General features: G+C 39.9%; 1 protein-coding gene across 1 annotated transcript; it reads right to left on the bottom strand.

The window, feature by feature from the left end:
- Positions 1 to 56,292: 56,292 nt before the first annotated feature.
- On the bottom strand, positions 56,293 to 110,994 carry IGF1 (insulin like growth factor 1; the record flags this gene model as incomplete). Its single annotated transcript, XM_084256258.1, is given in 5 exon segments — positions 56,293 to 56,477; positions 56,479 to 56,570; positions 58,046 to 58,227; positions 106,252 to 106,408; positions 110,932 to 110,994. Coding segments are annotated over 5 exon segments (594 nt in total). The 3' UTR covers positions 56,293 to 56,377.
- Between the last annotated feature and the right edge of the window lie 33,185 nt (positions 110,995 to 144,179).

Genomic DNA, 144,179 nt, shown 5'->3' with positions numbered 1-144,179 from the left:
ACCTCTAGGCTCAGGTGTGCACACTTGCACATGCACACACACCCATGCTTAGGTGTCCATAGTCAGGCCCGTGTGCCCCACACCCATATACCATCTACATGAACAAGGTCAAGGCCACAGGTGATAGCCACAGGGGCCAACTTGGTTGGATTTTTGTTATTTAAGATTTGGTGGCAGTGGTATTATCCAAAGTGAACTTCTGACTGTTTAGGTGTGGCTCCTGCAAACCCCTTTGAATTCCATGGAAGACTTTGCCTCTTGCCAATTGAGCTGATAGGTGATTTTGCCTGGAGCCAATAGTGCTGGTGGCGCTTCTTCCTACAGCCAATTGAATGAGTAGATGGTTCCACCCAGAGCCAAGCCCCTAGTTTAAGACCACAATTTCCAGATTATTGAGTGAAAATCCTCAGCTCTTAATTCTGTCCAAAGACCCATGTGGGGCTGTTGGTGGTAGTGTGCAGTTCTCCATTGCCTGTGGAGTTCTGAGTCTGCAGCCCCCAGGGCTGAGGTCTGTTGGTTCAACACTTTCCCCAGTTTGGAGTTTCACACTGGGGATTGTTGGAGATGCATACAGAGTCTTCTCTTGGCTAGTCTGCAATAACATCTTTTGGTTGCTGCTGGAGAAGGTGCATTTTGGTCTGTTTTTTTGTGCTTTTTTTGGGGTCTGTTTTGTGTACACAAGGCATAACTAAAAAGGAATGAGTTCTTTACATTCCAAAGAGTCAAGCACACCACCTTCCAGCATACCTTCTTATTTCGTGTCTAAAAACTGTAGTCCTGGAAGCTTTCATTATCTAACCAAATGACAACATTTTACTAAAAGCAACTTAGAATGACAATGGCCATTATGGGGACCATTCCAGTTAAACACGATCATTAAAAACAAGTGTACTTGAAAGTAAGGGCTCCCAAATTCAAAGAACAGATGGGATGCCTATTCTAACTGGTATGAGCTTCCAAAAGATTTCAAGATTCCCAGATAGCCTCATTTGAAAGATTCATTGCAAGAAAACTAATGAAAAAAATTGAAGATATAAAGGGTACCTACACAAGAGACTTTAAAACATGAGACTTCTACTGCTCCACCTATTTTCCTTTAAGTCCTCAATCTAGTAATCCTGTCTGAATTGTCACTCCACTCTGAAGAGATTACACAGATGCAGACCAAAGTTTGCCCAGTTAGTGGCAGCTAAAAGACACTCCCATGTCTGTCATCAAAAGACAACCCCCCCCTCAATTGGGCCCCTCCCAGAGATGATGGGATTCTGAGAGATTCCCTAGTAAAATGCTATAAGTAATTCCCTTAAACAGCCATAGGGGAAATTAAACTTGATTAAAAAAAAAAAAAAACCTGGCCGAATCCTGGCAAATGCTGGAACTACAATATCTACATTAAACTTACTGAGAGCCTGCAGATGGAATCCTGGAAAAACAGGAAAGGTGACCTTCCTGAACCTCAATCTGTAGTACCTCCACAATGAAACTTCACATTGTATCTTCCTTTTCAAATCCAGACTATTAAATATTAATCTTTATGAGTGGCACTAGATTTGGGTTCCCAGAGTTGTGTAATGCCATAAATAGTTTCTGTTTGTCCCAGCTGAAACCTCACAAGATATTTAAAAGGATTATATTAAATATAATAACTCCATGGTCAGAAATTTGGTCCAGGTAGAAGGTGATATTTAGAGCCTGATAGGATATTTTTTATCCTCTCAATTAGGCTAATGTACCCAGAGGAAAAAGAAAAAAAATCCACTTTGCAAAACCAAAAATGCAAGTCCTATTCATCTTTTAGGTATTATAAAATTCTGGCTTTAGGAAATAATTCAAAGACTTTCTGGGGGAAAATTCCTATTTGATCCATCCCATTAAAATGCAAACTTCAGGGAGATAAGAAACAACAAAATAGGGGGCCTGTTTGTAATCTCAAGTACCAATCAGAGGTTCCCTTGTTTTGACTGAGTAAGGATAAATACAAAATGGCAGGACAGTCTCTTCTCAGATATTGAACTTATCTATCTGTGCACAGAAACTATAACTTTCCAGCTGCCATAAATGAAATTTGAATCCAGCTGTTCTTTTATAAACTAGTGAGTCTTATATTTTACCTGATTCATGAAAAATATTTCAAATAAAAAGTATAAAATCTCTGTGTCTAAATGTTCTGTGTCTTATGTTATAATCATGTTATCTTTTTGTATCTCTGGATGGTATTACCAAAATTAGTTTGTAAATTAGTTTTATTTCACTTATAAGTGCATATAAATCTATTTCTAAAACTCAGAAAAATAATCAAAAGTAACCCAAGTGTTTTTTCAAGGTAACGTGATCTGAGATAATTTTTGGTAAATGAAAGCTGCCTTCCATTTGTTGGGTTAATTTAAAACAGGTATGTGTTGAGAGGGCGGAGCAACATGGCGGCGAGGAGATGCTGCGAGGAAGATCTCCCATTAAAAAAAGTTAATAGGGAGGAAAAGCGGCAGGTCCCAGTGAGAACTGGGACACGGAAGATAAACGGACGACTCCAGCAAACTGCCCAAAGAAGAAAGTTGCCATAAAAGAGGACGAGAAGGGAGGGAAGCGCAGAACCCTGCTCCCCTCCCCCGCCCACAGAGCCGGCACTCTCGACCGGCAGAGAGGAGGAAAACAACAAACCAAAACGACCAACAAGAACAAACGACGCAGCAAGTGGGACTGGGAGTGGAAAGGAACTATGAGAACCCTGCAGGATTCGCCGCGGCAGGAGCGAACGGCTCCGGGCGCCATTACAGAAGAACAAAGAGACTCTGGAGGAGACCTACACACAGCCCCGGGCCGGCCAGTAACCTTGCGCGGAAAAGCGGTGCGCTGGAAAAGCAAACGCGGATCGGGATCAGGATAGCGCGGAAAAGCAGCGCGGTTGAAAAGCAAACGCGGATTGGGATCGCGGCTGCCCAGGTCCCCGCGCCTGCGACCTAGGCTTGCAGGGAGACGCGCGCGAAGACCCTCACCGAGGTGAAAGTCCCTCACTGAGTATCCAGGAACCAGGCACCCAGGCACGGGAGCGGGGTGCAAAAGACGCCATTCTGTGGACACTGAACTGGGCTACAGCCCGCGTCCTGGACCTGAGGGCTTTGGAACTGAGATCCGGGGCACAAAATTCGGGGCATGAGTTCTCCACGACGGTGGGGCACAAGGCAGACACAGCACCCCAAAGCCGTTGAGGTTTACCCTACCATTCCCGCTCTGTTTCCTGTCCCACGGGGTGAAAAAAAAAAAAAAAAAAACAACTCCCCAAGGGCTCTAGGAGAGATCTTTGGCGCCACCTAGCGACTTGAAACCAGCAGAGGCTCCTGGAGGAGCCAGTGGCCAGCTGGGAAGTTAGCCCACACCGGGCCCCTGCCGACCAGTAGTCTGAGCCCACAGGGGGAGCGAGTACCCAAAGCCTGGGCAGACCAGGCGTGTAGAAGAGTGTGCCTGAGACTGCACACGCAGGGAGTGTGTCCCGCATCGCCATTTTAGAACAGGGACATTTCTTCAGTAAAGACTGCCTGCAGAAGGCTCCCTCAGGAGCCAGAGGTGAGCCGGGGAAGTTCGCCCACACCAGAACACCTCTGGCCTGCAGTCCAAGCCCAGAGGGGGAGAGGGAACCCACCACCGGGGCAGACCAGGAGCACAGGGAAGTGTGTCCCCACATCGGCATTTTAGAACAGGGACCTTTCTTCAGTAAAGACTGCTTGAAACTGACAGATGGCTCCCGGAGGAGCCAGAGGGGAGCAGAGAAGCTCACCCAAGATGCCGGCCAGTCCCAGCAACACAGTGTCCCAACGCATACGGCAAATTAGAAAACAGACAGTAGGGAGTAGAAGAACCACACGCAACATATCAACTCCTCAGGGAAGAAGCACACCACAAAAAGAAAACCAACCCCCAGATTGCAACGACAGTAACTTGGATGAACTTCTGAGCCTTCCAGAAAGAGAATTTAAAATTGCCATGATTAAAAAAATGACAGAACTCATAAAGGAAAACAATGATAAGGGAAAAATAATCAACGATCAGAAGAATGAAATTGAGTCCCTAAAGAGGGAAGTAAAAGAAATGCAGGAGATCAAAGAATTAATGGAAGAACTAAAGAATTCTGGGAAAAGCAATGAAAGCAGAATAGATGAAATTGAAAAACGAATAAGTTCTCTTGAAGACACAGAAATAAAAAGAACCAAAACAGAAAAGGAAAGTGAAGTACAAAGGAAAAAGAACGAAGAAAGACTTCGGGAACTATCGGACACCATAAGGAAAGTAAATATAAGAGTTATAGGAATACCAGAAGGAGAGGAGAGAGATGTAGGAACAGAGAAAATATTCCAGGAGATAATTGAAGAGAACTTCCTAAATGTGAAGAAGGAGCTGAAAATTGATATACAAGAAGCAAGAAGAACACCAAACTTCCATGACGAAAGGAAAAATACAGCAAGACACATAATAGTGAAGCTCCCAAGAATCCAGGACAAGGAAAAAATAATGAAGCTGACAAGAGGGAAGAAACAAATAACATTCAAAGGAAAACCAATCAGGCTGACATCAGACTTCTCTGAAGAAACACTACGGGCAAGGAGAGAGTGGAAGGACATAGTCAACAGACTCCAAGAAAACAGATTTCAACCAAGAATACTCCCGCAAAGCTTTCCTTCCTCTATGAAGAAAGAATAAGGACCTTCCCAGACAAACAGAATCTATGGAACTTCATTACCAATAAACCCCCACTCCAAAAAATACTACAAGGAATCCTAAAGCCAGAACCTCAGAGGGACGAATAACAACAAAAGAAGGCAAGGAAAAAAAAAAGATATTAAAAGAATAAATAAAATCAAAGGAAAGACAAACACAATGGCAAATACAGATGCTAACATATCAATATTAACCCTAAATGTAAATGGACTAAACTCTTCAATAAAAAGACACAGAGTTGCAGCCTGGATTAAGAAACAAAACCCAACCTTTTGCTGTCTCCAGGAAACACATTTAGCTACAAAAGATAAAAATAGACTCAAAGTTAAAGGATGGAAAACAATCCTACAAGCAAATGGACCAAAAAAGAAAGCAGGAACAGCTATACTTATATCAGATAAAACAGATTTCAAACTCAAAAAAATAAAAAGGGACCCCAACGGTCACTACATTATGATCAAAGGGACAATACTTCAAGAAGAAATAACACTAATTAACATGTACTCACCAAACGAAGGAGCACCAAAATATATCAGACAACTGTTGTCATCTCTGAAAACAGACATCAGAGAAAACACATACGTAGTGGGAGACTTCAACACACCACTATCAACAATGGATAGATCAACAAGACAAAAAATAAGTAAAGAAACTAAAGCTCTAAATAAGGACCTAGAGCATTTGGGCTTAACAGACATCTATAGAACACTAAACCCCCAAAAAACAGAGTACACATTTTTCTCAAGCGCACACGGATCATTCTCCAGGATCGGTCACGTACTGGGGAACAAGACAAACATCAACAGATACACCAAGATTGAAATCATACCAACCATCTTTTCTGACCATGAAGGCATCAAGCTAGAAATAAACCATAAAAAGAAGGCAAGGAACCTTCCTACCTCATGGAGACTAAAAACCACACTACTGGAAGACCACTGGACTAATGAGGAGATCAAAGAGGAAATTAAAAAATTCTTTGAATTGAATGACAAGGAGGACACCAATATCCTAAATGTATGGGATGCAGCAAAAGCAGTAATAAGAGGAAAATATATAGCAATAGAAGCTCACATCAAGAAACAAGAAAGAACTCAAAGAAATAACCTAATCTCGTAGCTCAAAGATCTAGAAAAAGAACAACAAAAAAAACCCAAAACCAGTAGAAGAAAAGAAATAATAAAAACCAAAGCAGAAATAAATGAAATTGAAACTAAAAAAACAATCCAAAAGATTAATGAAACCAAGAGCTGGTTCTTCGAAAAAATCAATAAAATAGACAAACCCCTAGCCAGACTCACAAAGGGAAAAAGGGAGAAAGCACAAATAAACAGGATCAGAAATGAAAGAGGAGAAATCACAACGGACACAGCAGAAATAAAAAGAATAATCAGTAACTACTATGAAGAGTTGTATGGAAACAAGTTCAACAATCTAGAGGAGATGGACAAATTCCTACAACTCTACAATCACCCAAAGCTAGATAAAGAAGAAATAGAACACCTAAACAGACCAATTACAAGCAGCGAAATTGAAATGGTAATCAAAAACCTCCCCAAAAACAAAAGCCCAGGACCTGATGGATTTACAAACGAATTCTACCAAACATTCAGAGATGAATTGGTGCCTATCCTTCACAAACTCTTCCAAAAAATTGAGAAGGAAGAGACAATACCAAACACGTTCTATGAAGCCAATATTACACTAATACCAAAACCGAATAAGGACAACACAAAAAAGGAAAACTACAGGCCAATCTCCCTAATGAACACTGATGCAAAAATCCTCAACAAAATTTTAGCTATCAAAATCCAACAATGTATCCATAAGATAATTCACCATGACCAAGTAGGATTCATTCCAGGGACACAAGGATGGTTTAACATCCGAAAATCAATCAACGTTATCCAACACATCAACAAAAAGAAATATAAAAACCATATGATAATATCAATAGATGCTGAGAAAGCTTTCGACAAAGTGCAACACCCATTCATGATAAAAGCCCTTGAAATTCTTGGGATACAAGGAACATACCTCAACATCATAAAGGCCATCTATGAGAAGCCAACAGCCAGTATCATTCTCGATGGTGAAAAGCTGAAAGCAATTCCATTAAGATCTGGAACAAGACAAGGATGTCCACTCTCACCACTGCTTTTCAATATAATACTGGAAGTCCTAGCCAGAGCAATAAGACAAGAGAAAGACATACAAGGAATCCAAATAGGAAAAGAAGAAGTCAAACTATCACTATTTGCAGATGATATGATAATATACATAGAGAACCCCAAAAACTCCACAGAAAAACTAATTCAACTCATCAATCAGTTCAGTAAAGTGGCAGGATACAAAATCAACACGCAAAAGTCAGTAGCCTTCCTATACACAAACAATAAATCTGAAGAAGAAGAAATCAAAAAAACCATCCCTTTTATTATTGAAACAAAAAAAAAATCAAATCTTTGGGAATAAATCTAACAAAAGAGGTAAAGGACCTATACAAAGAAAACTATAAAACACTGTTAAAAGAAATAGAAGAAGACACAAAGAAATGGAAAGACATCCCCTGCTCGTGGATTGGAAGAATAAACATTATTAAAATGGCCATCCTTCCAAAAGCAATATAACAGATTCAATGCTATTCCAATCAAAATTTCAATGTCATTCTTCAAAGAAATAGAACAATTACTGATGAAATTCATATGGAATCACAAAAAACCCCGAATTGCCAAAGCTCTCCTGAAAAAAAAAGAAGGGAATGGAGGCATCACACTCCCAGACTTCAAACTATACTACAAAGCCATAATCATCAAAACTGCATGGTATTGGAACAAGAACAGACATACAGACCAATGGAATCGAATAGAAAATCCAGAAATAAACCCACAGATTTATGGTCAACTAATCTTTGACAAAGGAGCAAAGACTATGCATTGGAGCAAAGAAAGTTTGTTCAATAAATGGTGCTGGGAAAACTGGGTCGCTACATGCAAAAGAATGAAGCTTGACCACTACCTCATACCATACACAAAAATCAACTCAAAATGGATTAAAGAACTAGACATAAGACCTGAAACCATAAAATATATAGAAGGAAATATAGGCGAAACACTACGTGATTTGCACATCAAAGACATCTTTACAGATACATCACCCAAAGCAGTGATAGTGAAGGCAAAGATAAACAGCTGGGACTACATCAAATTAAAGAGCTTTTGCACAGCAAAAGAGACAATAACAAAAACAAAGAGAAACCCCACCGACTGGGAGAACATTTTTGCACCCAACACTAATGGTAAAGGACTGATCACAAAAATCTGCAAAGAGCTGATGAGACTCAACAAAAACAAAGAAAATAACCCAGTCAAAAAATGGGCAGAAGAGCTAAAAAGAAACTTCTCTGAAGAGGAAATGCAAATGGCCAACAGGCATATGAAAAAATGTTCAACATCACTTGTAATCAGGGAAATGCAAATCAAAACTACCATGAGATACCATCTTACACCAGTGAGAATGGCACATATTAAAAAAACTAGCAACAACAAATGTTGGCGAGGTTGTGGAGAAAAAGGAACTCTTCTGCACTGTTGGTGGGAGTGCAAACTGGTCCAATCACTGTGGAGAGCTGTGTGGAGATTTCTGGACCTACTGAACATAGAGCTTCCATAGGATCCAGCAATTCCACTCCTAGGTATTTACCCAAAGGACACAGAAACATCCATTCCAAAGAGCACCTGCACACCTATGTTTATAGCAGCACTGTTTACAATAGCTAAGCTTTGGAAACAGCCCAAATGCCCAAAAATAGATGACTGGATCAAGAAGATGTGGTACATATACACCATGGAATATTACTCAGCATTCAAAAAAGATAAACACATGCAATTTGCAGCAACATGAATGGCAGTGGAAGGGATCATGCTCAGTGAAATAAGCCAAAAAGAAAAAGAAAAATACCGGAGGGTCTCACTCATAGCAGGAATCTAGAAAACTTAAATAAGGGACCAGGAAAATGAATAACTATAAGAAAGTGAAAATCAAAATCAACAAAAAACTATGAACCAGAGACACTTTCTGGGGGGTGGGGGGCGAGAGGGGAGGGATTGGGGTCAGAATGGGGGGGTTGCAATTGTATGGGGAATATAAAAATAAAATTTATTATAAAAAAAAAACAGGTGTGTGTTTGCAGATAAAAGATTAGGTAGGATACTTTTATTCAAACTTAACCCAAATAAGCTCTTGTTATCTAACAAGAAAAATACCTTAAAATAATGACTTACTTTATCTGATATTCATGTTTTTATGGGTAATATAGACATAATTAGTTGAAGTAAATGATTTAAATAGATACAAAGGGTATTAAAATTTCTAGGTGAAAATTCCAGCAATATTTTTGTTAGATTCTTAGATAGTTTTGGTAGCAAAACTTTTGAGTTTGCTAAAATTAAATGATGGACAGTAATAAAATATCTAGATTATTTCCAAATGGGATAAAATATTTAAAGATTAATTACTGAATGTAAGTTTACCTACTTTTGACTTACTTTTACTGAAAAACTTAAGATATTAGACTTTACTAGTAAACATATGTAATGCCACAGGGAAGACGATACTTTTAACAAATGTCACTGTATTTCTAGTCTGCCAATATGCATTTAAAGTATTTTGTCATTCATGGGTAGTTATTGTTTTACTCTGACTACTTTTGTAAATGTGTTTCATCTTCAGAGGGTTTCATTGGAAGGACTTTGACGAGTACTCTAAAACTGAATTGAATTTAAGAAGACCTTTTCTCCTACTTTATCTACAGTTACAGCAACTGGGTAAATTGTAACTTAATGATGATCAAACATTTACTTTTCCTCCCTATCAGTTTCCTCTGGAATTTGGAAATTCTTTTTTATGTTTTTTAAATTTTATTTATTTATGCATACAAAAACTGGGGTGTAGGCCAGAGGTGGGGAGGTGGTGGTGGTGAGAGGATTCACCAGAGACAGAGTGGGGAGCAGAACAGGTGGATATGCTGAAATGCACTGCTGAGGGGAGCAGCATGCCAGACAGGAGAGGTCTGCTGTGCCATGTGGGTCACCTCCCTGGCCAGGGATAGAACTTGTACTGCAGTAGCTGGAAATAGCTTGATAGCGCTGAGACTTTAACCCCTGAGTCACCAGAGAGGCCCCTGGAATTTGGAAATTCTTTTTTTTTTTTTAAAGATTTATTTATTTATTTATACAAGTACTGGGTACAGTCAGAAGCGCGGGAGGGTTAAAGAATTCACCAGAGCCAGAGTGGGGAACAGAACAGGCAGACTGATGAAATACACTGCTGAGGGGAGCAGCGGGTGGCAGGAGAGGTCTGCGCGTCATGTGGGATGCTCTCCAGTGTCCGGGGATCGAACCGGCGCTGCAGAGGCTAATGGGCAGCTTCACAGCTCAGCGTTCAACTGCTGCGCCACCAGGGGAGGCCCGGAATTTGGAAATTCTTAACAATTATTCTTGTTTTCATGGCAATATACTTCTTTGCATAAATTCAGTAAAAAATCTTTTCTCCCTGTAATGCGTTATTAGAAACATAGTTATATTATCACAGCTGTGATTAAAATGTCATATTTGATTATAGTCCCCATACTATAACCAAGATAAAAATGCATACATTGTGCAAAAATGAAAAATGATGGAAAAATATATTTTAAAAATGTCATATTTGAGAAAGAAAACCACTCAGACAATAGGTACTACAGATAAAATCTGATGTTGACTCTTTGGCTTGGCTTTTTGGTCTTAACAGACTTCAAAAAGTTCTAGCAAAATAATCTTTAAAAGATCTTCATTTATGTAAATTATCAGGCCAAGTTTTATGCAAACAGACTAGTCTTAGTGTGAAAAAAAAAGGAGATAATTGTAAAAAGAAAAATTATGCTTGCACCATTGTAGATATTAAGTCCTAACCCTGTTGTCTTTGAGGTTTTGTTAGATACTTGTAAACTGGACATGATCCTGAATTCTTCTAGTTTCCTTTAATATCTGGTTACAACTCTCCAAAATAATGTTTTCAATTTCTCCCACTCTTTTTTCATGGGTTCACTAAGAACAAGTCTGCCTTAATTCTCCTTGGAAAGGATTATACCAGGCCCTCTTTATTGCCTTGATGTTAACCAAGCTTTAGGACTTGAATCTTGAGTCATACAGACAAGGAACTGTCGTACACCAGTTGGGAATTTAAAATTAAGTTGACTCAAGGAGATTCCTCCTTAGAAGTGGATGGCATAGAGAGACGAACAGCTCTCCTAAGCTCTCCTAAGACTTTATACTATAACTCCTTCTCTTTCCTTCCTGAAAAGATAATACCTTCACAAGTATCACCCAAATCATTGCTAAGGCGGTAACCTTTCAGATCAATTGATTTGTCATTAAAAATTCTGATCTGTCCGTTATGTTAGAAACTTACATGGATGTATTAGAAAGACCCCACTTCAGGATTCAGAAGGTATCTTCTTCAAGTCACTACTTCCCTCGTCAGAATTAAATAAAAATGAGTATGTGATTAGAAACTTCTCTTTAACTCTCAAAGATGTTGCTGATTCTGTTGTGAAGATAATAGCTGCTTAGCAAAGGCCTTCAGACTCTCTAGCAAAGTTTTTCTTGAAAAGGACAGTCTTTGTTATCTCTTAGTGTAACTGGTGGCTGAAGCCATAGACTGTTACAGGTGGTGTCCCTTGGAGGTAGTTGCTGGTGAGGATAGATAGCCCCACAGAAAATGCTAAACAGTATTGCATTTTGGAGGTGGAGCAACTGATAATTAATGTAAGGGATTGCAGAAGGGGGTACGGATTGATTCAGTCTTGAGAATTCAGCAAATTTGGATCTTCCAGCAGTGGATTTCAGCCCCCACCACACTGACCTTCCAAAAGGCTGTTGTGGGCCTCTGAAGGTGGAGGCCTCCAGCAGCCAACCACAGAGATGAAAAGTTCAGAGGCTTTGCAAGTATCTGAGGACTGAAACTGTTCTGGTTTTGCTGTGATTACAGCCTGGCAGAGAAGGCAAAGACCTGGATCTGGAGCCTGAGCAGGGCGCCTCACTAAACTGAATGAGTGTGGCCATTTGTTGGGTTGTTCAGCTGCTGTAGCTGCTGTTTTGAATGTCGTTTGTCTGTTGCTGCACTGGGGCATCCCGGCATCTCCGGGAGCATCTCCTGTTGTGTCTTCTGCTGTCTTTGTGAGTTGGAATCTGGCCTAGAGTCAGGCTGCTGCGTGCTCCAGGTCAGCAGAGGTGGGAAGATGCCATCTTGGATATGTGGTCTATTGTTCAGGAGAGGAGCTCTGTGTCCTCAGGGGTGGGAAGACACTAACTTAGCTGCTTTGTTTAAGACTGAAAAACATCGGACTCTGCTTCAGGTGAGGTAAAGGCCATTTTTGGCCTCAGTAACTTTGTTTTTCTCTGGTTTGTTAAATAAATCCCACTGCTGTTGGTCCCTGAGCCCGAGTAGTCTTGCAATTGTGTGAGTGGGTGAAGAACTCAGACAGTGACCGGTAAACTATTTGGGCAGTGTCCTCGGCCAGTTTTAGTGCTCCTTGCTGCCCTGTATCATTAGGAGAGCAAGGAAGAGTTGGCTGTGGCCAACACTGGCTGTTGTACCTGGGTTAGGAAATTGAAACTTAAGTTACGCAAGATCACTGAAGAGTCACTTGGTGAAAGGGTAACTCCTTCAATGGGTCTTTCTTTGGTTTATTTGATTTTGGTTGGTTTAAATCTTTAAGATCATGGCTTTGAAGTGCAATCCAAACATTAGGAATTATCCTGCTTATTATAATCATAACAACACCCTGGTGCATTGTATTCTCTCAAGACTGTTAAATGGGTGTTTGCAGCCATTAACCACTAAGAAAATCATCTCCCTAAGACTGGAATATCAGAAAACAAGGGAAGATAATGACCGGCTTACAGATTGTGAACCTGAAACTGTGACCTATGACTGAGCAAAACCATTAGGATCTACGGAAACCTTACAAAGCAACAATAAAAACTGTGAGTAGTTCAAAGCAGTAGCTGAGAATGGTACCAACGCCTTAAATTCTGATCACATATTTCAGTCTAGCTGAGACTTTGATCAGAGAGAGGGATTGTTAAAAACAAAATGAGAGTACCAAAATGGAGGTGTTTGTGCTTAAGCCCACCAAGACTTAATACCTAACCTGACTTAATACCTAATCTTGCTGTGGTTTCAACCTTCCCCAGGAATGTCTTAACTGGTTGGTCAGTGTGGAATTTTCTGGTCAGCACCAATGAAGTAACTTTTTCCATTCCTCAAAGGATGAGATAATCTACCACCAGACATTTTTCCATTTCCCACAGGTAGCTTATCTAAGCTTGATATAATTCCCTCTTCCCTTGTCTAGTCCTTTCATTTTGCATAGGTTTCCCCCCCCCCTCTTCTTTTTACTAGATTGGATACTGCCTGATTCATGAATTGTTTAATAAAGCCAAGATCTTCAAAATTAACTCATTAGGACTTTTGTTATTTAACAGAACCGTCCCAAACTCTGTCCTATGTGTCTTTTTCTTTTGCTCTTTCTAATCTTTCCTGTAATAAATCATGGCTGTCTGTATAATCACTTTCAATGAGTTCTGTGAATCTTTCTGGAATCCCCCAGACTTGCAGTCGGTGTCAGAAGTGAAGGCAGTCTGGGAGACTGCACCTTAAAACTGTAGTGTGGCTAAATCTGGGTAATGACATCCCTATAGTCCTTGCATTTCATTGAGTTCAAAACAAGATCAGAATCACAACTTTACATTGTTATAGTTTGGGAGAGACAGGGCTGACCTTTGCTTGTGTTCTGATTTATTTTGCTACCCTCTCTGTGTGCCTTAATTTCTAAAGTATTTCTCAGTTCTGGTTACTCTCTGCAATGTCCCTCATGTTCTACTCAGCCTGACCTGACTTCGGGCTTCATAGAGGTAGGATAGTAGGAAGAACAGCAACTTGGCTGGGGCAGCTTACCTTATGGGTTCTTTAAAAGTCAGAATTGGCATCTTGGGACTATTTCTCAAGCATTGTTCCTCAAACTTCAAACTTCCCTCATCTCTCATGAAATATGGACTTAGTGCATCAAGCATTGATCTGTAGGTGCCTGGGAATGATAGCTTTTGTTTGCATTAAAATCTTTTTCTACCCCCTCCCAGCCTCTCTTGAAGTTGGTTAGCCAGGTGATGACCATATCATAAACATGACGGGCATAAGGATCACCTGTGGGTCTTGTTAAACTTTCAGATTCTCAGCATGTCTTATGGAGATTCAGATTGTAGGTTTGTGTTTTTGCCCTAGTGTCTGTTTCATCATAATTAAATTAATAGGTGTCCTCACTTATTCTTAGGATCATTTGCTACATCTATGTACCTGAACTTCTGCTTCTGTCAAAGACCACCCTATGTATTTCCCTTGTTCTTATCGGCAGGAAACAAAACTGAATCTGTTTTGATTGCCTCCTGTGTTGGAGAAGTCATGCCCTACCCCTGGTCATCAGGCTGGCAGTTTCTTACCTTGCACTGGTGAGGCCAACCCTCCTCTCTGTCCTTGTCACCCACCCCATACAGGCTGCTGTAGTCTTGTCACACATGAGGGGGATGGATATTGAATATGATGACCAACGCCAGAGACAACTTCATTTAATTTATAGACATTTACTGATTCGTTATATGCACTTTGCTAGGTATGGCAAGATGAAAAAAAGGAAAATACAGTTTAAAGGGTGTAACACACATAAAATAACAGCCATAATACTGTGTGACAAATGCTTTAACAGAACCATGCACACAGCGCTATGAAAACTCATATGGGGAGTGACTGATTAATTCCTCCTGGGAAGGGTCAGGGAAGTCACAGAGAAGAGTTTATACTTGGAAGGTGATTGAAAGTTCTCTTACGGGTCAGGGGGAGAGGAGGGATTCCAGGAAGAGAGCAAAACCAAACCGACATGAAGGAAAGAGAGAGTGTTCTCTGGGCTCAGACAACATAGACTGAGTAGCCTGGTGGGCCAAGAGAAGCATTTCCCCCCGTGGGTCCCCAGGCCTTCTAGGTCATCAGCCTCCAGCTTGTATTGAAAATACACATTTAAGGTCCCCATCGCATGGTTCTCGGTTTAGAATCTCAGGAACTGGACTTAAGCAATCTTTATTTTTAACAAGCCTCCGGTGACACCTAAGCCAGCCAAAGCACTGGTACCCTGCTTGGTTCACTATAATCACCTGGGTGGGGGTGGCTTCATGAAACACTGATGCCTGAGTCTCACCTCAGAGATTTTCATTTAATGGATCCGGAGTGTGGCCTGAGCATCTGGATTTTTCAAGCTCCCCTGGTGATTTCAATGCAGAGAACTACTGCACCCAATTTGAGAACCACAGAAGCAGAGCATCACATTCAAGAAGGGGAATCAGGCACATGGAGAACTACTCCAAATCATGATGGAGATGCGAGAGATTCATGAAGGGGTTTAGGTCCCAGACTGGGGAGTTTGGTTTTGACTTTATGTGCTAAAGAATGAGAGAGGCGGTTCCAACCAGCTCACATTTCTACCTAGGTCTAATGGAACGGTCTTGTGGGGAAATAGCCCAATCTAGTTTCCACACCTTTTGTGCTGGGGGAAGGTAGTTTCTCCTGGGCACTTTTCTGCATAAAGCAGCTCAGTAGTGCCCTTAGGATAAGTGTTTTTCCCAGCACCCAGGCACTCAGTATTCCCTTTGTTTTCTTCAGAGTTACAAAGGGCACCTATACTGTGACAAAGTTGTAGCCCAGGTAATTTCTGAGCCATATAATACTTCAAGGTGGCGAGGAGGTAGGGAGATTGGTTGTGGGGGTGACACATTCACATAGTCTAAATTAGACTCGGAGAAGTTCTAGGAAGGACCACAATGACATAATAGAGAGAAAGATGGAAATGGAGAAAATACTGGAAAACAACCAGTCACTGCCCTAGGTTTAGGCTCTGGGAGTTAGTGGATCAACTTTATCAAGTTAGAAGCAGCTATTTCCTGAGTACAGGTGTGAAGGGGAAGGAGGCTAGTGTGGAGACACCTTAGGGCCCTACCTAGAAGCTAGTCATTTACACCTTAATAAAGTCTCTCTTCTTTTTTTTTTTTTTAAAGATTTATTTATTTATACAATAACCGGGGTACAGGCCAGATATGCGGGAGGGTGAGAGGATTCACCAGAGACAGAGCAGGGAGCAGAACAGGCAGATGAACCAAAGACACTGCTGAGGGGAGCAGCGGGCGAGACAGGAGAGATCTGTTGTGCCATGTGGGATTCTCGCCAGCCGGCCGGGATCGAACCCATGCTGTAGAGGCTGCGGACAGCTTCACAGTGCGGCACTCAACCGCCTGCACCACCAGGGAGGCCCTAAAGTCTCTCTTCTTAAAGCCCCTTTCTTTTATCTTCTCCTACCAGAATGAAAAGCCCCACCAGAGTGAAGTTTATGAATGAGCTCGTGACTCACAGCCATTGCCAAATCTTAGAACTGAGAAAAATGTGGGTGATTTTTTTGGTTCAACACCTTCAATTTGAAAATGAAGAATCAGAGATTCAGAAAAGGGAAGAAGCTTTCTAGAGGGGAAAAGTTCACATGGCTAGTGGCAGAATTAAGGCAGATTCATGTTTTCTGAGTCTTTCTCTCTGAGCCTGTGTCCATGGTATTAAGTCATTACAATGGTCAACAGTCATGTTTTGCTTTCGAGTGATCCATTTTATATTTGTTGTACTTGGTTTCTACACCACTTCGCAAGAAGACTACAGCCATTAGTTCTTCATGTTCGCTAAGTCAACTGATGAAGAAAAGAACTTTGCTGAAAAATATGTTTCACCAGAAAGGAAGAAGAAATTTATAAGGCAGGGAATTTTAACTTCATATGGTATTAGGTTATTGATCAGAAATTTCATATAGTAGCTTCTGTTGCTTGCTATGATCATGATTTTGAGTCTTGGAACCAGTATCCTGGAGTGAGAAAAGATCTGGGTGTCTTTGTGGCACAGGAAAGGACGTATGTACTTGGTACTTTGACCTTTTTCTTGCTTCCTCTTGAAGTCTTCTGACCTTGTCTGCTGGTATTTTCTGACTAAGATGTGGGAAATGAGCTCAGGGCTTCTTTTGCAAAGCAATGCAATGGTGCCTTTGGCTGTGGTTTTCTGGAACCTGGGAACCCAAAGTAGTTTCTCACTTGGTGCCTGGCACATAGCAGGCACTCAAAGGTTGTTTGTTGAACTGGGTTGAGATGAAGTCTGGAGTTGTACAAAATTACTATTGGGACAACCTTGCATAAGTTGTTTCCATTCCCAAGTTCACTCTTCTTTCCTACAAAATAACAGACAAGAACCAGACAACTTCTGATGTTGCTTCCCACTCAGAGATTATATATATTTTGGCCTCTGTTTTTCAAAAAATCCCAGAAATTTGGACCTAAGAGTGACTTTGAAGGTCAATTAGCCCAAACCACAGCTTGTTCAAGGCAGAGCCAGACTATTCAAAGAAGTAGATATTTGGCAACTTTGTGGTTTGTGTAATAGTGAAAGTCAGCCAAAAAGAATAATTCAGATTAAAAATCATTTGAGGGCCAGAATTATAGTCTTTGCTCAATATCCATCAAATTAATGAGAAATAGTTAAATCTACTTTGCTTTGTTTTTCCTCTTTGTTTTCTCCTGATGTACCACTTACATACAGTAAAATACACAAATCTTAAGTGTACAAGTGTCTTTTTATTGTGGTAACATTAGTTTATAATACTCCATAGGTTTCATGTGTACAAATTCTCATCTCAGCATCTGTATATTTCATACTATACCCACCACTAGTCCATTCACAACCAAGCTACTCCCTCCTCTCACCTTCCCCTCCAGTAACCGCCATTCTGTTGTCAGAGTCTAAAGTTTTGTTTGTTTTTGTTGTGTTTGTTTGATAATTTTTGCTTTTATTTGTAGTCCACAAATCAGTGAAATCATATGGTGTTTGTCTTCTCTTTTTTTGTCTTTCTCTTTTTGACATTTTACTGAGTATAATTCCCTCAAGGTCCATCCATGTGTCAAAAACAACAAGATTTTATCTTTTTTTAATTGATGAATAGTGTGTGTGTGTGTGTGTGTGTATGTGTGGGGGGGAGAGAGAGAGAGAGAGAGAGAGAGAGAGAAATTTTCTTAATTTATCCTTGATTCCACAATCAAGGACACTTGAGTTTTTTTCCTTATCTTTGTTATTTTAAGCAGAGCTGCAATGGACCATAGAACATCTTTTCAAATTAGTGTCCTCATCATCTTTTCATAAAAATCCAGAAATGGTATTATTGGATCATATGATATTTTTAATTTTGTGAGGAATGTCCATACGCTTTTCAGAGTGGTTGCACCAATTCATATCCTCACTAACAGTATACAAGTGTTCCTTTTTCTCTAGATACAGCCAACACATTATTTCTAGACTTTTTGATAGTAGCCATTTGAACTAATGTGAGGTAAAGTCTTATTGTGGTTTTGTTTTACATTTCCCTAATGCAAGAGACATATACATCTTTTCTTGTATCTGTTGGTCAACTTGATGAATTTTTTATGTATGTATCCATTCATGCAACTACCTCCATGTCAAGATATAGAACATTTCAATGTTCAGAGAAAGCTCCTTCTGCCTTCTAGTCACTATGCTCTCCCAAGTGATAAATGTTTAATTTCTATCACCATAGGTTTGTTTTGCCTAGTTTTGAGCTTTTTATGAGTGGAACCACAAAGTATTGTGATTCATTATCAATATTATGTGATAGTGTTGTGATTAATAACCAATATTATGTTCGAGAATCATCTGTCATCCACATTGTTACGTGTCAGTAGATTTTAAGGAATTGCTATATGTGAATTGTGTCACTCTATCACATTCACGGCTACCACAAACTTAAGAACTCACCAGTATAGGGCCTCCCCTGGTGGCACAGGTGGTTAAGTGCTGCGCTGTCCGCAGCCTCTGTAGCGCGGGTTCGATCCCCGCCGGCCGGCGAGGGTCCCACATGGTGAACAGACCTCTCCTGCCTCGCCCGCTGCTCCCCTCAGCAATGTATTTCATCAATCTGCCTGTTCTGTTCCCAGCTCTGTCTCTGGTGAATCCTCTCACCCTCCCGCACATCTGGCCTGTACTCCGGTTCTTGTATAAATAAATACATAAATCTTAAAAAAAGAAAAAGAACTCACCAGTATAGAATATTAACTATAGCTCAGGAGAAAAAAGGCAGAAGATTTGGGTTCTAATATGAATCTGTACTATGTAAACTTCTCCTTGGGCCTTTTCCCCTCATTTGTGAATAAAGAATTTGGGTTAAAGAATAACTAGCAATTTTATGTAACTCTCAAGTTGTACAAACAGTGTAGGAGTCACAGACTCAAACAGTAGGAAAATAGTTCCAATCACATATCTGACAAATAATTTACATCAGGAATACAGAAGGGACTCCTATAAATCAATAAGCAAAAAAAAAAAAAATCCCAATTAAAAACAGAAAAAAGGATTTTTTGTGAGTGTACATGTGTATGTTATTGTTGTTAGGATGGAGAAGAAACTTGGTGAATGGGAAAGCTTGGGGTGCTATTACTATGAAATGAACACATTTAGACCCCCCCCACACACACAAATGTTTGGTCCTCTATGTGCTGCAGAAGCTCATTTTAAAAAAAAGGAATTTTTTGTATTGTTTTCTGTATGGGAGGCACCATCTTTAATTTTAACAAATGCATGAAATGCACATAAAAGGACTTTATATACTGGAAAGCTCCTGCAGATGAAAGGCATTATTATTATTCCAGATACAATATGAATGCAGCTGGCATCAGTCACCATTCATCCTAGTTGCAGGTGTAACAACCAATAAAGGTATTTTCCTTTGTTCCTTTGCCACGACCATGGAGAGTGTCTGAACCCAATACACAAATAACAGCTGTGATTTTAATTGAGACTTTTGGGTGGATAAGCAAGGTGTACACTGAATGCATAGCAACAGATAGATTTTCATCTGGGCAGTCACATTATTATTTCCTCAGACTTTGAAAAGGGAAAGTTTTAACAGACCTCTTGGAAGTGACCCTTGTTTTTCCCCCCACCTGTTCGCAGTTACTGTCACCGAATGCGTCATCTCTCTCCCACGCGCACAGTGGGAAAACAACTTCACCATCCAGAGCAAAGAGTGTGTTTTGCTGTGTCAGGGATACAGGAGACTGCATATGGTTCATTGTCCATTTCCCTTTTAGCCTCTGTCCCAGCACTTGGCCTGGCGTTTCCTGTCAAGAGAGCCTGCCTGGGATCCTTATCATTTCAGCAAAATAAGTCAGCTTGAGAGGCCACTGCAAACCAGAATTTTGCCAGAATGCTTGTGGTCTCTGTCTTGCCCTTTTAAAAGATGTTGCAACTCTGGTCTTGTCTTAGCAGGGTGAGAAATTGTCCCATCAACGTAATCAACCCAGATTGGTCAACCAAAGGGAATTTGCTTGTTCACTCACATTTGCTGCCCAGATCTTCTTGGACGAGGATATCTCCATGGCTCTGTCCCTTGACTGGGGTGACAATAAGGTATTCCCTTTCTGGTGTTGTGTATAGATGTGTTTATACTTCAGACTTTGAATATGCCCACTAACATAACATATTCATAACTTGATCGACTCAACAGCTCTGTAGTCACACACACACACACACACACACACACACACACACACCCCTAATCTTAGTACTCCAGTTGTAGAGTAGAAAGGGTTTCAAAGTTCAGAGACCTGGGTTAGAATTCTGGATTAAACACCACCCATGGATGATAAGCATCAACTGTCTTATCTGTAAAATGGGGATAAAAATACTTTCATTGCCTTTGGGATTTGTGTGAGGTCAAGAGAGGCAATGCTTGGACACCTTCCAGAGAGGTCTGGCCCACAGTAATTCCCTCATAAACAGTGAGTGAAATGGTTGTTCCGGTGATTGTACAACCAGGACAGGTCACCAGGGCAAGGAAGTGGCCAGCTCAAGCTTCGCAACTTCGCAACAAGTTAATGGCAGACTTAGGACAAAAGCTAAGACCCAAATCTCTTTTCCATTCTGGAGCAAAATGGGCCATGTCTAAGAACTGCTTACATGGGTTTGGAGAGGAGGCAAAACAAAGCAAAAGTAAATAAAACAAAACATTTCAATGAGGTAAATTATTAAGCTTTGGTGATTTCTTCAACTGAGTGGCCTGTAGTTGACTGCCATAGAGGGGAGGTTTTTATTTTTGTTTTTAAAATACCTCTCTCCTTGTTTCAGCATTTCTTCCCTGTCTGGCTAAAGGCATCTGTATTGCTTTGAGGAGGAGAGTTAAATCTATAAATCAAAAAGGAAGAAGCTAATAAAATAGATTCTTGTAGACCACAACAGAAGTATAGACCTTTTGATTTATAAGGACCAGGTTTTGTTAAGACAAGAAAGAGCCCTTGAGAATCCAAAGGGAAAGTCCTTAAAGGAAGAAGGCCATAGAGTCTATGACATAAAATTAGGTGCCAGAGAGAATAGGGCAAGAGCCAGGTTATACACCCCTCTCTGGGATAGCAGGTGGTGGTCAGCTTGTTAGGGGAGAGCTTGTGGGCTGAGGATTGGGAGGAGCAGCCTGAACAGAAGGGACTACACAAGGGATGCTGGGGGGCTGAAAGGTGGGCACACTCTACAGACTTGCAATGCCATGTAGAGGAGGGGACATGTTAGCTTTTCCTCTCAGCCATTTCTGTTGAGGACCTTCTACAAACAGCTATCTTCATGGCACCCATGAACTCTCAGTAGAAGTGATACCCCATCATCACGCCCAAGATTTTGTTAAGCTCTATATGACCTATTCAAATATTCTTCTTCTTTTTAAAAAGATTTATTTATTTATGCACACAAGAACTGAGGTGTAAGCCAGTGGTGCGGGGGCCTGGGGGTGAGAGATTCACCAGAGAAGAGTGAGGAACAGAACAGGGAAATGACTGAAATACACTGCTGAGGGGAGCAGCGGGCAAGTCAGGAGAGGTCTGCTGCGCCATGTGGGTAGATCCCTGGCTGGGGATCGAACTCATGCGGCAGTGGCTGCGGACAGCTACATAGGTTGTGTCTTAACCCCTTGTGCCACCAGGGAGGCCCCATATTCTTCTTCTTGAGGGCTAAGAACACTGATAAATTCCATGAAACACAGGCATCGTTTCTGGAAGGCAGCTGCAGTGTGGAGGGGAAGCCCTTGCACTCACTCTGGGAACATCAACCATCTTCTTTATTTAGGTTTACTTTTAATTTTAGGAGTTGGCAGAGTGTAGTGATTAAGAGTATGGTCTTGATATCCATACCAATGGCTCCCTGATTCTCTCTCCATATCAGCTGGGAAACTTTGAGGAAATTTATGAATCTCTCAATACCTTGATTCCTCATCTGCCAGGTGACATAATCACATTATCTGCCACATGGGTTTGTAGTGATTATGTGAGTTAATGGTGGTGAAGGACATAGTTAGACCAATATCTGGTGTATGATAGAGTAATGTGTAGTACAGGTTGTTGACCTCTGGCAGCTTTTTACGATAACCAAGAGTGAAGTTACATTTTTACAATCTCACATTTTTGGAATTATTCCTTTGACTTTATATTCATTCATTTGTATATTATTTCAAGCATGTGGATTGAATCCTCTCCAAAGGCATGTGCAATGTTCTGGGAATAAAATGTTTCATCAGAGAGAATAGGACTATATGGAATTTGTAACCCCTACAAGTTTCTTCCAGTAACTTCTGTCCCGTTCTCTGATGTGGAAGCACAGGCTAGTCTCCTGAGTGGATTTCTAGCACTGGCAATCTGGGGTCCTGCAGCAGGCTATAAAATGCATGCTATATGGGTTTAATAATGTCAGGGGAAATTTTCAGTTAATCTGTTGGACTGTGGGTCCACTCAGGATTCAAAGGCCAGACCAAAAAGGCACGAAGAGAAACAGAGAACTGGTAATTATCTGGTGAATTTGGGTCATGTGGAAAGCCAAACCAAATTACTTTAGCCAAGGAAAAAATGATTTTTTTTTTCTCTTGAAAAATGAATTAGTTTTGGTAAGATTTTGCTGGGGTCTTCCTTCTCATCTTTGCTTTATTCCATCAGCTATTTCCTAGAAACCAGCATATTATGGGAAAGACACAAAGACAATGACTTTGAGGAAAATTCCAACTCTCTATTTATGGGTAATAATTAGGGGAGCCCTGCTCTTATGTCTAGTCCATAATATGTATGGAAAATGAAGCAAGTTTCTTACTTGTACCAAATGGTAGTACTACCACAAATCCAATCAATTCTTAGGTGCTAATTTTGAACTAAGTCTGACAGTTTCCTTATTTGTGAAATAAATGTCTTGAGTTAGATGCTTTCTTATGTCTTTTTTAGTTCTAAATTATATTTTATCATAAATTTGTATTTCTACAAATGACAGGAACATACTTTAATTTTTTATGTTTTGAGTCATTTATTATCATACTTCGAATAGAGGATTTCAGTGTATTCCCCATCAAGGAAATGATCACGGAAATTGCCTATTTCAGCACGTAATCGATAAAATCTCGTTAAACAGTATAATGAGAATTTGTCACTTTGTCACCTAACTGGCCTTTTACAACCTTGGGACCCAAAGTGAAGTGACACCTTCCCCAACTCAGACAAAATACCCACATATTTTATTGTATTCTCACCAAGAAAACCCTTCCGCCAAAATTTCAGCTAGTCCAAGTCAATTTTTAAGCAAAGTGCATAACCAGAAATTGGCACAAATATTTGCGTATCATCCTTTCCATATTCAAAAGCTGTCTGAGACTCATTTGATTAAGCATAAAAATAACTCTGTGAATGTCATTAGAAAGACTGATGAACATTCCATGTCTGGTCCCTCGAATTTGTATTCTGGGGGTGCATTGTTAAGTCACCGCTAAATAGTTTCTCTCGTAAGATCCTGATCATGCTCTCTGGAGTCCGAAGGAATTATTTTCATATTGAGTTTAGAAGGTTTAATTCTTCTATTTCCATTCAACAGAAAGGAAGCAGCTGGTAAATTAAGAAAGGCTAGTACAGTTTATTTGACTACGTAATCTTCACTGGCTTCTTTGGTTACTAGAGTATCTTTATTCCAACCAGAGCCCCCTCCCTGCCAAATCTCCTCATTAAACTGAGTTGTGATTAGAAAAGAATAAATGACATTTTATATCATATGTGCCTCATTCCAAACTTCATACTCCTCTTTAAGTTTTCCTCTTACACAACTTTTCCTTGGCCTTGGGTGTTTGTTCACCCTGGCAGTTCTTGGACATGGGGTATGCAAAGTTCTTGTCAAATCTTCTAGTCTACAACCGAAAGCAACATCTCCTCCTACCCTCCTTAGGCACAACCCTTATCCATTCATTTTGCATTTCACAAACATTCATTTTTACACATAAAATGGCCTTGTATACTTTAGACTCAAGAAGTCATCTTTAAGGATAATTTATTAGTTCGGAAACGGAAATCCTCTTTCACAACCTTGGATTTGTTTCTCTGTTAGAGGGTGGTGCATCTTCCCAAAGTCAGGGAAGAGCACGATACATGCTGCACATGTTGGAGTAGATTCCAAATGTGAGCAGATGTTGATTGAAAAAGTCTGATTTGGGGAACTTACCAAAAATGGGTATTTCGGGGTCCCAATTTCTAGTAGTTTTGAGCCAGGTTGGGCAGCTTATATGCAGCTAGATTTTGTCCCACTGATGTGCAGGGCTAGAGTGATAGTGGTGGATATGGAGGCAGATGACATATTGGAGAAGGACCCAGGAGGCAGGATTGGAAGACTGGATGGCTACAGGTGGCTATAGGAATAAGGGAAAGAAAAGCATCAAAGACAATCTTTTTATACATATTGCTTCTCAGTTCATTTTGTTTTTATAAAAAGAACACTGCTCACTTAAGTGATGAGAAAGCATCCAGGATAATTTTCACAAAGCAGCTCTAAGCAATAATCCTACAAGTAATTCTCTGATCTCAAAAGATAAATGCCGGATAGAAAGCACACTTTTAGATTGACCATAAGTGGTTTATTGAAAGTTGAAAGAACTAAAACATAAATCTAGTGCTGTTTTTAATCAAGACTTTCACCAGCTTCTAGTATATTCAAGCCATAGCCTCAGAGGCAAATGTTCATTTTGGTATCATTACATAGTTATTATCCTCAACCTCAAAGAGACATTTCCACCAAAACATTTCTTCTACTAAGATTGTCTTCCTAGTGACCACAATGAGCATTTTATGTCTTTTATATCCACCTGAAACTTCCACCTCCCTGCCTCTCATTGCCCTCACTTGTAATGGTTGCCTTGAATCCTTGAAGGCATTCCCTCATTTTTTGCTTCAGGTTTATAAACCTACCTGTTGTCACACCTTTTTTTTTTTTTTAAATCATTATTATCACTGACAGCATGGTTATCACAGAGGAATAACCATTTCTCCTATCAAAAACTTTTTATTTGCAAGGTTCTAGATCTTATCCCATCCCATCTTCTCAAGAAATTTGTTCTTCAAGTTTATGCTTTTACTTTTCTTTGATATTTAATCTTTACCTTTTTAGTGGGTCATTTCTGTTAGCATATACACTCCAGTATCTTCCAATAAAAATAACTCTTGGACTCCACATCCCCCTGTTTCTCTGATCCATTTTTGTCAAAAGTTTTCTGCATCTGTTTCCTCATTTCCTCACCTCTCATTCATTCTTCACTTCACCCTGAACATAGTGTTTGCTCTCTAGTCTCTAAGCCACTCAGGGAAAGTCATCAGTATTTGTGATGTTGCCAAAGTAACTCAGTACGCATTTTATCACCTTTCATCGTAACAGGATACTAACAGTCTCCTTGTAATACTTTGTCATCTTGACTCAGTAACCTACCTTTAAGAATACAACTTCTCAGGGCCTCTCCAGTGGCACTGGGTTGTGAAGCTGTGCGCAGCCTCTGCAGTGCTGGTTCAATCCCCTGTTGCAGGGCGAGGGTCCCACATGGCTCTCAGACCTCTCCTGCCACGCCCGCTGCTCCCCTCAGCAGTGTACTTCGTCAGTCTGCCTGTTCTGTTCCCCGCTCTGGCTCTGGTGAATTCTCTCACCTTTCTGCGCTTCTGACTGTACCCAGTGCGTGTATAAATAAATAAATAAATCTTAAAAAATATATTTAAAAAAAAAAGAATACAACTTCTCAAAACCCCCATCCTTACTCAAACTTTGTGTAATGGAATTCCTCTGGGTTTAGTCCAGGGACTTCCATTCTTCTTTCCACAATCTGTCTCCAGTGTTCTTATGTGTTGCTTTGCTCTAAATTACCTCCCTACCTACTTCTTCTACTTCCTTCCTCTGTGTGTATGTATGTATGTATGTATGTATGTATGCACCACCGATCACTTTCATTAAACATACTTCTTTTGGTATTGCTTACACATTATGCATATGTGAATATATTCACAGTTATTTAACTGTTCTCCTGACCATGGACACTGATGGTATCTGCAGCGTTTGTTACAGGGCAACCCCACAGGAAATGGGGGTGACCAGGATTGTGAGTTCTTACCTCCTGACCTAAGAGACCTAAAAGCAGACATGCAGAGAGAAATACAAAAAAGGTTTATTTATAAGGGGAGTGACATGAGATAGAACACACAGAGAGAGAACGATACTTCCTACCTTCAACACTGTGCTGAGGTACCAGGGAGCCTGGGAGAAGTTGGGGTAGTCAATTAAGGCATTTACTGGTGAAAATAAAGTTAATTCTGTCTTCCATACAGAAAAAAGATAATGGGACTAGGTCTTCCTGGAAAAGACACTAACAGAGAATTTTAAATATAAACATCAAAAGCAGTTTCCACCCAGTCCTCAGAGCTACTCTCTGAAATAAACCTCTTGCCAAAGCAATGTCTTAGGGTGACATATTCCCCCCCTACAGTCTTATCTCTGTAACTCCTCAAGAAATCCCCCAATTCAGATGTTCAGTTGTTCAGTTATTTCATAGAATAGGAAATATTCTCTCATTTCTGAGAATGTATCGGTCTAATTACACAGTTCTGTCCAATTCCTGAGGTGTTCTTATAGGTGGGTCCAAAGTTAAACCTCTATTGTGCAAGCAATGAGTCATTTTCTGGCAAAGCCAAAGAACAGCAAGTTAAAGATTGAAGCAAACCACAAGTTCAGTCTGGAGTCCCGAGGAAGACAGTCAAGAAGATGTCTATGTGTTGGGGGTTGAAGCATCTTCAGATGGGGTAAAGATAGGCAGTACTTTCCTCATTTGAAGTTCCATGTCTTCAGGTAGAAATAAATGACGTGGCTTTAAACAATGCAAATTTATTCTTTCACAGTTCTGGAGGTCAGAACTCCAAAATCAAGGTGCTAGCAGGGTTGCGGTCTTTCCTTGCTTCTTCCAGCTCGGGGGTTGCTGGTGTTCCTTGACTTGAAGCAGCATAGCTCTTGTTTCTGCCTCCACCTTCACATGGCCTTATGTATGTCTGTGTTCAAATCTCTTTCTTTCTCTAAGAAAGACACCAGTCATTGGATTTAGTACCCATCTTAGATCTAGGATGATTCAAAAGTGGAGTCTTAAATCATCACATCTGCAAGAGTATTTCTAAGTAAGGTCACATTCGTAGATACCAGGAGGTTAGGAGTTGAACGTATCTTATTGAATGTATATATTATTTTTTGTATGTGCATGTGTAAAAGAACTGGGGTATAGGTCAGAGGTGTGAGGGGCTGAGAGGATTCACCAGAGACTGAGTGGGGAGTAGAACAGGCAGATTTACTGAAATACCCTCCTAAGGGGAGCAGTGGGCGAGGCAGGAGAGGTTTGCTGTGCCAGATGTGGGTTAGCAACGTGGCCAGGGATTGAACTCAGACTGCAGTGATGTTAGTGCTGAGACTTAACCCCTAGGCCATCAGGGAGGCATGTGACTGTATTTTTAAGGGACATAATTCAACTCATTCCAGAAGTAAGGAAAGAAATCAGAATTTAAAGTGAATGATGAAAAGGCCTATGATAGAGATGCATGCATGAAGGTACTGGGAAAGCTGGATTTGGGGAATATTTGTAAGAGAGAGCTGGTGGATTCAACTTGCAGGATGAGCAAAAGAAATGACTCACATTTTTGTTCCTGAGCCACTGGGTAAAAGTGGCATAATTTCCTGACCTGCAGAGAATAGAAAGTTTTGGGGAACAGCATTATAGAGATTTTTCTAATTCACCTTGATAATAATACATAGGGATTAAGAGGAGGGACTCTGAGGTCAAATAGACCTGTGCTCACAACCAGTGTTTTGTCTTGGGGCATGTTACTCAATGTCCCTGAGCCTTGGGGCTTTCAGCTGCAAAACGGGAAAACTAATAATACCTCTTTCATGCATTGTTGGGATGATTAAATGTAAGCATGCACACGAGATACTTAATAGTTAGTGGAAGACAGGCAGTACTCCCTCCATAGACCTCATCTAGTCATCTCATTATTTAGAAGGAATTCTGCAAAGATTCCCAATGTCTCTTTGATTGTACAGGTCTCTGGTTCTGGAGTTAGTGTGATGGAGTAAGAAGACCGAAATGGCAGCAGCATACAGGCTAGACTGGAGTGAGGAGAGTGGATGCCGAGACCCCATAAATTGTCATTTGAGAGATGTCAGGGACAGTGGTGTGAGAGTAGAAAGGAGGGAGGAAATGGAGACAATGCTACAGAGGAAATGACAGGAAATTTGCCAAATGATGACTTGTGAGAAAAGGTAAAGATGTCTGACTTCCTAACTCTAGAAAGTTGCAACAGAGTCGTGACAGACTGGTAAAGCCTTGGTAGGACAAAGGGCACATTCAGTTTAGCTTCACCAAGTTGAAACACTGGCAGTACTAGAAGTTAGTTTACAAGTATAATTCTGCGTGCTGTGCAGTAAGTGCTTGATACACATTGAATGGTCGATAGCTCTTTTAGGTCTGTACTGTCACATAGAAATACAATGAGAGCCAAAATGTAAGCTTTTTCTAGTAGTCACATTAGAAAAAGTAAAAAGGAACCAATGAATTAATTTTAATAATGTGATTTACTAAGTTGTAAAATATCCTTCCCATATATAGTTAATATAAACATATTATATATTCTTTATTTGTGCTAAGTCATTGAGGGTTTAATTGCTGCTATATTGGACAGCATAATTCTGGGTGGAGGTGATTGTTTGGCAGTAGATAATGAAATAATGCATTTCAGAGGCGAGCCATCAGTCTGACATCTATATGTAAGAGGACAATAGGTGATAGGATGGAATTTGTAGGAATTTGTAAAGAAGTGGATGCTAGAAGAGGAGGCAACTGAAGATAGACTAGGCTAGCAATTCATTTGGTAAAGGTTTGAATTCCTCATTAAATGACCTTATTTCAGAAAAGAGGTAACTTCATGAGCAGTGACTCAATTTGTGGTTTTGCATATGGTCTTTTTCTCTACTATTTTCAAGTGTATTAGTCATGTACTTACTTATTGTCTATCTCTCTCTTACTATAAATCTTTTTTATTTATGACTGTATTCCTCAAATAGTATCTCTCACACATTAGAATTTAATAAATACTGTAGAATAAAACCAAATCTCTACTTGCAGAGAATTTACAATATGACTGATAAACACATGTTCCATAGAGGAAAAATTAAATAATGATATATTATTACAGAATTAGAGTTTTAATGAACAGTGTTGATAATAAGGGCACCAGGAGTTCAAGGGAAAGATTCATAGGGTTTAAAGTGACCTAGAAAGACAATTAGAATATGGGCTCTGTCTTAAATGATGACTAGCTTTTGAATGTTAGAAAGGAAAGGGATGATGCATGTGGATAGTTTAATTGTAATATATATTGGGAAAATGTAAGATAAATTTGGAATAGTAGCCACTGAAGTTTTTGAGGTGTGCTAAGCAGAAATTTTAAAAAGGAATATAAAAGTTGTATAAAATGAAGAGAGGACAGCTGGTGGGCAATGGTTGCAGCAATCCAGAAGGTGATGAGGACTGGACTATGGGGATAGCTTTAGGGATAGGCAGGAAGAGATAGGAGAGCTATCTGATTAAGGACCTCAATGGATTAAGTTTTGGACTAAATGTGCATTGAATGGTCAAACATGTTGCTAAGGACAACTCCATGGTTTTGAACTTGGTTGACTGAAGGATGGTGCCATAGATCGGACATTCCAAATGGTGAATTCCTTTCAGGGGTGGGGACTGAGAGAGCAAAATGGTTTGAAGTCAAAATGATGGAAGATATCCAAGTGGAAATTTCCAGTAAACCTTCAGATGACTAAGGGATTCAGAGAACATAGCCTCGTTCCAAATCTTCTGTTCTTTTTGCCTATATAGAAAGTGTTTACTTTATGTGTTTCCTGTGGCTCTGTTGATTACATTCTTCTGTGTGGTTTGAAGCTCCCCTCCCTGGCTTCAAACCTATATTTGTTTTGGGCATGGTTGGAACAGAGTGCTAACAAGCTCAAGGTCATGGATTTGATCCCTAGAAGAGCCAGTTGGTTTCATGGAGAGGAAAATTGTGTTCCGGGGTTCACAGAATTCACCCCTAATCCTGTCTACTTGTCTTTAAACTGTACAGAATTGGTCTCAAGGGGACCCAGTGAGAAAGTGTGAGAGGTTGTGAGAGGTTGTGTGTAGTCCATTAAAACTTCTGAAAAGTGTGGCTCTTAGTGGGTTCATCTGGGTTGCTTCTTTTTTGGTCTACATTCCTCCCTCAGTTTGTGGGACAGAGATCAGACAACATCATGGCCGTTGCACATGGCTGCCCACATCTGTTTTCCCACATTCATTTATATTTTAGGTTAAATGGCCTCCTGGCCTCCTGATGATCCAGGAATGTATGGTTCTTCAGTGCAAGTGTCTGCTTATAGGTAGACACCTTGATATAGATATCTAAATATCACTGAATCATATGGCAGATTTATTTGAGGAAACATCTTTAATGATATGATGTTGATGACTTTTTAAATGTCCTTTTAGGCAAATGAAGATTTTGTCATCCGTTGTTGCTGTTGTTATTGTTGTTATTATTGTTATTATTACACAGTTGGAGTGTTATCAGTTTGACATTGAGAATTGGCTTGATAATATTATACAAATAAACCCTGAAGAGCATGAACATGTCTAGAGATTCTCTAAGCAAAGCTTTCATTGACAGATTTTTCTTATCAAACTACTTTAACTTGCAGCATACCCTGGCTGGGAAATACAAGTTACACTCAGAGTTCTTGTGAAATGGTCATACAAGGATACAGCATAGAATGTACTGTGTTTAAGAGTATTGGTGTCCACAGAACAGTCCTTGGGCAAATGCACAGAAGGCAGCTTCAACAAAGGGACAGAATTGCCAGCATTTGCTGGGATTGCATCTGTTTCTGTGGATACTGCATTTTCAAAAATCAATCCTAGAGATTCTCAAATTGCTTTTCCAGTTGACTGATACACCCCTGGGTCCTGCAGGAGCAACCCCAAAGAGGATTTGGAATAATGTTACACACATATTGAACGATTCAAAATAAATCCTCACAGCTTAGAAGGACTTGAAAATAGGTTCACTTTTCTTTTAGGGAATCTGTAGTTCCCACATCAGGGCTATTTCTATTCTTTGACATTATGGAAAATTTAAAAACCGGAGGAGTAAGAGACCAGACCATCAAATATCATTTAATAAGTTGCTAAGAATGACTTAGAAGAATAAGGTCTGGAAAAAATGTGACTAAAAATAAAAGGCAGAATAACTAAAGTTGTATGCTGGTGACTCTACTAAGACTTGCTGAAATATTCTTGGTGTTTAGTTTGTGCATAATGACAAACAATTGATTAATTTGCAGTTACTTCATTACATTGATTATTAGAGTAATTATTTTGTTCTTATATAGAGGCAATCTGAAAATATCATGTAAATAATTAAAAATCATTGTATGGCATGTTTGTAGCTCTGTTGGGTAGGCCTGGCTGGGGTGAAGAAAGAAAGGCTCATAGTTACAGGGTAAGAAGATGCTAGACTTGAATTTTTTTAAATTTTAATTGACATTTTTAGCGATTTAGCAAACTCTCTAAATTTCAGGGATACATCTTCAACTCCGTGTATGAGTCCCAATTCCCCCCCTCACCTAAGTTCTAATCATGATTTGTTAGTTCATTTGTTTTGGTTCTTTATATTCCATGTATGAGAGAGGCTGTGCAGTAATTGTCTTTTACTTTCTGACTTCTTTTGCTGAGACTAATCCATGGTTTTGCCAAAGAGAAGATTTTACCTTTTGTCATACCTAAGTAGTTTTCCATGGAGTGTATATACCATAACCTCTTCATCCTAGATTTGAAATTTTTCTTTTGCCTGGTGGTACAAGGGTTTTCAGTTTCAAACACTGGATTTTGCAACATCAGAATCAAACTGAAGGAAAAAAGGTGGTTATTTGATAAATGTCAGAAAAGTTGAAGCCACGGGCTAGTGTATACATAGAAAAGAGTGTGACAGAACCAATGGAGAGAATTCTATCGTGGTTATCTCAGATCTTTAATAATGCTCTCATTCCTCATAATACCAATAAAGTAGGGATAATTAAAATAATCATATAAATGCCAGGAGCCGCACCAAACGAGAGCTGATTACCAGATGGGAACTGGACTGTGCCAGTACTTTCATCTAGTCACAGAGAGAGTGAAAATATGATAATAAATTAAAACAATGTGATGAGTTTCCCATGAAATGAATACATTCAATTTAAGAAGCTGCCATTTATTCTGAGATTATAGCCATGCCATGTTGCTAACATGAATTCCGCTTTAAATAGTGCTGCATTAAACATCAGAGTGCAGTTTCCTTTTGAATTAGTGTTTTTGTTTTCTTTGGGTAGATTCCTAGGAGTTAATTCACTGAGTCATATGGCAGATTCATTTGAGGAACCACTTTAATGATATGATGTTGATGACTTTTTCATGCCCTTTCAGTCAAATGAAGATTTTGGCATCTTATGTTGTTGTTGTTATTAATATTATTATTATTACAATTTTATGAAAGAGGAAATTCAGCCTCCCAGAATTTATTTCAGTTGGTCCAAAGCACCTAGTTAGAAGTGTAGAGCCAGAAACAAACCCTCAGCCTCCTCATTTCAGTGCTCATGCTTCTCATCACTGAGCTATTCCTGTGTACATGTTAGGGGAGCAGAAGCCATTCTAGTATTTTAATCAGAGTGTATCTAATGAAGGGGTTGGGAGAGATGGGTCATCAAATAAAAGAGGAGAATCAACCCAGAGATTTATAACATCAGGAAAGCAGGGACTAGAGAGATACAGAGAGAAGGTGGTGCTCCCATTTGAGAAAAGCCATCTGGATGGATTCGGGCTGACTGGGGGCAAGCTGATGCTTAGGTTAGGGAGCAAAGAGCATGGAGGGAAGAATTAAAATTACTGCTAAAGATGCTACTTGAAGCAGAAAGAGAAGAGAGAAAACAACCTGGCTTCCTCCATCGTCCTAACTTCCATTCTTTGTCAGTGTCTCCTATTAGCCAAACTGTCCCAGAAACTAGAGAAGACAGATACTGAGAACTGTATTAACTTGTGAAAAAAGGGAAGATGAAAGGGAATGGTGGGAAATAGATATGAGCGCAAGCTGTGAGCAACCAGTACATTCTGGCATAAATATGTATGAAATTATTTCACTGTACCTTTGACGATGACAGTGATGTCTACAGATGTCAGAAGAGTCTCTCTTTCTGAATGAACTTTTTAGCAGAGGGTGGCAGAAAAAATAAGGAGAAAATTTTAGTCTTGTCTTAAACTGATCTTTGAGTATTTTAGGCTCTATAGGGATGACTAAAATAGAACTTCTGGGTCAAATGAAGTGGAGGTGCACAATTCTGGGTATCATTGTATTGTTTTTTCTCTCTGGCTGCTGTCTCCTCTCTCTAAAGGAACACTCATTTTCTATCTAACCCCCCCCCCCATGCTCAGATTTGAAGTTGGGATGGACAGTTCCATCTTTATGGGCTGGGATGAATAGTGAATATGACCCCACACCCCTTTTCCATTTGGAGAGAGAGATTCTCCTCACTGTGTCTTTGGGAGGAGGTTGAGGGCGAAGCAAGGACCGCTGAGTAAATAGGCCAGGTAAAGCTAAGAAATTATAGGACAGTTTCTCAATTTTTAACTTTTCCGCTTGTAACTATTAAAAAGAGAACACTCCCTTTCAGGCCACATTTCCTACCTTATGTGAAGTTCAAGGTCAAATTTGACTTCTGCTGTACTGCTGTAATTGTCTCAAATGCAATTTACATCTGTTTTTGTTTTTAGTAATTGCTTTATTCTTTTCAAAATCATCTCATTCCTTCACAGGGTGAAGGAAAGAACAATTAGAAACCAGATGTTGTAGTCACTATAACCATTATCCTTTATTGGCTCCCAAAGAGGTTTAATCTCTAGCTATAAACAGGTGAGGAAGGCACTAGCTTCCCTCTCAGCTTTACCTTCTAGGATATCTGAGAGGAGGGTGGGGAAGGCCATCCACCTGCCATAATGACCCAGGGAATTTCATAATTGTGTCGAGCCCAATTTCATAATTGATTCAACCTCATCAGCAAATATTTTGTGATAAACCATTTAGTGTCCCTCCCAAAGTGAAATTTGTAGTTAATACTGATATACATAATTTCAACAAAAATCAAAATAATGCCTGAACTGTAATATAAAATGAGAACTATTCTATTAAAATAAAATAACATGCAAGATAAGATAGATGTATTTAGCACAACTCTATTAAAAACATAATGAAGTGGTCAGATACTGAGTCCTCTGCAGAGAGCCATGAACGTGACAGCTGAAGTTGACTGACACAGGTGATGAGTGGAGAGATTCAGGTGATGGTCAGCTTCCCCACTGGTGTTTTCCTAAACAGTGGCTCAGACCTGCTAAAGTTCCTGACAATATAAACTACAAACTTCCCCTTGAATAATGTAGTAATTGCTTCCTCAGAAACTTCAGCCTATATTAAAATCATGCAATTTTTTTGTTTATAAATAAATTGGAGTTGTAAATTATAAGTAGGTTCATCACCTGAAAAAAATGTTTGGAGCCCTTACCTGTGCCTAATAAATGCCAGTAATACCCTCTTCAATTGTAGTGACAATCCCACAGCTCCCAACAATTTTCCAAAATGCCCTCTGGAGCCAGCACTGTAGCTACTGGAATCCACTAGCATGTGCTAACTGAGGCACTTTTGAAGAGTAGGGACTATCAGAACATGGGACTCATGAAATTTTGGGTTGTGAGTCCACATTTTGTCTCTGGGAGCCTTGAGACCATACTGACTTTTGATAAGCTGCCAAGAGAAAAATCAGTGAATTTTTTCCAGGGCTTCTGGAAAGAGTCTTTATGATCAGCCTCTAGTTTTACTGGCTTGGAAATGGTTTATTCCTGGATGGTATCAGGACCCAAGATAACCCCTGTGTCCCTGCAGTGTCCTGAGTTGGCTGATGTTATGTGCACTATGAGAATGGCTCTCAAGAACTGACATTGCAGTGTAAGCAAGTGGGTGCATGGCCGTGGGGAATGTGGAACGGCCAGTTGGATATGTGCTGGTTGGACAAATGTGCTTATCTGCATGAATAATGTCAAACTCAAAGGTAGAGTTAGCTGTGTTTCTGCCTGTAGCATGTAAAACTAAATTGGAACAAAATTGCATCAGTCAAAATAAGGAGTTATTCTTATGTCTTGATTGGACTATGATTGGTAAAGTAGAAAAAAATGCAGGTTTTGTATCCTCAGGCCCAGGTTGGAACTTGCCCTGCCTGCCTATAAACATCGGTGAGTTAAATAGTGTTTTTGAGCATTTATTCCTTCATTTGTAAAATGGGTCTTAAATTAGTGGCCAACTCCTGGATTTTTATGAGGACTAATGAAATAATTTAGGTAAACTACTTGGCAGTTACTGACCTGTAGTAAATACTCAGCAAATATTCACCATTGTTGTTGGGGTGATGGTGATCGTTAATGATACATATCTTATAGGAAGGGGAAAAATAGTACTTTTTAAAAAAGGCTGTAATTTGACCTAGATGACCTTGAAGAAAGGCAGAATTCCTTTTAGCACCAGAATTTCTCTTTTGTTTTGGGGAAAAAAACCATATTTTAGATATATTCAATAATAAAAGGTGAGCAGACCTTGTCCCCATCCCCATTCTGGGCAAAGCTGTGTTGGAGGAAGTCTGCCCTGCAAAAGAATAGAATTGGTTTCTAGCAAGTTTGTTTTAAGGGAGAAGCTGAAGGGTTAGTTTAGAAGTGGTTCCTGGGGGAGGTTGTAGACAAGAGGGAAGGGTTTTATTAAGATGACAGAAGTAGCAGCTAGAAATTCCCTGGTGGATTTTAGTACCAGTGATGTTTGGCATGAATTGGCAGCTGTTTTTTGTATGCTTAATTGACTCCCACTTTATCATCCACTAAACCTTCTGTGAGAGATGGTACTTAGATTAATTAACCAAACGTGAATGAAAATGAGTGTCCGGAGTGGCGAGGAGAGAGAAGCCACACAGACAGAAGAGCCAGGCCACAGGATGTATGAGGTGTTAAACGCAAACAAGAGGAGGAGGCCTGAGAAATGTTAGCCCAAAGGAGACCACAGAAGTCTTTGAGGGAGCCCAGTTGGAAATGATGGTGAGTTGCATGTGGGAAAATGATGAAGAGAAGGTAATTATTATTTCCTTAAAGCAAAGCATAAAATTTGTGACCGTTTTCACTTTTGGGTGACTTTCCAAAAAGCTCATGGAGGGTTTAAAAAAAAAAAACAACCAGGAAAATTAAACATAAAAGGAAAATAGAATGAGATGCTTTTAAACATCAAAAGGGAACAACAAGGTTACTAATATTGTCACGTTGTGCATCTGCAAATGCTCTGAGCTCAATTTTCATGGTATCTATTCAATTCGTGCCATAATCAGAAAGGTTTATTGGAGCAGAAACTTAATGCTGAGAGATCACATTCTTATAAAATCGTTGGCTATGGGATGGAGGTGATTGCTACTTGTACATTATGTACCCTGTATGATAGATGGAAGTGATTACTACTTGTACATTATGTACCCTGTATGATAGAACATTTTTCCCCAAATGCTTTGTGTCTTGGATTGTAACTTGCTGTTGGGCTTGAGAGAATGGGGTCAGTTACTTAAACCTGCTTTATTGTTAATGCATATGTTATACAATTCATACATCTCTTAGTTTGTAGAAGTTCTCTGAAACAAATTTATTTTTAAATATAATCTATAAATGCCATAAGATATCTCCATTCTGGTATATGTTAGTTTCATTTTTGAGAGGTAAGATTTCATGTTTATTTGTTGCAGTGAGCTTAATTAATGAAAGTGCTGTTTAACAATAGAATTCTTCAGGAATGACACATTACAACGACGTCCAAAAGAATCAATCAAAAGAACCAATTAATCAAACATGATCGATTTTAATGTAATTACTAAAGAAAGATATATCATTTTATTATGATGCTTTAACCATACATTTTCAAAATATGCTTATTAAACAGTAAATGTAAGATAATGATTCAGTTAGTTACATTTTTAGAAGTCATTAGGATTGATATTTCTCTGCCATAAATGGATTGAATAATAATTTCAAATACAATCAGAGTTAATTTAATAAAAATTATGCTTCTGAACTAAGACATAATGAATGGCCAATCATTATTTTCTGATTTCAATGTAGTAGGGAAAATTAATTCAGTGTCTGTAAATTCCTTTGTCACACTTGGCCTGTAAGTGCGACGAAAACATATAGAGCAAAACACATGATGTAATCCCACTTCTTGTAGTTCATTAACTCTTAGCAAAGAGACATCAGACAGAGTCTTTGGGACCTTTATGTAAACTGAATACAAGCTGCATGATGTTGGGAAGTTTTTTGATATTATGAATAGACATTGTAATAATATACAGACATGATAAGAGATGTGAGTAGATGACTGGCTTGAGGTCTGAGAATCCCTCTTGCAGTGTGTTTAGCAGCAGGTACAAGATAAATATCCAAACAGAATCAGATTAAGGGATTAACAGAAGTGACTTTGCTATGGGTGGGTGAGAAGGGTAAGTGGGTGTCTTGGGAGGGATTTTAGAATTTCCTACTTTAACATCAGAGCATTTTGGGTAAAAGAGAATGAATAATATTTAATTTTAGGATAGAGTAGCCTGGGCAATTAATAAAAAAGCAGATTCTAAGGATTGTGAAAGGTTGTTTTGAAGGTGATAGGTCTCAGCAGGGGTTAAGTAAAAGAAACTATCTTCATCTTAACTCAAATTTCAGTTGGGCAGTAACATTTGGACTTTTGTGTTCTTTTTCAAATTAAAATTCTTTTCCTTGAAAGGCCATATCAATGACAGCTGAAGAATGGGGAGAAAGTGGGACCATGTTAACATCATGTGGACTCATAAATTAAGAGAAAACATGTGAATGGCCCTTACAGTGGTCTCATATCTAGAGCTTCAGCTTGGTCAGTCCTATGTAAAATTTTGAGCCAGATACTAAATGAATAGAGACTGGGAAGAAGAAAGACAATTTCAAAAATCCCCTGGACCTCTGTATTATCTATGAGAGGTTTCCTAAAAAAAAAAAAAAAAAAAAATCTTTCACTCCAGACACCACTGGGGTATTTAAATTGATATCTTTATCCTGTACCATACGCACTTAAAGCTTCAGACAGTCTTTTCATCTCCTTTATTTTTTTTAAATATAAATCACACACAAAAAAGTATTCTATGTATCAGTTTCTAATACCTAACAGGAAAGTCTTTTAGGATATTAAAATAGCGATAAGCAAATATGTACTATATGATTAAACACTAGCATTGAAAACAAATAAATCCAAAACAAAGAATCAACAAAATTTTCCTCTTTTTTTTTTTTTTTTGCCCCCTCAGATTCTGGATTTTTGATTATTGCAGGAGTGAGGCATAAAGAATCACAATTCTTCTATTTTAAAATTTTGAGATAAATGATGACATAATGATGTAAAAATCAAATTTGTCTTTTGAAAACATCCTGATGGGGAAGTCCAGGTGATTTGAGTGGGAATTCTCTTTCTTATCACAAGAGTCAAACAGGATCTGTTTCTAATAAATTAGTACAATCTTTTAAGATTAAAAATAGCAAAAAACATTTTAAATAGTCTGATTATAGCTTCAACAAGTCAAACATACATTTCTATCTAGCCTATAGTTTTAAAGAGTCTATGTGGATTTAACTTATCATCCCTCATTCCAATATAAAAAGAAGAAAGAACCAAGTCATTTTTGAACATTAAGATATTCATAAAGACTGTATAAAGTAAAAAACGAAAAAAAAAAAACAAAGAACAAAACAAAAATATCTTCACAGATTGTTAGCCATCTCTTTCAACAATTTCTCATAAATTCTTCTCTTTCCTTATCAGTAGATAACCCCCATCTCATAAGGAAATACTTTTCAGCATTTACCAGTGAGATCAGTGATTGCTTTTTATGAGAGCTTCTGCTCTTTGAGATGTTTAGTTGAAGGGAGACTATCTGTATAAACCAGTAAATGCCAAAAGAATTACTCAAGGGGGGTGTGGCAGAAGCTGTTTTTAGCAGGTGAATCTGTGTATTTTTTTCCTTTTTGTTTTTTTTTTCTCCATTTGCTGAATATCTGTCTTAGGGCAGAGAGCACAAAAAAATCAGTAATGTAATGATCTTTTTCTTCTGCCATTTGCTGATGAGTTGTTTTTTTTTTTTCCATTGCTGTTCCGTGCTCTTGATCAAGGTGTACAGATCAGATAATATATTGCTAATTTTGCTGAGTTTGAGAGCCAACAAATTAATGCAACCTTCAAACGTTAAAAAAATTTCCATCTTCTGCCCCTGCACCCCCCAACTCATAATTTGGTGGACAGGATGCTACTGGTGAGTGATAAAATGTTGAAAGGTAGTGGTGGCTAGACCTAATGCTATTTTATTAAGCCATCTATCTATAGATTTGTTGTTTTCATACTTTAAAAAAATATGTCTATGCTTTCTTTTTTTCTTTTTTTCTTTTTTTTTTTTAGTCAAGTACTTTCTTAAAGAAACAATAGCACCACATTGGCATAGCTGGCCAAACAATAAATGGGAAAGCAAAATGTGCTACATCTTCCATTTTAAGCGTTCTCCCAAGTGCAAAACCTAGTTATAGAAGCTCTGAAGCCACAGTGCATGAGTTAGTTTTATCTACACAAATATTGACATTCTACGGAGGGGAAGAATTCTCAAGGGAGGCCAGGCTTTTTATTTCTTTAATAAGATTTTTCAAAGAAGTGATTTTTTTCTCAGTTTCTGGTGGACTCTCAGAAGAGTGTGAATTTGACTCTGTGTGTGTGTGTGTGTGTGTGTGTGTGTGTGTGTGTGTGTAGGGTGGGCTTGGGGAGAGTTTTCTTTATATCCAGAGGAGCTGTTTCTGGTAGAAAGATGCATTAGGACTCCACTCCTTCAGTGAAGTCCCCTCATTTTAAATTGTTCAAATAATATTAGGATATTAGTTGGGGAATTATTCCATATTGTCAGTTCACGTGGAAATAAGCTGATGAGCTGAAATCTCTTTCTTACCAATATTTACACTTCTTTTACAAGCATTTTGAAATACCCTCATTTTAAAACTCTAAAGCAAAACTTATAAGGTTTCAAGTTGTGAGCTTACAGATGCTCCTGGCTGTCAATCCTGGGTCATTTTGCTGTAGTCATCATTTTGTCAATCCTGCTCATTTTGCTATAGGAGTCAGCTGAATTTTGGAGTGCATATCAATTTGCTTTCTTGTTTCAATGTACTTGAAAAGAAGATAGTTGGTTCATATAATTTGTTAATTTTTAATTAGTTGATTTATGATTGATCCAGTTGGGGATCATGTGTTGGAAAAAGTTAAGAAAGACAATGTGATTTTGCATATGGACGTTTTCCTTACTGGGGCATTTTGGCTATGAGTAGAATTTTTAAGTAAATGAAATAAGCCATAGACACTATTAGAGTTACCATATCCAACAACATCTGGAACTCCTGCATCTGTAGAAGATTGCATGTAAAGTGTGGCAAGGAGTCAGTGACTTTAAAAGATACTCACCAGGAGAAAGAAATAAAAATCAGAGGGGTCCAATATCTCCTTTCAACAGAACCCCTTTGGGAGACAGGGATTAGAACAGCATTGAGCATGCTGAAGGGGCCCAATTCAATGTTGTACATAGAATGCCTAATGACTGAGCAGGGGTACCCCACTAAATGAGATCTTCCTTTTGTCTGTGTTTGTAGATCCAGGAAGTTGCTCTTCCCCCACCCCCTGGTCTCTGAATCTTAAAGAGAGGCGGTGGGATGAAAGCTAAAGGTGTCATTTTTGCTTTTCTTCTGTTTCCTATACACTTTCCAAGAATGAAAGAGATAAAATTTGTATAAAATAATCAAGCCTGGGGTGTGAAGGCAGATAAAATCATCTGAATGGTGGGTGACTCATTGTTCTAATAAAATCTTGATTTGGAGACAGGAAGCATTTTTAGGGCCACCATGAGCCCATCTCACCACTGGCTGCTCTTGATATCAATTGTCATTTGAACGGGTAAGACGACCCTTCATCTGCAGAGGGCAAGACACCACTCTCCCAAGTGGACATGAGGGAAAATTTTGCCGCTCAACTAGCAACTCTAGTCAAGTGTATTTTAACAAAAAATTAAAAAATAATATGTATATGTATATACAGCCCAGATAAGAGTAAAATTCATTTAAGAAGGTAATTTTGTGACTTTTTATTAGATATTATTTCAGCATTTTAAAAGTTAGAACTTTTTTTTTAAGATAACCTTACAGAAGGAATAGGTGTTTTCAAAGGAATAGATTATCATTTATAATATTAAAAGAAGTATTACAAGATTCCTAGTAACTGCCAGGAAGAGTTGGTCAGTGCTAACAAATGGTGTAATTTAATCACTCTTGTGTGTAGAAATCTTTTTTCCCCCTCCTTTATTCCTGCCTTTTCTCTCTTTTTACTTTGTATTCATGAATCTGAAGGCAGAATTCAAAATCAAATTGTACATCAAATGTTTCTGACTTACTTTCAAAAGTGTTTTAAAAGAGAGTTGACCTGTTAACTCTTACCAGCGGGTTAGTTGGGTAGTTGGTTGGGCATCTGCTCTGACAAGAATTAGCATGCCAGGGCCATTTGACTGATCAGTTCTGTAGCTGTGCTGTGGAGGGTGTATTTATAGAACTCCTTTGCATCTCAGCAACTCAAGGGCTCTGACCTTGAACTCTCATAGCAACCCAGGATAAAAAGCTAGACTTCATCTTTTTAATCCTCATACCACCCCTTTGAGGTAGGTAGATGGCATATTGCCTCCATTTTGCAGATGAGGAAACTGAGGCACAGAGAGGTGAAGTGACTTGCCCAAGATCACACAGTAGTGAGTCCACGGCCAGGCTGGCAGATGTTTGTTTCCTCAGCAAGAGAAAGAAACCAGGACTGTGAAGATTCCTAGCCTTCCCCTTTTCTACTCTTCTGGACTCACCAAATTTGCACCTGTAGACATCGTCATGTCTTAAGTTTCTCTTGAAAGGCATCATGGGGGAACGTAGCCTTCTTTCCCAAGTGGATGGATTCTCAGTACCTTCCCCTCTGTGTCATCTTTGGCTCCAGGCTTCCTCTTTTGTTTTGCTTTCACCTTTTACCGTTTTGACCAGACTCTTTCATATAACAAACTACAAAATAGCACCATTGTACTAAAAAACAGAATTTTACATACTGTTTGATATATCCTGTAGTATGCTAAATTTACATAGTGCTCTATATGGAAAAAATAAACAGAGAAGTCACTAATCAGGTTGCACAAAAACTCATCATTTGAAAGAACCCTTGAGAATTTGAGACTTTCTGTGCTTAAAACATAAGCCCGAAAATGATTGGCCTCAAAGTTGCAACTATTTGCATTTTTTTTTTTTGGCAAGATGTGGAAAAATAAAGCTTTGTGTCTAAAATAAATGGGCCTACTTATATTTGGTACAAATGCCATGGATGGAGTCTTGTGGGTTAAAAACTGGTGTGCTACTTTGCTTGCCGCTGCTATGGAGGAGGCCAAATTTGGCAAATATAAAAGTGATGGAGGTGAGAGAGGATGGCAGTGGTGGGAGAGATAAACAAGGTTATCAGACACTGTAAAACAATAGCCTGTATTGTGTAGAAGGAAGTGCAAATAAAAAAATTAACAAACCACTCATACAAGGCTGCTGAATGAATGGCTCCAGCAGGCAAGATTCAGAGACAAATTTAGTGCAACTGGATCTCTACAATACCCATGCATTTGTGGCTTTTGAGAGGCAGGGACTAATACATATATATGTATATAGATGCCTATATCTATATACATATGTATATTTTTTTCTCTATAGAACATTATTGATAAAGGATCAACAGCAATCTACCAACTCCAGGACCATTTTTGCAAGGTGCAAAACTTTTAACAATCACTCCTAAAGACAAGGTTGGAATGTTTACTTGCGTATTTCATTGGGGGGAATGCCCATCTTTCTTTTGAAATGTTATCAATCTTATTTTTTGGTAGGTCTTCTGGTGTTTAACAGGTAACTCGTGCAGAGCAAAGGGTCCTGCCGGTGGCATGTCATTCTTCACTCTTCAGAAAGGTCTTCCTACATTCTGTAGGTCTTGTTTCCTGCACTCCCTCTACTTGCGTTCTTCAAATGCACTTCCTAAAAAGAAGGAAGAAAACATTAACTTGATGGGGTTTTATGGACCTTAGAGATCACTAAGACCCTAGACCTAAAGAGGTTGAGACGTTGGGGCAGACTCAACGACAATTCCTGGAAATGTTGGGGGGAAAGGATGTCCTGAACAAACTCCACAAATAGGTTTTATGGACCCTACCCCCCACTCCAGACCAAAGCAATCCAAGACACCAAGGACTAAAAATCCAAATGTCATCACCACTGAAGGAAGGATTGCTGGGAACTGAGGATGGAGTTAAGGATCCAGGCTTGGTATGTAACAAAACATGTAGGCCTTGGGGTCCCCTGAAAGTTTTTCAATTTCAGCGGGCTATTGGGGTTCCAGATTAGTGAAAATGGTAGGACGCATTCACCAATTTATCTCTCTCTTTCTCCCTGAGTTATTCATTTCTTCATTTCTCCTTTTTGTAAATAAACCCTTTATTACCCTTTTGTGTGTACCTGCAGTTAAGTCTCATTATAAGTCCCTTTTAAGTGTGTGAGTGAGGACCCACAGTTAGGCCAACCCAGTTCACTTTGGGGTTGCCCTGTAACAGAAATAGTACATGTATTTTCTTATTTGTGTTTTGCAGTTCTACCTGGAATAGTATCACTAAGTCCTTTATAAAAGCTCGTTAGCACTTTTAGGAATGGACAGTCAATATCCTGTATGGACTTAATAGAAGGAAAAGGGCATTATTGTTAAAAAAAAAAAAGTTTTATTAAAACATCTTGCTTAGTGCCCCTGGAAAAAGCTGGTGGAAAGAAATCAGATATTTGTAGCATAGCTTGAAATACCATCTGTTTAAGATCTTGGTACTTCGCCCCAAAGATCATGGGGTGACATGTAGAATAAGGTCACTAATTTCCTTGAAACATTTCATTTCTCAACTGACCCTGTTGATGAGAGTGTCCATCAAGGTTCCCTAATGGGTGTTATGAAGGATACCGCCTCTCTGCAAAATTTCTAGCCACGTTAACTAAGAAGTATAAAAACACACTGAGAAAGTTTTGAGGTTTTTTTTTTTCTGTTTAAGTAGCATACCAGCTAGAAAAAGAAGGTTTTTTTAGAATCAGGGTAATTTTTAAACTAGGAAAATACTCAAGAATGAAATGGTGTCACATTTTTAAGAAGTCACATAAGTGTTTAATTTCTAGTTCTCTTCTCAAACCCAATTAATCTCAAATTTCCAGAAGAAAAAATTTCAGGTATCCTATGCTTCTCTCTTCAAATTCATAAGGGCTATAGCAAAAAGGATTGAGTTAGATTGGCCGACCACATAGAACTTATCCTTTGTCCCCAACAGAAATCTTCTATTTTCTTTACTCTCAGAGCAGAGGTATAAAGTGTAGGGTCTGCGCAGAGGCATCCTCTGTCCTCTTTCTGCTGGGTCTGTCTCAGAACTGCTGCAGAGTCAGGGGCAGAAACGAAATGAGTAAAAGCCCAGGCTGCTCTGCATAACACGGCTCCCGTGCACACACGCTAAGGTGGAGGCCATTCAAAACCAGCTGGGGTGTCGTCTGGTTTGCATTTGGCTCTCTTCCCAGGCTCTCACATGTGACTTCTTTGTTGCACACAATGACAGTGACAAAACAAAAGCACTCAGGGGTTTGGTCTCTGTTGCATCTGTTACTTTGCTCATTGTCTTAATTTAATTACGCTGGCCGCCCTTGACAATGGGTGGCAAGTGGAGGCATGCAGGAGCAGCCGCTGGGCTGGCACCCACCTGCAATGCACTTCTCGAAGGGTTATGAAACTGTCCCACATTCAGCCAAGCAAAAACTTTTCACTTCAACAGCTTGTCCAAGACAAACAAACCAGCTAAAACTGTTCCTAGTATGCAACTAGACAGATTTCTGAAAGGAAAACAGTAGTGAGTAAATACTGTTTTCTATTGACACCAGGGAAGGTAAGAGTATTATAAAAAATGTCTATCCTCTCGCTTCCCCGGGTCGGCTGAGGAAATGGATCCTCTGGAGGGTTTGCCAACTGATCATTGAGAAAGATTTAACTTTGATTTATATTATCACACAATTCATACCACACATACATAAAGGATTCATTCACATTCTCTTGTTATCTCCTGACTCTCATTTTAACTCCTGGTTTTCCAAAGCTATCCACAAACTTCTTGATTAATAGCATCACTGAGAGCTAATAACAATGGCAATGATAATAGCCTTGATGAACACGTGCACACACTTCACACAGTCATCTTCCCAAATCCACACAACTACCTTATGAAGCGATGTCTTACGCATTTGTCTCAGACAATCTGAGTCTTGCTAAGATTTAGTGACTTGCTTGAGGTCACAAAGGAACAAACAACAAACTGATAGACCTGGGACCACAATAAAACAATTATTTTTATAAAATAACTATCTCATCACTTGGAAGTTTCACATGATGTACTGGGCACAGTGTTACTTAGGTTAACTGCATATGTTTTCTTGTTTCATCCTCATGGTTCACTTGGATATGTATCTTGATGTCTTGCTCATTTTACTTTTAACAAGTCAGAAGGCTAGAAAATCCAAGCAACTTGCCTAATTTCTTGCAGTGGAGTCATGATTTTGCTGGGGAGCTATACCAGTTGGTTCTGATTCTGGAACTCCCCAGTTAGTCATTCTGCCCTTACTGCCTCCCAAATGGTAAACAGTATTGGGTGACTCAATGTCCAAATCTTGTTCGAATAACTATAATTGATAATGTCACAAGCCTCCCCTGATCCCAGATGGTGGTAGATCTAATTTAGAGCATTAGGCAAGCCTCTAGACTAGGGACTGGGTGCTCTCCCTTAGCCCCAGCATGAGCTGCACCCCACTCTATGGTCATTGCTAGAAATCTAGCAGCCCAATACTCAGCTAATCCTGTGGATATTATAAGCCTTTCTTTTCTCCCCTTTATCTTTATGAGATTTGGCCTGAGAGAATCTAAAGGAAGGATGAAAATAGACTCTTTAAATTTCAGGCAGGAAGCAGCGATGTTTTCAACAGACTAAGTTTCCACTCCCACCCACTCCAAACAAGTTAAGTATTGTGTGATATAAGGGCTCAGAGAAGTCTGGCACCCTATAAAAATGTGGGGAAAATATTGTCCACCACAGTACAGTAGCAGCCTTAGAGTGCAAAATGGGGTGGGGGAGTGAAGAACAGTGGCTGATAGGAGAGATGAGGCAGGTGTCAGTTCTTTACCTGTTGAAAAGGATGTGCTCTCGCTAATTTTCTGGATTGGCTGTGGAGGAGATTTAGACATCTCAATTATCAATGTTGATATCTCTCCTTCAGAGAATTATCAGTTCACATTTTAGGAGAGTTAGATTGGCCTTTTACCTCTGGGAGACAAGCATTGTGTTGTGATCTACTTGGGCTTTGGGATGTGACTTTTAAAACCAAAAGACAAGGTGTGTCTCTGGAGAGACTTGTGCACCTGCTCCAGTCGGAGGAGCTGGTTCTTTGCCTAAGAGAGAGGTAGGTAGATTGGACACAGTGTTGGTCTGTCTAGCTTCTTGTCTTTGTTTTTCCTGCAAGCTATCTTTCCCTACCTTCTAGTTCTGGTTATGGTGGGAATGGTCATTTTCCCCATGATGATGCTCCCCTCCGGCCATAGTGAAGGGGTTCAGGACACAGCTGTCTGCCAGGTGCAAGACTGGTTGCGGCAGGGAAACTGAGGCAGACCCATTTCTGGGAAAGACTAGACTCCTTCACTGCCCTCTGAGGACTCACCTCAATGGCTTTGCTGAATCCTCCTCAGCCTGTCAGCAGTCTAGCAGGCTTCTCCCCACCATCTCCTCTCCCTTTCACTTTCTTAAATTTCTTGCCAGAATTTCCTTTTCCTTTTCTTTCTCTTTTTAAATTAATAAAGTCAATTATTTTATATACTTGCTTGTTTTTCCAGTCTAGGTTTTCCTCCCTCAGGTGTGGTCACCATAGTTTTCCTACCACAGAGCACCCAGAGTCCTCCACCATCGTTGGCCTGACGTTGTATTCTCACAGCTTGCCCAGACTTCCCCACCCTTTCTTTCCTACATTCTTTCACGCAAGCATTTCCCCTAATAGAATCCTTGCTCACGTAACCCACTCTCCTCTCTGCCTCTTGGAGGACCTCGGCTGGTACACTTGGCTTGGATCCCAGTCCCCACAAGGAACTGTGGCACCTTCCACAAGTGCCGCTTTGCTCTTTCCTTCTCAGCTTCCTCTTCTGGAAGATGACAGGGTGGGAGAACATCATTCGTGCTGCAGGTGCTCACCCTCACACACTCACAGGGCACGGAGAGGTTTCCACAGTGTGTACAAGAATTGACTGTTTTGAGAGCCCTTGTGAACTTGATTTTGTGAACTTGATTGTTAGCAAGGTCAGTCTGTTCTGAATTCTGTGCTGTTGAGTCCACGTTGGGTCTACTTTTGTTAGAGCACTGATATGCTATAGGGTAAATTTTGTGCATATTTGTTCCACCACTATAAAGTCAGCTTCTGGAGAGCAGGTAGCCTGGTTTCTGCACCTCTGCACCCTCCCACATGCATGGTGCTTTGCGGAAAGCAGCACATTAGAAACTGCTTGTAAAATTGATTTAAATGTCCTGCAGGAATGGTGGCAGAAAGCTTAGGTCGGCCGCAAGTCTTGCACTGCTTCCTATTTCCTGTTGTCCTTTGCATAATGACCAATAAATAGCTTAGAGCTCCTTCTTCGCAGGGTTTACAGTTGTCAGCTAGTGGGGCAGTAAAGAGGGGATCATGCTCAACAAAATAGGTCAGAAAGAAAAAGAAAAATACCGGATGGTCTCACTCACAGCAGAAATTTAGAAAACTTAAATAAAAGACCAGGAAAAAGACTAATCAATACAAAGTAAAAATCAAAATCAACAAGCAACTATAAACCAGAGACACACTATGGGATGGGGATGGGAGGGAGGGGCAGGGAGAGGAAGGACTAGAGTCAAAATAAGGGGGTGGGGTGCAATTGTATGGGGAATATAACCAAAATGAAAATGCATACATTGTGCAAAGATGAAAATGATGCAAGAATTATATAAAATAAAATTTAAAAATAATAATAATAAAGAAAAAAATGCGGGACAGAGCAGTACATGGCAACACACTGAGTCCATCTTAAGTTTGGATTCGTTCTGGCTTCTTGTTAGAGCAAGATGTTGGCTGGGCATTTAGTCATAATGAGTGTAAATTTTCTAGCCTGTTTCATGGAGATAATTGTAGTATTTACCTGATAGACTTATGGTGAAGATTAAAAGAGGTGATTTGCTGACACCCCCATCCCCTGCCCCTCTATCTGTACTTACTGTTCTTAAAACACCTCATACTAAGGTGTTGCCCTTTCTGGCTACAGAAAAAGTGGCTATGTACAGGTTTCTAGAGCTCCATTGCATGCTGGGATAGTTGATGTATACCCCCCCTTTTTTTTTTTGCTGGAGAGTGGTATATCCCTATGAATCTCCAGGAATTAGGGAACTTGTATTTGTTCCATCATTAGTTGAAGATTGTCCTGATTTAGCAATTTTCTTACTCTTCAAAGGCTACTACTGACTCTATTTTAATATCTCTGCCCATGACATAAGAAGTCACTACCAAAATGGTTTAAAACCATGGGGGAGTAAAGAAAACCAAATGCTGAAGGATATTCTCCCTCACAGGGAAGAGGGATTTATGTCGCCTTTGCAGGTTTTGAGGGGTGTTGTGAAATACTTCAGGGTTCAGGGCTGCTAAGATTCTTGGTTTTCTGGGCAGCTTGCTTAGTTTGCTGTTTGTGTTTATGTTACATTTTTAAATTTAAAAAAAAAATCATGCACACTATTTTTCCCAGAGGGAGCTGGTTGTGGAATTGCTGAAAGGTTCAGCTGTTGTGGTATTTAGAAAAGTGAACTTCCAGATTCTATTAATTTCACTGATACGTGCTAAAGATTCAGCACACTCTTACTAAAAACTGGATTGATTGTTTTGTGTGTTTTTTTTTATTATTATTCTCATAAGCCTCTAAAATGCTATTGTTTCATCTGACATACAACTTAGGTGAGAGTACTTAAACTAGTGTGTGCAGTAATTCACACTACAGTGTTCTGGGGTGATGAGAGGCCTGGGTTTTTACCTTCCAGTGTCATTTCAATGCGTGAGTGATGAGTTCACGGGATTAGTAGGAAAGGGTGTTTCCCTTTCGACTTGTTCTTTGTGTGTGTGACAAATCTGGGCAGAACATTTGAATGCTGTGTTCTAAATTTTCCTCCTCACTGAATTGAGAGAAATTTTGGAAGTTTGCAATACTCTTCTGAACTTTTAAGATGAACAAAATAACGTTATGACAAGTTAAAGTGATTTGCATCTGTTTGAGGTTGATGGCAGGGTTCAGCATACAAGAATAAACACACAGGTTGCCAGCCAGTGCTTTTCCAAGACAGAAAGTGGCACAAGAACAATTCATGTGTGTATACAGTTCTAAAAAATCAGAATTATTGCCTTGTGCCAAGAGCACATCTACCTCCATTCTAGCATTTTTTTGAAGAAGGAAACAAATACTGTTATTTGCAGAGACACACTAGCTTCCAATATCCAATAAGGAAAAAAAATCACAATGATAGTATTCTGTATTTATCAATTCATTTATACTTTTTGGTTCTTCTAGTCCTGTCTTGCCTCATAAACTATGTAAGCACACCACACAAACACTATGACATAAATATTCTGTGTTCCCAAGTCTTCAGCTGTCAACTGATGAGGGGTCTTTACCCAGCCCCCAACCTGCCATGGTCTTTCTCCTAATCACTTGGAATTTTTGTCTTTCCATAATCGTTATCTACAGCTGTGAAAATAGCACATCATATTTTCACAGATGGCAGGGCAGGTTGGTCTTTGATTACTTGACCTCTTGGAGTTGGCCAGCTAGAAAGCCCCATGCAAGTGTTTATATATTTTACACAGAATTTTTACAAAAACTTTTGGTATATGTATCCCAGCTTGGAAGCCTAGGTTATTTGACTAGTTTGGGTTCAATGTAAAATTTTGTAGTCTCTCATAGGGAACTTTGGGATAATTTTACCAAAGAGAAGAGTTATCATCATGCTCAGTCTATCATAGGTCTTGCTTTTAATATCCCACCTTCCAATGGAATCTCTGACAATGTCAGTTAGAGGAGCAAGAATTAAACTTATAATAATAAGCCACTTTCATATTTTTTTTCTAGAAAGAGAATGACATAGACCTTATCAAATAAATATATATTTTTTTATCTGATGCAATGGGAATAAAATTGTCTGGCAGGGTGAATAGAGGATGTTACAGGAGTAAGCTTGAGGAAGGGGAAAGTGGAGAAAAGGCATTGGATAGTCTTTGCCAATAATCTACATGGGATGCTGGAAGACAGCACTGACTTTTGATTGTGCTGAGTTGAAAATTAGACTTGAAAGTCTCTAATGTTTCAAATTGGTTGTACTTGAAAGCTACTGGTTTTTGATTTACAAAGCTGGTCTCTACAGCTCAGAATGGAAGTGGTTGAAGTCTCTGGACCATTGGGTGGTACAATAGAGAAAAAAATCAACTTCTTTATGCCCCTTCAATGGACTTCTCTTCTTTTCTTGAAAAATATTTAGAACTAGAACCTGAGCCTTTGGGAGACAAAGGAATCATGCAGTTGAGTCCTTTGAATGATGATTAGCTTTTACAAAAGAATTTTCATTTACTCAAAGAATAGTTGGGTAACCCTATGTCCCTGTAATTTTGGAAAATCACTCACCACCCTTTCTCCCAAATTCTTAGTGGGTGAAGCAATGATAGCATACAAACACATGTGTACATATGCACACACACAAAAGAAAAAACTTAAAAACTACTTGCTATAGTGAATTACAGATAGTAATGAAAGACACTTAGAATTAAACTTAGTTGGATGCAATGTTAGTATCCTTATTTCTATCAAGACTCTACTTTTTCAAAAGAATTAATACCTGGCCAATGCATCATAAAACCATAACCAAATTAGTTAATACAGTAAAGATGGGGATTTTCTAAAAATATTTTCTAACTCTTGTTACTTTTCTAGCAACTTTTCTGAGCTATCATTGAGTTCCTAGAATGGTAAGAAATCTTTGCTGTTCTCTAGAAGTACCAGACATGAATTCATAAAGCCCTAGTCCTAGTGTTATCAAGTCAATGTTTTTCTTCTCAAGTTTAAGCATATATTTATATTTCTAAATCATCTTTTTTTTTGGCTGTTAGATAAAAATGAAGTAGCATCATCTAAAGTCGTTAAAGAAGAACTCCAAATATGCAGGCATCAATGATAGGGTTCAGATATCAGTAAGTCCATTAAAGAAGGAGAAGCTGATTTTGACTTTGCAATTTCAGAAGATTAATGACCACTAAAGCATCTTTGCTAATCTCAACTGGTCCTTCTTTAAAAGTGGATTTGTCCTGCTTTGGTCAATAAATATTATCTCTGATTTTCAAAGGAATCAGCAGCTCAACTTTAAATGGGCATGTATAAAACTCAAGCTATTCTATGGTGCATATTCCAAATGTCAGGAAAGGCCATTCTGCATCATCTAAAATGATTTATCTTTTCATTACTACCAAAGACTTCCATTTTAATTTCAGACTCATTTTTTTCTTTTGGATTAAAAATTAACTCCATGTTATCAAGTAACTATTACAAAACATTCTATTCCCTTCACATGAGCAAGTACACAGAATAAGCCTCATCCTTCCCACAGATCCTAATGGGCTTGAGAAACTGCAAAAATTATTACTTATTAAGACATTGTTTCCTGATGGTGATTGGTGGGAAGGAAGTGTTCAGGAGACAGAGAGTAGGGGCTTTGGGGACCTCACTTCTTTCCCTTTTTTTCTATCTTTACAACCTAACAGTACACACATTAGAAGCTGTATGAGGTTTTGTTTGTTTTGAGATGTTTGAAAGAAGATCAAATGCTTGTGAAAGTCACTAGATTGGCAGCCCTAGAAGCTGAAGTATCCCGGATGCTGTGTGAGCCCGGAAATATCCCACATATCTATTTATTTTGGCAATTTTACTTAAAACTAGCGAGAGCTGGAGTTCAGGCTGCAATTAAAGTTTCCCTAGGCACCATGAAATGAAAACACATATTACATTTGATTTTAACTGGTTGAGAAAAATGGTGGTTTTCTGAAAGTTCATTCTATGACCTCAAAATAAAAATTAATAGTTCTTCACGTGAGAGAGGAAGGCTACCATGTAGGTTGGAATTATTCATAGAAATGGGACTTTCTGAGTTGGAAAAGGTCTCATGTCACTGAGTTTTCCTGTCAAATTCTTGAAATCCTATTATCATGTCACTGAAAAGCGCTGGCAGAACTGGGCTTGAAGTTTCTGGTGACATGAAATCCACTTCCACTTGAGAGATCCATTTCTTTTTTAGATGGCTTTAATTTTCAGAACTAGCTAAAATAATATCAACTAAAATTTTAGTAGTGCTTACTATCTACCAGGTATCATTTTAAGCATAATAAAGCACTATTATATATATACATGGGGAGTATAACATGTATAAATACATGTTATATATGTATATATATATACACATTGATATACACAAATACATATTATCTCAATAAATTCCCATAGTAACTATATGAGGTAGATTCAATTATTACCCTAATTCGACAGATGATGAAATGGAAACACAGGGAGGTTATATGATTTGCATGAGGCCACACAGCTTGTAAGTGGGAAGGCCAGGATTTGAACCCAGGCTTTCTGGCCCTAGATTCTATATTCTTAACCCTTCTGTCTTATTGCCTCTTCAATCTTTATAATTTTTGTACATGCTTAGTTCAGAGATTTGCACATTGTAGGCATTCAATAAAAAATATTTTTCAACAATTTTATTTTAGGATAATGATTCTTTATGTATTTCCATTCACTTTACATATCATCATCAATTTGTCCTAAAAGAAACAGTTAAAACAGTAGAATTTTAAGTTATGATTAATTATCTCACTATTTTAAGGAAGTTCAGTGGGTAACTATAGGTAAATAACATTTACTATAAAGTGCTAAATCAGTTGCCACTTTTAGTAGTAGGCCCTTGAACTCTTTCAATTTAGTCTAGAGACATAAACTGTAACATGTAAGACTTGTGTAGGTGTGATTCTTTTGCCTTCCCTATATTACTGGATAAGAGAAATAAATTCATTTCAGTAGTGCTACTTATTTTTATGGTTTAATTACTACTACTATTCACTTATCTATTTCACTCATTTGTCCATCCATCCATTTTTCCATCCATCCATCCATCCATCCATCCATCCATCCATCCATCCCTCCATCCATTCCTCCTTGTAGCATCATATGCCAGGTATCACTCAGTGCTTAGTATTGATACTAGGAAAGAGGCCATACAAAGACAATTATTCCTATTTCCTTAGTCATATTGTTCAGAAATCACATGTAGGCACTCAAGATAATTGCTTTTGAGTTGATAACACCATTCTGAAAAGAAGTTTGTTTTAATTCAGACTCTGGGAGTTAAGCATCCTTTAACTACAAATTTCTATTGCCTTTTTCTTCTTTTTGAATCTTTGCCTTACTTCTTAAATTAACTTTATCATTGGATATAATTAAAGATTATCCAAAGGCTTGATGTGTAATTGACATTTACTCAGTCATCAATGAAAGACAGAAGAGAAATCTTGAAGGAATCTTTCCATAGAACCTGAACCATCCATTTCTCTGCTGAACTGTGGTCCTTTGAAGAGCCATCTGTGTTTGTAGGCTACTTTCATGTGGTGCTTGCAGTAGGTATTGACCTGACTACAGGCTGGTCCTAGCATGGATGTCTTAGCAAAAGTCAGCATTTCCCAAATAAGTTAGCTGACCAGGTGGGCCAAGATGCCAGCCTAGACTTTTGTTCGCTTTGATAAGCCAGGATCTATTGCAACCACAGCAGCAGTGCTTGGCTCCCATCTGGGACTGAGACATGATTCTGATGGGAACTTTTTCTCTTGGGTTGAGTATTTCATCCTTTATGTTATATTATTTTATATCCTGGATTTTCAGTGAACCACGGAGGAAGGGTAACCCTGAAACAGAAAACCAGGCAAGGGCATGAAGGACCCAGGAGAAAGAAGTCTCCCTTTTACCATAAATGTTTTCAAAGTTGGATACTTGGTTGAAATACTTCAGTTCTTGGTTTAGTAATCTTCTTAGCCCATGTCATCATTAGCTTGGCCGTGTACTTTTCTTTGAACCTACTCTCAGCTCTCATAATTTACAATTTGGATGATCTTCAGATATTTTGCTTCATCATCTATGAAGATGCTTGCCCAAGCAATTAAATCAAGGAAGCTGATGCATAAGATCTCTAAGACCTAAATTTTGTGATCTTACATAGCTTTATTTACCCTGAGGGTCATCCAGGACTTTTGTTCTCATTCATGCCTTTCTTCCCGGTGGGAAAATGTTAAATATATGAGACTTCATAGGACCATTTTTGCTCCATCTTTTCCTTTTGGAACTTTCTTTGTCCCTGTTGATGATGTTTTGTTCTCTGCTGGCCAGAAGGAGGGCTGCGTAAAATTTAAACACATCTTTACCCATTTCTGGATCTTAGGATCCTTACCTTTAAAATGAAAGGATTGAGCCAAATGATTTCTGAGGCCTTTTGCAGCTCTGATATAACATGGTTATAGTATTTCTATGCAGCAAAACTCACAGGATTTCAGATCTAAAAATGTACATGTGTGTGTATGTACGTGAAAGAGAGAGAGAGAAAGAGAGAGAGAGAGAGAATGGAATAAGAAATGGACACCAGAAGTCTTCTGTAAGTGGCTCCATTGTGTCCCCCTGACCCCCATCCCCTTCATGTGTTGAAAGAAGCCCTAACCATCAGTACCTCAAATTGTGACTGTATTTGGGACAGGATTTTTAAGATAAAATGAGGTCACAAAGGTGGGTTTTTATGGAGGGATGTCTTATAAGGACCTCCAGTATGACAGGTGTCCTTGTAAGAGGAAGAGATTTGGGCATCCAGGTATGCAGAGAGGGAAGGCGATGTGAAGACATAGGGAGGAGAGGGCAACTTACAAACCAAGATGTGAGGCCTGGAAAAGACACCCCCTCACAGCCCTCTGGAGGAGCCAGCCCTGCCGACATCTTGATCTTGGACCTCCAGCCACCAGGAGTGCGTGCAAATAAATTTCTGTGTAAGCCCTCCAGTCTGTGGTACTTTGTTATGGCAGCCTTAGCAAACTAATACCTCCTTTAAATCTGATTCCAAAGTGCAAAAATAAATAAATAAAAAGGAGTCAGTGACCTCTTCTCATAGGTTTCCTCACAGGCTCACACACACAGGCATTTAGGCAAATACTAAATGCCCTTTGGCCTGAACCTGGACTTGACTAAGAAAAGGAAGAAAAATCTGGGAATTGTTATGACACAATTCAATCTTCCTGAGAATTTTGGGCTAATATTTAACTCTGGACATGTATTGACATGGGCAATTCTCCTATAATAGAGTCACAAAACATTTAAAAATGCATGTAAAAAGAAGGCCTGATTTCAATCTTAATTTTTTAGCTATGATTCTTATTTAATGAGTTTTGGAGGGAAGAGAATACTCTGTCTTATTTGCCCCTTTAATCATTTTTATTCATTTTTCATTCTTGCCACTTTCTTTCTTTGGACTTTCTTGGCCATTACAGTTTTGTTTTCCATGTTTCTTAGCCACATCCTACAACCGGCACCGCCTTCTCCTTGCATCACACGCATTATCTAGCCCCCCAGGCCTATTTTTCTTCATTTCCTCTAGCCACTTCCCAATTTTCTTTATCGCTGTCTCCTTTTCTCTCATGGTCCTTGCCTCTGTCTGCTTAGTCCTTCTCTCCTCCATTGTCCTTTTTTGCCTCTGGGTTCAGAATTTCTAGCTCCTCTGCTCTTTCTTCTTTCCTTTGATCTGCTGACTTGCTTCCGTCCCTCCATCTCTTCCCCTCCTGGGTGTTCCTGTGGCCCACCTTTCCTTCTCCTCTGAGACTTCGTTTTCTTGTTGGTGGATGGGGGCTGATACTGCAAACATCACAAAAATAATTGCATTGAGAACAAGCGGTTCCCTCGGTGTCCCGGAAGACAGAGTCTCTGCGTCAGCCCAGAAGCCCGGGCTCCGTAGGATGCGGGAGACAAGATAGGTGTTGGAGAGGAACCTGGACCTCAGTCACTAGACCCAACATTCCAGAACTGCGGGACTCATGTCTGACCCCCACCTCCCCTCCCCAACTAATAATGGAGAGGTCACCTGGGAAGAGAAAGAATTAACCTGCCTTCACCCCTTTAAGCACACTTTTCAGCCACATTCACCGACAAGTCCCCTCTGTGGTCCTTGCTCCCTGACTCACTCATCAGCTACTGTTCTCTGTGCACCACGTTGTGCCAGTTCCTGCCCATCACTCCAGGTGGTTCTCTGGGGTCACCTCTTTGCTAAGCTCCTCCCCCACCCCCTGCTCACCCCCATCCACCTCCAGCTTCAGCTGTGGTCAGGGACCAGGCAGACAGCAAAGGTCACATTATGAAGGGCTTTGTCTCTTATTTGTACTCTCTGCACAGTGCTGGTTTTGCCTCCAAAGATTAAAACCACAGTTGTTTTTTTTCTGCCAAAAATCCCCAAGGAAACCTAAATGAGAATTTTTTCTTCTCTACTCATTCTTGATTGTTTCCTTTCTTCTCCTTTACCTTCTCTTTAGTTCTCATTCTTTCTAATTAATGACTAAAATTTGGCCAGACATTTATTTTTTTTTCCACTCATGCACTTACTCATTCATTCAACACAAATTTATCAAGTAACTAATGTGTATCAGATGATGTAAGCCCTACAGATGGTGGAGACAGTATCTTTAAGGCTTGTTTAAAGTCTAGCTCTTAGAAAAGACACCTGCAGATTTTGATCATTAGAAATTTCTAGGTGTTTTTAGAGCCAAATAGAAATGTGTATTTTTAATTTTTTCTTTAAATTATGTTGGACACTGGATGTGAATTTCAAATAGTTCCCATTTTAGAGTAGGTTTTTCTTTGCACCTTTGGAGAATACCAGGACTTGAAAGATTACATGCTTTGTTATTAATTACAGTGGTGACAAACATTAACATTTGTCCAACAGTTACACGGTGCAGGCACTGAAAAGCAATGTAATATGCGTGACCTTAATTTTTACAATGGGCGGATGTAGTAGATATTATCATTTTCCATGTTACATGAAGCAAAGGCTGAGATAGTTTACGTTATTTGACTGAGGGCTCTCAGCTGGTGAGGGAGGAACTCATATTTAGAAGACTCATACTTAGTCCTCTGTCTTCTGGTTATCAGGTCCTCCAGAGCAGTGGAAGAGATTTTGCAATGAGAAATGACCAAAGGGAAGGTCATCTAAGATGAGACTGGAGCTTTTTGACCTATAAACTGGGGAGACTAAAGGGCATAATGTGTGTTTGGTTCACCCACAATATAAGATACATGTCTCTCGAGGGTGTCTGGTTCCCAGTGGGGTGACTTACCTTCTGAGCCTTGGGCATGTCGGTGTGACGCTGGGCACGGACGGAGCGGGCCGCCTTGGCAGGTTTGAGGGGTGCGCAGTACATCTCCAGCCTTCTCAGGTCACAGCTCCGGAAGCAGCACTCATCCACGATGCCTGTCTGGGGTGTCCTCCGACTGCTGGACCCGTACCCCGTGGGCTTGTCTGCACAGAGCAAACGCAGAGCGACCTGGCTTTAGAGCAGCTTCTGCTACCTTCACATCTCCACTCAGCTCCTGAAGACTCTCCTCTCCCCACACCCAGTCCACTTCCCCATACTCCCTTGTCTCCACCTCTTCTTGAAGCTTCTCCAATAATTCCTATCCCCATAGATCCTTCTAGATTCTAGCATATCTCCTGGCGTCTATACAACACTTGTTAGCACTAACTGACTCACCAAGCACTTTAACTGTATTCATTTTCCTCAAGTTCTCAGTCCTATGCTCAATCCTAGTTCTTTATGTACTGACATAGTTGGGAGTCTGCTAGGAATATTAGTTAAAAGAAGGTCAAATTCTCAGTTTTCCTAATGTTTTTAACAACTCTGTAGTTTTGACGCGCAAGGTGACTCAAAGGTTGGCTAGTTGGCTTATTGCTTTCCCTGTGACTCTAGATTGAGTATTACATAGATTTAAATCTGGAAAGGGTTCCTTGTTTTCTAGTGTAGAAACTGAGATTCATCTGTTGATCCAAATAAGAATTGGTTCCCTTCCTCTGAATACCCTCTTCCAGGATCATGTATGTTCATTGTATATGGTCAGACAGCATCACCGCTGATTACATCTGGAAGCCTTGGAACCGGGAAGGTATGAAAGTACCAATGTGGGAGGCGCCCTCTCCTATAGCCCTAGAGCAACCAGAGCCATCAATTCCATTCTGCTTGTCCAGAAGGAACACCAGAAATCAAAAAAGTTTTTTGATATTTGCAAACAATTAGACCTCTTTACTTGGCAAGTACATTTTGGTTTAGTTTTATTTTGTTTTGTTTTGATTTGGACACACTTTTCTTGGCTCTAGAATTAAAAAAAGCAGGCAAAACAAGCTTACAGGAAACTTGAATCCAAAATATTTGTAAACTTTTTGTTAAATCAAATCTTGCTTATACGCATCAATGTATAAAACAAACACAGTGAAACTCTTGATTTTGGGAAGAGTCACGGGACTGGATCTTGGCCTTCTTTTACCACCCTGACCTCCCTTTGGAGGTGGGTGATCTAGGTCTTCTCTACTGATGTACAGGCTTCATGGAAGAAAATTCATGAACCGTGACTCAGAAGAATTGTTATCAATCTGACATGTATTCAACCTTAAATCCTGACACAAGAAGACAGCATTATGCATTAAATAAAATGTTTTATGTTCACATAGCAGCAACACCAACACCATACTTAAGGCTAAAGTTTTGAAAGTCAAACTCCCCATGTAGTTCAGAATATAAGGTCCATGTTAATGGCCTGCTACCAAACTAGTTTGGCAGCCTCTCTGTTCCAAGGGCCAGACTGTTCATGGCATTCTGGAAGATTCCAAATGTTTTCCTGATGCTTGGCACAGGAACGTGGAGTATGTTTCCTCCCCACAAGGTAGGTTTCTTGTCATTCGTAAGACAGCTGGGAGCAGTAACCCAGTGAGGATTCCTTTGTGGTCTCTCTGGGTGGGTCTCCTGCTTTTGCCTTGGGCAAACCCTGAGGGCTCTTCAAGGCTAAGGCATTTGGGAGGGATGGGCAGCTGGCCCCATCTGAGCCTCAACAGTGTTTTCACTTGCCATTGGAGGATTGACTAGTGCACAAGACATGCTTCTACTTGCCAGCCGGACCCTGGCCAGCTGAGACTCTGTTGGTCTCTTGGGCAATGTAAAGAATGTTTTTGTTTTTTTGTTCTTATAATCTTTTCTGGGACTATAAATTAGAGGAAAGGCACACATGGGCTTACATGGTTCTTCTCAATCCTGAAGGGACTTCTATATGTTTTTTGTTAAGTGGCTCTTTCAAGAGGCCAAAGGAATCAGCCAGTCAAGAGTAGTCAATACATTTTGGTTTTCTTTTGGTGTAGGGAGGAAGAAGATGACTAGGCCTGCTTTGAGATTAGTTTTCCCTGTCATCTACCACAGGTAACGATTGTTCTTTGTTGAAGCTACAAATTTCTTAATGAGACATAGTTAGGGTTTGTTTGTTGACTTGGGAGTAATAATTTGGTATTTGGGGGGAAGGGGTCCAGAAACCTTCAAACTTGGCTAACTCAGAAACAAATTCATACTTATGGATTGATGGTAGAGAAGAATAGGCTTGGCTATTCTAGGACCTATTTGGCATTTCCATTTCTAACATCTTGAAAGTAATCTTCCTTCTGAGGCCCTATAAATGCAGAGGCTCCAGCTACTGGATGTAGAAATCGATCTTCATCTTGGAATGGCAGAAAATGAAGAAAATGTTGTATATAGTGCATGTCCCCTGCTTGATGACAACAGTCATGAAATTCATGAAAGGTCTATTTCCTCTGTGAAGTTGAAAATAATCATCAATTCAGCAACAAATAATAACCTGTACTAGGCAACCGATTTGTCACTTCTCTTCGATGAGTTCAGAATTTAACTGAGTGCATATAGCAGCACTGTTTACAATAGCTAAGCTTTGGAAACAACCCAAATGCCCAAAAATAGATGACTGGATCAAGAAGATGTGGTCCATATATACCATGGAATATTACTCAGCATTCAAAAAAGATAAACACATGCAATTTGCAGCAACATGGATGGCGCTGGAAGGGATCATGCTCAGCGAAATAAGCCAAAAAGAAAAAGAAAAATACCGGATGGTCTCACTCATAGCAGGAATCTAGAAAACTTAAATAAGGGACCAGGAAAATGAATATAAGAAAGTGAAAATCAAAATCAACAAAAAACTATGAACCAGAGACACTTTTTGGGGGGCGGGAGGGGAAGGATTGGGGTCAGAATGGGGCGTTTGCAATTGTATGGGGGAATATAAAAATAAAATTTATTATTTAAAAAAAAATAAAAAAATAAAAAAAAAAGAATTTAACTGAGTGCAGTCTACAAAACAGCTGTGCTTTATTAGTCTATAGATTAATGAATTTAGGGACAGAGAAATTTAGGTCATTTCTGTAAAGTTCCATAAAGTACCTTTACCTTATCTTCAATCTGTTTTTTTTTTTTTAATGTGGTTAAAATTGTGTTCCATACACTTAAACATTTTGCCATAAGTGCAAATAGTAGCTATCTCTGGCTGGCTAATCCTGGAGAGATGATTTTCTTTGTCTATTCATTATGTTTAAAATGGACTAATTATTTATATTCCCTATGTGTGTGTGTTTACCTATTGCCTTTCAAAATTTAACTCATTAGTTGAAGTTTTCTATAGCTACTTCCTTGTTCTACACCAAGATATTTAACAAAAAACTCATTTACACCATGTGCTACAGTTGAGGGTCAAAGTTTAGCTCCTTTTAAGTGCCTCCTACTACCTTTTTGTCTAAAACCAGAATAAAGACCCTTGTTTTCTGTGGGTTAAAATAAGAAGGCTGATACAATGTGACTTACTAGAAAGGCAGTAAAATAACTTAGTCCAGTATCAATTTTGAGAAAAATAGCAATTTTTAATGACCTTTCAATTGTAACTATTGTCTCTATAACTAATTTTAATCAATTTTTCCATCTTTGCCTTTAAAACATCAGTAGGCACCATGTAATCCTGTTCTAGTGGGCAGAATCAGAATTGATAGGTGAAAGGGAAAAAATACTGCATTAATATCAGAAAAATGTTTCTAACAATTTAACCTCAAAGGTGTTAAAAAAAATGGGGCAGACTTCTTTTAAAGATAATGAAATTTACATTAACAGAAGGGGTTAAATAAAGGTTGTTTGAACAACTCTCAGAGTCTCTAGGAGCATAGTCTTGTGCTGAACACAGTGTGGACTGCTAGGGTCCTTTCTATTCCAAAGATTCTGCAAAAAGTGATGAAATAGAGGAGGAAACTCTTCTAGGCCAAATATTCAGTATGGTTAGAAGTCACTTAGATTGCTTTGAAGAACGAAGTTCAAGTATTTTCTAACTTAGAAAGTAAAACATTGTTTTCTAATATTTAAGTCCCCCAAGATGCTCAAAACATTTTCTTCAGTCAATACTACCAAAAACAAACAAACAAACAAACAAACAAACAAAAAATAACCACAGGTGACTGTGATAGTCCTTTCTACAACTAGCTATAGACCCATAGTTAGTGGTACTGGCATTATGAAATATCAATATATTTGCTCAACTATTAGAATCAATAGCTATGTATGAAATTCCACAGATTTTTTCTTGCTGACAAAATTTGGACATTGGAAATTTATATATTTATTTTGTTAGTAATATTTCCTTAGAACCTGCTGACCAAGTCTTGCTTGACAGACAAGTTGGTTGTCAGCTACCCTAGGACTTGATTCCTCTATGGTCAGATATCATGTATTGTCACATCACACTATTGTATTTTGAAAGTGGGCCAACAGATGGAATTCCAATGGTTAAACAGTTGACTTCTGTAATAATAGCACTTCCCTTTAAATAATGCATGGTCAGTGGAGTAATTCAATAATCTTCAGGGCAAACTTGCTAGGTTTGGGGCAGAACTGTGGCATCATCAAAACCACAACAATTGCTGAGCCTTACATTTTGTCATAGAGGCAAGCAGCTCATTCTCCATTTCTGAAGGGGAAGGTGTAATGCTGTGATTTGACTGGGCTTATCACTTCGAGAGCAAAGACCTCAGGTCGGTCATCACCAGTAAAAATGTCATTATCTCTCTTGGTGCTGCAGAAACTTGTTTCTTATAGGTTTCTAGAAAAGTGATTGGGACATTGTATTCAACATTAATTTCCTTTGGAACTTCCCCTCTTGATGAATGAGAAAGTTTTAATTATATTAACTATCACTGGGAAAATGACACATTGATGTGAAGAAACAGTATGCAAATAAAGAAAAATGCAAACATTTTCCAAATAGGGAAATACCCAGTTCTGCAAACAACCACTTGTTACTCTTTAGGTTCCATGTAATAAAACTATTCTCTAGAAATTGCTAACAGGAGGAGTGTCTAAAGTTGATCCTGTTTTGAAAACAGGAAATAAGAAGTAAGACATTTCAAGTTGGATTTTGAGAACTATTTCTAGAAAATTCACAATTATGTGATTGATAGAAAACACAAATGGGACTATTAACTGTTAAGGATCTAATCTGTATTGAACTTTTATTAAGGATTGATGACACAGTCAATGATTACAGTTAAATATAAAAGTTAGAAAATGAGGTTTCTTTTACCAAGTATTTATCCCAAATCTCCAGACATGCTGATAATTTAGAATACTTGGGAATGTGTTAGTTTCTTAGGGCAACATTGCTTCATGGGTTACCCTATCTAGTAAAAATTCACTCAGTTGACATAATTTTGCATGAGACACTAGCAGGAAAGTTGGGAAAAATGTGAGTAATCTTAAAGTTGTCATTATTTTACTATTTTAAGTACTCTTTTCATTTGTGAAAAGAGTTCAAAAGTGAGAGTCACTTTTCAGTCTTCCCAACACATTTTATGCCTTCAAATGAAACACTGGATTTTCCCCATGAATTCCTAATATAAGGAGAATTGTGATAAGACTATTATTCAGACCCCAAATTAAATACATCAAATGGTTAATATTTCCTGAATTCATAGGATTTACATCTAATATAAAACCTTTGTATGGGTCAATATTTTACCTTTACAAAATTCTATGGAAATCACACTTGAATTAAAGTTACATACTTAGTAAAACTATGGAAAGATATATTCACAACTATAAACAAGTCATATCGGTATGCACTTAGAATAACCTGCACATATACACACACATACTCAAACACATGGCAGGGAATTAAGTGGTTTTCCATCAGGATATCAAAGTTATTGCTAAACACTTTGAAATTAGGATTTTCTAAAATATATACTTATGACCTGCCTTATGTTTCTAGCGGAAGTTGAACATTTCTGCCTTTCTGCAGAAAGATTTTTCCATGTAGGATTGACCTTTGGCATCTGTAAAAATGAACACTGAGAAAAATGTCCTCTTTTCTATGAACTGCTTGTCATAAGCTTTTCTTGAAAATCTATCAAATTGAGGCATCGATTTCACTTTGGCCTGTGTTAATTTTTAATTGCCAGTGTTTGCTGGTCCCACTACTTCTCAATTGGACGAGGTCATCTTTTCTAGGAATCATGGCCCTGTTTGACCTACCACCACCACCCCTGACAATTCAGCAACTCTTTCTCAGCTACTAAATCCCCGCAATCCAAAAGGCCAAAGTCTTCCCGTTACCCAATCAAGTCAATGTTTGTGTATCTCTGGTTCTAAAAGCATAATTCTGTGGGCTGCCCCTTTCTTTAAACCCTCCTTTCTTTTGGAAACCCCAGCTCAAGGGCAGGTATGAATAGAGTGCTATTCAGTCTGCTGTAGCCTCCAAGGCCAGGGAGCTTAACTGTAAGACTGAGGGGCAGGAAAACTAGAGATTCAGAGCAGAAACATTACCGTTTTAGGATTCTTTGGAGAAATGGGCCGACAGAGTGGGAAGTAACGTGATGGATTACTTTAGCCTGATACAATGCCCTGGAGGACAAGCATCTTGCCAGGACAGCACAATTTACTAGCTTAGGTCTGATTCCAGGGCTTAGTGGAGATAGATGTAGCCAACAAAATTATATTTTGGCAAGAGAAATGCTTTGCTGGACAGAAATGTTGTCCGAAGGGAATGGTTTGGTTTATCGATGTCTAAGGTAAAAGATAATCAAATGCCAAGAGGTCATTTTTATGTTTGAATTGGGTCTGCTTTGTTAAGTTCGTTACCATTTTCTCGTATATAATACTGATTATTTTGAACATATTACAGGTTTTACTATGATCTGTCTGTGATGGATGTCATATCAATGAAGGATGTGGATGGAATAAAAGATGTGAAATGAATGGTTAAAAGCACAGGTTTTGGAGTCAGACAGACTTGGGTTCCACTTGCTCACTGTTCACCTTGGATCAGGCATGCAATCTGCTAAGACTCAGAACATTACATGCAAAGTGGATATAATAAGAGCATTTCCCAGGACTGTTGTGAAGATAAAGTGAGGATGTTCCTAAAGTATTTTGCACAATGTCTAATTCACAGTAGACTCTCAATAAACATTAGCTATTAGAATAGCTATTGCTATTACTGTGGAGTTGAGCTGGCAGCATAGCTTCCTCTCATACTTTTAAAAATGCATCCTTTCCAGTTTGGCTGAAAGGGATGGCCTCTCTAGATAAGGAAGAACTGTTCTCCATTAAAATAAATGAATAACTGTTCCTTTGTAAAGGATATCTAAGTTCTGGGTTGTATAGACAATCCTGAATAGTTGTAATCTCTATGAGAATGGACCCTCCAATTGAGTCAAACAAGGCAAAGGCAAACAGACTTATCTTGACCTTTTACTACCTTCCACTTCTCCCAAATAATCCACTAGTTAAAATAATTGGACTTTCAGTGTTAATATTCACCCTCTTATTTCAGAGCAAGGCAAGATACGGAAGTGGGCCCAGCGCACGGTCAGAGGAGGTTCCCCATCACTTCTCTGCTCTCTCCCCACTTCATGTCTTGCCTCTTTATTTTATCTTTTTCTTCCATATCTATTGACAGCTATTGGCATCCTTTTTACTCACTGAGAGACCTTAGGGCAAAGCTCAAACTATGTTAGGCTTGGAATTAGGGTTGAGTTACCTCCCTGGAATGACTGAAAACTAGGGATCCGATTGTCATGCTTTGGAAATAAGCAGCCACCAGGTAAACAATGTCACCAGACCCACTTAATCACTACTCCATCTTGGACCTATGCCTGAATCAGATGAAAACAGACAAGGAGAGAAAGAGTAAGACGGACTGTTGAGGAATCATGTATATGGACCTCGGTTATCTCATTTTTTTTGAGAAAGACTGTGACAGAAATTGTAAGATGAGTCTGGCTCCAACCTGGAGATTGCGGTCATGCCACCAGCATTATCTCCTACGTTACACCGTTATTGTTAGTCTGCTTTTTCAGATGTGGGAAAAGAGCCCTTGTAGGTAAAACATAAGGCCCTCGTGAATAGAGGGGCATGCCCCTCTTTCTGGTACCACAAAAAGATGAATCAGCCAAAGGGGTATTAAAACACATTCTCTTTATTTTTAGTTTCACTCTAAAGTCTATCATTTCTCTTTTCTTTGCAACTTGGCACCTACCCTGCGTTCTCAGGGGCCCTGCTCCCTGTCATTCTCCTTGCTTGGGTCTCTGTTTTGCTCAGGACACATCTGGAGATTTTCCCAGGGGTAGGTGTGACACAGCTAGGATGGCAGGTGAAGAGTTGATGGCTGCCAGGGCCAGTCTGGCAGGTCTGAAGGGAGAGTGTAGGGAGGTAGAGGCCCTGTAAAGACAGGCATCTGGGCCTGCATCAGGGAGTGAACTGTTGGAAGGCAGCCTCCACAGCAGCAAAGACAGTGCTTGGCACTACTGCAGCAAAGGAACAGCCAGAGTCAGTGACAGATTGAAGGAGGGAGGGAGAAGGTGGAGAATGCATTACAGATAAAAATAACCACATGGTGCGCACATTGGTGCCAGTTGAGTTGTGCATGATGCCCTTTTCATGCCAGCGTGTCAACAGTGTTGTTCCTGGGGAGTGTTTCCACAGCACCTAGCATGGTGCCATATGCACAGAGGGAATGAAAAGAAGGCAATATGGTGCACTGAAAACAAGGCTGGCCGCCAGCCCCGATCCTTTGTGTAAACTCACAGGCAACCCAAACTCCGATATTCAGTTTTCTTCTATCGACACACAAAGGCCTGGATAATATCAAGTGCTCCATCTAACAATATGACTCAGAGGATTACCCAAATGGTTATGCTACCTACTTTTTAATTAATAATGTATGCATTACAGATCCGTGCTTCTCCCTAATACTAGGGAAATATATAGTGAGGAGAAACTTGATGAGAGAACCAGGAGTTTCCTCTTTGTCAAGTCCAATGTTAGAGGAAGACTAGAGTTATAGGCTAAGTTCAAGGAAAGAGTGTTGGATGTGATACAGGCTTTGTGGATGCCAACCCCAATCCATCAAGACACTGGGAACTACAAATCCCAGGATCCCCAAAGGGAAGTTGCAAGGACCTAAGGGTGGAGTTAAGCAGCCATTGTCTCTGTTTGTAAATAAAAACAAGCCATGTTAGTGGGGTTGGGCACAGTTGGCTCATGCTCTTGGCCAGGCAGGTTTGGTCTTGGCAGGTCATTTGGGATTCCAGGTCTGTGGAATGGGTAGGACACATTTAAGAATTTATCTCCCTCTTTTCTCCCAGAGTTGTACATTTCCTCATTCCCCTTCCCTTGTAAATAAACCTTTTGTTAACCTTTATAAAAAAATAAATAAAAATCCATAGGTATATAAGGGGGGGGGAAAGAGTGTTGGATGTGAGGAGGGAAATTGGGGAATACATCCAAAATGGTGATGGGTTTGAGGAGGAAGAGGGCAAGACCATCTATGGGGACTGTTCATGGCAGAATACAGGTGTGAATTAGAAGGATCCCAAAGATAAGAGAGTCATTTGTTGGAGCTGTTGAAACAAGCTCAATTTAGCTATATTATATAAAGCTGAAAGAATCAAACTGTATTTTGAAAACCAGAGCTCTGGAGGTTTTGAGGGAGAGGAATGGCTCTCACTTGTGTGGGCTCTTAGAAACGAGAGTTAGTGTGAAAAGAGGTTTTCTAAAAATCCCTGATTGTGGCCTTTTACTATTATTTTTCAGAAAACTGCACCTTCAAAAGGTGAATAAGTGATCAGCTCTAGGAGGGCTGTTCATACTGTCAACCAGAAGGCTGAACTTCTGGAGCTCAATGGAGGCCAACATCTCATTTCACTACTTCCCTGGGTATCTATCAATGGTATATGAAGCCTCTGTGTGATATTCCATTCCTTCCAGAGGGGAAGAGGCATAATTTCCCTAGAAAATTCTGGCTATAGCTACTTGTCATCTCATAATAATGTGAATGGGTTCCAGACTGGTCTTTGTCATTGGTATCCAACATCTACCCAGAGGGCTAAATTAGATGACCATTACAAATGTGGCTTTTGAAATGCCACCCTCTTTATTGGTAAAATAAGTTAATGTTAAGGTTATTAAAATTTAAAAACCTGTATAAGGAGTTCTACTTGTAGTAATAGTCACCAAAATACCAAGAAGGTATGCATTGTTCATTTAGAGAGTGATTATATTATTTCAGGAAATTTCAGCTAAAATCTGGACTCATCAGATCAACCTTTATGCCTTTTTCCCAATGGAATTTTGCTGCTGTGATTTTTCTCCCTTTTCTTTAACATCTGATTGCTTAAACATGACCAAAAAACTTTCAGTGCTTTCCTGAAGTATTATATTTTAGAATTTCATAGGCAAATCCAAAGATAATTGAAGAGGTTTCTTAGTAATCTTTTGGCAGTCATTGACTCTTGTTAGTTTTTAGCCATCTTAATTCTCAAAGTCACACCTCTTTCCCAAATGTTATTTTTCTGAATTGAAGAAGGGAACTATGAATAATGAGAGAGAGAGGTGTGGTTAAATTGCAGCTTATCTCCAAGCTAAATCCTGTTCTCATCTTTTTCCATCTGGGACTGATATTATGTCCACATAGCTAAACTTCATTAAATGCTTTAAAGCAAATATTATCAATCAAGAAAAATCTCCTCCTCTCTTATTTATTTTGACTACATTCAGCAAAGAAAAATATTTTCAGCCTGTGTGAATGGCTGGAGAAATCAAACCTTTAAATTTTTATTTCTTCTCACATATGCAAACATACCCTGAATACTCCCATAACTTACTCTGGGACCCCTTGAGCAGCAAACTCTTGGCCTTCTAGACAATCAATCACTGCTATGAATTTCCTTTTTGAGAACTAGAGACAGTTGCCCTGGAAGTCACCTTCCAGTCTACCCAATTATAATGCAGAATTAGTAGGTCTTGTCACAAGTAAGTGAATTGAGGGCTAACGTGTCATACAGTGGGGGAGGCTCCTTCATGCAGGAACATGGATCAGTATAACTGCTTGTGGGACATTTTATTTCCCTTGACACTTGCCTCTGGCTGCTCTCTCTGGCTCAGAACGGGGTTTGGGAGACTGCATGGAGATACTGCTTATGCGGTATCCTGAGGCATATTTAGCTTTGTCCTAATTCCAGCAGGAAATGAGGGTCCAAGTTCAGGGGCTAAATGCTCTCTCTTCAGATACACTCTTCCAGCAGGGCAACCTCTGTTCTCTCTTCCCAGTCTTCAAGCAGGTTTTGCTTTCTTGTAATCCCAAACAAAACCTCCCACAACAGAGAGGAGACTCTCAAGCCCACTGCTTTCTGCATGGGTGTCGTCTCCATATCCATTTGACACTTATCTGTATAAATGCTGGATACATGTCTGTATAAAAGCTGCATGTATACATCTTCAGGTTGATGAATAGAATGACCCTAAGGATCTTGTAGGAGTTTCTTTATAAGAAGGGTGAGAGGAGATGAATGAAACCTTTGGCCCCCAAATAGGAGCTTTGGCAAGAGAATGTGGAGAAAGTTACTCATATCCTCAGTTCTGAAATGTGAGTTTAAGTCATTGCTGATGACTTCTGAAGAAAGGAATGGTATGGAAAAGGGGGGCCTTTGACTTAGAAACATTTTTGTTTTCTTCTGAAGACTTACTAATTCATTACTTTTTCTTTTCAAGAAACTTCTCCTCCTCGTCTTCCGCCTCCATTGCTTCTGGTTCAAGAAGACAATGTGATAAAGGTCACCTGTAGAAGTCTTAATCTTCTCACGGAACCAGTGCTCCCCCAGTCCACCAAGATCTGCCCTAGCCAGGCATTTCCCGCTGTCAGACTATGAACTGTCATAAATTCCTTGCATTCTTCAGGACATCTGTGCCTCCTTTTGCCACTTTTTTTTTTTTTTCTTCCTGGTACTCAACAGGCCACAAATCACTCTGGACTTCTCTTTCCAGGCCGTTGATGTCTTAACACTCTTCTTACAAACCAAATTCCTCTCTTGTCCTTGGCGGTGGCTTTTGGCTTCCCAGCTTTCTCGTCTCCCCCATCTGGGTTAGTCATCTATGGCATCATCATCAGAGTCTTTTTCTCCTACTCTTCCAGCTGGTCTGGAATTATGCATTTCTTCAAATGTCAAGTGACCATTCAGATCATAGTACCTGGTCTGATGCTTAGCTCCCTAGCATGCTTTAAACCCAGTAGTGCAGGATAATGCCACTATGTAGCAAGAAGACCCCAGAAGACTCAAACCTAGAGTTACTGATTAGCTAGTAAGTGAGAAGTTGCTACCATATACCATATGACCCAAGTCATAATGCAGTGAGGCTGAAAACTTCCATTAAATACAAGTATCTCCTGAGATTCCGTTCTTCCATTCATTTTATATTTAAATTTATTTCTTTGACATTTAGAACAATGGAAGCTTTTTTACATTAATATATTACCAATAGCTTCCCTTGGTTGAACGCTTTCTATCAAGCAACTACAGATAATATTTTTTTTCAAGTCTTATCTCATTTTCATCTTGCAGCAACTACATGGAAGAGGCATATCATATCCACTTCACATAAGAGGAAACTGAGGCTTCAAATCAAATTGCTAGTACGTCACAGAGCCAGACACCTCCACTGGGACACCTTGAATGTAGGAGAATTCCCAGGTGAGGGAAAACTCTGAAGTTGATACTGTTTCTGGGATTCTCAAAGGCAACTTGATGCTTGTACACCTGAAGGACACGTGCGAGGTCTTCTAAGTTAGTCCACCAACCCCAGGGTTTGAGCACATTCAGTAGACAGAGTTTTAACCTAGATATATTCTGGAGAGTTCCAGGAAAAATACCATGCATAGCTTTTGTTCTTGAAAGATACATCTGTGCAATCCTGTAGTCTGCTGGTACATTGCTGGTTATTGGATGCTCACATGTCACCCAGTACACTGTGATTCTTCCCAGTCAGCTTTGTCGTGCAGCCAGATCACCCCATTTCCAGACCTCTTAAATTGCACAGCATATAACAACTTTAGCAGAAATTGAAATAAAGTTATTTTAACCATAATCTTGGTATCTCAACAAATTATATTATCTTCATTGTTCTAATTTTTTCCAGTTCACATCCAGATGCACACATCGTTTTGACACACTTATAGTCACAGCCTAAATTTAATGTACTATTGTATTTTTCCACTTAACATTCTATTACATTTTCCACAGTGCTACATGATCTTCATAATTATCATTTAAAGCTACAGAATATTTTAAGTAGATTCGCCACCAGTTGTTGGATTAGCCATTTTCCTGTCACTGGACACTGAAGCTATTTCCAGTTTTATCTTTATTTTAATGAATGTAGAAGTGTCTTTGTGCATTTAACTTTCTATTCATTTTCTATTATTTATCAGAATAAATTCTCAGAAATGGAATTATTGAGTCAAAGAATATTATCAGACAATTTTGATGAAAGTTCATAAAGAGCAGAAAAGAAGCCCAGAGGACAAAATAGAGAATTATATCCAGATTTCCTTCTAGGGTTAGAAAAGAGACAGCCAAGGTGGAGCACAAACAAATTCTTACCTGTATCCCCTGAATTAGAACAAAAGAACCAATTTCTGTTTTCAATTACTAGTGCAGTTTCCTCTGAAGGAAACATGGGATGTAACCAAGACTTGGGTTTGGCATCCAAAGGTTTGCTGAGCAGAAAAAAAACCCAAAAAGCAGGGAAGATGAAAGTGGTGACAAGAGACCCTGATTCTCAATTTTCAAGATTAAAAAGTACCTATGAGTTTACTTCTCTGGGGTGGGAGAGGAAAAAGTCAAGGAACACAGACACCACGAAGGCACCAATCCCTCTGCCTGGAGTGGGGATGTTATTTCTTGAATAGCAAAGGCTCCGATGCCAGGTTCCATCTGAACCCAGGTCCTCTGCAATAGTTCACACCCGTGCAACCTGGTCTCTCGCCTTTCTTTTGGGGAGCAATATCCCTGATAATCTGCTTCCCCATCTAACCCCTAATTTGGCCAACTACATCTTCCTCCTGACACTGCATTTATTCCTCTGCTACCTGTAGTCATCCAATCACCAATATTTATTGGCTACCTGCTATGTTCTAGACACTGTTCTCAGCACTGAGGATAAGTAAACAAGACAGACAAATATGGAATAAGGTCATATTCCTTTAGAGCTCTGATTACTATGACAACCTTAAAGAGAACTAGTGCAGCGATGCTGAGGTGAACAGGTCAGTGACAACTGCCCAGAGCAACTAATGTCTGAATCTAGCTAGAGAAATTTCTTTCAGGCCCCCGTGGGAATTCTTGACTGATGATGTCATTCCCACCAACCTCTCGGAAGCTGCAAAACGATTGCTTTGTCCATCATAACTACATATTAACAATATATTATCCTTTATTTTTTGCTTTATTGGACTGTCCCTTTTCCCCCACTTGACTTCAAGCATCTTAAGGGTGGGAGCTGTGCCTCTTCTTTCTGTGTCTAGAAGCACAGCACCGGGCATTTATCAGACACTTTGTAAATGCTCATTGATCAGTGGATTAATAGGTCAGGTGCACAAACTGTACCCGGAGAGATGTGGAGTGAAGAAATCTTTTTTTTTTGGAAAGAAAAAGGCCACCATCAGGGGCTAGTCTTTGTAGGTCTGTTGCTTTCTTGTTAAGGGGGGAATGATAGAGCTTGTGGCCTAACTAATAGTTACCTCTACAGGGTTGTGGTGAGTTAAGGCATCTAGAAATCATGAGCAAACACTCACACACTGTGCAGCACTGAGCAAACACTCACAAAAAGAATGTCACTGCTCATGGAGGTCCCAGCAGCCCCATGAATGAATTAACTTGTGAGACTGTGTAGGGAGGTGTTTAGAGCAGAGACCCCTGAGTTCAGTTTGCCTGAGTTCAGATGCTGGTTCCACCATTTATATCTATGTGGCTATGGGCAAGTGAGGTAACCTCTCAGCTCTCATCTGAAAGGGGGGATCGAAAGAGTACCACCTCACAAGGTCCTTGTAGTGTTGAATGCTTGTGGCAACCATCATTCAGCCAACAGTTAGTGAAGGGCTGTTATGTTCTAGTCTCAGGGTTCAGAATACAGATGGGGATAAAGGAGGCATAGTCCCTGTTCTCTCTCTGATCCTACCTTCATCACCTACCCCTCCCCACCCCACACCTACAGTCCGTAACACAAGTTGGCATTTTTGATGAGAGCAAAGTCCAGAGTTAACTACAGAGTCCCTGGAAATTCACAAACCACTTTCACACTCTCCTTGGCCATTTCAACAACTCCATGTGGCAGATTAAATGATTTCCATTTTATAATGAGAAAATTGACAGTTTAAGTGATTTATTCATCTGGAAGTTCCTTTGATGTCAAATGGTAAAGCTTCTCCATCCACATGTCTGCCCCGAACTTCCATGAAAGGAAGGATTGCAGATTCATAGACCCTTAGGGGTTCCTGAGGCAGCCAGGGCTGGTGTGATGAACATGCCGAGGGGTGGGTGGCCATACAAGGATGCATATCCGTGGTTCTCAAACTTGGGCTGCATCCCTATCACCTGCCATGGCTCCCTGCCTCACCCCAAGTTTCTGCTTTAATGGCGCTTAGGTGGGTACTCAAAAATTTGCGTTTTTAACAAGTTCCCAGATGATGCCGGTGCCTCTGTGTGATGAAGACTGCCAACATGTGCATCTAACCTATGATTAAGTAGGAGAATGCTAGCCAGGAGGAGAGGGCCAGGAAGACAGGAGTCTGGGAAAGCCCTCGGCTGCTTTCAAAACTCCAGAAAGGCTTCACATCTCTTGATAATTGCCTAATAAAGGTATCCATATGTTAGTCTGGTAGCAGAACCATTTTTATTGCAGAGAGGAAAAAAAATATCATAACCTTCCAAAGTAAGAAACTAAACTGAAACAAAAAACACATGTTGACCTTTTTCCCTTCCCTGCGTATTTTCTTTTATTGGCACAGTCTGTGTCATTCTGAATTCTAGCTAGCACCTGAAGATAACATGCCAGGTCACAGGGAAGGAAATTAGAGCCTTAAATTCCCCAGTCCAATGGAAAGCTGGAAACACAGAGACATTCTCTGATATTGAAAGCTGCTTTCCTAAGGACCAGGTTCATTTTATTTTTAGGCTTTCAGAATTGCCTGGTGGGTTTTCAAGCCAGTCTGCTTGGTGGTAAAACTTAGTTCAGAAGACTGACTTCTGAGGACTCAAATCTACCTCCTCTAAGCCTCCACCCTTTATAACCTCGAGGATAATGCAGAAGAGTCAGGCAGGTGGGGTGGGTTTTGGCCTGTTATCAGGACAGCATCAAAACAACCTTTCATGGATCACTAGAAACGTGTTCAAGGAACGTGAAAGAGACACACCGCCAATGATTGCCTGTAGAACCAAGCTGGTTCTATAAACCAGAAGACATTCAGATTTGCAAAAGGAAAAAACCTAATTTGCTGCTTGTCATCAGCCTACACAGAATTGTCTAAATTTCTCAGGCCACGTCAGGATCTATCCTGCCGAGGAAACAGGGTTAATTAATCCAACCGCTTCCACACAGAGTGGCAGGAAGAGGGCAAGCGATGCTCTAGTTCTTGTCCCAGCCCTTCTCTTGAGCGCGTGTGAGGCAACCCAGAGCTTTAAATCAAATGGTGCCCCGCAGGCAGGAAATCCACATTGGGAGCATGGGGAGGGGACAGGGGCCACTGCTGGCTGACAATTATAACCTTCCTTCAGGTCCCTGCTTCCATTTCCCTTTAAAAAGTTGGGTTTTTAATGATTCCTTTTCTAGTCACTTCCTCCCAATTGCCTCACTAGGTCATTTCAGTGCACGCCTTCTATTTCTGGAAAATAGCAGAGGGAAAATGACCTCATTCACTAATTGGGAAGCCAACTGGGTATCCCCAGAGTTGATGGGTACTTCTGTGTTAAGGGGGCCTCCTCACTCTCGGTGGCTGTTCTCACACAGCAGCCACCACAGGACCCCCCAGGGAGGTGAATACAGGGGTGCTTATTAGCATCTCTTTTGTACCTTGCACTCCACGAAGGTTGAAGGAAGCTTGGGAAGGGGCAGAACACTTGGTTGGGTCCCAGTAAACCCATAGGCTAATCAAAAACATGAACCAAGACATTAATATAATCCAGAGAAGAAATTTATTAGAACTTGAGAACTAGACATGTCCTTAGAAATCTCCCGGATAGTGGATGAGTTTTGGTAGAAGGTGTGTAAGACCAATAATGTGACGTGTTATGTATGTTTGTGGATTTTCCTGGAAAGTGGAAATGAAGACACAAAACCTTTTCAAAAGGTTCCATAATTTGTGGAAGCTAGAGAAGGTCTGTATTCAAAGAGAAGCTACTCTTGTTTCCATGGCCCCCTTCAGACCCCTCCAGGGTTGGCCTGCACAATGACTGCTTATGATTGGGGATCATATTGGGAATCATATTCCAAATGCCAAAGTCACCCAATGTTCAAAGACACCCAAGGATGCAAGACATCCAGCATCCTCCAAAGAGTGTTCTTTGGAGCGCACAGGGAAAATGCTTAGCAAACAGTTGTAAATATTGTCCATTTTGCAGGGTCACCAGCCTATTCAAGGTTGGGAGAGGTTCTGTAACGAAGAAATCTATTTGATGGTTCTGAAGTCCATTCCACCCATGCTTAGTGGGCCACTGAACCCCTGTTTTCCAGGAATGCCTATTAACTCCCTAAGGAAACAAGGTTCCTATATCCTGAAATTCCTTCCACGTATCACTTCTTTTGATTAAAGAGCATGAAAGAATCTTTTGGAAATGTAAATAATTAACTAAGTGCACTATCAGCATGAACATCCCAGCAAAAGTTAGTTCTAGGTCTCTGAAAAGGGACCATGAGGAAGATTGGTTTGTTGAAGGGGACTGGTTCAGAGTAACAGAACCCTGCTAAGCTGGAGGATCTCCTTGCAGAGATGTCTCCTGTTTTCCTCATCTAAAGGAGCCACCACCCTGATGATTATCATTCCCATTGTTTCTTTCAAATCATTTATCAAGATTTGACATGGCAATGTTTATTTCTTGGTTGACTTGTACTTTGTCTCTCTCCTCCCCTAGCCTCTTTGGAATGTGAGATCCATGAAGCCAAACCTATATGTCCTGTTCACTGCTGTAACCCCAACACCCACCACAGGTCTGCAAAGAGTAAGTGCTTAATGAATACATTTTCTATATAGGGACATAGTACTGAATGGATAGAGAAACAGCAATTGCTCTATCCCCAGTGTTTATCACTATGGCTGGAAAGATGTTTGTTGAATAAATGAATGGAGAGGGGTAGCCTGCATTATTTTTCATGCTCAAACCATGTTTGCGAATATTGTGAGAAAGGAGTGATATTCAGGACCTTCTAGCCTTGGTATAAATTAAGATTCCTTCCCTAAGGAATGAAGTCATAGACAAGAGTGTTTTTCGTATTGCACTAAGGGGAACATTGTCAAACATTTGAAGGCAAGATTAGAATGCAATGTTACCTTTAAACAATTTAGAAAGGGGGCAGGGAATTCAAAACAGGAAGATGTTTAAAATGGACAAAGACAGACTCCAACTGGTAGAGACAAGTACTATAGCAAAATAGCGGTGGGCTCTGAGTGAGTGAGAAAGCACTGTAACAAAATTGTAATATGAGGCGGGTGTATGTGGAGAATTATGAAATTAAAGCCTAGAGAGTAATCCTTCTACAAAACTTGGCATTGCTGTGGTTTTAATTAGAGTGGAAACTCAGATTTCATCCTCCTATTTCAAGACTCATTTGGAGAAGCTGGAAAGGATCCAGATAGGAGTAAGGAAAAAAATGATTAACTGGTGGAAAATGGAGTTAAGATTTAGTCTCCAAAAGAAAAAGCCAAGGGGCGGTTTAATCACCACCACCAAGTCAAAAAAGGATTAGTATTATTATGGGGTATTCTTCCTCATCTCGATGGAGGGCGAGACAAGGGCGAACAGATTCGTGCTACACTGAAAGTGTCTCCATCTAAATACTGGGGAGAATTTCTTGATTGTAAGGGAGAAACACGTGGACCCAAGGTGCTGTGGGAAGTTGCCCTGGAGATCTTTAAATGTTGGATGACACCATCTGCCTTGGAAGGCTTAGATAGAGGCAGGGGACTAGACCTGACGACCTCTGGGCATTCCTCCCATCTTTGATTCTGTATTCGGAGTCACGGCCACTAAGGACTCCCATTCTACAGTAATCCTCCATTCCCGTCATAAGACAGACCCCACACTGTCAAAATCCGAATAACTTCCCCTGGGAGGAGCTCGATTATTCTCTTCTGAAGGGGAAGGAAACTGATAGTGTTGCTTCAGCTGCTTCCCTTCTTCAGCTCCCACAGAGAGAGGCTTGCTTTTGTCCTGATAGGCCTCCCCAAATGCTGGGATGAGCCTGCTCTCCATTTTATGTGGGACTGGAAGATGTGGATCTAGTTGGAAATAGTTGATACCACCAAAAATCAAGAAACATGAGAGCTGCAAGGCATTTCAAAGCTAATTCAGACAGATCCCTTTGCTGTTCAAGCAAGGAAACTGAGATCTTGAGTGTCTATAGGCCAAAGAGTTGATTATTTTTGTATGGGATTAAAATCTAGGCCTTTTGACTCCTTGTTCTACACTGTCTACATGTTGCCCATGTTTGGGAGAAACATTTTTTTATGAAGATAGAAAGTTTAAAAACATATATTTGGTAACTCATTTTCAGATGAAAAAATGAGCAAGGACAAGCAGAAGTTCTTCTAGTAGATTATAGATATGTGGAAGCATTATTCAGCTTGAGTAATCAAAGATCGGTAACCCACACTCTAGCAGGTGTATTTCTCCATATATTACAAAGCATTTGAACCAGAAATATTTTAAAACTTATTCCTACACAATGTACTATGATTCTGTAATTCTAAATTTTAGTTACAAAAATACTAATCAGCAGAATCTCAGTTGCTGGTCTAAAGGAATGAGTCTTTTATGAAAATCATTTGTGATTCTCAGTGTAATTGGATGATACTCAGTATTTTTGAGACTCAAAAGTGGAAATTTTATTTTTATTTTAAAAATAAATGAAAACTTTAATGTTGGGGCTAAGGGGTTGTGCTTCAGTTATCATCCATACAAGGAAATTTCCAGACCTTTTCCTCTGAGCTGCCTTTCTGAGTTTTAAGTTAACTTCATTGATGAGACACAGGGATTGTCTTCTGAATGCTCCAGTATGATTCAATATCTTTAATACCAAAGTTGTCTATGGTCATATCACCCTGAATGTGCCCCATCTTGTCAAATACCAAAGACAACATCTTGGCCATTGACTAAAGTCAACCAAAGTCAAATCCTCCTCTGCATTTGGCCATGTCTACACCATCGTTCTCTTGCTTACTTACACTCCAAATCTGACAATCATTTCCTCTACTCTCTACTTTCCCCCTTTATCCAGGCAGTAAGCTTATTGTGTTTGCTTCCTTCGTCATAACTCTCAGGTCTCCCACTTCATGCACATTCTGTTCCTCAAAATTCCAGGCCACACTTGGCTTTCCTGCCTTCATATCTTTCCTCCCCTTGATTCATCTTTTAAACAAGCTAGGGCAAAGTTTGCAGGTAACAAAGGATGGCAGTTTCAGGAGTCAAGAGTGACAACTGGGTGTGGGCAATATTTGGGAAGAAGACTAGATTGGATTAACTCAGGAGAAGTGTGGTGCCCCACATCTTCAGAGCTCTTGGGAAGCTCATGGATTTCCAAGGAAATGTGGAGAGGTGTCACAAGCTATTTTATGTAGCTATTGTACAAAAGTATGACCCCCTAAAAGTGGAATATTTGGTGACATCTGATTTATACACACACAATTTATCTCTTTGATTGGCCTGATAAACACCCTGACAGACAGAATGAAGTGAAAACGAATGCTCTTTGCATTATAAAATGCCCATGACCCCAGCCTCTCTCATTTTTGAGTTCTGACAATCCTAGTTGTTATCTCTTACACTGATAAGAAGTTTATTAATTGTTTCTGTCTTGTTCAACGCTATCCAGCAGAGAGAGAACAACTAAGGATATAGACATTCTCTTGAGCAGCCTCTCATTTGCTCTGACACATCTGGATAGTGGATAAAGTATGAAGTCACTCAAGAAATAAGGCCACTGGGAGCTTTGTCAATGTCCTCATTCCCATCTTGTTCCAAAGCCTACAGCAGAGCCAATCTTATATGCAGCAGAATTATAATAATAATAATAAATGTTAACTGAGTATCTATTATGTGCCAAGCAATCTTCTAGGCACCACTGACCCTCTTAAATCATTTTCCAGGGACTTAAGACATCATTTATAGATGATGCCACTCATGAGTTGATGCTACCAGGATCTGGTTGATACTAGGTAAACTTTTGATTTTGAGTGCGTAGGAGAATACCTAAATGATATAACTTAAAGAGCTCTAGGATGGTCCTTCTGACAAAGATTCCTAGTCATTGACCAATATCCACTTTCCCTCTTTTCATAATAATGGGAACACTAATTTTCAGCAGCTAGTATATCCCAGCCTCCCTTGCATGTGACTATTTGCCAAATTCTATACAACAGAAGTGAAACTATCACATGATAGCTCCTGGGAATCTTTAAAGACAACCTTAAAACACATCCAACATGCATCCCTTGTTTTAAAAAAGAATCTTCCCACTAGGTGGTATTTTCCAGTAGCCATCTTGGGCCATGTAGATGTAAGGATGGTGAATCCTGGATCCCTGAGAATTTTGTGAAAAAGAACAGCTCTAGTCAGCATATATTTCAATAATCCTGAACTACATCTCTTGCGAATTCTACCTGAGAAATAAACTTCCACATTGTTTAAGTCAATATAATCCTGGAACTAGGTTACTTGCAGAGAAGTATCAATTTTATTGATAACCACTTCTTGAAACCAAAGGTTACTGGTTTCCCGAATGTCCTTATTACAGCTTTATTTCATTGAATTAAGATATATTTACACAGTGCTTCTGGGAAGGAAGGTAACAGATCACCTAGGGTGCATGAATGGAGCAGGAGAAGGCATAAAATAGGCATGCTTGAGGTATATCTAATTCTGTGGCAGGTGCTGCTGGCAGGAGGAGTGATGTAAGGTGGAAGGGGCTTGTCATTATGGCATCCCTTGCTCTGGACAATATGGAAAAGGCCCAAATCTATATTTTGTCTATTTAACAGTTAAGTTCAGGGACTGTTCTCTTCTAGGAAATTCACCCACATCTGTGATTACACAGAGCGAAAGTTCAAGTTACATCAGCATTAGATTAGTAACAATGATGACACCTTTGTATCATTATTTCTAGACCAAAACAGGAGTGTTAGGGTCGATGAATAAAGCATTTTTCCAACTGAAAAGGGGAGCATCCTTCATGTGTAGTCATTCATTGATTTATTCACTCATAACTTGATTCAACAAACTTATTTACTGTCTACCTTGTGTCAGGCTTACTTTTCATGAATTGAATATTAAGGAAATTTTAAAGAAACTTAAATCTAGGATGAAAAAATAATTTCTAATCTGGATAGTCTTCATGCAGAACTAAGCTGTAACTCAATTTAAAATACAGGTCACTTTAGAAAGCCAACAATACTATTAATCAGCAGCCATATTTAAGACACTGTCTTAAGTGTTATGAAATATGTGAAAGTGGTTGGATAAGGCAAAGTGAAAACCTTCATGGACTTTATGACTCAAAAGGGGGGTGAGATAATTCATAAATGACATAACACAAGGCAGAATAAAGACTAAGCTATTTAGGTATTAGGTACAATTTAGGTTTAGAGAGGGAACTCTGCTGTGTCACTGAGGGATGACCTCCACACATGAGAGAGGGCCCCCTCATGGATTAGTCTCACACCCCATTGCTATAGGATTTATCTGCAGAACAGGGGAGGGAGTAGAGTTATGTTACCATTGTGGTCCCTCCCGCTGGGGGAATTCAGTGGAGGCTCTCCAACAAGACGTTGAAGAAGACATTGCTTTCTCAACAGAGGAATTTTATGAGTTCAATGGTCTTTTCTATAATTCTGTTCTTGACAGAAATGCTTACTCTCTGGACTACCTGGAGTTTCTAAATCTTGTCATATTATGTCCACTTAGAAGAAGTGAAGCACAGAGACCCAAGGGGATTCCACCTCATTGATTTTGCTTTTCTTTTCTTCCACTAGAGTAGAGAGAATGTGTCCAAAAGGGGCGCTCAACCATGTTGAATGCGAAGTTGTGTGATGAGACTTAAAAAAGGTGCTTCTATAAAGTGATGGTTTTTTTGACCTGAGAAATCCATCCAGAACATGTCTGGTTCAGAGGTGTGGATTTTCACATAGTAGATTCTTTATTGGGGAAGCTTTCTTTCTCAGGACTTTCTATTATCCCTTGACCACTCTTTCCTTTACTAAATTTCATACTTTACTGGCCCAGTTTACTCATTTGCTGCTGAAAGCTAGAAAATCTCCTTCTTTTTACACAACTCTCATAGAAATGGCTCCATTGCAAATAGTAAGCAAGTGGCACAAAAAGCTAAGTGAACTCTCTTGGCTGCGACAAGAACTCTATCTGCCTTCTGGCGCTGTTTTCTGATTTCTTTGTGAAGGCTCTTGCTCTAATGGCCCCAGCAGCTTTCTCCCATGAATGGAAACACAGCTACCAGGGAATACTCCACTCAGAGAAAAATGGATTCCCGATAGATCTAAATCTAAAATAGACCTGATAAAAATGCTACTTTTCTGAACTTTTCTTTCTATCCCCCATTGGAAGGCCAAGGTTATGCACCAGCTGATTTGGAGATTATGGTTATTACTTTGTGTTGGCAGATAAAGGACACATTTGCTTTCAAGCTTATTTGGTGCACTTAGATTCTGTTACTACTTAAAAAATTTCCTTTTCTTAAGATCTACACACTATTATTACATTTGTAGAGATGTAAACCTATACACCTAAAACATGCAGTGTTGTAAATCAACTTTACCTCACTAAATATAATTTAGAATGCCTTACAAGCTATTTGTCAATATTCTATCCTTCTATCTATACATCTAATTTTGATTCATTCTTTCTGATACTAATAATACTCTTATAACACCTTAGGTAGAATTTCAGCAGAAGGTGCATACCTCCTGAATTTGTGTTAATGCAGTACTTAGGATCTAGAAAAGGAGAATCCTAAAGGTTCAACCTTGAAAGAGACTTCAGACAATCTCATTATAGAAGGTTAATCTGATAGGGTCAGAGGGGAAAAGGCAAATGATTTTAGAAAACTGGAAATGTTACTGGGGAGAAAACAAGCAAATGTCAAAATATACATTCTCTAATACCAGACCAAGTGAGTCACAGATTCATATCTGGAATTTGATCAATCATTCCCCAAACCTAGCCTAGTTAATCTATTCCCAGGATTCCTCTAGGTAGTTCAGTTGCCTCTTAGGTTATCAATGGAATTGTGTCAAAACTTAAGACTTCCTTATGGACTCATCTTCAAGGACCAGAAACCATTGTTCCTCTTCTACAAAGCATTTGAGTGTTTCTCACTAAAACAAGTAATTTAAGAGCTGGCCAGTATTTCCAACCACGCTCTATTTGCTTATTTACTCAGTGGAAAGTAATTTCTAGGAAGTCAGCACTTCAAGAGACTCGAAAGTAAGGTTCCAGCACAGAGAGGCATTTTATGGTTTCCCTTTCTTAACACCTCACAAATTGAGAACCTTCCCAAAACAAGGGATTCTAGTATTTCTGGAATGTCCCAACAATTGTAGGAAAACAGACAGGAACTACGAGTCTGACTCCAGATGGAAACCAACAAGTCACATAATTTAAGTTACCTCCCTGGGCTGGTTGGGGTAAAAAAGAGGAATGATCACCAGCCCCAACTACATCTAACAGTGAGGCTTCTTTGCCACAAGGAATCTAAAACTATTGGCTATTACACTGAGCGTGCAACAATGAATGGTGAAAGGGACAATAAGAAGAATTAAAGGTGAGAAGAAGAAGCTGGGAAATTGATGAGATAGTCTAGTAGCTGGGAAGGAGAGAAAGCTCAGGGAATGTATTAGGTAGTTCTCCCAGAATATTCCAGAGCACTAGGAATCCATAGCACTGACCATCTCTACCTTTCTGGCTAAAATTTAAGCACCTAAGGCTGGAATCTTGTCAGTTTGGCTTAGCACTATATCCCCAGCACCTACTATGGAGCATGACATATAATTTAGTAACTATCTGTGCAATTACCAATCACAGTTTAGCACTCAGCTTTCCGGGACTACAATGCTTAACTCATGTAATACTGTTCTTGCCAATTAGATAATCATAGACCATTCCACATACTGGTTTGATATCCTTCCATAAGACGTACTTAACTGGCTTACTGTTGTTATTGGCCCCGTGAGCTTGGAGATAACCAATGACAAACATTAGAAGTATACTGTTTAAAAAAATAGGTAAGACATTCTCTTCCTATTGACTAATCTCACTTACGGGATAAAGGCCAGAAAGGAGTTAGGTGAAAGAAGGAGAGAGCTTAGACTGGAATTTGCCAGAATAATCTGACCCTCAGAGATATCTAAGGAACAAAGCAATTTAAGGACATGGGACCTAAAAAGAAAACAGCAACTGCTTTGCTGAGTAGTCTAATCTGGAAATTGCTGGGTTAGCAACACATTGCACCCTGTGAAAACTTGTGACTTCAATGTGAAAAAAAAAGGTTTTAATTAAATTGGGTGTTTTCGAGTCTCCTGCAGGAGTTGGGACTTGGGGGTCGAGAAACTGAGAACTTTATTAGGATAAAGGGAGTCTTTTCAGAAATCCTGGAATCCCACTGCTCTCGGTGAGATACTTCATCCACATGTGAACTGCATTTCTGCCTTGACAAGCATGGTAACAAGCAGCCTTCTTCTGCAGCCAAGCAGGACTAAACCTGGAATGGTGTTCTTGGTCTGTGGCCTGGGATTGTCCACATTGTGCTTTTCCAAACTAATTTTTATGGGCTGTAGGTTTTCAGGAGTAGGGACTTTCCCATGGGGCTCAACATTTCTTAGTTTTTTTTTTTGTTTGCCTAGCTGCTCATAAAGAGATGTGGTAAGATCAGGGGCTATTTCTTCAGGTCTCAGCCAAGGGACTCTAATATTCACTTCAGCCCAGGCAATGTTCATTAACCATTTTGTACATGCAGAGCACTATCCCGGGTTCTGAAGACATAAAGGGGAAGTGATATTAATTCTGGCTTGACAAAGTTCACAAATAAGCACATACTTAACTCTAATGTAAGTAATATGGGAAACATTCCTGTAAGTATAAAGAGGAGCCTGAATTAGGAAGAGAAATTCTGCTGATGGAGTTGGAAATGGCCTCACTTAAGAAGGGCTATAGGAGCTAGGTCTTAGAGAGCACCTAGTATTCCTGCAGTTATGGAAAAACAAAGAATAGAAGCGGTACACACTTAACATTATCAGGTACCATGGGTGCTGGGGTCAGCTGCCTGAACAAAACCCTGGTTTTGTTTCACTTAGAAGTTTTATGCCTTTAGGCATGTTATGCATTTCTCTGCATCTCAGCGGCCTCACATGTCAGGTGAGGTAAAAATCATACCTATATCCCAGGTTTATTGTGAAGATTAAAAGAATCACTACTTACCAGCATTAAGCACAGTGCTGTGCACACGAGTGCTATTACCATTCTCTAATACACATGCTGCTCTATCTTTTTGCACTTTGCACTACTCTCCACTAGAAGAATGCCTGAGCAACTGGCTGGATATCTTTTGTACCTACAAACATGCCCTATATTCTGCGGTCTAGGTGCTTTTCCATTAAGTTAGTTTCTCTGCCCAGAATTTCTCCATCTATCACAAGCTTCTGCATTCGAGGCCCATCTGAAACACCAGGCATGACTTCCAGACAAATTTGAGTACTCTCACCCTGCTTCCCAGGCATTGTGGTCAATTTTTGGAAGCTCCCGTCCTGAAACTTGCATTTACTGAAGCAACTCTGGACCCTCTGGAGTGATTCATGAAGTCAGAGGAATGTCAGGGAGTGCCCTTTTTGCTCCCGAGGGAAGCATGCACCAGAGGGAAGGGCAGATCTGTTCTTCTGCTATTCCTAGATTTCCCTGAAAGATGACAGCAATACAGTAAGAATGGGATCAACCTGGTCTCCCTTGTGTACCAATGTTTCACTTAGTTCAATCTGAAGGTCACTGCCACCTTTGTGAACAAGCCAGGACTCAGAGCTCATCATGGTGCTCCCAAGGTCATTTGGGCCAGTCTATTTAAGAATGGGAAAGGGTCTCAACAGTTTGAAAACTTTTATAGGTAGAGCCAAAGGAGTAAACCAACCGGATGGCAGATTCTCCATCAGTGGGCCAACAAAATCAGGCCACCATTAAATGCAGAGTCAGGGTGTTGGACATGACCCCAAATATTTGATTGGGAGTCAGGAATGAGTGGGAAAAAGGTTTTCCTATTTTCTGTTTACCTTTCAGTCTGGGAACAAACTGATCATCTCAGGCTCATGTTTCCACATCCCACGGTGTCAGAGTCCACTGTTAACACAGTACTCGGCAGAGGGTCTACCACTGAACACAAAAGAAGAGCTTCTTTTCCCATTCACTCTCTCTCCTGGAGGAGTTTGGCTGAGAATGTAGGGGAGGGAGTGAAAGGAAGGAAAAATATGGCCCCAATCACCCACCAGCCATTCCTGGGTTTTGATTAAAGAGGAACATATTGGCCCTGCCATTCTCAATTAGCAAGATCCAAATGTAGTTTGACTTCGAGAAGAACCAAAGACTCAGGTTTCCCAGGAATGATCCTGCTCAGAATTCTGACTCAAAACCTAAAGCTTCTTAGCTTCTCAGTGGTGGAGTCTGCAGCGAGTGCCGTTAGCAAAGTGACATTGCAGGGGCCAAGGGTTACACAACAGTATGATGTCAGCTTTCTGATGGGAGCTGGGCTATTGAGCAATGCCACTTGGAAGAGAGAGCTCACACACAGAAACCTGTCCAACGGTTCTAAGAATTTTATGTCTTTAAAAGTATTCAATATATTTCTTTATGTGTTGGGCCTCAGGCGTTCCAAATCCCCGATTAGTGTTTTTCCAGAATTCTCCCCTGAATCTAGGGTCAGGCAGTGAATTTCCAGTTGAGTTGACAAGCTAAGTTCCTTTTAAAATATACCACAGTGTAACCAGAATTGGGCATTTCAAGTGAGGGAGGGATTTCCCAGAAAGGTCCTGCTTGTGGCATCTGCCCTCTCTTCCTAAGCACCTCTATCAGCAGCCTCTTTCTTAATGCTGAGTCTGGGGTAGCTGGAAGCTGAGCTTCCAGGAGGCAAGGTAAGTGGACATTGGTGACATATTCCATCCCCTCAATTTAGCAGGCGAGAGTCACATAATCCCTCTTGCCTGCTTCATTCCCAACATCCCCCATACCAGGATGCACCTAGAAGGCAGCTTGGATGGGCAGCCATTTCTCCCTCCCCTCGCCCCAATCCTGGAAAGAGATGAGGCATGAACCTGAGCAGAGGCTGAGGAGTGGGCTAAGCACACCCAAGGGGCTCAGACGCCCATGGGTAAGTCCTGAACAAGTGATCACGTAGCTGCAAGTGCGGCCTATGAGGTGTGGCCCTTCCTCTGCCGAAGCTTGGCTTACCCCATGGTCACCAAGCACCATGGATGGGTATTAGCTCACTAACAGGCGTTTGCTAAGGAGCCACAGGACAGAGTAGTTTTGTAAAGAATCTCCTTCATGAAAAGGAGAACTGGACACGTTGACTATCTTGGGAGTTTTTGAGGGGCAAGTTTTGCCCCTTTGGAATTCCTAATGCTGATACCTAATTTATCTGCTCATTTCATTTAAAGAAAGGGGCGTGTGTGTGTGTGTGTGTGTGTGTGTGTGTGTGTGTGGAGTGTATGTTTTCTGATCTAGAAGGTAAGGAGAGATCCTGAGGAGCTGATAAAGTGTGAACAAATGTGCTTCTAAAACTAAAACCTGAATTCTAAATTCAAACAAGAAGACAGTCTTCATTTAGGGAAAATCAGAGAAAATACCTCAAGAAGGAAAAGGTATCAGATCTGATAGTATGTAATAATATTTTGTCAGGAGTTTTTCCCTCATTTCTGTTCAACTACAGACTTTCAGCTAGCATTAATCTTCTAATCAAAAGGGAACAAATCTATTTATAATTGACATAAATGATAGTACTATTTATAGTTCTCTTTGGTGTTCCATGTTTCTCTGTGGGAGATTTTCCCTGAAACAAAAGCCTACTTTTTGAAGTAACAGCATTCCAGGGACAGCCTCGCTCATTTCTGTTGCCCGAGAGATGTATTTAATTAACCTCTTACCCCTACTCATGGGATGATGGTGTGTGGAATTCACTGACCAATAATATAGCTACTCTTACATTTTCCCTTGCAGTTCCTGTCCACAGAAAGCATGCAAGACCCCCAAAAAGGAATGATGATCCCCACAATGTAGAGTAAGGTGTGTGAGCCCACTCACAATTTCAGAATGTGCCAGGTCTAGTATCCTTCCAATTCTAACAACCCTTCATTCAAATGATATCTAGAAAGGTGCAGCTGTTCTTGATTTCCTGAGAATTTTGACATGCCTCCACAGGTATTATCTCATCGGACATACCTTTTGGGAGCTAGCTCTGGCTGATAGCATCCATTTTTTAAAAAAGATTTATTTATGCATACAAGAACTGAGGTACAGGCCAGAGATGTGGAGGGGGGTGAGAGGATTCATCTGGGGCAGAGTAGGGAGCAGAACAGGCAGACTGACTGAAATATACTGCTGAAGGGAGCAATAAGCGAGACAGGAGAGGTCTGCTGAGCCATGTGGGTCACCTCCCTGGCTGGGGATCAAACTTATGTTGCAGTGGCTGCAGATAGCTCCACAGTGCTGCGTCTTAACCCCTTGCACCTCCAGTGAGGCCCCTGATAGCACCCTTTTTAATAGGTAAGAGACTTGCCGGAAGGCACCAAGCTTACAACAAACCAGCCAAGTGTCATCAGCCAGGTTCAGGTTCCCTCATCTCACCTGCAGGCCTCCTTTTGTATCTTTGACCACAAAATTGATATTATTCAAATATACCCAGACATTGACTGCTGGACTCCTGTTAAATTCAGAAAAACCTCTATTCTGAGGAATTCTTTTGTGCTGAAAGAAAAGGAATCAATGAGGCTGATGTTCTCCACATCAGCACCAACTATGGGAGGCAGAGGGTTACGTGGAGAGGTAGCAAAAGACTCCAGGTAGGATTTGGATGCATTGTTGAACTTGAGTTGGAAAGATGGGCCTGGCAGTGTCACAAGGAGGGATTCTTTCACAAACTTTCCTTCAACTCAAAGTCAAAGCTGTTGTTCACATAGCATTTTGACCTTGGTTGGATTACAAAGCTCCTCCAACTCACTACCTACTCAAGGACCTGAGGCAGACAGAAGATGCTTGAAGGTACTAAATTCTACCTTACTTTTAAACATCAGTGGAAATCCTCACAATACTACATAAAGAGAGAGGACGATAAAATTCCTGGTATTCATTTGGAAACTTAACATGTTTTGAGATCTGCCATGTCCATGAAGAGTTGGGGAAACAAAGGAATGTCACCTTTCCATATTATTACTGATTTTAATGCTGTCATTTGATTTTGATGACAGTTCCTACGTGTGGGTCAGGTTACATTCTTAACCAGATTGAAGGTAATGGGAGGCAGGATTTTAAATGACACACTGACAACATGTTAGGTGCTCATTCATATTAGCTGTCTCCTCATGTTTCAGTTTTCTCTTCATTTCTAGAACAATACAAGGTAGTCCTAAAACGCTGCTGAACTTGAATTATATTTTAGAAGAGTGACGGTCTTCTTTTGGGTTCATATTTTATAACTAGTCATTCAGATCCAAACCCATTAAGTTGAGTTCATTTCTGGAGCCACTCAGTTTTGACTCTATAACCTTGCAACTTGCTGACAGCCCTTCTGCTAGCCAGAGTGACTTTCTGGACATTCAGTAACTTTAGAAAGGGACACTCTCACATGTAGTGTGCAGAACTCTTTTTGTTTCATTTTTTTCCAGGGTGTTTGTGCTCTAGCTGATGCTGTCTTAATTCAGCTGGGCCCTCAGGACTAAATTGATTACTGCAATTTTAACATAAAAGGAGGACACTAAAGGGCTTGCTGAATCTCCTTGTAAGACATGCAATAGTGATTTAATCTGAAGATCACAGCCAGCTTCCAACAAAAAGGATCACGTTCTGTTTACCTAAATTCCCTCAGTAGTTTCTTTTAGATACAGTTTTTCTCACTCCCTACTTCAAAATGCCTCAAAGTCCACGGGGGTGCCTTCCGACTCAGCCATGTCTGCATTTCAAATGAGTTACTGCCTTCTTATGGGCCCACATAACTAATTTAGGCCTGCAAGGTCAAAGAAAAATGGATAACTTAGTTAATTCCATGCAAACACTGTCTGTACTGTGGATCTTACCGAGATTAATAAAACAGCTCTCATCGTTGAGAAGCTTAGAGTCAACCAGATGCTATAAAGCATGAACTTTCACCGAAAAAGTTAGAATAGATTACAAGTGTTGTATGAGTAATATTGCTATTCCGTGAAAAGAAAGTTGACATCTGGTAGAAGATTTTATAAAGGAGGTGATATTTGAGAGAAGGACAGAAAGAAAGTCCAGAAAAATAAAACATGTGGCAATAAGTCATGTAGGTTGGATATTGGGATATGTAGCAGGCCTGTCAGAGCCAAGTAACTCATGAAAGGAGTGAAGAGTGAGACACTAGAGAGTGGTGGGGATTTTAACAAAGTAAAAAGCATGTGCCAAGATAGAGGGAAGAGTTATTCAGTAAATATTGACAGATAATTCAAAGTTTTACAAAAACATTGTCTTGGCCAAACAAAATATTTCTGACAATTGGATGCAACTTAACAACTGCCAGTTTGCAAACTCCACTGTGGGAATACACTTGGAAAGTTAGATAGAGGCCTTATACAAAATGCCTTACTATCAAATTGGGGAGTTTGGATTTAATTTACTTAGCCATGGAGGGTCACTGAAATTGTTTCGAAAAGGGATAAAGTTATTAGAGTTGTGTTTTAGAAAGATTAATCTCAGGGGTGGGATAGTTGGTGTCAAGTACTATTGAGCACAGAGCGATCATTGAAGATGCTGTTGCAATAGTTTTGGTGAGTGATGAGGAGGACATAAATAGTGATGGGAATGGAAGGCAGGACACATGTGTAATCTCCCAGTGAATTGGTAACAGCTGTTCTGAATCTTGGTGCAGAAAAGGCTCAATGCTACAACTTGCTCGTCTGAAGACGGGGTTTGATGGTCTCTGCTGTCCAAAACACGCTGAGTGATTGTGTAACTTGTCCATTACATTGGCTGGAAACCTGGCCTTTCCTGCTTTCCACAGTCACTGGCCCAAAACACCACTTGCTCTTGAAGAAATATCCCTTCAATGATCTCTAAATGTTTTCAGATTTGGTTTCTTCACCAGAAGGATATGATTGTCTTTTAAATTCTACCTCAATACTTCTATACTTAAATACTCCTTACCTCTATACTTAAATTCCATGTTGTTGTTTTGAGGAGAGCTATGGATTTAAAGATAAGATTTATGTCTTATTCATGTGAATCCATAGTGGCTATACCATTACCCAGAGGTTAGTTGGAAAGGAAATAAGTGAATATGGAATAAAAGAGAAAGGTGTATGATTAATATCCAGAGAGCTCCTGCATATCTGGGGCAGGTGTGGTGTGATCTATGTATGTTGAGACCAGGTAGGTACATGGATGAATGATACAACCCTGTAAGGCTCTGCAGTGGGCTGGAGGGGCACAAACCTTATATATAGGCTCCAGTGAATAGCTGCCCCTTAGGAATGTAGGCCCACAAGTGGTAGATAACCCAATTTTTTTCAAGAGAAGTTATTAAAACTTGCTTTATTTAAAATCTCTTGATTTTTATAATTCAAAACTTAAAAGAATATATTGAGTGGACCAAACAAAACATGTCCATGAGCTTGAAGTAGGAACTGGCACATTTTGCAATATCTGCTTAGGAGTATTAACTCAAGGGGGCATAGAGGTTGTATTCATTCCTTTCATGATTAGTGTTGTGCTAACCTGCAGGCACTCAATGGATGGTATGACCTGAAATAATTAAGGGAAGAAGCATTCCTATTTGATTCAAGCTTGGGGTTATAGGATGCCTATTTCATGGGTCCTCACACCCTAGTGTGAAAGAAACCCTTTTGAAGGCACAGCTTTATCCCCTCTTGGGTATTGCTTAGCACAGAGCAGGTACCTGGATGATGGTACTTTAATTAAATTAGTGCTATAATTTTACTTTCATGGAACAAAAGTGATTAAAAAGAATGCAAATAAAGAAACAAACAATAAGATCCATGTCCAGTTGGATTTCTTAAAAGATTTTAGACATTTCTTCAAAACAATAGTAAACGCTAATTCTGGAAAAGATCTTAGCGATTATCTTGTTCATGTTCTTTTCAGCAAGTAGAGTGCCAAGGAGTCAGGGTTACTGTAGTAGAAAAACAGTGTGGATTATTCTAAACAAATTGAATATGTAATGGTGGGCTGGATCCAACACCACCTTATTCTTGAGGTGACTATAACCAAGAGGTGGCAGTACTTACAGTTAAAGAAAAATGTGTCTGGAAACTCTATCTATGAGAATTTCCTCCTGGATACCTTTTCAGAAGTGGAATGTCTTGGTTCACCTTAATGTCATTGTTCCAATAAAACAGATTTTGAGACTGACCCATCGGATTAATCACAAAATTGACCAAGTCATTTAGTGGTAGAGCTTGAAGTAAATCTACAATTACCTCATGATACCTCAATTACCTCTAATTCAAAACCCTCCTTATTTTCTAGTGTCATTCAAAGAATAGATGTTATAAGCTGGCCATTTTCACTTTTACCTGGCCTGTTGTGGGATAATGTCTCTCTGAAGAAACCATGTCATTTAAGATTCTGAGGCTTTCATAGATGGGCTCAGCCCACAGATCTTGAGGATTTCCAGAATGAGTCTAGTGAAGGGTTTCAACTGGAAAGCAAGCTGTTTCTTTGAAAAGCATTTTAAAAGTTTATCTTTCTTCTTCCTATGTGACAGAAACCCACTTTTCTCAACTTAAGACCATTTCTCTTAAATCCCAATCAAAACCCTAATGGAACTAATCAACTCCTCAAGTCATAAGAAACAATAGTAGAACCTGGCTGAGTATGACAAAGGAAGCAATTTGATATGAGTAAAACACACATTTGTCCACTCAATGCAATTAGAATTTTTTTTCCTTTTTTAAAGAACTCTTTCTTGGCTGTTCTTGAAATATGTAACTATTGAAAAAGAAACTGGCAAGATCTTAAGGACTGGATCTCAGTTCCTGGCCACAGTGATGGGTTTGGAAATTGCAGCCACAGCAATTAGGAGTTCCAATTACCAGTTCACTGAAGGTCAGGCCAGGGGGTTAGCCTTGGAGCAGTTCTATACTTCCAAAGGCTCCACCAACTTGAGAGAATCAGGACTTGACAGAGTTGAATTAGCACATACATTGTTAACAAACACAAGCAGATTTGGCCCCAACGACGTTTTTCAAATCTTCAGTGAAAATTCAGCTGATCATAGGGCAGAGGTACAAGGGATAAAGTCCAGAGGGTGGGATAGGAATGGGAGACAAAATTTTACAAGGGACAGGGAAGGGGACTGACCCTATGTCAAGAGACATTTGTGTTAGTGAAGTATTTGCTGTTATCACAGGCAGAGTTATCCCAAGAACACCACAGAAATAGTAAGGTAATCAGGTCAACAGCGGCCTAGGCATCCATGGGCCTGCCTTGTGATATGAGCTACACTCCATAGGTAGTCAGGGAATGCGCTGCTGTGATTTGTAGATAGCAGATAGGTCATAGTTGCCCAATAGGAACCCACAAGCACCTACATTATTCACAAACACAAGCAGGTTTGGCCCCAATAGTGTTTTTCAAATCTTCAGTGAAAATCCAGCTCTAATTCATGTGCTTTCCTTAACCATTGAACATCAACAACCAACATGTACCTGTTCCTTCCTGTGATTCTTTCCACCAGGCCTCCTCAAACCCTAATGTGCAGACAAATCCCCTGAGCATCCATTTAAAGATGCATATTTGATTTAATTGGTCAGGAATAGGGCCCTTGAAAACTCCCAGGTTGCTTTGAATGTCAAGGCTCTATATCTGTCTTTATGTACTAAACTATATTTCTCCTAAATAACATTGATAGGTGTCTTTTTAGAATGTCTGTTAAATGAAATTTTCCCACTATAAACAAGAGATTTTGGTTCTCCCCCAGGTCCCCTCCACCACAGAAACACTTTCCTTGGTCATTAAATCTGTTTTTTTCCAAGAGATAGATTTCTCTGTTCTTTATTATTGCTGTTGCTGCTTTATTAGGAAGGAATAGAAATCATTTCTATTGATTGAAACCAGTCTCCCACTAAATGATTTTAGATATTAAGTGACCAGATCCCACTTCAGAATGAGCCAGAAGTAAATGCTTCTTTACTTCTATGTCTTTAGCTTACATGTCATGGTATTTTTGTGTGATTTTGCTGAAATTTCTTCTGCTTCTCTGAGCAAGGAGCTTTCCATAATTGTGGTGCAAACCACTAATAATCTACAGAAATTCCAGTCAGATTTGTGGCAATACCACCTTTTACAAGTCCTATAATTCATATTACTCAGGGTCCACAGATTGTCTCTCTTAAAGTAAGTCTGAAATTATGTCCATTATATGAATATGTTATTGATCGTCTCAGAACCTACCCCCAAATGTCTGTTCCATACTGGAAGGCAAGAATCCACAGAAAACAAGTACTCTTTAGAGAGCCAAAAACATCTCTACACCAAATTGAGAGAGTGGAATTATCAGGTGAATGCAGTTAGCTGGCAGTCATGTCTATGCCAAAAACATAATCATCACTTTAATGGGGAACATTTGTGGTACTTGACAAACTCACATTGAAAGAGTTGAATCCATAGGAAGGAACAATCTGAAAATGGTTTCAATATGATCCTGTTTTTTTTTACTCAATAGCCATTGATTGTGGGTGTCCAGGCAAAAGCAATGAGAAAATGAGCCAGCAATAGTCTTACCCTTTGACCATATTAGATACAGTTGCAGCTGAAATTTGTTATATGTTGCAGGGACAACAAAGCATCCATATGGAACAAATATTTGGCAGTATGGCAGCTGATGAAACCAGGAAAAATTAGACAAATTATCAATTGCTTGCTCCCAAATTACACCCCCCCCTCAAAAAAAAAGAAATTAGATCCATTTTCAGTAGCTTTGCTTTCAAATTTCTTCATTCCATGAGTCACCACTACCTTCTGCCAAACTAAATATGTCTATGAACGACTGGAAACTTTAATGGAAAGAAACATAAAACTCAAAATACATAGGAAAATTTAAGCTTCTTCATGGAAGACCTTCATGGAACACTAGCAAGTCAGGGATGTGTGGAGACAGAAATAATGCATCGATAATACCTTTTGTTTTGGGTAGCTCCTGGTTAACAAGCAATACAAAATGCAGGACTAGTCAACAGCTGACATGACTGCAAATTCAGATACTTTTTGAAGGAATCAGATAGTAACTTTTTTTAAAAAAAAGCTTTCAACCCATCAAACTACTAAGGTCTATGAAGATCCACAGTCCTACAGCTAGGTCAATCAGATCTGGGATAAAGAGACTCCATGATGTGTGGTTGAAATTGGGAAAAAGATTTCATGGTCAAGGGAATGAATTTTCAAAGGCTACTCTATTGTGGTACAACAGAAGAATGTGACAGTGTTTCACCTGAGTTTCTGTATTCTGTTACTGTCACCTGACTTTATCAAGACTAAATTTAAAGTTTCCAGTGGACTGAGAGTGAGGTGACTGAATGGTAGCCCTGTCTTTCCCACCAGCAAGCTTTGTGATTTCATGCACATCCTGTTTTTTTCTGGACCTCACTTTCCTCATCTGGGAAGTAGGAGAGCACTTGACCAGATTGTTCCATATGGTTTTTTCTAGTGCTCCCATTCATCAATTATACCTTGGCAGATAGAAACCACTTGTAGTGTCCTCTAGGGGCTGGTGCTCCAGCTGTTGTGTACACCTTGGAGCTTATTTATCAGGTGTGTGTCATATTGTGACCTTCCTTTGCCCACAACTGCTCCCTTTAGTGTAAATACCTCAGATGAAATAAGAGAGGAATTGTGTGGAGGTTCTGTTCTCAAAACTACTTCCATAAGTGGAATCTCTTTGTAAAGATTCCTATGACAGTCCTTGAAACTTCTCTGTTGACTTGAATTAGCTTTCTATTGAGCTAGGAGAAGTGTTCGCTGGGTCAAATGTGAGGGGTGGTCCTAAGAGGTGACACCCTCAAATAGACATTTTCTTCTATCTCCTCAATTTTAGTAGCAAATGGAAAGAGCTAGTGAGATGCAAATGTTGAATATCTGATCTCCAAAGTAGTTTTTCATTAATCTTCTCTTTCTATTAATCTTCTCTTTCTGCTCTCCAGTGGGGAGAACAAAAAGTCCCCTTTCTGGGGACTGGCAGGAGAAATAGCTTTGGAATGACTTTTTCAGCACCAAGTCAAAGAGTTTTATCAAGTGCCCAACACAGGATGCTGTGGAGGACAGAAGAAAATCTTTTAAACTTATCTCTATTCTTTGTATTTTGTTTTTCTGAAAGAGATCAAAACAGAGAGGATGAAAATCCCTAGCAGCAGTAACTAGCACTTAATTGTGTGGTTCAAAAGTATCTTTGCTATGTCAAAATTTTGTGTCTCTGGTTGCTGTTGGATGTGAAGTCGCTGGGATAGAAGGACCACATGGATATTAGTCTATATGGTGATAGAACTTGCAATTTTGATTTCACCAAAGCCATGCTCAAACAAAAATATTCAATCCCTCTAAGTCAGGCTATGATAAGGAAGCAGTTTAGATGGGTAATCTGAGAGCACAAAGATACTTTTCTGATTAGTGAGTGCATTCCTTCTGCTGAATGCTGCTTTTTGAGACTCTCACCAACAGCTGACTGGGGAGAAAGGGAATCTTCTGCCTACATTGTGATACTACAGTGACTAACTTACCACCTCATAGAGACAGACTCTTTAAGTGAGCTCAGTGTAGAAAAGTGATATACCCCACATTTTCTCTGCTTCTGCCAATGAGGAAATAAACAGTGATACTGAGTGAGCAAACTGAAGATCCCTTCATTAACTCTTGGGTGGTCAAAATGAAAAGTATATGAGAATAGGAAATACTACCAGGCTTTAAAAACTTAGTAAGTTGGGAAGATACACTGCCAAATTACCTTCTCTAGAATATAATTATTGAAGAACCATTGAACGAATGATTCAATGTCTAATGGACAAAGTCAAGTCCCTGAACTAAGTTGTGCATGGTGATGAGAGACAAGACAAGTTCAGTGCACAGAAGTGATATGGATGGAAGACCCTTTCAATTTCCAAAGTACTTCTATAGCAAACCTCAAAACAACCCAGGAATGATATTTTTATTACTAATTTACTAATGAGGAATGTAAAACCCAAGGGTGTGACTTCTTTGAAGCTGTTAAGTGTGGGAGCTAGTGAGAGGCAAATGTTGAGTATCTGATCTCCAAAGTAATTCTTCATTAATCTTCCCTTTCTATTAATATTCTCTTTCTACTCTCCAGTGGGGCTCTTTCTGAGAACAAAATGAGTGTGATGACACATAGAAAGGAAAGACACAAGAAGGGAGGAGAAGAATTGTGGACACTGGTCTTAACCATGTTTTTCGCTCATAAGGAACTGAGAACATATTATGTGACCAAGAAGGAAAGAGCCACAAATATAGAGTCAAAGAACTAGCTTCTTTGACATTTGTTCTAGCAAACTTCTAAGCACACATTTTGTTCTTTCTCATTTCTGCCTTCCCTTACTACTGCTACTAAAAGAAACAAGCACCATAGCCAGGAGAAAGGGAATATCCGCAATACCTGTTACATATAGGTCCTAGGCAACATTTTTTTTTTTAATTTTTAGAGAAAAGCTTTCAAAACCACAATGACTCTTGCCATTGCTAACTCTGGGCAGTGGGCCACATACTCCTCCTCTCAGTGAGTTTGTGCCTTACTTTCATTCATTCTCTACTTGCTCCTTTTCTGGGGCCTTCACTAGTCCAGTTGTTCTCGTAAAGGGGACTTTTCAAAATGTCTGGAGACATTGTTGATTTTCATGACTGGGAGGTTGGGAGAACCAGCATCTAGAGAGTAGAAGCCAAGTGTGGTGCTAAACCCTCTACAATGAACAGGGAAGACCCCCTCCCCCAACAAAAATTTCTAGCCTGAACTGTCAATAATGCTGAGGTTGAGAAACCCTGTTGTTAATGGCATTGCCTGGACAAGGTGAGTGGGGGAGGATGAGTATGAAGTAAGTTTCAAAAACTTGTCACTTGGTTTCACAAAGTAACTGGGGACACCAAGGAGGAGAAAGACAGGGGTTTGAAATCTACAGTGTCTCCAAATCAGTTTACTCCCGAATTCTAACTCTCGGTGCTCCTTTCCCCAGTTTCATAGATAATCAGGACTTGGCTGCAAGCTGGTTGGCTCAAGGCAGACTTTCTTAATCACATGCCTCTGATGAAACACCCATTTCATCAGGGTAAATGGCACAGAGGTAGTACCATCTTCCCAGCAATAGTCACAGAATTGACTCTATGACTAACACATTTCCAAAGCTTAAAAGGACCCCTCCAACAGTCTTCCTAAAACCTCATAAAGGCCACAGAAGAAAGAAGAAAGTCCAAAGAGGTTCGGAGTACTTGGTTGGAATCTGTAAAAAAATCAAGTGTAAATTTCTTTTGGCCTGGGGCTGTCAGAGAAATGTCCAGAATAAAGGCTGATCCAACAACTTTTCAGATTTTCCAGGAACATAACTTTGCTAAGTCATTCCAAAGTGGTTCTACCCAAGTTGACATTGGAGAAAGTGACCAAAGAGTCAGAATAATATAACACACAATGAGCCTAAATTATGATGTTATGTGGACTTGGAAGGCTCAAAGCACATCTGAAAACTGTGCATTATATAGGAAACAGGGAATCACTTTAGTTTGTGCAAATTTCTATAGTGATGGCACAAAAATATGAACTTAAGTCTCAGGTAAGCTTATTCAAGTAAAAGATCCACTAAAATCTGTATACCTTTGGGTGAACTTGTTTGGTGGCCTTTCCTGGTCATTGACTATACCAGCTAACTTTGACCTAGGCATGGTTCATTGCTGCCAAAGATGAGTTTACTGCATTGGAGTCAGAAATGGAATCAAGTGTCTGCTTTCACCTCTGCCACTAATTAGCAGTGTGGCTTTGGACATGTAATTTCTCTCTGAGTTTCATTCTTTGTGTTTTACCAGCTTATTTTTCAAGGACTTCCAAGCTCATAGCAGCTTCCTTTTTTCTTTGAACAATTAGGTTGTTTTCAGGGGAGCTAGAAGAGAGATGTCTTCTTCTAATCAGCAGGTTCTTAGGTATCTTCCCAGGGACTTCAGCATGCCTTTTTTTTTTTTTTAACTTCTTCTTCATGGAAATTCTTATCCCTGCAGAGCGCCTGAACATTTAATGCAAAAGGTTTTAATTTAAAAGACTGTGTGGTCTCTGCTGGTTGCACAATTTTTCTTTGTGTCTGTGCTGCTGCTGATCAAATATTGCAAAGCCATTAATTACCTTATGCAGAGAGCCACGTGCAAAAGTTTTGGCTAGTTGCATAAAGCAATATGCCAGATGTAAAGTAAGTGAAGGGTTTTTCTTGGTATTTAAGGTTCAGTGAGAAAGTAAGAGGGGCAGCTATGCCAAGAATGAAAAGACAGAGCTTGCCAAGTGCTCCTTTAAGTGGCTTTAGCCAATGTGATACTAAACAATGCATTAAATAGGCATACAACTAACTGCAGTTAAGGAATTGCATGTCAAATAACGGCTCTTTGCTAGAGTTTAAACACGATCTCATATATAGATAAAGGCAAACAAAATGTTAGGTTGTCATCTCCTTGGTCTAACAGCTCATAAGGCCTGTGAATTTGAACTTTGGAGGCAACCAAAAGTAATTCTCTGTGATGTAAGAGCTTGCTGATGTTTTAGAGAGGTGGAGGATGGAACTCTGCCAGGGCAGCAGCTCAATGCAAAAAATGATTTTTTGCCACCATGGTTGTCAAAGATATCTGACTATATAAAAGCACAAAGGCTTTGTAGCCAGTATTGGTATAGATGAGTGATCTCATTGGAAGAGATCTTATCCCTGTTTTCAGGGTGTCTGATTCCTTGACATGAGCTGTGAAGTCTAGGGGGAAGGCTGCTAGAGAGATGAAGTTGGATCTGGATAGTTATGCTGGTATGGCACATGGTGTCTGAACAAGGTATATGGGGGTCCACAGAATTTGAAGAATACTAAAACCCTCTTTTGGATACAAAACACCCAACCTACCAGTCACTGGAGTTCTGAGACATTCTAATACTAGTGTCTTCAAACCCCTGGTTTAGTGATTCCTGCACAGCTGGTAGCCTTGCATCCATGGTTGCTCCTGTTCTCCTTTCATGGCCAAGATGGGAACTTCCCTTCCTGCCTGGCTCCCTCTCTGGGTTATGGTAAATTGTGATCACGGCTCCCTTCCCGCTTCTCTCATTGCACACAGAGAAAAATGCTTGGTCCACATTAACTGGCTTGGATGATTTGGTCTTTCAGAAAAACCAATAGAATTAGTAGCTGCAAGAAATGAAGAATTTGTGGTTTGCTGATAGAGGAAGAAGAAAACTTGATGCTGGTTATACAGGCTATCTTGGTGTTCACAGGCGTGCTACAGTGTTCTGGCTGAGTAGGATCTAAGATTCTTTGAAGACTTGCACAATAGCAACCTCTAATCAAAGGAGATTCTACTTGTGCAGCCTGGGGAAATTCTGCTTATCAGTACTTATTAATTCTACTTGTTAGTACTTTTTGAATTTCTCTAGCAAGCGAAATATAGGGTTATTTCATGGACATCTCTCTCATGCCTTCATTCAAAGTGTTCAGAATCAGTTGAGTCAGCCAGGGATTCCTGCTCTTTATCTCTTAGAGGAGGTCTGGGATTTGGAAAGATCTCTCTATGCTATGCTATAACTCTTTGCACCTTTAAATAATGTGAATGGTCAGATGAACATGCTTGTTGGGGACAAGAGACCTTGATTTTAGTTCTGGATCCATCTAGTGAGGTAAGTCAAACAATCACAGTGTCTTACATGCCTCATTTGTCCAATGAAGCAATAATTCCTGCCCTCCAAGATGAGGGTAAAGACAAAGTGAGAGCTATTATGAACAGATTTTGAAAAAGTAAAAACGCTATTCAAATCTAAGCTATTCTTCTAATTACTGATGCTATGGTATAACTACTATCTCTAACAGGTTTTATCAGCTGCCCCTAAGTAGAGAAAATATGTGTATAATTTATTGGCATATTTCAGACACCTTAACCTTTACATTAGACCCTGAAACTGATCCCAGAAAAGAATAAATATAACTAACATGTAGATGGTGCTATGTGCCAGGTGGTATTCCAAGTTAATGTGTGTTAATATATTAACTCAATTTAATCTTAACACCAATTCTCTGAGGCAGGTCCCATTTTACATGAGGAAATTGAGGAACAAAGAGGTTAAGTAACTTGCTTAAGGCCACCCACAAAGTGAGTTACAGAGCTGGGATTTAAACCCTGGATTCTTGGCAGTAGAGACCATGTTCATGGTCTTGGACCCTTTGCTCTCCTGTTTCTTATTTCTCCATCAGGGAGGAGATCATCTTGAAGAGCATTCAAATGTTGGGAAAAAATGCAAATTATTTTCTAATTTTGCACAGAAGCTATTATTTTCTTCAGTTTTTTGGTTGCACACACTAGTCCTCTGGGGCATATTTAAAAAGTAGTAGCAAGCTTTTAGGGTCAGTGTAAAAACTCTGTTTTTCTTTAAGAATATCTGTAGCCTATTAGTTTAGTGGTGCTAATGAGGCCTGACCATAAGGTCAAATCCCACATATGCCAGTAAGTTTCAAAGAGAAAAGCTTTTCCACAGCCAGTGACTGTACCCCTAATTTCGACCAGCTGTTATGCAAGTGCAGGCTAAGGGTACCAAGTCAAGAAATGCAAATGGCACAGCTGAAACCCAGCCCTACTCAGAGCAATACTAATGCTGGGAAAAGGTATCTTTAAAGGTCAAAATTGTGCACTCTCTTATTTATTGCAAAGGCAGTAGGTATCAGTTTTGCTCAAGGTTTAGAGACCTATAAGTTCTTAATTGTCCCCTCTAATTTAATACTGGGAAGTTGAAAATTTAACCCATTCGCTTGTCCTTGTGCTGAAGATGAGAAATGTCAGTTGGTCATCCCCAGCAAAAAGAAAGGGCAATGTGTTTGCAATGTGCTTGCATGTGTTCTCATATGGTTGAACTGCCTGCGTGTCTTTGGTCATGTCTGAGCTTCCATTCCATCCCTGAGAGGTTGGAACCCAAGCTTACAACAAACAAACAAAAAGAATCCCCAAAGAAGCTGGCTCCTCTTTCTTTGAGTAGGTGGAATCTTCTATCATTGAGGATGAACGGAAACTATGTAAAGAAGATAAAGGAGACTAAATGTTCTTGGGCCCTACTTAAATCCAAGGTTCTTCTTCCTTGAATAGCACCAAATCCTTGTTAATTACAACCCAGACTATGAGTCTGTTAAAGTTAGAAGAGGTCATTTACTTTGACAAAATCCCCTTGTTTTATAGACAAGGACATTTCAGCCCAGGAACTTTAAATGCTTGCCAAATCCATACAGCTAATGAATGACAGGTCTGGGAACAGCTTTTCTGAGCACTGTATTTCAAATGAAAGAAGCTTGAGTTAATAGTAGTAACCTCGATCTAGGAAGGTTACCGCAATCAAAAGCAATGAAATTCATTGCAAAGTTTCACTTCGACTCTTTACGAAACCCACGAAGAATGCCATTTGTGCATCCAGACCTGTTCTCAATAACTATGCACAGGAACTATGTTTTACAAAAGCTATAAATCTGGAACAGCCGAAAGGCTATCCAACTTTCTTTTCTAATTGATTTACTTCTCCTTTTTCCCAGACCGCTGAGGTAAAGCATATACAGTTTATTTAAGGGACTGTTTATAGACTCTTAAAACTAAAAAGGACCCTAGAAACCTGCTTTCTTTTGGTTGCTCTTAATTGGAACCATCCAAGATGGTTGGTTGTCCATCAATTTTTTAAGTATCTCCAAGGAGAGAGATTCCACAAGCCCTAAAGCACATGTTAAAATGGTTAATCACCATGACTGTCAAAAATTCTATCTATGTTGAGCTTAACTTCTCCTATTTCTCTTGAAACTCTTCCTCTTGCTATGTTTCATGCAAAATGAGGTTATAACAAGCCATCCCCCATGAGGGCCTCATAAGTCTGGTAATAGCTAGCTCTTCCCCAAAGTGCCACCTCTATTATGCCACCATTTTTCTCACAGGACTATGAAAGCACAAGACTGGTTGATAGGCTCTCTTGCTATGATGTATAGGGAAGAATCAGTAATTAGCTCTTCATTGGAACTTTCATTTCATAAAATGTCTGGGGAAGCTGCATTAATTATAGAGGAACTATTCCATTTATGCTGGGAAGATGTTCACAAAATAGATTAGAAGCTTGATTCTACTGTGTTCTTGTCAAATTTGGGCTTGTAGAGAAATATGAGTTAATTTACAGCTTAGGTCAATCTATGCAAAATAAGCATTGGGAACAATTTTATTCCCAAGAGTTCTGTCTCCACAAGGGTTAAAAAAAAAAAGCCTCTCCTTGTTAAACTTGCTGTCTTGACTAAAAAGGTATATACAAAGACATTTTTCTTTTAGATATTTGAATTTCAGACTAAGATCAGAAACTGCCTTCTACCATTTAAAAAAATCCATACCTTCAAAGTAGATTTGAGTCTATTTGAGTCAGCCACCATGTACTTTGAAAATAAGGATAAAAACAATAACAGAGTTAACTGAGAGACGGAAGAAGCAGGGCAAACTGCTTTACTCTAAAATATATTTCAAAAACTATAAATGCTTTGAGTTGATCTCTTCACACACAGCAAATCTCAGGGGACATAAAGGAAACTCAGTAAAATTTGTTGACAACACTTAATGCCTTTAAGAATAATTGGCTCGGATACAGAACAGATCATCAGAGTAACTTGGAGACAGAGAAAATGCAGTGTCTAGATCACTGCTGGTATACATTGTATTCAGTTGAAAAAAGAAAAACAGTTTTATCAAATAGTTGGGTAAATATTAGACGAGAATTGTCCAAAGTACTCGACAAACGTAATTCTTAGGGTTTTAAAGACAAACAAGTAATTCTATCCCATTCAATTGGATTCAATTCAATTCCATCCAATATAAGGCACTACATACCAGCCAGGCTTTGGATGAGATACTGGGATTCAATGGTAAATAATATAGCCTTTGGCATTAAGGATGCCATTGGGAAGGTTGATCCTAGTTAGGTGATTTCAGAAATGAGACAAAATAGGAAAAGAATAAAGGACTTTATTCTCTCAGAATTATTTTTCTCTTAAGATATTGATAATACCTATGTGCATTTTTTATTTCCTCTCCTCATCAGATTGTGAGTTCCTTTTTTAAATTAATTCATTTTTCAAAAATTAAGTACCATTGTTTTACACCCTTGTTAATTTTTTGACAGTACAGGATTTCTCCACTCAGGAGTGGTTGCCATAGCTCAGTTGTGAGTTCCTTCCAGGCAAAGTCAAACTAATTCATCTGTAGGCATCTCATTCAGACCGAGTACAGTGCCTTACACATAGCAGATGCGCCATCAATGTTTTGACTTAAAGAATTTAAAGGGGCTAAATTTTCTTGGGCAACAATGTTTGTCTACTTGACTAGAAAATTAACCAGAATGCTTTTGTCTATGAGGGTCTATGTCATTCAACGAATTTACATAAACATGGAATTCTATAAGGCAAAATTGATGAAACATAGATTTCCAATGACAATAATAATACATACTTTATAAATCCACTTTCTATCAGTCATATTGTAAATACCAAGAGTTTCCATATATAAATTTCACCTTTCAATATATTGAGACAATAAGAAGTTGCTAAACTTTGATCATTAGAATAATTGAATAAAAGGACCCTTCCAGTACTGTGAAATTGGTTTTTATCATAATTGTCCAAATTAAGTATAATGAATTATATCATTTCATATGGTTACTTGAGACTGGATTTTTTTTTTCCTTCTCATTTTTCATCATGCAATGCAAACATCACAGACCTACAGGAGGCTCCAGTTTCTGTGCATGGAAATCCTGGAACATGTGATCTTGTACATAATTCACCCAGGTACATAACAGAAGACACTTATAGGTTTGGTGATTACTGAGTGAACTAGATCAAAGGAAACTGCACAAAGGAATTATCAAGGCAAACCCCAAAATCTTCTTGGGCATAATAAGTGAGAACCACCTATTTAATTTTCAAACCCAGAAGCAGCAAAGTGAAGAATAATGACAACCTATCATTGGGTGATATTGATGTGACACATTTACCTTTTGCAGGATGTTTTAAAGTTAAAACAAGTCTGCTATTTGAAAAGAATCCACCCAATGTGCTCATTCATTGCACTACAATAGAAAATTGGATAAAATTTCTTTATGGCCAGAAGAATAAAAGAATTCACCCAATTAAAACATTGATTGGAAACAGAGGGTGGGAGTTTTCCCATTCAATTAGTAGAAAGCACTTCTCAATCTCTGTCCCTAGTTGTTTAAAGGTTATTTGTTGTCAAATCTATGATGATGCCAGCCTGTTCCTTCCCATATTCCCTTTCCATCCCAGACCACTATCCATAGGCCCTTCCCCCCCCCCAGTCTCTCTCTCTCTCTTCTCTCTCTCTCTCTCTCTCTCTCTCTCTCTCTCACACACACACACACTCACACACACACACACACCCCTTCCCTGGGAAGATGACAGAGACTTGAAGTGTATGATTCATCATAGGAGCAAATCAAAGCTTAGTGGGTAACTGAGGTAATCTGTCTATGCTTGAATGATACAAACTCCAGGAATGATTCATGCTTACAGAGGCCTGAGTGCCAGCTTCCTGGAACTCTCTAAAATTCCAAAGAATTACATAGAATGAACACCTGGCTTTAACTCTCACCGTCCTGTAATATACAATGAGACAAGTGCCTGGGAGGTAGACTCCTTGACTTCTGGGTGTGATATTATTTGCAATCATTGGCCTGGTGTCTACTTTTTATTGGCCATTGACTTTTAAATCACCCGAGACCTACTTATAAGTGAATTTGTCAGAAATCCTTCCCAGATGGAGGCATCCCCAGAGCACCCCAGAGTAAGAAAGAAGTAACAGAAAATCAAGGTCAAATGGCATAGAGGCCAAGTTGGTGTGGCACTTCCGTTTGCATTTAAAGAGAACCCACATATATTTAGAGGGGTGCCTCTGAATGCAGTTCACCTTCCATCTGCTCATGGTGATTTCACATTGTGCAGAGCCATCTGCAAGTGCCTCCTCATTCTTTTTCCAAGTCCTCATGAATGGAGAGAACTTACTCTTTCACTCCAAAAACCAAGCACCTAAAACAGGTCTACCTGTTTCCTAGATCCATATAGGAGCCCACCAGATCTCAGAAACAAAAACCTCAGTCCCCCAGGTGGTTATTTTGTTCCCTCTTTTCACTGATAAGGTGAAAATGGTGAGGGTAGATAGTTGTGGGAAAGCTCAGCAGGAAGTAGTTAAAAGACAAACAGCTAAGGAGGAAAATTCCATCCTAAATCTGCAAAACCTGCCACAGTCCAGCCAAAACACTCTGTTTCCTTTAAGGTGAGGAATCTCAGCAGCCCAGGATGGCTGCCAGCTCGGGCAGCCATTCAGTTATTCACACACTCCCTGCGGTTGTAAATCCACAGAGCAGCGAGAGGGAGGGCTACTTACTGAAATAAAAGCCCCTGTCTCCACACACGAACTGAAGAGCGTCCACCAGCTCAGCCCCGCAGAGTGTCTCCGGTCCGGCCGTGGCAGAGCTGGTGAAGGTGAGCAAGCACAGGGCCAGGTAGAAGAGGTGTGAGGAGGACACGCTGTGCATCTTGACCTGCCAGAGAAACAGGAGGGTCATGTTTCCTCATTGGTCCTCGTCAGGGGGCAGGGGGTCAGGGGGGGACAGGGGTGCATTTATCCCCAACGTTCCATTACTGTCATTCATCGGGGCTCCCTGCACTCAGTGTGACCGAGAGCCTGAGAAACCATGGGGTGTCGTGGCCTGAGCACACCTTGACTTCAGTCAACCTGTGCTTAATCCCCCTGCGACTGTGGGACCTTGGAGAAGTCCTCCCTGAACTCTTTGATGGGTTTCTATTACAATTCAGTTCAATGAGACAAAAGGGCTAGAACATTTGCTAGGAAGGATGCAGTGCAGTTATTGCAATGGGACCCCACACTATTCCAAGCTTCTGGTAAACCTTTTGCATTATCAAAAGTTAAATTGTGCTCAGTCCAGACTTGGGGCCAAACAGGTTTTATTAATTTAGATTCCCTTAAGGTTGACCAACCACACATGGTATATGATTTCATTATTGTCCAGAATATTATATTAAACAGAACATCACCCCCAAGTTAGAATTCACTCTGGCTAAAAAAAGGACTTGTGAAGATACTATGTAGTGTTCAAGTTTTGTTTTCTTTCTTCACTTAAGTAGCAAGCAAGAGTGGGATAGAGAGAGATAAAGACAGAGAAATAGAGAGACAAAGAGTGATTGAGAAAGACAAATAGACACACAGATTTCTTACCTGGAGAATACCAGCAGTTAAAACAACCACAAGTGGAAGTAAAACAACAGATATAAGAAAAATGTGAAGATATAGGAATGCAATTGGCTCATGCTAAGTAGACATGACTCCTTGTACATTCTAAAGCTCCTGGTGTCAAGATTAATATCGAATCAACACACATGGAGAGTATATTCCATGAACAGGGCACTGGGTTCAAAATCCTATAAAATCTGTTTTTTGGTTTGTCTTTTTTTTTTTTTTTTTGGTTTTTTGGGTTTTTTTTTAGTCTAAGGAATTCTGACTTCATCTCTTGGAGGGATTTAGGTGTCACTGTATTCATTTTATAGGAAAATATACCAAGGGATCCTTGGTTGGCTTGACTTAGCAGTCCTGACCAAGGTGGGCTTCCTGTGACTCCAGCTTCCCCTTACTATAAGGGGGAGACACAACACTAAGGAGGTGTTTTCTTTTCCCATATTACTGCTTGTAGCATCAAGATGTGGTTTCTTTTGGGAACCTGCCAAGATGACTAGACTTACTCTCTCAGCTGCAAGTACTTTCAGCAACATTGGAGTCTCCACTAGGATTTTTAAGTGAGGAATCCTATTGACAGGGTTACAGAGTTATCTTTTAGTTGGAAAACTATCACTGTAAAAAGACACTCTTTGGAACCTCACAGTCGTGACAGGTTCACTCAACCCCATCACCTTTAGAGAAACAGACTCAGTCATTTCATGGCCACCCCCTAGCCCTCCATGAACTCTCAATGCCCTGGCTCTCCCTCAGTGGCAAAGTCACTGCATCATTTCCATATTTTTGTGGCTAGATCTTCAACTCAGCAATTGGGGAAAAACCTCAAGCGCCTGACTCTGGTTAACATAATGTAAATATTTAGTTAATGTTTGTAAAGCAGTGGAAGATGAAAAGCATCCTCTATTTGCAAATCATCATAAATAATGGACAGAAAATAGAAGAGGAGGTGAACATTTCTTATTTGCTTGATAAGACCCCCAATAAAGCCAAAGCCAGTGGGAACCAAGTGGTCATTCTGTGCTCACTTTTCAGAATTATAAAATAAATCTTGGGTGGGGGTTTTCAATTTTGAAATACACAGTAGGGGTCTCCAATGGATACTTCAATAAATCCAATCCAACTTGATTTCATTGCTCTTTTTAAAAGAGCAAGCTCTTTGGATTTGATTGATCTTGCAGAACATACCCCCATACTCTGACAATAGGTGGGTGCTAGAATATGCATCATCCATTCCTATTTCTCCTCCTTCTTTGTGGAGTTTATAGTAATGCTGATGGCCAAGCACCTGCAATTACAGATGCCCTCGAGTTCTTCAGTGCTGGTGAAATCCAGGGGGAAAGTCATTCATTTTTAGCTTTAGTGAATTGAGAACTTTATTAGATGCCCAAACTATATTTTTAATAGTTACTCCTGATACAACACATTTAAGTTCAACAATATAAATCTTTAACATTTAAGAACTTAAGATTTTTTTTATAGACATTTCCCCACCGAGCTATGTTGTCAGATAAATATCAGCACTAGTTTTAGGACTAATAGAACCTCCAGTACACTTTCCTTTAATTCATGGAACAGTCCAGTCACCCAGAGAGAACCAGAGAATTTATCACATTATGTCCCCCCCCCAAAAAAAAAACAATAATGAACTTGCTGAGGAGTTAAGCTTAAAACAAGTGGCCCCATATGTTCTGCACTGCCCCCTGGCCTTTTATTTTGCCATATACAAAAGAATAGAAGTGAGAGAAAGGAAAAATCCAATAAAGGAATAGGTAGGGAGAACTAAAAAGAAAGAAAAATGAAAAAATGAAAAAAAATTGAGATCACTCATTAAAAAGTCATTCACATAGCTAAAATTTAAAAGGCCTTTCTTTTTTTTTTTTTATCTTAAAAAAGTAAAAAACAATTGAATCCAGATGTCTGGGCTACAGCGAAAATGCCCAGCAAAATTTGAGGGCAATAGTCATAAGAAAATACTCACTGTAGGTGTAACCATTTTTGTTTGTTCCAGATCTTTTACAGCAGGTCAGGATGGGTATTATGAGGCTGATGTGAATAGAAACTGAGGACTTAAAAACATGTGCTGTTTGGTGGGTGGGGTTTATGAAAAGCATCTAGTTACATTTGGACACCCGGCAGGTATGCTGTGGGCCTGTGTAAACTGCCTTTTGTCCATTCAAACAAATTGCACAGCTGGGATTTGAGTCAATCTATTCCCCCCCCCAACCCCCCAACCCCCAATTAAGACACCGATTTCCATTTTGTGCTCATTTTGGCCAGTTCAGACAGTGACTCAAGCCCCAGCCCTCTATCATCTTCCCTCTGACTCAATCACTTGCAAATACCTTGAGACCCAGAGTACAATCAGCATGTGAGTTCAGACCCTAGCCAGGACACCTTCATTCACTGAACTGCATTTCAAACACCATACAGCTCCCTCAAAGCACTAACTGCTCCAAGCACAGGCTAAAGCAACAACTTACAGCTAGCTTGCCTCCTAAAAAGTTCAGCACACACAGCATGCAAAGTGCACTTGGAGTCAGTTTTCCAAACTTATAATTAATGCAAGATAACATGCTACAGCCTCTTTCACCATCATCTAAACAGGGAAACGAAGCCCCAGCTGCTAGACCACATAATCCGCATGCGTTTGCATCTGTTGGCTTCATTTCCTTTAAGAGCAAGGTAGCCGGCATTCTGTCTTGGCAGCTCAAGGGCAGCAAAATCAGGTGCTTTACAGGGATGTATCTGTAACTCCCAAGCCACTTATTTGTCTAGGAAAAAATCCTAGTGGTGGAGTATCTGAAAGCAGCGAATGAACACAATCCTAAGTGGCAGAGACACTTTATGAACTGAGCATTCAGGCAATTGCATAGGAAAGTCAGTGACAGCGGCTTAAAAGTGCTTGCAAATTGGAAAAACACAAGTTTGGAAGGATATAATTTTGCTGAGAATGGAAACTTGAACTAGGGCCAGTGACTGAAAACAAGAAGTTGGTCCACTGACAGCGGCAGCCAAATTCACCTAAAGAGACTTTACAGCACCCGAGCATAAAATCTGAGTTTTACAACACACATCCCCGAGTCCAAACTTTGCTCGTGAAAGTCCTTTTCAAAAGAGAAAAGTTGGACAAACCGTTGCTGAGCAAGTTTCCGCTTTCCATATACAGTATGCATTTGTTTAAATTCCCTGAATATGCAAGGTCAGCAAGAGTTGTCAAGGAGTTCTTTTACAGAAGAGCACATTAAACTTCACTAAACTGAGCATTAAGTGCAGAGAGTTCCGGGACCTTAGCTCCAAAGATCATACTTAAAAGCTTTAATATAATCTAAATGTAACTCTTTGTAGGAGGCATGCCTTGTAATAAAAGTCCTGACAACTTACACACACACACACACACACACATACACACGTGCACATACACACGGACATAGTCTTAAAAATAAAACATCTGCACCTGCAAAAAAAAAAAAAAAGCCCAAGTCCAAAAGTTCGTATTCCTGCTCTGTAGCCCTTAACCATAGAGAGGATTTAAAAGAATTTTCTATAATAACACCACTGAAGCCCTGCAGAAGTGGAGGATTTATCACAAGTACCTTGCAATAGTTTCTGCTCATACAGATATCTGTGCAAAGGCATCCATCTCCCGGAGCTATTTTTTCAGATCCCACAGAAATGCATATTCAGCAATTTATAAATAATTCACAGTTCCGAAACAATGAAAATTCTAAAGTGAATAACATTCCTAGGCAGAAACAAACAATACACAATTTAAATAAAATTCCCCAATGACTTCAAAGAGTAAGAAATATTTACCTTCAAGAAATCACAAAAGCAGCACTTAAATAATTGGGTTGGAAGACTGCTGATTTTTCCCATTGCTTCTGAAGTGCAAAGTCTGGAAATGAATTGGTTAGCAGGAATAATGAGGCAAAAAGAAATCCAGAGAGATGGGAGATGTTGAGAGCAATGTCACATTTCAATTTTGAGGACTTTATTCCATTGCGCAGGCTCTATCTGCTCTGAATTTAGCAGTGACAGTGAGATTTAGCAAACAGAAGAGGGATTTAGAGAAAATCCTCACATTTATCTACAAAACACAGACACTGTAGACAGGAAACAGCTGGGGGAACATTTGCCTTCTCTCTCTCTCCCTCTTCTGGCAAAGTTATCGAGTAAGGACTTTTTTGGGCATGGTGACAAATAACATCATACCTTTGCATTTTAAAACTAGAGCACAGAAGCATTTTTTTCCCTTAAAAGAATGTGCGTTAGTGACAGGGTTAGCAGATATTAAAACGCTGGCGCTGCCACAGAATATAAGAATCTATTCTTTGATTAACTTTCTACTGACCACGGAGACATGCGCGCGCGCGCGCGATCGCGCGCGAGCGCGCGTACACACACACACACACACAGCGACACACGCACACACCTCTGCTTACACACCTTATCGGTATTAAAAGAGTATACACGGGGAGGGGGTGAGCAATTTTACACGGTAGAGCGAACGTTAAATTTCAAAAAAAAAAAAGAAAACGCGATCGTCTCCAGCAGACCCTGCGATTTAACCCTGGAATGGCCGGAACAAACTAAATTGGAAGACAGCCCTAGGGCGACCCCTCGTCCTAGTTGCCAAGCAAGGGAATGATCTCATTTCCTAGAACCTAGAAAAAGGGCAGGCGGCATGCAATTGGCTCCGTTTAGGATATTGTCTCATGCTTTTTGCCCGCGACAGGGCAAAGACTTTGCTGAGTTTAAAGCCAACTGAAAAAATAAAATAAAATCTTTTTCTTCCTTCCTCTGCTAGGCTGCCTGTCACCTCCACAGGGGAAGGGCACCCGAGGGGCAAATTATTTTCCCAGTGTTCATATTTTTTCTGCATAACTTCAACCTACGAGTGTGTGCATTTTCTTTCTCCAGTTTTTGTGTATTCTAAATAACACCAGCTGGCTAGCAGTACCCTCTCAAGGGTTATGATGTCATTCCAATCCCTCAACTGGATGAGTGGCCGATAATATGGTCCAAGCCAGCTGTTTTGCTATTTACAATATATACTTGCCTTTGTCATGGAGAATCAAGATCTGATATTTCATTGATACAGTTTGTACCGGTTTCTCTTTGGTTTTGCGAGGTGGTAAATAAGAAGGTGGATTATGAAATAAGGTTGCAAAAGTGCAGCTCAGACGTATCACTTTCCCTAGATATCTATCCAGGTTTAGAGTCCCAGGATCTTTATGTTGTCCTGTGTCCTGAAAGCTGTTTGGCAAGGTGAAGGTCCTCCAGGGAAAACCAGGTTATTTTTGCAAGGGGGTTGAGTTTAGCTGAGTCTTCTGGGTGGTTAGTAGCAATGTTTGCCCTCTAGAAAGAAAAGTTGGGAATATGGAGTTTCAAAGGTGCACTATATTCAGCCTCATTTAGAGAGTGCCTACTCTGTGCTCAGCTGCACGTCCTCGGTTGAGACCTCACAGGGGGTTCTGGAGAACTGGCTGTGACAGAGGGGACCGTCCTTGCTGTCACAGGGCAGGTATGTGTTCTTTTAAAAATACCCACAGTGCACTGTTGGGAGGGAATAACAAAGCAACTGGAAAGGCAAGGAAGTGAAACCCCTTTGAAATTCCAGAAAGGGGGAGAAAGGCTGTGTTAGGAGGGGCTTTGGAATACAAGGTTGGTGGAGACGATTTGACCTGAGAAGAATAAACAGATACATGTCATTAAGGCCAGGTAAGCGTCTGCAGGTATGTGGGGGTAACCCCTGTATTTCAGAGGTTATCCAAGGCTTATTTTAACCCACACCCTCCCCTGCACTTAACCTGTGACTTGATTAACCAGAAATCCTTCCAAGATGTCCTGAAGCTCAGCGCAGGTCCACGAGGCTGTGCCCAGGTCAGATGTTCTCTTGGGGCGCATGCTGGGCACAGAACACCTCACCCAGCCCCTGCAGGTGACGGCCACTGGAGACAGAACTCATGCTGCGCCATCAGACGTGTGCTTCTGTGATAGCCACACACCAATGCACAGTCACTTGGTTTTATAACCCCAATTACCCTTACAGGATAATTGGGTTTTAATTTATGTCCCAGTTTTTATGTCCCAATCAAGGAAAACTGAAATGTCAGTGAGTCGTAATTATCATCAGCTGTGCTGTGGAAACATTCCACTGTGAACTCTCGGTTTCCAATAGGAAAAGCACGTTCCTGAGGTGGTTATTGTATATTTCAATGTGGAGAAGGGTCTGTTTTTCTAGGGAGGGTGAGCCAGCAACGCAGCAAGGCAAGCATTCCTAGAGAAACGGGCACGTTCCTGGTTGGTTCCAGGCGTCAGCGTGAAGAAGGGCCATGAATATATAACATGAAGACCTGGGAGTGACTGGGTCCTGTTGCAGCCTGGGAGACAAAGAAATGGGACATCTGTTACCCGAGTTCTGGTAAAGGTGGTAGTAAATCTGATGCCCAGGCTGTGAAGGGCCAGTGGAGAGAGACCAGGTCATTCTAAAGTTACTGAATGATTAGGTTGTCTCCCGCCTGGAACAATCTGACAGATATGGGAATTGTGTGGCACCAAAATAGCTCTCTGCAAGGATGTGCTCATCATGAGAACATCCACTCCTGGAAATTCAGAGATTCACAGTTTCACCTTTTGCATGTGTAATGACTATGGGATATAAATAACTCTCCCCTAAAGCCCTTTTCTTGAGTAGTGCATTTACATAAAGCTCCAGCCTCAGAAGACTTCTGACACCTTTCTTTAAAAAAAACAAAAAAAACAACAAAAAGAAAGGAAAAGAAAAGGTGTTTATTTCCTTAAAGGGCTGCTTGATTGAGATTGACAGAAAGGGATGGACAAGATCCAGTTCCCACCCTTTTTTGTTCAAATCATGTTCCCGGTCTTTCCATGGCCACTGCAGAGGGGCCCATACAAGGGTACATTCATGGCCTCATGCCCCAGGACATATTAGCTTAGCTCATGAAGGCTCTGCTGACACCTAAGAAAAGCTCAGAACGGGTGGTCAAAGGGTGAGTTCTAAGGGTCTAGGACAACCCACAAGGTGGAGAAGTTGGACAAGCATTGGGGGCATCCTACAGATCGTGATTTGTGGGGAAGGGTGGTCTGGGAGTGTATTCTGTAACATTTAGTTCAAGAGCTTGTCAATTTAGAATGTAAAACTCAGAGGAAAAGGCCAGACCTCAAAAATATAATATGCTTCAAAACCAAACCAATAACAAACCCTAGAAATCTGACTGTGGAATTGAGGCTGCCAGAGGGGCCCCAGGGTCTATGGAGAGGTCTGTGGGGGCCTCCTGGTGGGTGTGGTGTGGTGCCATGCTGCTGCAGAGGTGTGCTCTAGACCTCTGCATTATATGCAGTGATGTACATCAGTGTTATCTCAGTAGAAAAATAAAAACAAAACTAGCATGGTGTTGAAAAGGGGACCGATGTCTGTTCCGAAATCTGCTGCGAGGCACTAGTATTCCTCCAAAAGATCTTTAGCTCAAAGAACCTGCTCTAAATCCTTAAAGGGACGTTTTCCCTACAGCTGGGGAAGACATTCTCAGGGAGAAGCAGACTTCTCACTACAGACATCCTGCTTCTTTTCAACATCAAAATTGGGTCTGATGCCTTCTAATATGTCAAACGGGCAGATGCTGAAAACAGAAACAAAAACGGTTGTGGTTTGAAGAGCAAGAAAATGCATCATAACGGCAGACAAAGAGTCACTGCCTGGAGTGAGAGAAGCTGAGGGTGCATCTCTTTTGCCCCTGGGTAAAGTACAAAGCAGGGACAGGAGGCTCGGATTGCAAACCTTTGGGGCAGGACCCACAAGCGTGCGTTCACTGGGACTCGCACAATGTGCGCGCCCTCTAGTGGGCTTCGGGGAATCAGCCACTTCCACGCCACCCGTGCCTGTGTGGCACTTGGGAGGGGGCTTGATGAAACCTGCTGGATTCCCTCGTTGGAGAAGTTTCTTTTTGGCTCTTCTGCCCATTTTTTTGACTGGATTATTTACTTTGTTTTTGTTGAGTCTCATCAGCTCTTCGTAGATTTTGGTGATCAGTCCTTTATCATCAGTGTTGTGTGCAAAAATTGTCTCCCAATCGGTGGGGTGTCACTTTGGTTACTGTCTCTTTTGCTGTACAGAAGCTCTTTAATTTGATTCAGTCCTAGCTGTTTATCTTTGCCTTCACTATCACTGCTTTGGGTGATGTGTCTTTAAAGTTGTTACTGAGGGGTCTATGTTAGGGGGAAAAGGATGTCCCAAAGCTAATTCCATACAGGCTTTGTGGACTCCACCCCCACCCCAGGCCAAAGCCAAAGACACTGGGAACTCCAAATCCCATCACCACCAAAGGGAAGGTGGCTGGGACCTGAGGGTGGGGTTCAGCAGCCAGGTTGGTATAAAGCCAGACACGTGGGCTTTGGAGGGGTCCCCCATTTTGGCTCTCCACCAGCTCGCGGCGTCCGGCCAGCTCTGAGAGTGCCTTTGGATTTCCAGGTCGGCGGATCGGGTAGGACGCATTAAAGACTTTATTTCCCTGTTTTCTCCCTGAGTTGTACATTTTCCTTATTTCCTTTTCCCTTGTAAATAAACCTTTTATTAACCTTTTGTGTGTGCCTGTAGTGGAGTATTAATAAGTCCCTTGTAAGCGTGCGGGTGAGGACCCACAGCCAGGCAACCCGTTCAATATTGGGGCTGCCCTGTAATATATATCATGGAGTGTTTCGCCTATATTTCCTTCTATATATTTTATGGTTTCAGGTTTTATGTCTAGCTCTTTAATCCATTTTGAGTTGGTTTTTGTGCATGGTGTGGGGTGGTAGTCAAGCTTCTTTCTTTTGCATGTAGTGACCCAGTTTTCCCTACACCATTTATTGAACAAACTTTCTTTGCTCCAATGCATAGTCTTTGCCCTTTTGTCAAAGATTAGTTGACCATAAATCTGTGGGTTTATTTCTGGATTTTCTATTCGGTTCCGTTGGCCCGTGTGTCTGTTCTTGTTCCAATACCATGCAGTTTTGATTATTATGGATTCAAGTAGACTTTAAGCTGCACTTATCTTTAGTTTTAAAAATGTCTTTGATAGAAATAAAATTAAGCATTTGATCACTGTAGCTTTAAAAAGGGGGAGAAAACTATCATAAACTTCATGAGGGCTCAGATGTTTTCTTCCTGGCTTGACTCCTCCATGCTGGCCTCCTGGAGTGGGTGCAGAGCCTTTGGTTAATGGAGCAAAAGTCTGGAAAATGAAGGATGATAAAAGTAAAGTACTTTAGGAGAGAAATGGGCAACTTCTTCATTTTATAAATAAGAAAAATGAGAGGAGGGGGCAGCAGTGCATAAAAAAAGTGACCAGGTTTGATGAAGCACATTTAGGGTCACAAAAACAAGTTCAAGTCCCTGGGTCTGTTCTGAGCTCTTTCCACCACATCAGAGGTCAGATCGCTGAGGGCAGAGCTTGAAAGAATCACACAAGTGGAGGAGTTTTCATTCATTCTGTATTTACCCGAGGAGAGTCTTTGTGTGGGGCCAGCCCCGTCTTCAGCATCTCCAACACTTGCTCATCTCTGGTCAGCAACAAAGGGAAAAGCAGACCCCAAGCCCAAGTCTTTGCAGACTGTGGTTTTATTCTGAATTTAATCATTTTGTTTTCATGGTATTTGTTCTTAAGAAGACCTCCCATTTAGGGCAAGGGATGTTGATTTAGAAATAAATATCCAAAAGCATAATTAAAACATACATGTACTGAAGTCTTAAAAACAACTATTTAGTAAACATAATTTTAAATAAGGAAGTACTATGACAGGGGACTGATGTTATGACAAAAATGTGCAATTAGTGTTTGAAGGTCTGGTGATGGCAAATCACTGTTGTATAAAAAGACTGTGCGTTAAGGGAAAAATACTTAATCACAGTGAAAAAGCAGGGAACAAAGACCCTGTATCTAGAAAATGCTACCACACAGACATACTGAGTATGCTTCTTGATAATTCAGAGACCCTTTAAGTTCACTCTCATTCTAGTCTTTTACAGGGCTTGGCTTATATAAAAATGCCTTGGAAGAACAAAAAAATATTTGAGGTAAATCGTTAGACTTGAGTTCACCTCCTAGACACAAAACAAAACAAAACAATACAAAACAAAACAGTAAAGGCTATTCCAGGCAGAGGGAAGCGCATGGGCAAAGATACGCAGCAGTGAGGTTCCCTGCACCAGGGTGATGTGGGAGATGAGGCTGAAGGCTCACTCTCTGTGTCCTGCTCCTGGGGGCTCTTTATTTTGCTCCTCAGTGGGCTTCACAAACCTACAAGACTAGAACAGTCTTCATCCTCATGATTCCCTCCTAGACCAAGATTTGTGTGTGATTGAGTCTGTGATTAGCTCCTGGGGTGGTCTAGTGCCTCAAGGTAAATACTCAGCAACAGACCCAGGTCACATTCTAACCCAGGTTGATCTGAGCAGTCCTGGCGAGGAATGTGATGTTTGCTTAATTACTCATTGGTCTTGCCAGAGATTCCATTTTGAAAAATTTAATTGTTGTGTTTATACTTTGGTAAGTGGAGATTAATAGAAATGAAACCCACAATAAGGGTTCAGGCAAAAAGCTCTTGTTTCTGATGAGCCCTGAACATCTTAGCAAAGGATTTATCAGAACAACCCACTGTTCCTGTGAGTTAATTGAGGCTGTTTTATTGTGCTCTTTGAGAGCGGAGTACAGTCTCCAGCTTCCATTCTTTACTTAAAGGTGATTGTTGACGAACATCTCTAACTGCTTCCTGTGAGGGCACCTTGCGCAAACAGTCGGAGCGATTAATGGAAGAGGAGTCATAGAATCCAGGGGAACCCTTGGCCATGGTCCATCTGGTAAGCACATATCTTAGATATTGTACCGTATCCTCTGCACACCACAGACCTTGAGCATGGATGAAAGTCTGCCATGGGTTCCTTGCAGAGATGCCTACAACACTTTCACATACCCCAGCTACTTTCAGAGGTCAAAATTAATACTTAAACCCAGTTTTATTATCCAGGGTCCACCAGAGAAAAGAACTGGCAGGATCAATTTATTATCTATCTATCAATCAATCATCTAATCTATTTTGAGGAATTGGCCCACAATGATGTGGGCCCACAATGATGTGGGCCAATTGATTGGATGAGGCCCATCCACTTTATGAGAAGTAATCTGTTTTACTTCAGTCTACTGATTTAAATGTTAATGCCATTATAAAAATCCTACACAGAGGGCCTTCCCTGGTGGCGCAGCGGTTGAGCGCTGGGCTGCAAAGCTGCCAGTTTGATCCCTGGCCACTGGCGAGGGTCCCACATGGCATGGCAGACCTCTCCTGCCACGCCCGCTGCTTCCCTCAGCAGTGTATTTAGTTAGTCTGCCTGTTCTGTTCCCTACTCTGGCTCTGGTGAATCCTCTCACCCTCCTGAACTTCTGACTGTACCCCTGTTCTTGTATAAATAAAGAAATAAATCTTAAAAAAAAAAATCCTACACAGAAATATTTAAAAATATGTTTGACCAAATAGCTAGATAATATGGCCCAGTTTCATTAACACATATAATTAACTCTCATACCAGCGCTTCTCAGAAGGTGTACTCACTGGCCCTTCCTCCCTAAAACTGAACAACAGTAGTCTTTTCCTAATTGCAGAAGAAAAAAAATGCTTGCTAATCAAACATGCACACAATCACACACATGAACAGCTGTACTTAATTTCTCTAGATAATAAGAATTGCATTCATCCCCTTATTTAAAAAAAAATGCTGTTTAGACCAATGGAAAGTAGTTTCAGGCCTAAGGATGTTTGGGATGGGATGATGGTCTCTCCCTTTGGCAAAATGAGAGTTTTCCCAGTTGCTTCTGTGCCCAGATACTGAGTATGTACAGGGAGGGGGACAGTCACCCTTTGTGAGGCAGGATGACAAGTGATTTTAACTTTCTTCTGAATACTTTTGTGCTTTTCTAATGGTGGTTTTAGTTTCTGCATTCAACAGGTTTTATTTTTAGAGTTAGGAAATATTTCACAAAGCAGTATTTAAAAAATCACTGATAGGTGCTACCTATCCTTATTATTGACTGGAGATGTAGCATTTATGTGTGCACATGTCTGTAGTGATTCAATTTCCCTCTTTATACTTCCTGGTTTTTGAGCCTCTATAATTATTATTTTTTTTAATAAGGAAAATTCCTTTTTTAAAAGAAATTTATTTATTTATTTTGTAGAAACAATGGGTATAGGCCAGAGGTGCAAGGGATGAGAGGAATCATCAGAGACAGAGTAAGGAGAAGAACAGGCAGACTGACTGAAATACAGTGCTGAGGGGAGCAGCGGGCAAGACAGGAAAGGTCTGCTGCGCCTATGTGTGTTAGATCCTTGGCTGGGGATCAAACTCAGGACTCAGCTGTTAGAGCATGATAGCACTGAGACTTAATCCATATGCTACTGGGGAGGTCCAACCCTCTATAATTATATTGATCTTGGCTTACTTATTTGACATCTCCATGCATCAAACCTCACCTTCATTGTTTCATTTTCCTTGATAATGTTTTTCAAGTTGTCTCTTCAATTTGCCCAGCATTGTTCTAGGCTGGAGAGATGGATTCCTGGATCATGGTGTGGGCTTCTAACCAGTCTTTCCTCATGGGCATCTGTTGGTGGCTGGCATCATCTTCCTCAAATTCCATGTGTTGGAATTAGTGTTCCCTGGCCACATCTAAGACTGTCTCCTGAGAAGGAAGGTATACCTTCCTTCTGCTGCTTCCTCTCCTGCTAATGCCCATCACAACTTCTTCATCACCTGGTATGGCCCCCTCACATATTCACCCCTAACTCCCAGCGTAGTGCCTGTTTTTGAACTGGTTCTCAAGAAAAAGCTGGTAGTTGATAATGACAACCATTACCATTATTGAGTACCACCATATTTAATTCTTTATTTCATATTATTATATTGAGCTCATTTAATTTTCACATATCTTAATGAAACAGATATCCTATTTCCATTTTCATTGAAGATAGCTTGGTGCAGTTCTTAAAACATACCAGATTCTCAAAAATATTTGTTGGATAATTGAAGAGAAAATTCAGCAAGAAGTTAAGTGGTTTGCCTAATGTCACAGGCTGGTAAATTACATTGCCAGGACTCAAATTCAGGTTGGTCATAATATAATTTATATATCTTTGGTAGATGGACATTCTCTTTTGACAGTTTGTTGAGCATTGAATTCTATTCTATTCTACTGAATCCTTTTTGGGTTTAGATAAACTTTGTTCTGATGAGACATAGGTCTTAACATTTCCCACTTAATAATCTCAGCTTCTTAGAGTCCTAAAGACTGTCTTTAGATTGAACTCAATCGTTAGTGACTATGCTTCCAAAGGTTAAGCATATCTACAGGTTGTCCTGTGATAGGGAGCAGCAAATCTCTCTGAATAAGCCTAAAATTCAATGCAGCTTGAGGGTTCTCAGAAAGTTATTCTTTTCCTGTCTGACAATTCCCAAATGGAGCTCATGATAGATTAGGCACAATTCCTGCAATTCAAGGTAGAATGGTTTAACCAGATTGTATGCTTACTGACTAGTACATTGGACTCCCCCCCACCACCACCATTATTCTTGGTGTCTTTTTCCCCACCCCACCTCCACCCCTACCCCCACTCCACCCATCCCACTGCCTTCTTTCTCTGGCTAATAAATACTAGCTGAACTAGTTTCCTTTAATCAAGTATTCTCTGGCTTTACATCCCTGATTCTTCACAAGGAAAATGGTGACTTCAGATTTGGATCTTGCTGGGATTAGAGTCCTGCCAACCCAACTGGCAGGCTCCTTCCCAGCTTGGGTTCCCATCAAGGTAGCAATCCCACATTCTGGACTGGCTAGCTTCTCTGCAAGGTGCCAAGGCTGTTAAACTCACTCCACTGCTTTGGAAAGCAACAGCATCCAGAGGCAATTGTAGCATTGGCAAAGTTTGGAGAGAGCCTGGAGCTGCTGAGTGAAGGCATCTGTTTCTCCCAAGAGGCTATCTAGGTTGAATCTTCCCAACATCTGGCTTTTACAACCCACTTACTTTTGTGGCTTTTGCAGATCGAGCAAGTGTTTTCAAACCACTGACAATTGGCCAGGTGTTGCCCCATGGACAATCTCAGTGGGGCAAGAGACACTTGCGGTCCTTTCCTAACCCATTCCAAAGACCCAAACACAAAACAGACACACACAACCCAAAACTCCATGGAATGAAGGGGATCTTTTCAGTGCAAGAGAACTGAGAACAGACGTTAAGTGCAATTAGGACTCGTCAGACAATAGCATGTTGCTCCAGTGGTGGTATATTTTTGTTTTTGCAATTTATAAATAATTGTTCCACAGGATCTCCATTGACCTCTTTTGAAAAATTTCAGCAGCAACCATGTCCCAAGCCCAGCATTGTGGTATGCTGATATCCTACACAATTGGGTGTGTGTGTGTGTGTGTGTGTACACGTGTGTGTGTGAAAGGAAAGCCATTTCGAAAATGCATGACTGGGAGATGCAGCTCGTTAGTTAGGCAGTCCAACCACTCACTCTGGCACAGAGGTCACCCCAAATTAGAGAAAACTTTACTTGCTTGGAACTTTGAAACTATGTTGCCTGGAGAGTAAGTTTACACGGCTTAGTGTCAAGCAATTTGGTTAAATCCCGAAAATGGGCAGGAAATGCCAGGGTTGGGTTGACATGGGTGCCCTGAGCTACAGCGTCAATTTGAAAGGGACTATTATTTACTTTCTTAAATAAATATCATGTGGCAAAATCATGTCTTATACAAACCAGCTGAAGTGTGTGATGTAACCATGTTAACACATTTTTATAGTTCTGGAAGAACGCAACAGGATTGGGTCTATCAGTAATCATGTAAAGAAGCTGAGTATACATTCCAGATGTTCATTATGTCCCAATCATGTGCTGGGAGCAAAGTAGAGGCTTTTTCCTTGTCCAGGAAGTCTGATTTTAGTAATTGAGACAGAGACGCACTTGAAATCTGATATGTTTGGAATTATAATGCTAAATCCCATAGTTCCAGTTAAATAAGTATATGTGAGCAAAACAAAACAAACATGTGAAAAGCAGTGGGGTGGGGGGGGGAAGAGAAGGAAAGGCAGAGCAAGCAGAGGCAACACTCTCGGACCTTTTTGTCTGAGCTCTTTCTTAATTCAGCGTCACAGTGTCATGTTCATTTCTACCATCAAACTGAGCCATTGCTGGAAAGGTCTGGGGCGTGGAAAGTAAATGCAGATTAGATCAGTTCAACTATCATTGAATGACCTTTGTAAAATCAGACTATTTCATGTCTTGTGCCATCAGTAAAAGATGCTTTCATTTGTTGCATTGCTTAAATTTCAAAATCTCCTCCAAAAGGAATTAGTTCTAAGTGATGTCTTAAGAGTCCTCTAAAAGAGTAATGTGACTTTTAGACTACAGCTATCTGCTTCACAGTTCTTCATCTTGGAAGGTAATGTATTGAATAACACCAACATTGTGTTGGAATCATTATAGAATCAACGAAACATCCCAAGCCCTTTACGATGCAGCCTGACCTGACCTTTATAAGTAAATATACCTCATGTTATATAACTTTATCTGTACTTCTGGTCAAATTAGAAAACTTTTGACACTGTAAGACATGGTTTGCCCTGCTTGTGGTTTGAGTTCCTGCTGAACTATCTTCATCCCCAAATCCATCCCAGTTCTAACTGAAAATTTTAGCTCATTTCCTACTTTTCCTTGCTCAATTGTCCTGTCATCTCTTCCACTTGTAACCCCTGCACCAGCTGGAGAACCACCCACATCACTTTACACAGGCCTTGTCCTCTTGTATGAGTTTATGTCTGTGGGCAGACATTTATTCATATGTTTATTTATTCTTTCACCCACATAATGGTTATTGAGCCTAATAGGCAACATGCTAAGAACTAGAAATAAAATGATAGGACCATATAGCACCTCTCTTATCATGGAGAGAGGGACAGATTAAATAATCATTCTAATTTATGTATATTCATAAATGGAGTTATAGGTCCTGCAGGAAATTGCTATTTTTTTTTTAAATTGTGCTGGTTTGTTCATTGGTTTAAAGAGTGTAACAAAGGTACATGATCAGAGTGTAGACTGAGGGAAGGAGGCAGTTAAAGAATAGAGATCTAGAAACAAAGGATTGAGTTATGTTTCTTGGGAACAGATGTTACTTGATGCTCATCCTTGTCACCCAGAGCTCCAAACAGATATGAGGGACTCAGTAAATTTTTGGTGTGAGACAACATTGGTGAGGAATAGACATTTTGATTCTTTATTCCTTTTTGCATTATCTACTCCCTCATCAGATAGACACTGAGTCTTCCAACATAATAGATATCATTCCAGATTCTGGAAGTACAGTGCTAAATGAGACATAGTCGCCTGTGAGTGAGCAAGTGTGTGCTCTGTGTATATGTGAGATATGTGAGTGTGTGTGTGTGTGTACATGCACATGTAGCTACTCATGCATGTTTGGGTGGGATGAAAAACAAACATGCAAAACAGTAAAGAATAAGATAATTTCAAAGAGAATAAGATCAAAAGAGAAAATAAAAGCCGGGTAGCTGTACTTGGAATAGCCAAATAGTCTGGCTTAGTGAGGGTTAACTTTGAGATACAGTGGATGATTTTGCCTGAGAAAGAGGAGCCCATTTCTGTCTCATTTCCCCCACTTTCCTTCAGAGGCCATGGTTTTATTGGGTGATCTCTCATCTGAATATTTCTAGACATATCGATCATGTTTGTGCCTCCTTCTCTTGCATGTATGTCTAAGTATTTATTCATATACTTACTTATTCCTTCATTTAGAAGCTAGAACAACAGGCAACATGCTAAGAACTGGACATTCAGCCTATGTTCTCCTTCCTGCATTCTTATATCTAGTACCTGGAGTAATAGATTGTGGCACTGACCCACTTTGAAAAGAGGCCTCCTGCAAACACAAAGGGAAAGTGGTTGCTGTGAGCTTTAACTAAACAACATGAGTCGAAAGTAATTTTTTGTGCAGGTAGAAAATAGACTGGACTCAAGAGATTGTAGATAATTTAAAGCTGAAATAGATTAGAAATATAAGATTCTAAAGGTAGTTCTTTAAAAATGTAAAATTACCTGTTATAGTAATCATGCTTAAAAGAAGCAATAATTAAAATGAAAATCTCAAGTTGCCTCAAACCTCTTAGCTGGCAGAATAAGCTTAGTATTACAAGCTCAATCAATTGTTCTCCTCATTAGAAATTGTGCTTCTACAACTTGAAAAGTGCAGAGATTAGAAACAAATCTCTAAATGTTCTTGAAAAATGAGTAAGCAAATGGATGAAGAATATATTACATGATCCCTTCCAGCTCGAGCTATGTGGCCTCTCATGATAGCACTCAAAAGGGGAGGGGAGGGAAGCAGAGGCAGCCCAAAATGGGGAAGGATACCAATGGACCCCAGTAGTGGACTATGGGTGCTTAGGTGGTGGTAACAGCTTTAGAAAGGGGGATCCTATACTTCCTAAATATAAACAATGATGCAGAACAATTAAAAAAATGAAATAATGAATGAATATATATATATAATATCAAACTCATCTATATGCTACAAATAAGGGTTTCACTATATTCACCATGGGTCAGATAAATTCCATCACACTTGTCTGGCAATATTATAATGAACACATGTAAGTCTTCCAAAGCCTTTCTGGAGGAAGATGACTCTCCACTATGGATCTTTGTATCTCAGTCGGCACCTTCCTCACCATGACCCACTTACCAAGACCAAATGTCCAGGTCTAAAGGTTGAGGAGCTCAGAATCTACCATCCTAAACCAAATTCTCTTTCTGTGGGGTGTCAGACTTGTGAACTCTGCCACATCAGATCAGCTTCTGATTGTGGAGAGGTAGAAGGTCAGTGTCCAGTTGAATGTAATGGGCATTTACAGAAGTTCTGCTATGTGCCTAGCTGTTTAGGTGGTGCTCTAGGGATACACAGAAATATAAGACATGGTCTGTGGCTTTGAGGAGTTTGCTATCTTTTTTTTTTTTAAAGATTTATTTATTTATGCATACAAAAGCTGGGGTATAGGCCAGAGATGCAGGGGGTGAGAGGATTCACCAGAGACAGAGTGGGGAACAGAACAGGCAGATTGACTGAAGTACACTGCTGAGGGGAGCAGCAAGCAAGACAGGAGAGGTCTGCCTTGCCATGTGGATTTCTCCCTGGCCAGCTGGGGATTGAACTCCTGCTGCAGAGGCTGTGGATTATTTCATAGTGTGGTGCTTAACCCCTTGTGCCACCAGGAAGGCCCTGGGTACTGCCTCTTCTATAACTGAATTATAACTATGGCAACTTGAGTTTACTGGCAGTGAATAATTGAATCTATAGTCCCATGTTATAGCACCCAAATCAAATAGATAGCTACTTGAGAAAAAGCATGGAAAATCAAAAATTTCTGTAGACAAAGTTTAACTGGTAAAGTGCCAAATCAATCTCAAAAACAGTCAATCTATAGCTTTCTAGATGAAGGACACACTTTTCCTCAACCTTAATGAGAAGCCAATTAATATCATCTTTTTATCTTGCTGCTGAGTACTTGGGTAGCAAATACAGAAAACCACAACCATCGTTTCTGTTCATGAGCCAGTCTTATTACTCAACATCGTAGAAGAAACTAATCCAACTTTTAAAATAACTACTATACATATTTTTTTCTGGGGACTTGGGGGGACAACAAAAGCACATATCTGCCACCAGTGACTAATGTGCCATGTTTACAGACAAGAATCAGAAGTATAGTATTGATCCAAGTCTATTCATGTGATATCTTATTGAAATGGAGAAAGGGAGCTCTGATGAGGGATAATGTGAGTAATGAGGTACAGTGATCCCAACTGGGCAGGGGAACAAGAAGGAATAAAGGTGTATTTTTGCTATATATATATTCACTAATGAGGCAGGTGGTCCTGGTTTTCCCAGTCAGTGAGTGACTCTATGAACTCCATCCCATCTCTGTGCCTCCCATATCTGACTACAACTCCCAATATGCAGTGAATTGGACTTCCTGAACAGAAATACTGCTGCTGCAAGAAAGGAGGAGGCAATGACAACAGCTAATTTGTATGGGGAATAGGGAGAGGAACAGAAGACATGTGGGCAGCCTGATCTTGGTCTTTACTCTTAGAAGCTTTAGGCTTTGCATCTAGCTCCCTTCAGAGATAATGGCAGCCATCATCCTGGTCCTTTGTGGATTCAATTTGTATAATACATTTGGAACTTTGTGTCTCTCTGTCCCAGCTCTTTGTCCCCTGCCTAGCCTTTCTGCCAATATGTGCCTTGGATTCAGGTTCCTGGCACTTGTGCTTTTGTGCTATTTGGTTGAACTGGCACCCACAAAGGAATGGTTGATTTTGGAGTTTCTGTGGGAGTCTGTATTTTAAATCCTTCTCTTCCATACTCCTCCTCTCTCCCTCTATTAAAAATCTTTTTAGGGCCTCCCTGGTGGCGCAGCGGTTGAGCGCTGGGTTGCAAAGCTGCTTGCGGCCTCTGCGGCAACGGTTCGATCCCCGGCTGCTCCCCGGCCACCGGAGGAGGGTCCCACATGGCGCACAGACCTCTCCTGCCGCCTGCTGCTCCCCTCAGCAGTGTACTTCTTCAGTCTGCCTGTTCTCTTCCCTGCTCTGGCTCTGGTGAATTCTCTCACCCTCTCGTGCTTCTGACTGTACCCAGTGCATGTATAAACAAACAAACAAACAAACAAACAAATAAATAACATGCCTCTATAAAAAAAAATAAATGTTTAAAAAAAAAAATCTTTTTGTGGGCCTCCCCGGTGGCACAACGGTTGAGCGCTGGGTTGCGAAGCTGCCTGCAGCCTCTGCAGTGCCAGTTCGATCCCCAGCTGCTTCCCGGCCACCGGAGGAGGGTCCCACATGGCGCGCAGACCTCTCCTGCCGCCCGCTGCTCTCCTCAGCAGTGTAATTCGGTCCTTCTGCCTGTTCTGCTCCCCACTCTGGCTCTGGTGAATTCTCTCACCCTCTCGCGCTTCTGACTGTACCCAGTGCTTGTATAAATAAATAAATAAATAAATAAATAAATAAATAAATAAATCTTTAAATCTTTAAAAAAGGAAAAAAAATCTTTTTGTACACTAGAGTATGACTACTTAGCATTCATGCATTCAGGTGGCACTAACCACTAGAATGGTAACATGGGTTTTTTCCCTTAACGGTTTGGACACTGGGCACCCCTTGGTTTTATCTAGTATCAGTTTTGGTTTACTGCAGTTTTTCTGGGTGTCAGAATTTTGTAGAAGAAGAAAATAATATATAGGATGACTTCCTGGGCATATTGGTGGGAATTTGCTTAAGAAAAGACTTTCATTTAGATGTGTGTGCTTCAGAAAAGAGAGGCAATACTAAAAGAAAGGAAGATTTAAAGCAGGTTATTTTGGGAAATGGACCAAGCATCAAGATGGTCCAGTGTGTATGTGGTAGGGAGAAGCATCATGTTGGAAGAGAAAATAACCGTCCCCCCAAAATAGGTTTCACTGAAGTTGAGACAAGACCTGGGCTGAAGTCCCAGAAGAATCACCAAATAGTTCTATGGCCTAGGACAAGTCATGCATTCTCTCCGAGTCTTCTTATCTATAATCACAAGTAGAAACAGACTGAGGTTAAAATCCCAGAATGCTAAGTACTGTGTGACCTTTGGCAAGTTATTCATTCACTGTGTGGGACATCACTTACCTATAAAATTAGATATCAATACCTACTTCACAGACCAATCACATAAAAAGTGCAAATAGCATTGATGTTACTAGTATTAAGATGTTAGAATATATTTAGTATTAACCATTAACCTATGAGGTTGTATAGTTTGGAATCTCTTACTTTTGTGTTATTGGCATGCAGAGTTTCCTAATGGCCTTTCCTTCATAGAAAAGTTAGATCAAGGTCAAGGTGACCTGTTTCAAACTAATTTGGATGTTCCCATATTTATATCAGCCTAGAAATAAACCAGCTAATATGAATGATTGTAAAGACTTAGGAAGAATCACCTACTCTAAAGTTTACCATGCCTGTAATAAAACTCACTGGACACCAAATCTAAATATTTAACCTAAATAACTACCCCAAATAATTTCAGATTCTGAAATTTCATTCAAACCACAAATGGTCACATTGATCTTTCTGTCCTATCTGTTGCTACAACTCAGAGAGCCATGACATGATATATTAGTTTTTAATCTGATTTTGATGATGGAAAGTTGAAATACTATCTTTGTTATTATGCAAATGGTTAGCTGAGGTGAAGCAGGGAGCAGACATAAAGATGGGCCAGGAGAGGCAGAATAAAGAGGCTCAAGATCCCTTCATCTACTTAAAGAAAACAACCTCCCTTAAAACATAAACAGTCCCTAGAAAGGTTATGGTTCACCCAGGACTTAATGGGGATTGTTTTAGGTTCCATATAAGGATAAGGAAGATTCTCATGCTTTTTGCAAGACCATGTTGTCTTCCAACATTTCTCACCTCATCATTGAACATTGCTTTGCATACTAGTTGCAGAAAGGAGGCTACAGTCAGAGCTAAATTTCTTCTAAAAGACCACAAGAACTGTTATGCTTTTGATCCCTCTTTACATTTCAGGACACATTTCATCATGGGGACTCTCTACAACTCTGCACATCCCTTAACTTAACTTAATCTTCTATACTCCTTCTCCAAACTCTTTTGCTGTATCCTCTGGAACACATGACCTGTCAACAGCAAAATCCCCCACTTCATCTTCTTTTCCTCTCCCCCCCTTTTTTCTAACTGAAACCCTTCTGCCCCTTCAGAACATTAATTTTTTCCTGTCCTCTCTAAGAACTCCTTTCTTTCTTCTTCTCATATTTCATGCACAACAGAATTGGGAGATGATGGACAGATACCCACTTTATGCTAGCTGAGTACTTTTAGAGAATTTTGCTCTGTTTTCCCTAAACACTCAACTTCTAGCCCTCTGGAGCACAAGCTGTCAGAATATACCACCATCTCTACCACTTATTGCCTCTGCCCATAGTCTTCCTGGTAATTTCCTTTCATTAACTGAATATTTATTGTGTGGATTCTTCCATTTCTTTCATCATAGTCCTTTCTTGGAACTCCATTGTCATCATTCTTAAGGATTTCATCATCCATGTGGATGAGCCATGTGATAACTTGACCTTGACATCTTTGCATCAAGTCATCTATTCCTCGGTTCTACCTCAGCAGTTAGCCTCCATGTTCATACTCTAGACATTGTTAAATGAATTGCCTCCAAAATTTCCAAATAACCTACTCTGTGCATAAATTTTCTGTCTTTCTAGCTCACTTCTTTCAGTAGTTTTCATCTAGCCATTCTTTGCCCCCATTGGGATCTCTAGTTCTTTGATTCCACCATATTTCTCTAATATCCCCACATGCCTTTGCTTCTCTCTTTACCCAACTTAACATCCATGACCCATTACATTCATCTATCCTCTTGTTATGTATATGTGTACATCTTCTTCCCATGATGTCTGTCAAGAAAACCCAAGATCTGAATCTCTTGTCAGCTTCATACCTGTACTTGAACATTTCAAATGTGGTTGAAGAAGATACATAATCAGGCTTAATAGCTTCACATTTGATTTTTTTTTTAACACAAACATCAAGTCAACTCTCAGCATTGTGTTGAAATCCAAAATCTTTCCAGAAATAATGTGGAGAATATTGTGATGAAATTAGGTAAAGAGGTTATAGGGAGTGACAAGAAAAGTTTTTAAATTAAAAAATGACAGCAATTTGGGAATATTTATGTACTGAAGACAAAGGGTTGTGGTGAAGTCTTAAGAAGTTGCAGATGTAGGTGTATAGAAGGTGAGCTATAGAGTAGAGAATTGGAGGGGACCAAGTGAGGTCCTCATGAGGAGGGGTCAGTAACCCAGAGCAAGGGATGGATGGGCAGATGAGGTGAGGTTGTGGATGGAGGACCTGCTCATGTTTGGCTTACCCAGTTTTCTTTTCCCTCAAAATATGAAACAGGATTGTATGCTTAACATAAGAGAAAAAGTAGAAAAGCAGGGTTGTAAAGAGAAAGGAGGAAGTTATTAACAGCTGCTGAGAAGAATGGGAGAAAGTTGGCCTAGACAAGCATAAGTTTTATTCAGAGAATCACCAGCCCAATTGTGACTGGATTCCATCATCATGCATTGGAAGGACTGCTTTGCAGCAAAGCCTGGCAACCCTGGCTTAGAGCAGAGAAGGCTTCTAAAGGGATTATTCAGGGTAGGAGTGATCTTCCTTTTCGCCCTTTTAAGAACAATACTACCTCCGTTAATTAGCACTCTGGGAATAGAGTTTATAAAAACAGGCAGTCTGAAAAAAAACATGCTCATAAATCATGAACGTAGAACATTTGCAGCCTCATGACCAAGTTGCTTGGTGTAGTTTCTCTGTTCTGGACCAGTCCCTAGTCTAGATCCGCAGGTGAAGTCTCCAAAGAATATCTTTTTTCCCAAGGTCCCCTTGACTTACTAAGTGGTCTCACACATCCTTTTCGGCTCCATCCTTTAGCAAAATGGGCAGGATTGATAATTAGTCTTGATGTTGATTATACATTGTTGGAATCCTTTACTCATGAGTTGCTTTAGTCAAGATTATGAATTTTAAATGCTTTTGCTTCAACTGTTGAAAAATAGTGGACTCAACTTTCCTTAAAAGAAGTTTAGCTGTCAATTTAAAGGGGAAAGAGTGTAGGTAATGGGGAGGTCTCTTCTTCAGTGCTCTGTTTTATATCTAGGGGCCAGCAATGTGTCTGACCTAGAGAAAATGTTCAACAAGTATTTGTTAAATGAATGGATAAATGAATAAATGAATGAATAATCAATAAAACTGATGGTGAGTTAGGGTAGGGATGGAATGGAGGCAGGGATAGGAAGAGACATTGTTGGGAGATGTGCCAATGATTACAATCTTTTTTGATTGCATTTTCTTAGAAGTCAACCCTTAGGGACAATGATTTGAGGGTGATTTAGGAGGCAATCTCAAGTAGCACTGCTAAGAGATGGGAACGTGACATAAGAACAGGAAGGAAGCCAATAAAAGACTTGTCCATCGTAGATAGCTGAGATTCAGTTCTGTCATAGACCTCTGAGAGACTATATTGAATTGTCCCCCAACAAAGGAAGAAGAAAGTGGACATTCACACATCAATTCCAATTTGTCATTATATGTATGTTAACATCACAGTGTGTCTGGGCTACCTTGTGGATGGACAAAGCACACTCTTATAGCCAGAGAAATGCCACAAGCAAAGAGGCACATGTGCTTAGAGTAGGAAGCTATGAGTGAAGGAGTAATGGATATACTGGGGAATCAGGAGCAAAACTACAATCCTGATTTGGCATTATCTTAAATTCATATACTCTTCCATTGCAGTAATTCCACTTCTATAAATTTATATACTTGGCTAATACACACATCTGCACAAATACACACATACACACAAAGGTATTCATGGAAGAATTATTTATAGTAGCAAATCTCAATGTCTATCAGTAGGAGATTTGTTAGGTAAATTTTGTCATAACCTTTTATTGGAATCCTATGTGACTACTAAATAAATAAGATTCTATTTGTATTAATAAAGATCTCCAACATATATTAAGTTAAAAAATGAAGTTGCATAATGATTTGAATAGTAACACCATATATAAAAATTATATATATAATTGTTAAAGAATCATCTAAAAACAGTGATTCCTCTCTGGCATGGAAATTAGAAACTAGAAAAAAACAGACAAGTAAAAAGGAAGGCATTTTAACTATAATTTATTGTGCTATTTATCCTATATTGTTTTGTCAGTAATAAAGCTATAATATGTACTTTTTAAACCAGAAAGATTCAAGAAGAAAGAGAGGAAATTAAAAATTTAAGTGAATTAGGGGAGTTGTGTGTATGTGTGGGTAGACTGTTAATAAGACAAAACAGAAATTTTTCCTCCTGCTTCCATTCCCCAATTTCTAATCCCAAGATCATTGAACCCTAAAAGATTCCAGAAATTTTTGAAAGATCTTAGATACTCAAAGGTTGGGATTACTCCAATCCAGGCCAATGATGAAAGTGGCTTTCTCCAGACTTCTTTCCCTGTTGCATGTTTCACACATCTCTGGTTTCTGGTGGTCCAAAGAAATGGTGGCTGATGAATGTTTTTTTAAGACAAACACAAATAGCAAATAAATTCTAGCAAATAAATTCTGTTGACTCCAGAGTCGACATTCTTAATAAAACATTGCCAGTAGAAATGTTCTCATCCTTGAGGAAAGTCCCTGGAGTGGTCAGGACTCTGTTGGGTAGGGAAACTACTCCGGACAGTTGCCTGGAATGTCTCAACATTTGGCCGGGCAGTGGTGTGTCACAGAATCGTCTAATTAACATAGATCTTCATTTTGAGGAACTGGTACTTTTTTGGGAGTGCTGGGGGACAGAGGAACTAATTTGCCCTTATAAAGCTGTTTCTTCTGCTTTCCTAGCCTCTCCATGAAGGAGAGGATTAATCAAATAATTGCTCAATTTAGTCATTACAGACAGCCACATTTAGTATAGACTGCCCAGATTAGATGGCTTAATCTTTGGCAGGAAGTTGGGGAAGAGGTACATTTCTCTTAATTGGCACCATTGACTAACAATTTTAAAAAATCATAATTTTTCTTCTGAATTATTGCAACATCAGCCCTAAATGCTCTCCCTGTCTCTAGTCTTGTCACTTTTTAAATGATCTTCCAAGATGTGGCCATCGTGATCTTTTCAGAATGTGGATATAATTCTGATGATCCATTTCTTGAAACTCTTCAGTGGAGCCCTGTTTTCCTATAAAGTAAAATACATTCCACTAATCAGGATCCTCAAAGCCTTTCATGGCTCAGGCCCTGCCAACTTTTTCTGACCACATCAATTACCATAGTCATCCTTTTGTATTTTCAGCAATTCTTTTCACTCCCTATATTCTGCTAATGTTCTCCTATATTTCTAAGCTCAGAGAGACTTTTCTTAGTCCCCTGGCTTATGACTCTGTTAGAATTCTTCTATAGCATACTACTTGTTAGACTATAATGATTTTGTTTTTTCTGGTCTATCTACTTTATTAGATGGTAAACTTTTCAAGATAAAGACAGTTTCTTACATTTATATTCCCACACAGTAGGCATTCAATAAAACTTGTTTACATACATTAACTTTATCCTAGTCGCATCGGGTGTGTCTGCTTGAAGCCTCCAGTTTACTGCCTTTGTATATTTCTCAGTCTATTCTTACTATTTTAACAATAATCGAGGTGCAGATTGGGTTTCCTGAAAAGAAGATTCTGAAATAGAGATTTGCATTCAGAAATCTATAGGGAGGTCTCTTAGAATCAGCACCTATAGAAAATGTGAAGGGAGCATAATGGAGATAAAAGAGAAGTTGAATTTTGTGCAGCATCAGAAAGGCCTTATTTGATCCCACAGAGAGTTCTGAAGTTGAGATACTCCTTCAGAGTTGATCAAATTGGGGTAGGGATGCTGAAGTTTAATGTGCTATCATCAATCAGACTTTGGAGAATGGAAACAATCATGACATTGGGCAAATTGCTGTAGAGGCCTGAAAGCTGAGAGTTGTTGGTGGGCAACACTCCCAGAATTTGAAGGACTGTGTCTTTCAGTCCTGAAGGGGGATCTGGACCTTGTAGCAACTGCAGATGTGATCTTAGAGTTGGAATGTCTGTGCACAAATGTGAGCTTCACCATTTGCTAAGAGTTCCAGCTACCTATGGTTATATTACAGGTCACCCTAAAACTTAAAAGCTTCAAAAAAACCAACAATCATTTATTTATGACCCAAGTCTGAAATTTGGGTAGGTTTCAGTGAGTACAGTTCATCTCTACTGTACATGGTGTCAGGACATTTTTTTTATTAAGGAGGAATGTGAATTATTGGTAGGTAGATTATGGAAGATTAGAAGTTTGGAAGCTCCACTTCTAAGACTGCTCACTTAGATAATTGACAATTCCATCATAGACCTCTTCATAAAAGAGGTTTGGATTTTCCCAGAGCATGGTTTCTGGATTCTAAAAAGACAGAGGTGGTATCATTGTTATGACCTGGCCTCAGAAGTCAGAGGACCACATTTTGACAGAGGCGTGTTATGCTACATTGTAAGAACATGTGAGATCAGAGCTACTCTTATGACTATTTTTGGAAAATAAAATGTTCCATAATCTACCTACCAATAATTCACATCCATCCTTCATGAAAAATGTTCTCATACCTCTGTTTCCAGACCTCCAAATCTCATCCCATTATGTTATTGTGTACAGTCAATTGGCAGGAACGTTCAAATGGTACAGTCAGTCAAATGTACAGTAGCATTCTGAAGACAGTGACTAAAGAAGTAAGTTATCTGCCCTCCTTACATACATTAAAATGTAGGTCAGGCATTGAACAATCTCCTACCATTCAAAGAGAAGAAAAATAAGAAATTCACAACTATTTTGGGGCTATAACAATTCTGTGGTCCACCCAGAAGCATATTGTTAGTTCCTTTATAGGCCTTGACATCATTCCTAGAAATGTTTTGCTAAAGCCTTTGGTTTTACCCTCTGACTCTTGGTTCCATTCTCTCAATTATTCTTTTTCTTCCATACGCTGTAGTCCATGTTTGCAATCAAATATTTTCTTTGTCCACATTCCAGTGCAAATGTCTCTTATAATTGTGTATAGTCTCTGTTTCTTCTAGCTGAATTAGCAGCACTTCCACTAGGAAAAAAGAATCTTAAAAACATTGTGAGTTGTCTATGAATTATATTGTTTACACATTAGACAAAAGTTACACCCACAAACCTATTTGAAACAGGCTCTTAATCGTTGGCTATCTGTGAGCCTCTTGAAGGACATCACACTTATGATTCTTGGAACTCTATTATGTAAAGGAGAGGGTCTATGATATAGGCCCTTCAGATTCTTAGAAGTCCTTTTATCTGGAAGGGACTTGGGTGGCATCTTAAATATTTCTGAAGTGTTAACAAAGGGATTGAAAGCCACACCCTGTGTTTGATCATCTGTGCCTTGAAGCCATTTATAGATTTGAAAATCTTGGAGAGGCTAGGAAGAGGCAAAGTTTTTTTCCAAACTCTTTAAATCCTGGCTCATTTATATGTAACAGTTTGTTCATAGCTCATTTCTCTCCTGTCAAATATTATCACAGACGGTGAGAAGCAAGATGGCTTTTCTAATATTCTTCTTGGAAATCCCCTTAGCTTACTAAGTACATTTCCGACTGATCATGCTACACCAAGTGACCAAATCGTCATTTTTTTTTTTTTTTGCTACAACATAATAGGAAAATCTTCTTGCAGCTTCAAATAACATTTTATTCACTTTTCTTCCTAATAGCCTCCTTGAGTTCCTTTAGGCTTACACTAACACTCTCTTAAGACCCTTTAGTTTTCCGCAATTTTGTCCAATTCTAAAACCAATACCACATATAGTTTTTCTATCCTCAGTGCCCAAATTTTTCTATTGGTTCATAACACACCTTTCCAAATTTATGGCTAAAAAAAAAAAAGCAGTCACATATACACTTACTTTGCTATGAATCTTCAACCCAGGCAGGGCTCAGCAGGAACATATCTTCTCTGCACTACCCAGTTTAGGTGGCTCATCCACTATTAGGAGATCTACTTCCAAGATGGTGTATACATTGGACTGGATATTAGGTGCTGATTGCCAGTTTTGCTCCATATGGGTCATTCCAGAGGGTGACTTGGGCTTCCTCATTGCATGGTGTCTGGGTTATAAATATAAGAGTCTCAAGAGAACAGGATGGAAGTTGTTTAACCTTTTATAACCTAGCCCTCAAAAGTAACATGGTGTGTAGTCATAAATTTGCTCAGAATTAAAGGGAGAAAACATGATCCTACTGCCTGCACAAAAAAGGTCAAAGTTTATTTAAGAAGAGCATGAGTAATAGGAGATTTCTTATGGCCATATATGAAAAATGTTACCACAGGAACATTATGTAAAAGTTTAGTATTGGGAAGAAGTATATTCTAAATTGTACATAGGAGAAGACATACTTTTTTATTTACTCTGATTGCAGAACAGAGTGGGGAGAAGTTATATTCTCCTTTTATCCTTTACATCAAGGTACTATAAATTATTTCCCAGTGCCAAATTTGGCCCCAATGCTGGTTTCTATCAATAAAGTTTTATTGGAACACCAGTCACTTGCATTCAGTTGTATATTGATTACAGTTGCTTTTACATTTTGATGGCAGAGTCTAGTAGTTGTGACAGAGACCATCTGGCTGACAAAGACTAAAATATTCAGTATCTGCTCCTTTAGAGAAAAAGTTTCCCAATGCCTGTTTTACATAATACTCTATCACAGAGTTGGCACTGGCTGGCACCTTAGAGATGACCTCCTTGAGTGTTGTGTATCACAGAGGATTAGTGATAGTAAGCTAAGACAGTTTTTAACTATTTATTCTGTGCCTTGTTCTGCAATGTCAAACACTTTACAAGTACTTTCTCCACTCATTTAATTGGAAGTCCAATTTATGTTTAAGGAAAATAGAAACTCAAGTAATTTGTCTGATTACACAGGGAAAGAGCTGGAATTCCATCCTAGGTCTCTTGATACCAAAGCCTCTGCTCTAAACCACTACAGCGACCTTCCTTAGTGTGTGCTTTGCATTCTAATTGCCTCAGAACCATCTAGTCTGAGATCCATTGTACCACATATAAGCTAAATGCAGGGTTCTTGATCCTGGCTATACATTGAAATTACCTGAGAAGAGAGGGGTGTGTGTGTGTGTGTGTGTGTGTGTGTGTATCTCCCCTAAGGTAACAGTATTTGGAGGTGGTTCTTTAGGTGATGACTAGATCATGAAGGCTGAATCTTCAGACAGGGGATTGGAGCCCTTATAAAAGATGTTCCACTAAGATCCTTTGCCCCATCAGCCATGTGAGGGATATATATATATATATATATATGTGTGTGTGTGTATATATATATATATACATATTGTGTGTGTGTGTGTGTGTGCCTGCTAAAATGCCACAAACTGGACAATTTATCAATAACAGAAATTTATTCCTCACAATTTTGGAGGATGGAATCCAAGATCAGGGTGCCAGTACAGGCAGGTGGGGGCCCTGTTTTGGGTTGCAGACTTCTTATTGCTTCCTCATGTGCAGGTTCTCTCACCTTTTTGTCCTTAGTATCTCTAGTTCTGCAGCTCCAGAATGAGAATATGGGTTGCTACTATCTGTCCTCCTCTTGCTTCAGAGAAAACTACATACTTGGGAAGAAGAGTCAGGCCAAGTGAAGAGGAGAGAGAGAAGTTGGCATCTTGTATGGTCAAGGGAGCAGCTCCTGGCTTAGTGCTATGATTACTGAGCTTTTGCATTCACCCTTCTTCTGTTTTCAGCATTAGTGGACTTGCAGATGATATAAAAATGGAACAGAAATGCAAGCAGCTCTACCCAGTGTAACTCAGAGAAACTAACATTTGTTTAGGGCTTTAACACACATGAACTCATTTAAATATCAACACTTGGAAGTAGCATGGCAGCAACATCTCCATCTTACAGATGGTAGTTTGTTTTCATTGTCCATAGTGTGCTCTTTACATATATCACAGAGGTTTGTGAGTTGCACAATTGGCAGGGCAGGAGTCTGATCGTTGGTTTTCAGGCACAAGAATGGCAAGAAAGAAGCTTCCTGATTAAAGTTCTAACATTCATAAATAATTTAAAGCATTGTCATGGGTTAGGAAGTGGTTTATAAAAAAAATATCGACTCTTTGGATGTGGGAAGAGATGTTTCTTTCTTATTTTGTTCATTTAACCTGTTGCAAAACTTGACAATTTTTGCAAAATTTGAAAGTGTTTTGGATTTTTTAAGATTTATTTTGTAATTCAGATCTCAGATGAGGTCTCCAGCTCCCATAATTGCACATATTGCCTGGAGGGTGATTAACTGGTTTGGTTTGCCCAGGACTGAGGAGTTCCTTGAAAATGGGACTATCTCTGCTAAAACTGGGGAAGTCCCAGGCAAATGGGGATGAGTCGAGAAAAGTGAGTCTATGAGTCACCCAGCTTGGATACAGAGTTCAATGATATTTTGTGGATCTCACAAAAACAATCTACTCATCAACATTTATTTCATGACCAACATTTCTCATCTATTTCTTCTTTTCCCACCCTTCCTTTTTATTTTTATTTATTTATTTTTTAAATTTTATTTTACGTATTTTTATATCATTTTTCATTTTTGCACAATGTATGCATTTTTGTCATGGTTATAGTCCCCATACAATTCCCACCCCCCTTGTTTTGATTCTACTCCCTTGTCCCCCCTGTATTGTGTCTCTGGTTTACAGTTGCTTGTTGATTTTGATTTTTTGCTTTATTATAATTAATCTTTTTCCTGGTCCCTTATTTAGGTTTTCTAAATTCCTGCCATGAGTGAGACCATCTGATATTTTTCTTTTTCTTTCTGGCTTATTTTGCTGAGCATGATCCCTTCCAGCGCCATCCATGTTGCTGCAAATTGCAGGAGTTTGTCTTTTTTGATTGCTGAGTAATATTCCCAAATGCCCCAAAATAGATGACTGGATCAAGAAGATGTGGTACATGTTTCCTTTTTAAATGAACAAATACAATTCTCTCCTCTTGTGCAGGAGGGTTCCACGCAACATCCCATAGCCTCAGCACCAGTAATGGCCCCAAGGCCCCGAGTTCTCGTTAGTAAACTTATCGTGGCATTCCTTGGAACAAACAACTCTCCTGGAAAGGAATTCCACCCAACAAGTTTTCCTGTCTTGTTAGCGCTTTTCATAATTCACCTTGTTCCAAATAGACAGTTTTGAGAAGGGTTCATCTGCTCTCTGATAATCTTTCCCCATTTATCATATGAACCCCAATATGTCATAGATAGAGACCTGACTCACTCTGCAGCCTAAGACAGTCACTTGACTCGGCTAAGCCTGAATGCTTCATCTGAGAAAGAGGAGCAAAACTGAGTTCTAAGATACCCTGCGGTCCTGACATCCCATAGTATTATTCACTGAATTCAATGCAATTGGTTGAGGCAATTTGTGATACGTAGCCTGGAAAACTCGGCAACATTCTTTAAGCATATACCAGTATGGAACTGGGAAGCAGCAACAGGCCGATCCTTAAATCTTTTGTAATCATGATGGGGCACTGACCATTACAAGAACTGGGGTACAGACCAGAGGTGTGGGGGAAGGAGGGAGACAGGAAGGGGAACAGAACAGGCAGATTGACTGAGGGGAGCAGCACGTGAAGCAGGAGAGGTCTGCTGTGCCATGTGGGTCAGCTCCCTGCCCCAGGATTGAACTTGTGCTGTAGTGGCTGAGGATAGCTGCACCACCAGGGAGGCCCCAGTACTGGCGATTTTTGTCCCCATTGTTTCAGAGTTTTCTCTGTGGTGGAGAGCTGTTTAGGGTTAAAATTTTGTTTTCATTTATGTTCTGTAAGTATTATTTTGTTTTAAAATAGGATTAGAAATCTGGTCAGGTTATATGTAGGCAGGTTTTTTTAATTCATTGAAAATCTTTTATCTTTATAAGAATGGCCTATTTAAAAAAAGTCAGAAGCATGTTTCTAATTTCCAAGCCTTGTCAATTTTTCATATTGCATTATAAGTAGGACTGCATGTTCCTATCCATGGTGAATTAGTCACCTGGCCACATCATGCAGCAAAGTGTGGTGACCATGGGCCCAGAACTTGTCAAACATTTCTGACTTTTTTAACATTCCTTTGCATTCATCTCAATTAAATAAAGTACACAATAAAACATCCTTCTAAAAAAATTAAGTTGTTTTGATCAATAATTTAGGCACCAAGAGCTGCACATCACCCCACCTCTCCCACACACACTCATTTTTGAAGAAATTATAAGTACTTAATACAGATTGAAAAAAAATTGGAAAATATAAAAAAGTGCAGAGGATCAAAAGAATCACCAATAATCCCTCAATGCAGATCTCATCACTGTTAAATTTTTGGTATATTTGGTAAAAAATATATGATAAACTTTGTAGTGTGCTATTTTATAATCAGCTTTATTTATTTAGTAATAGATCATGCTTTCTCATTTCATCATGAAAACATCAAGTCCTTCTTGTTGGATATGAAAAGATTTTTCCTGAGTTTTTATAAACAAGCATCTAAAAAATGAATCTTTACCAGTTATAGCGGTGAATTTCTAGGGGCCAAGTTATACATTTGGGGTCATTAATAGGGACCAACAAGTTGTCTTGTAAAAGTTGTTCTCCATTTATACTTCCAGAAGCATGTGCGCGTGACCCCGCCTTGCAGCTTGGCCAACAATCAGTCAGGACCAATGACCACTTTGGCCAAGGGCTTCAGGCAGTGACAGAGTCCAATGTGCTCCAATGTGACAGTAAAATGCTGACATTGCTCTTTGATACTGGCGTGTTTATAAAGCATCCGAAAATAGAACAGGAAAGCAAACAGAGACAGCAAGCATGTGGAGTCACAGCTACCCACTGAGTTTTGAAACATCTCAACAAACATCAGGCATTCTTATCCTGGTGTCTCTGAACCTTACTCCAGTCTCTTCTCCCACTTAACCTAAAGGCCAGCCCCACCCTGAAAAATCTATTTAAACATGTAGCCGATTTTATTATATTTTTTAAAGATTTATTTATTATTTATTTATACAAGAACTGGGGTACAGGCCAGAGGCATGGGAGGGCAAGAGAATTCTCCAAAGACAGAGCGGGGAGAAGAGCAGGCAGATGGACTGAAGGTACTGCTGAGGGGAGCAGCGGGCGAGACAGGAGATGTCTGCTGCACCATGTGGGTATCTCCCTGGCCAGCTGGGAATCGAACCCACGCTGCAGAGGCTGTGGATAGCTTCACAGCGCTGCGCTCAACCTGCTGCACCACTGGGGAGGCCCTAAACATGTAGCCGATTTTAAATCTATTTAAACATGAGGAAACTTGATTGTAAATAGAATTTATGGGAAAAGGAGAAGTAAAGACAACTTACCATATGGATGGACATGCTTCATCTTAAAAGTACGGTGCGGGTATTTTTTACAGCCATTTATCAATGAAGTAATTGAGAACAGAGTTTGACAGGTCATATAGCTGATGAGGAACCAGACCTGGTTCTGAACCATGTTTTTCTCATTGTAAACAAGTGTTGTTTCTGTTATAACACAAAGACCTTCCTAGAAAGTTAGAATAATGATACCATGAGGTTAACATCACAATGTGATGATGTTGTATAACATCACAATGCTATATATACCACATATATTTACACAACATTCTCTACATTTTTATAGTGTTATATAAAATTATAATGCTGAGCGAATGGCCAATATCTCTCTTTATCTTGGCTTCAAGTGTTCTAAGCAATGGCAAAGGGATTGATAATCTTTCTCCTCCACAAAGTTGTTTGGTCCCTGTCTTCACCCTTTAATTGTGGGTCATGTTTTCCTTACTCCACAATAGTCCAAGACAGCTGACAATAGCTTTGTGTGCCTTGTCTGGGAGGGAGAGGCAGGCTTGGTGGCATGTTCAGCAAAGAGATATGACCGTCTATTTTTGGTGGGTAACTTACTGGCAGCTTCGTGTAGCTCAATGTAATAATTCAAATCTAAAATGCTGACATTTCTTTTTATTCTAAGTGTTTATAAGAGAAGCAGGCCCACTTCCTCTTTCTTTTCAAGATTGTGGGACACCCTTCCCCTTTCCCATAGAGGAGGGTTATGCCAAGTTTTGCTTGCTCTTGATGTAATAGCACTTAATAGCCCACATAGGTGTTAGCTGCTGTGGGTAGACGTTGGGGCAGGGGGTGATGGGGTAGCTTCATTGGAGGGCCACCAGGTGGGCAACAGCATGGCTCAGGATAGGGACTAGCACTAGGACCAAGATTCTAACTTCTAAGGTGGAAGGACAGTAGATAAGTATAAGTCAGAGGAAGAAGTAGGGAGAATAAGGCAGAGTCAAACTATGATCAGAGAAATAATGTAGATCTTCAGATCCAGAAATAAATATTCTTGGGAGTTAGAACAAGGGCCCAGGATGGGAACAGGACTAAAACTAAAGGAATTACATATGAAGACTGGAAAAATAAGCAGATCAAAGCTCTTTGAAGCTTTCTTAAGTCTAGCTATAGTGTGTCAAAGGCTTAGTTGTGTACTGGGGAGAGGATGATTATAAGGGAGTAGAGTCTGATGCAAGAATTTGGGCATTTTGCATTCACAAGCTTTAAGAAATTTGCCTTCATTCATTCATCCAGAAAATAGTCATCAAATTCATGTTCTACTGTGTTAGGCACTGTATTAGTTGTTGAGAGTAGAACTATGAATAATATAAATTATATCTTTGTAGAGGTTCTATTCTAATAGAGAAGAGGAATAATAAGCAAGGGCACACATAAATCAACAAACATGATCATTACATATAGTGACTGTTTTGAAGTAGATGCCCAGAGGGATGGGTACAGGGAGGAAACCCATTTTAAGTAAGGTTGTCCCAGCACAATTGATTAGGGACCCAAAGATTGAGGATATGCCAGTTTTCAGATGAGCTACTGAAGAAGCAGGCCCAGCAGAGAAAAATGCAGAAGGAATGGGCTGACCTGGTATGGGGTGAGAGAGATGAAAGGAGGCTAGTGTGGGAGAGAGATGCTAAGAGATGAGGCTGGAGAGATGAGCAGGAGAGGTTGGGTGGGAGCTTGAAGGTCTCAGCTGGAAGTTTGCTTTATTCTAAGCACAATGGAAGGACATTGAAGGGTTTTCAGTTGTGAAATGACATGACCAGAATTGCACTTGAAATATTTCACTCTGGCTGTTCTCTGGAGATTGAAAAGGGGCAACAGAAAATCCAGGTAAGAGACTTCAAAGCCCTTAGGGGAAATCAAAGCCAGGCCTTGACTTCTTGTGAGATTTCCAAGAAAAGACACTTGGCAAAGGATCACACTCTCTTGACAAATATTTAAAATTCATATTGAGATGGAATCATGGACAGAATCTAATGAGAACTATTCAGGCATTCTTTCATGAAGATGTATGTATGTAAAGAAGATGGAGAAACACATTTGGAAAGATGCACCCCAAATGTTCATGCATCATTAAATTAAATTAATCAATGAAGCATTCATTTCATTCTTCCTTTTATAGGACACATATTTATCAGACCCCAGCTCTGTGCCAGGAACTGTGTTATGTTTATATAGGTAGTTCAGTGGACAAGAAATAGACAAGATCACCATTATCCTAGTACTTGTGCAGCCAGTTTTCTTAATTAGTTTTTTTTTTGTTAGTTTGTTTTATATGTATATGGGGTCTGTGTGTGTGTGTGTGTGTGTGTGTATTACATCATTGTTCATTTTTGTACAGTGTATGCTTTCTCCTTTCAGGTATATTCCTCATAAATTAATTAAGTTTTTAAAGACTTGAGCCATGAGAAAATTTGGTTCCTGAATGGTTCAACATGATGCACACCTCACTGTCCAGAAAGTCTTCTTGCCAAAAAATTGGAAACAAGTCTCACCAAAGCCCTATGTCTACCCATCAACTTTTAGGAGATACTGGGATAGAGGGGCATGTTCAATATTTGCCAGGGAGCAAGACTGTGACCAGCTAAACCCAAATATGGGCAAGTCTACAGGACAAATAACCCAATTTCTTTAACAAATGAATGGTGCAAAAAGTGCCAGATTTTGGGTAAGGGATGCTGTTAGATTAGAGTGATCACGTGGTAAGAAAAGCATATTAATTTTCTTAAGCTAAACATGGTATTAGACTTTGCTACAGAAAAACATCAAGTGTTTCAGGTTGACAGATGGATGAAGCTTGGAGACATTATGTTAAGTGAAACAAACCAGACACATGAAAGGACAAATATTATATGATTCCACTGATCATCAAATTCACAGCAAATGCTGGTTGTGAGAGGTCGAGGGGAGGGGA

Source organism: Talpa europaea, assembly GCF_964194135.1.
Source record: "Talpa europaea genome assembly, chromosome: 15".
Lineage (NCBI taxonomy): Eukaryota > Metazoa > Chordata > Mammalia > Eulipotyphla > Talpidae > Talpa > Talpa europaea.
This window is presented reverse-complemented; position numbering and strand designations above follow the sequence as displayed.